Raw genomic sequence first — 144,179 nt, forward strand, 5'->3', positions numbered from 1 at the left:
GCCACAGTGGAGTTTGGAGTGTGACTGTTTGAGGTTGCAGACAGGTGTCTTTTATACTGATAAGAAGTTCAAACAGGTGCCATTAATACAGGTAACAAGTGGAGGACAGAGGAGCCTCTTAAAGAATATGTTACAGGTCTGTGAGAGCCAGAAATCTTGCTTGTTTGTATGTGACCAAATACTTATTTTCCACCATAATTTGCAAATAAATTAATAAAAAATCCTACAATGTGATTTTCTGGATTTTTTTTCTCATTTTGTCTGTCATAGTTGAAGTGTACCTATGATGAAAATTACAGGCCTCTCTCATCTTTTTAAGTGGGAGAACATGCACAATTGGTGGCTGACAAAATACTTTTTTGCCCCACTGTATAACTCACATTTCTATGTGAATTTGGCTTGCTCACCCAAAACGTTACATAATGCAGCTTTAAGGTAAGGGTTTAAGAAAAAAAAATGAAAAAAAAGAGTGCTTGGTACTGGGATTGAACCCACAATCCTCAGAGCCGGAGCGCACAGGTAATATGAACTCACATTGCCCTCAGTGGAAGGTAGTGAAGGATTCTCCCGATGTCCTGGATACCTGGCCAAACGTTGAATACTGAAGTCTATCTGGTGTGATCTAGCTACTCTTCCCTACTTATGAGATATGGCTAATTTGCCTCTGGAGGCTGAGAAAATGCTGCACTCCACTGCATTGTTTTTCAGAGAAAACACAAACCTCATTAACATCTTGCAGCCGGGACAATGTGAAATTGCTTATGTTAAGCTGAAATTACATGGCAACCTACTCTTTTTACTCACACTCACATTTCATCATTTAATTGGATTTCCTAACACTTCCTGCTGTTTGCAGGCTGCAGGGTGGAGGGGTGTAAGTGTAAGTCTCTCTAAAATGCACGTCTAAATCTGCCTACCCCTAACACTGTGAATAAGAACTTTTGTCAGTAACTCAGTACAATGTAGAAGTATACCTGTTATACATGTTCCTATGATTGTCAGGGTTGGCAATCTGTTTATTAACCAATACATTTTAGCTGAAGCAATCGTGTATCCAATTGACTTGCTCCTGCCATACAGTACAGCTATGACTGGGCTGTAAAGTATTTCCTTCACATTACAACCAGACAACAAGCACATTGACGCAACATGCTCTTCTGCTTCTTGCATACACACGTTTATATGAAGCTTCATGAAAACTTAGTAGCTTATAAGCTGTCTATAATATTGGTGAATGCTCATGGCATGTTTGCTCTGGTCATCGGCTGTGTTTGTACCATCCCTTTGACTCTTGTTCCACCCTAATGTTGAGCATTAGTAAACAACAGCCTTTGCCAGGTCATTGTTTCTGCTGCATGAAGTAATGATGCCTTAGTGAATGAGGCATGTTCCCTCATATGTCTATGGAGTTTTTATAAAGAAGCCAACATGTGAAGGTATCCATGCCCTGTCTGACATATTACATATAAATAATAACGTATCTTACTATGCTGCAGGCATTTATCAAAAGACAATCACTTTATTGAATGCATCACTTTATGCTGTTGATATTTTTCTGTTCAGAAACATATTTATTTTTTAAGTCCACACTTAAGACATGTTATATAAATCTTCTGTGCTCTGTATTTTGGTATTAGGCTCACTGTGAGCTTGGGGATACAAACAGTTCTGTGTTTCTCTAAACTGGTTGGTTTGTACAAAACAAGTACAACAGATCTGTTTACTCTATTTACTGTGCCTCAGAAAATTCTAGGTCATATTTTCTGCAAAATGTCTGAAATTATACATCAATACAAGGAAGGTAATATAACTGTTACAAGTTTTGGCCTGAGGCAAGAAAACTTTATGGATTTTGAATCAGCCTATATATCTAGCCGAGAATTCTCCTCGGCATCACAAAAACAAGTTATCTTTATGTACATATACAATCTATCCACAGAACTCTACCCATCTCCCACTCGCTCCAAATTATATATGGAGCCTGTAATTAAAAGATGCAAATCACTGTGGGTGTTTCAACTGTCAGGGAAGGGGGTGAAACAGGAAGGGCTTTGTGATTCAGACCTTCTGAAGTACCTGTGACACACGGTTTGTAGTCAGTTGATTAATTCCATGCTCTGTGGACTCATTCACTCCGCTTTTAGAAAGCTTTCCGGGTCTATTTGAAGACATCTCCAAAAACACTTTACATCTCACCAAGATGCCCTAACCCTACAGAAATATGCACCTTTTATGGCACAGACATGTACTGCAACATCAGGTTTCAACAACAGAGTTTTATTTAAAATCATAAATCATCCTAGTACTGTCTTGGTACTGTTGGAAAGAGCTGAGAGCAGGTTCTGAGAGAAGGTCTCTTAGGACAGGCAATTTTCTGTACAGTAAACTTGAGCAGGAGCCATATGATGGACCATCCAGCACCACAATCTATGTTCTGATTAGAACTTAGCAGAGATTGAGTGATGTAACAACTCTGTTTGGAGATGTGTAGGCAGCTATTAATATTCTTGAGACAGTGTTCCGGAGCAGGAACCCAAAGCTTCTTAGCTGGGGGATGAAAAAGTCAATATGAACATGAATTAATGATTCCTAAGCTCATCAGCAGCGCAGTGCTCACCAAGGCCGACATTTTGTGTACAGTCATTAATTACCTCTGTGCATACATCAGGCAGGATGGAACACATTCGTGTTTGACATTGTGGGACTTCCAATATGGGTGGAAGACACTGATGGGCCCCAAGTCCAAAGAGGAGAAAGCTTTGCCATCTGCCAATGAAAGAGAGTCAATGACAGTCACATCTGCTCTTTTCACCAGTTTGGCATTAGCGTCAGACATCTATGCAGGAGACACACAGAAACAAAACATTTAGCAAAATGACTGAAAACATATTTGTCATCTTATTACCGGTGATACTTTTTCAATAAGCTAAAAATTCCTCCTGCAGGATTGATGCCCCTTATTGAACAAAGCATAGCTCAAGTTTTAAACTCATTCATTAAGTGAATGGTAACAGACTGAACACAAGAATAGGAGGACCGTTCAGCATTAATAATCACCTGTTCATGCTTTTCAGGAGTACAAAATATAAGTCATCCAAACAAAAATTAGAGTGTTATGATTGAAAAGTAATGCTCAAAATACAAGTTTATGATTAAAAATGTATTCTCAAAGTAAAGGGTTATGATTAAAAAGCAATGCTCAATGTACAGGTTTATGCTTGAAAAGCAATGCTTAAAGTGCAGGGTTCTAAATGAAATGTAAGGTTAGGTTTCACTATCACCAGCATGATGACAAAGGTTTAAGTATAGCACGGGAGTACATGTCTATTTCAACTGAAAGAGTCATGAAAAAAGGAAACTCAGAGTGATGCATCAACCTCACATATCCACATTTATAAAGCAATGGTTCAACATAATTACCCTTGTCGAAGTCATTGTCCGTGTGAATTATCCTCTAATACTGAAAAATTTCACACCACAAAGCAAAATATAACATGTTATGCTTATTGCCACTCAAAATGGGCAAATATCCACATTTCAACAAGGGCTAGAACAGTGAAGGTAAGGTAAAGTTCAGCTATTTCTCAACCCTGACATAGAAGTGACATTGACGTGTGGCCTAGCGGGCACCTTTCTCACAGTACATCACCTTTGTCAAGGTGCTTTGTCTATATTTGTTGACCGACCTTTCCTACATACAGATAAATTGGAAAGGTATGGTGTTCTCTGACAGGGTCAGAATCTCTCCAGCACATTGCATTACCATATACTGTACTGTATATTGATACAAAGACTTATGATTAATCTCTTCCATTGCTACAGTATCGTGTATTACATGTATTTGAAAGTGTAAATATCCCAGGTAAAAAAAACAACAGAAATCATATATTTTAACAGCACGATTATTGTCTCAGTGGTTACTAGAAAGAGCAGAAGGAAAGGAGGCAAAAAAGCCATTACCTTGTCCTGGAGAGGACTCTCTGGATGCTTAGCTGACTTCTGATGAGCAATTAAATCCTCAGGTTTCTTCTCTGTTGGTACAGCATTTAGAATAGCAATGGGAGGAAAGAGAGGGAAATGCTTCTGGGTCATTATTTTCACAGATCTACTGCAGATGGGATTTTCAGTCAAGTCTTGTCTACCTACTCAAATAGCTTGCTCTTGCCTGGGTTGCTCTTTGGGGGGAGGGGGAGGGGGGCTGAAGAGGTCACGTCTCACCACCAATCTGACATTCCTCAGAATTCACACCCACCTTAGCTGGGTGAGAAGCAAGCAGACCTGTAACGACAGGTGAAGAAGTGAGAAGGCCAAACACGCAATAGAGTACTTTCTCCAATCTGTGCCTGAGGCACCTACACTCCAACACCACCATATTATGTGTCATCCTATATCTTGTCTAATATAGAGGTGACTGCAGTCTGAATGGTCCTAATAATGTAACAAATCCTGTTGTCGTTTTGCGAAAAAAGCAGGCTCAAAGTTCTGACAAATGTTGTGCGATCTGGAGCTGATGCTGTTCACACCTTGGTTCTCAGTGTTAAATAGAAACAGTCTCTCTCTCTCATATCAGTGATATGTCCACAGGCCATTCCACAGGGCCGAGGTCAAGGCTCAGCTCCTGTTGCTAATATACAGAACCGGCGAATATCATAACATATCAAATCAAATGTTATTTGTCACATGTTTCGTAAACAGGTGTAGAATAACAGGGAAAATGACACAGTGAACAATGAATAACTATAGCGAGTAATAAATTACGCATATATAGGGAGTACCAGTGCCGAATTGACGTGCAGGGGCAGAGGTAAATTGATGTAGCTATGTACATATAGGTAGGGTTAAATTGACTAAGCAACTGAATAGATAATAGACAGTAGCAGAAGCGTATGCGGTGAGTGTGAAAGTGTGTGTGTGTGTATGTACTGTATGTGTGTGCGGGCATATGCAGTGTGTGTGTATGTGTGTGTTGTGTGTGTTGAGGTGTCAGTGTAAGTACTGTCCATTCTGAAAGTATTCAGACCCATTGACTTTTTCCACATTTTGTTACGTTACAGCCTTATTCAAAATTGATAAAATATATTTTTTTTCCTCATCGATCTACACACAATACCCTGTAATGTCAAGGCAAAAAACAGTGTTTAGAAATGTTTGGCACTACACTGGTCTCTGACCTCCTCCCTATAAGTTGCTTCATCAATACTACCTCCGTCATGTCGTCAGCAAACTTGATGATGGGGTTGGAGTTGTGTGCAGCCACGCAGTTGTGGGTGAACAGGGAGCACAGGAGGGAACTAAGTCCACACCCCAGAGGAGCCCCTCTGTTGATGGTCACCGTGGCGGATGTGTTATTGTCTACCCTCACCGTTTGGGGGTGGCCCATCAGAAAGTCCAGGATCCAGTTGCAGAAGGAGGTGTTCAGTCCCAGGGCTAGGGGATGAGCTTGGAGAGGACTATGGTGCTGAGCTGTAGTCAATGAACACCATTCTTACATAACTATTCCTTTTGTCCAGGTGGATGAAGGCAGTGTGCTGTGCAAAAGCAATTGTGTCATCTGTGTATCTGTTGGGCAAAGCTACATTCCAGGACTATGATCGAATCCTACTGGTGCTCTCATGCATGGTTCAGTGTTGCCTGTGTAGAGGGAAGGCTTTTTCAGCAGAATTGTCCAATATTAAACCGGAAGAAAAAACATTCTGTACAAACATTTGAATTAGAAATTAGAATTAGAAAAACTTTATTTGGAAATTTGTCTAAGTCTTCAGTACATAAAAACAGATATTATGTAATATGCGCACATTTTATATCGAAGGAAGGAAGAGATTGAGCTGCACCCACTGCAAGTTACGGTAAATCACTAGCATAAACACACAGGAGTTATTCTATATTCAAAATTACCCGTGACGTGTGACGTGAGGGCACATCAATTGACTACACCATCAGGAGCACATCATACTCGAGATCATTAAATAAACTTTACAAAAGTGCAAGTGCAGTTCCAAGTTAGTATACTTTACATAATCAGTGATCTAAAAGCCATAATCAACATAAAATGTATAATTAAAATAAATCATCATAATTAAATCATTAAGACTGAAGGGCACCTGGACATCTACATAATTCAATAATTCATATGTACGTACATCATGATACTAAAAAAATTATATTAAAAGGGAGAATCCATCCCCAGCAATCAAAATCATAATATTCATGTCAATTCGGTGAAAGCCTATGTTCTATTAGTGAGTAAAATTCTCCCTATAATTTAACTTCTAAGGGGTCTGTCTGTGAAATCAGGAAATAATTTAGGAATGCATCATAGCTACACTACATGACCAAAATTATGGGGACACCTGCTCGTCGAACCTCTCATTCAAAAATCATGGGCATTAATATGGAGTTGGTCCCCCATTTGTTGCTATAATTCCCTCCACTCTTCTGGGAAAGCTTTCCATTAGATGTTGGAACATTGCTGCGGGGACTTGCACATTAGTGAGGTCAGCCACTGATTTTGGGCGATTAGGCCTGGCTCGCAATCGCCGTTCCAATTCACCCAAGGTGTTTGATGGGGTTGAGGTCAGGCTTCTGTGCAGGCCAGTCAAGTTCTTCCACCGATCTCAAGTAACCATTTCTGTGTGAACCTCGCTTTGTGCACAGGGGCATTGTCATGCTGAAACAGGAATGGACCTTCACCAAACTGTTGCCACAAAGTTGGAAGCACAGGATCATATAGAATGTCATTGTATGCTGTAGCGTTAAGATTTCCCTTCACTAGAACGAAGGGGCCTAACTTGAACCATGAAAAACAGCCCAAGACCATTATTTATCCTACACCAAACTTTACAGTTGGCACTATGCATTGAGGCAGGTAGCTTTCTCCTGGCATCCACCAAACCCAGATTAGTCTGTCGGAATGCGAGATGGTGAAGCGAGAACTGCAACACTGCTGGGTTTTTCACGCTCAACAGTTTCCCGTGTGTATCAAGAATGGTCCAGAACCCAAAGGACATCCAGCCAACTTGACATCACTGTGGGAAACATTGAAGACAACATGGGCCAGCATCTCTGTGGAACGCTTTTGACACCTTGTAGAGAACTGAAGCTGTTTAGAGGGCAAAAAGGGGTGCAACTCAATATTAAGAATGTGTTCCTGTTGTTTTGTACACTCAGTGTATTTAGCTAAGATGTGCTCAATCTAAACAGTGTACCAAATTATTCAAAAAGTACCATCTCGCAATGCTCCTTGCGTATCTGTGGGAAATGTGGGAAAGGCTGTTGTAGCCATAGCAACATACTGTGCACTTGCTCTGGGCAGGGAGGAACTGCACGTTGAATTAGTGAAATAGACTCCTAAATTGACAGTGCAGTTTGTTTAGGCAATTGTACAGCTAGCTAGCTACTTCTCATGCTGATATGTGATTGATCTAGCCAGCCCCGAGAGAGCATTGCATTGTGGGTTTTGTATTCGACTTGAGCTGCAACAGATTTCCACAACGATTTTCACATGTTGCTACCAACCTAGTCTCGGTTAGTAAAATTCTCTTGCGAAAGTATGTCCTTTCTTGTTTTACTTCTGGGTGGTATGGCGTTAACAATTGCGATAACCTTTTTGCAAAGAAAATAAGCAAAGTCTTCTCCCTTGCAAATGGATTCTCTCTGCCAAACACCTCCCTTCCAATAACCTGTTGATGCTCTGGGGGCGCTATTTCATTTTTGGATGAAAAACGTTCCCGTTTTAAACAAGATATTTTGTCACAAAAAGATGCTCGACTATGCATATAATTGATAGCTTTCGAAAGAAAACACTCTGACGTGTCCAGAACTACCAAGATATTTTCTGTGCGAGCCCTAGAACGTGAGCTTCAGGCAAAACCAAGATGAGACGGCATCCAGGAAATGAGCAGGATTTTTGAGGCTCTGTTTTCCATTGTCTCCTTATATGGCTGTGAATGCGAGAGGAATGAGCCTGCCCTTTCTGTCGTTTCCCCAAGGTGTCTGGAGCATTGTGACGTATTTGTAGGCAGATCATTGGAAGATTGACCATAAGAGACCACATTTACCAGGTGTCCGCCCGGTGTCCTGCGCCGAAATTGGTGCGCAAAAGCCAGCTGCCAGTATTTTTCCATGGGATACAGAGAGGAAAGCAAGCTTCCACGAACTGCATATCAATGAAGAGATATGTGAAAAAACACCTTGAGGATTGATTCCAAACAACGTTTGCCATGTTTCGGTCGATATTATGTAGTTAATTCGGAAAAAGTTTTATGTTGTAGGTGACTGAATTTTCGTTTCGTTTCGGTAGCCAGACGCAATGTAGAAAACGGAACGATTTCTCCTACACACAGACGCTTTCAGGAAAAACTGCGCATTTGGTATGTAACTGAGAGTCTCCTCATTGAAAACATCAGAAGCTCTTCAAAGGTAAATGATTTTATTTATTTGGTTATCTGGTTTTTGTGAAAATGTTGCGTGCTAAATGCTACTCAAAATGCTATGCTAGCTTTGCATACTCTTACACAAATTAGTCAATTTCTATGGTTCAAAAGCATATTTTGAAAATCTGAGATGACAGTGTTGTTAAGAAAAGGCTAAGTTTGAGAGCAGACGCATTATTTTCATTTTATTTGCGATTTTCAGAAATCGTTAACGTTGCGTTATGCTAATGAGCCTGAGGCTTTAGTCACGATCCCGGATCCGGGATGGGGAGTTCCAAGAGGTTAATTTCACCCATGTTTATAATGAGCACATTTGAGCTTTCATACATTTTTCTGAATCAGAAAATGTTGACTTTGTGACTGTGGAATCTTATATATCATCAGCACGCACACAGGCTTGAAATCACTGCACCAGTTTAAGCACTGCCTTTTCCCAATCCTGATTCGTGCAAATAATCAATAATAAAAACCCAAAACCAGGAACTACTGCTGCTCGTAATCACATAATTATATGTGAGCCTTGATAGATTCTCGTTGTTTAATCTGGCCACGAGAATCTGTCCATGAGAGATTGCTATCAACCTTATTATAACAACAAAATTAAAAATGTGTCCACAAAAAATATTGTTTTAGCATATTTGTGTTATTTAACACTGTTTAACACTCTTAATCACAGGACTTAGTGTTTTGGGGTGGATTATCCCTTTAACATTGACAATGACACGTTCAGAAATATCAATGGAGTAGGAACCTCTCCAGTAAACCACTAACTGCCTGGCAAAGAGCCTTTGTAATACCAAATTCACTGTCAGGCCATTTTAGTAGTTGCACACCTCTAAATAGTGTGTCAGTGTTCTCTCAGCAGTCAGTGTCTGTCTCAGTAGCAGCTTGGCTGGTGAGTGTCTTCACACAACGCAAACATTTGATCCCAGTTGTAATTGATATTCATCTAATCCCTCCTCCAATTCCAGGCGGTTAGACATGCTAAAATCATTGCATCCCTTCTGCTCATGCTCTAAAGCCTTCTCCTGCTTGGCAAATTGATGTGTGTCCCGGAGGGCCTCGATACACATTAATCTGCTTAATCCAAATGTAATTGGTGCATGCTTCCTCTTCTCTTCAGAATGGCTCTGACGGGTTTACTGAGTGGTGTTCATCATCACGCTGGGCATTATTTCCCTGTCTGTTCTGTGGTAGGAGAGAAGGCTCATTGTCATCTTCACAGTTCATACCCTAACTGCTGGTCTGGTAAGAATTCCAGGGGATGGAATGTTGGATACATACACTCATATGCTACTTTTCGACTGGTAACACCAGTGTTACACTAGGGCATAGACCCTTATGCTGTACTAGGGAAGTTGTGTTTCTAATTCTAGGGCTGTCAGTGAGGAGAATCAACAGGTGTTAACATTTACAGCTCACCAACGTTATTTAAATGAAAGCTGAAAGGTACCAGTGACATGGCTTTGGCCCAAAGTGAGAACCGGTCCGCCGGGCCATGGCCAGTGAGACACAGGTGCCGGCCCACGTAGATGCAAACAGAAAAGTCTGAGCCTTTTGGGTAAAACACTGCGGTAAATCCTGTATGGAAATGTGCCAATAGAGGGTATTACAGAGGAGGTTGGTGGGAGGAGCAACAGTTGAAGTAGGAAGTTACATACACCGTCGCCAAATACATTTAAACTCAGTTTTTCAAAATTCCTGACATTTAATCCTTGTAAAAATTCCCTGTCCTAGGTCAGTTAGGATCACCACTTTATTTTAAGAATGTGAAATATCAGAATAATAGTAGAGAGAATGATTTATTTCAGCTTTTATTTCATTCATGACATTCCCAGTGGGTCAGAAGTTTACATACACTCAATTGTATTTGGTAGCATTACCTTTAAATGTTTTAACTTGGGTCAAACGTATCAGGAAGCCTTCCACAAGCTTCTCACAATAAGTTGGGTTCATTTTGGCCCATTCCTCCTGACAGAGCTGGTGTAACTGAGTCAGGTTTGTAGGCCTCCTTGCTCGCACACGCTTTTTCAGTTCTGCCCACAAATTTCTATAGGGTTGAGGTCAGGGCTTTGTGATGGCCACTCCAATACCTTGACTTTGTTGTCCTTAAGCCATTTTACCACAACTTTGGAAGTATGCTTGGGGTCATTTTCCACTTGGAAGACCCATTTGCGACCAAGCTTTAACTTCCTGACTGATGTCTTGAGATGTTGCTTCAATATATCCACATAATTTTCCTACCTCATGATGCCATCTATTTTGTTATGTGCACCAGTCCATCCTGCAGCAAAGCACCCCCACAACATGATGCTGCCACCCCCGTGCTTCACGGTTGGGATGGTGTTCTTCGGCTTGCAAGCCTCCCCCTTTTACCTCCAAGCATAACGATGATCATTATGGCCAAACAGTCCTATTTATGTTTCATCAGACCAGAAGACATTTCTCCAAAAAGTATGATCTTTGCCACCATGTGCAGTTGCAATCCATAGTCTGGCTTTTTTTATGGCGGTTTTGGAACAGTGGCTTCTTCCTTGCTGAGCGGCCTTTCAGGTTATGTTGATATAGGACTTGTTTTACTGTGGATATAGATACTTTGGTACCTGAATGCATCTCCTTCCTGAGCGGTATGATGGATTTGTGGTCCCATGGTATTTATACTTGCGTACTATTATTTGCACAGATGAACGTGGTACCTTCGGGCATTTGGAAATTGCTCCCAAGCATGAACCAGACTTGTGGAGGTCTACAATTTTTTTCTGAGGTCTTAGCTGATTGTTTTTTATTTTCTCATGATGTCAAGCAAAGAGGCACTGAGTTTGAAGATAAGCCTTGAAATGCATCCACAGGTACACCTCCAATTGACTCAAATTATTTCAATTAGCCTATCAGAAGCTTCTAAAGTCATGACATCATTTTCTGGAATTTTCCAAGCTGTTTAAAGGCACAGTCAACGTAGTGTATGTAAACTTCTGACCCACTGGAATTGTGATTCAGTGAATTATAAGTGAAATAATCTGTTAGAAATATTTTTTGTGTCATGCACAAAGTAGATGTCTTAACCGACTTACCAAAACTATAGTTTGTTAACAAGAAATTAGTGGAGTGGTTGAAAAAGAGTTTTAATGACTCCAACCTAAGTGTATGTAAACTTCCGACTTCAACTGTATGTGAGGATGGGCTCATTGTAAAGACTGGAAATATAATTAATGGACCGATTCAGGCACATCAATCATGTGGAAACCACATGTTTGAATCTGTTCCATTTATACCATTCCGTCCATTACAGTGAGCCCATCCTCTTATATCTCCCCACAGCAATCTCTGGTGTGTTAGTGATGTTGGCTGAAAGATTAGTTAAATAAGTAAATGAGCAAGATATAAATACAATGTTCTGGCAATGTTGTGCTGAGCATATTTTCAATGCTGAACTTCTCTTCCTGTTTTTGGAATCTCTCAGAATTATGAATGGCCCAGAGAGAAGGAGAGCACATACGTGTACACTAACCCCTCCTTTGCTGACTCTAGCAGAAAGTCCTGAATTTTGATGATTTTGTGTATGATCCTGTTGAAGAAGGATGTTGACCCACAATCGACAACAGGTCAGGCAATGATGGATGGCATAATGTTTTCAGATTTTTACGAGGCCATTTATTCTTCTGAGTTGCCTAGCTGTAGGTCCACGTAGCATAAGTGATTCCACTTTCGCTTTCAGTCAAGTTTTGTACTCAATTCTTCCTTCATCTCAAGTGTACTGTACCTAACAACAAAACACATCTCTAGAATTATTCCCTGTCAAACTATGCTTTCCTCTCCCCTGTTATATTTATATCATTACTCAAATTCTGAGAAGAACATTTCTTAGGGAAACAAGATAGAGGGTAAAACGAGTGAACAACAGCAATAGGGACACTTCATAGGCCTTGACTTACTGAATATGATTGATATGTGATGATAGTGTGTCTTGGGTTGGGGAGGTGAGATATATTGTCACCATTGGCCTATGCAGCCAGGCTGAGAGCAGAGCAGCAGAGGACGTCTCCAGGCTTCCCGGCCGGGCCTTCACACCCACAGGAGCTCATTAGAAGTTAATGAATCAACACTATTGATCCGTTGTCACTTCCCTGTGCTGGTTCCTGAATGGAGGGTTCACGTTTAACATGGCATGCTCCACAGGGATGAAAGACCCCTGTCTGAAGGCTCCATGACCTGACCTGAAGGGCATGGGCCAAGTCATGATGGCACCAATTTAAACTCTTTACCCCCAGTAACTCCAGCCAACGGCTTCTCTAATTCTCTTTATTTTTCTCTCTTTGTCTCCCACTCACTTGATCAAGGTAACTACTATGATAATGATGCCATTTCCAACATTATTATTCTGTTTGTAGAATAGTTTTTGTGAGTACAAAACAGAATAATTGGGCTCTATATAAGATAAAGAAATGTGTTTACTTTGTTCTTATTGCATGCTATTAGGTATATTCATTAATAAGAACTATATTAAGTTGTATATTGAATATACAGTTGAAGTAGGAAGTTTACATACACCTTAGCCAAATACATTTAAACTCAGTTTTTCACAATTCCTGACATTTAATCCTAGTAAGAATTCCTTGTCCTAGGTCAGTTAGGATCACCATTTTTTTAAGAATGTGAAATGTCAGAATAATAGTAGAGAGAATGATTTATTTCAGCTTTTATTTCTTTCATCACATTCTCAGTGGTTCAGAAGTTTACATACACTCAATTAGTACTTGGTAGAATTGCCTTTAAATTGTTTAACTTGGGTCAAACGTTTCGGGTAGCCTTCCACAAGCTTCCCACAATAACTTAGGGGAATTTTGGCCCATTCCTCCTGACAGAGCTGGTGTAACTGAGTCAGGTTTGTAGGCCTCCTTGCTCGCACACGCTTTTTCAGTTCTTCCCACAAAATTTCTATAGGATTGAGGTTGGGGCTTTGTGATGGACACTCCAATACATTGACTTTGTTGTCCTTAAGCCATTTTGCCATAACTTTGGAAGTATGCTTAGGGTCATTGTCAATTTGGAAGACCCATTTGCAACCAAGCTTAAACTTAAACTCATGTCTTGAGATGTTGCTTCAATATATCCACATAATTTTCCTACCTCATGATGCCATCTATTTTGTGAAGTGCACCAGTCCATCCTGCAGCAAAGCACCCCCACAACATGATGCTGCCACCCCCACAACATGATGCTGCCACACCCGTGCTTCACGGTTGGAATGGTGTTCTTTGGCTTGCAAGCCACCCTTCCCCCTTTTCCTCCAAAAATAACGGTGGTCATTATGGGCAAATAGTTCTATTTATGTTTCATCAGACCAGAGGACATTTCTCCAAAAAGTACGATCTTTGTCCCCATGTGCAGTTGCAAACCATAGTATGGCTTTTTTATGGCAGTTTTGGAGCTGTGGCTTCTTCCTTGCTGAGTGGCCTTTCAGGTTATGTCGATATAGGACTTGTTTTACTGTGGATAAATATGCTTTTGTACCTGTTTCACCCAGCATTTTCACAAAGTCCTTTGTTGTTGTTCTGGGATTGATTTGCACTTTTCACACCAAAGTACATTAATCTCTAGGAGACAGAACGCGTCTCGATCCTGAGCAGTATTGTCAAGAATCCCGCCGAAGATGGTGCCTCTTCCTGTTCGGGTGGTGCTCGGCGGTCGTCGTCGCCGGCCTACTAGCTGCCACGATCCCCTTTTCTGTTTCATTTAGTTTTGTCTAATTAGTTGCACCTGTTTCTTGGTTAGGTTTTGGTTTTGGGCTATTTAAACCTGGTAGGGTGGAAGTATTTTGTTCTCAAACTGTTTCGTCCTGTTGTTTTGGACTGGTTCTTATTGTGCCTGGCTGACTCCTCCACCCACTACCACTACCAGTACATGACAGAAGCCCACACGTTACCCATGGAGTCAGCAGGGGCTGCGACCACCCCTCTTCCATTGATGGAGGAGCGTGTCCTCCATCATACAGCCGTCCTCCATCGGATTGGTTCTGCGATAGACCTGATGATGGAGAGGATGGACCGATGGGAGAGGAGTGGTCTCCCAACATCCACCCCAGCTCCCCCACAGACGACGCCACCCACTCCTCCACCGTCATCGTCTGGTCCCAGCGCGTTGCGTCTCGCGCCCCGGAGGGAGTACGATGGAGCGGCGGCTGGGTGCCAGGGGTTTTTGCTCCAGCTTGAGCTCTACCTGGCTACCGTTCGTCCGACTGCCTCGGGTGAGGAGAGTGTGAGCCTCCTCGTCTCCTGTTGATGGGTAGAGCCCTGGAATTTGCCAACGCTGTCTGAAACGGCCCAGACTCTGCTCGGGACCACTACCCGGCGTTCACCCGCCGTTTTCGGGCCGTGTTCGACCACCCTCCTGAGGGTAGAGCGGCAGTTGAGCTACTGTTTCACCTCAGACAGGAAATGAGGAGCGCACAAGACTTTGCCTTGGAGTTTCCGGACCTTGGCTGCTGGTGCGGGGTGGAATGACATGGCCCTGATGGACCACTACCAATGCAGCCTCCGGGAGGATGTCCGCAGGGTGCTAGTTTGTCGGGACACCACACTCTCCCTCGCCGAGCTTATAGACATGTCGATCCGACTGCACAACCTGCTAGCTGCCCGCGGGCGTTCAGAAGGGGTCCTGTCAGTTCCACCTCCCAGCCCTCCCGCTCCAACTCCAATGGAGTTGGGAGGAGCTGCATCTAGGGGGACCGGGGGAGGAGGCTCCTCCTGCACCTACTGCGGCTGGAGACACACTTTGGACCGGTGCTGGAGGAGTCCGTCTGGGAGTCGAGATGGCAGGTGGAACACTTCTCGGCCACCCCAAGTGAGTAGGCACCAAACTCACCCAGAGCTTCCTGTTGGTCACATGTTTTTATTTATTTATTTCCTGCATTTTTTCCCCTCTCTCCAGCATAAGGCGCTAGTCGATTCTGGCGCAGCTGGGAGTTTTGTGGATCGCGGACTCGCCCGTAAGTTGGGGATTCCGTTGGTGCAGATAGACCCACCCTTCCCCATGCACTCCTTAGATAGCCGACCGTTAGGGTCAGGTCTGGTCAGGGAGGCCACGGTTCCGCTGGACATGGTAACGCAGGGGGATCATAGGGAGCGGATCAGTTTCCACCTTATCGATTCACCTGCGTTTCCCGAAGTGTTGGGGATTCCCTGGCTGGCTATTCACAATCCCCTCATTTCCTGGAGACAGGGGGCTCTTCAGGGGTGGTCAGAGGAGTGTTCATGTAGGTGTATAGGAGTTTCCATCTGTGCCATGTCGGTTTGAGAGTCCAGACCAGGTTTTCACTGTGCGCATTCCCCCAGAATATGCCGATTTGGCTATCGTTTTTTGTTTAAAAAAAAGGCGACCAAATTACCACCCCATCGACGGGGGGATTGCGTGACAAACCTCCAGGAGAATGCTGCACTTCCAAGAGTCACGTGTACCCATTGTCACAGGAGGAGACATTGGCTATGGAGACATATGTCACGGAATCTCTGAGACAGGGGTTCATTCGGCCCTCCATGTCACCCGTCTCCTTTGAGATGAGATTCTCAGGGACCTGCACGGGCAGGGTGTGGTGGTATACATTGATGACATCTTGATCTATTCTGCCACACGCGCCGTGCATATCTCCCTGGTACGCAAGGTACTTGGGCGACTGCTGGAGCATGACCTATACGTCAAGGCTGAGAAATGTGTGTTCTCCAAATGAGTCGTTTCCTTCCTGGGTTATCGCATTTCCACCTCGGGGGTGGTGATGGAGTGTGACCGTGTTAACACCGTGCGTAATTGGCCGACTCCGACCACGGTAAAGGAGGTGCAGCGGTTTTTAGGGTTTGCCAATTACTACCGGAGGTTTATCCGGGGTTTTGGCCAAGTGGCGGCGCCTATTACCTCACTGCTGAAGGGGGGGCCGGTGCGTTTACGGTGGTCGGCCGAGGCAGATGGAGCTTCCAACCAGTTGAAGGCGCTGTTTAATGACGCGCCCGTGTTGGTGCATCCGGACCCTTCGTTAGTGTTCATAATGAAGGTGGATGTGTCCGAGGCTGGGGTTGGAGCCGTGCTGTCACAGCGCTCGAGCACACCACCGAAGCTCCGCCCCTGCGCTTTCTTTTCTAAGAAGCTGGGTCCGGCAGAGTGGAACTATGATGTGGGGGACCGGGAGTTGCTAGCTATGGTAAAAGCCCAGAAGGTGTGGAGACACTGGCTTGAGGGGGCTAAGCACCCTTTCCTCATCTGGACTGACCACCGTAATCTGGAGTATATCCGGGTGGCGTGGAGACTGAATCCTCGTCAGGCTAGATGGGCCATGTTCTTTACCCGATTTAGATTTACGATCTCTTATAGACCAGGTTCCCTCAACACTAAGGCCGACGCGCTGTCCCGTCTCTATGACACTGAGGACCGGTCCATCGATCCTACTCCCATCCTTCCAGCTTCTAGGCTGGTGGCTACGGTGGTATGGGAGGTGGACGCTGACATCGAGCGGGCGTTGCGGTTGAAATCTGCGCCTTCACAGTGTCCTACTGGTCTCGGTACGTGCCGCTTGGTGTCCGTGATCAATTGATTCGGTGGGCTCACACACTACCTTCTTCAGGTCATCCGGGGATTGCGAGGACAGTGCGGGGTCTTAGGGGGAAATACTGGTGGCCTACCTTAGCCAAGGACGTGAGGCTCTATGTCTCCTCCTGTTCGGTGTGTGCCCAGTGTAAGGCTCATAGGCACCTGCCTAGAGGAAAGTTACAGCCCCTCCCGGTTCCACAACGGCCCTGGTCTCATCTGTTGGTGGACTTTCTTACTGATCTTCCCCCGTCTCAGGGGAACACTACCATTCTGGTTGTTGTGGATCGGTTCTCTAAGTCCTGCCGTATCCTCCCATTGCCTGGTCTCCCTACGGCCCTACAGACTGCAGAGGCTCTATTTATCCACGTCTTCTGGCACTACGGGGTGCCGGAGGACATCGTATCTGATCGAGGTCCCCAGTTCACGTCCCGTGTTTGGAGGGCGTTTATGGAACGTCTGGGGGTCTCGGTCAGCCTAACCTATGGTTATCACCCCGAGAGTAATGGGCAGGTGGAGAGAGTGAACCAGGAAGTGGGTAGGTTTCTGTGGTCGTATTGCCAGGACCGGCCAGGAGAATGGGCGAGGTATGTCCCATGGGCGGAGTTGGCCCAGAACTCACTCCGTCACTCCTCCACGAACATGTCACCATTCCAATGCGTGCTGGGCTACCAGCGGTCCTGGCTTCGTGGCGTCAGATTCAGACCGAAGCTCCTGCGGTAGAGGAGTGGGTACAGCGCTCTAGGGAGACCTGGCGGGCAGTCCAGGACGCTCTCAAGCAGGCCGGTGGACGGCAGAAGAAGAGCGCTGACCGCCACCACAGTGAGGCCCCTGTGTTCGCACCAGGGGACAGGGTCTGGCTCTCGACCCGAAACCTGCCCCTCCGCCTGCCCTGCCGGAAGCTGGGGCCGCAGTGTGTGGGGTCATTCAAAGTCCTGAGGAGGATAAACGAGGTGTGTTATAGATTACAACTTCCCTCTTACTTTCGCATTAACCTCTCGTTTCATCGAGGGGTCCCCGGCGTACATGGTACGAGCTATTCTGGTGTGATTAAAACTTCATACATGCTGTACATTAAGGCTAATGTTCTATCTAGATAATAGCAGAAAATTAAACTGTTATTTTCTACTCTCTTGTAATATGCCTAGCCTCAAGAGTCAAGCTTTTGATTTTTTTGTAAATCATCAATCTACTGGCTTTCATGTTGTGATCATCAGAGGGAACTATCAAAGAATATCAACTCCTTATTCTACATCTTGACATTTTGCCTAATTAGTATGAATATTCACTCCTATGACTCATTCATTCACTTTAATGTAACTGTCAAAAATACAGATATCACAAGTTCTATTCTAATCTGTCTTTGCAACTAAAGTTAATGTTTTTAGAGAGAAGCTGAGAACTATGCTTTAACTAACCACTTTCATGTGCAAGCTCAAATATCAGTTAGGAAACTGGTTTCAGCCATACATAGCAGCTCTGGTCTCTAGACTATCCCTTGGTATGTGGTCTATGTGGTTGATGATGATGACAGTGTAGCTGTCACAACAAACACTGAGACAGCGCATTCAGCCATCAGTGAAGAACGGCAGACAGAGGTAGGAAAAAAAAGATAATCACCCACGTAGCAAATACCTAGCAAAACTCAAGGACTTTTCACAGATCATTTGTTTTCCAGACTGGTTAGGTACTGTTATATTTTTCTGATCGTTTAAGACAATGTGCAAAGAGTCATATTCCCTGTGGTTCAGCTCCCTCATGACCAACTCTCTGACCATGGCAATCCGTAGAAACGCGAATATTCCCAGTAGATACACTACACCATTTCCGGTACCTAGTATGAGAAGGACAGATGCTATTTCAATATTTTCTGTAAAAAGAAGAAATAGAAAATAGCCTCTATTCTCATACGGACATGGGAGTGTTGCCATTGGTATCCTAAGTAATGCACCATCTCCATCACTGTAGAGCAATTCAAAATATTAGATTATTTTATTTCCAGATAAAGCTCCAACAGATGATTTGCATTCATTTATTTAGGTTTGTGATTCTCGCACAATATTGGAAAATGATTCAGCTGCGAACGCCGCTCGAACAAGGAGAGGGACCGACCTCGGTGGAAGTCGTGACATATTCACTATGTCATATGACATGCTGACGTGTAATTTCACATATTATTTGCCTTATCTTATGAGACTGTATTTCTCCATATTTATTTCTCCATCTCTACAGTAGTGCACAGGGCAATGGTGGATAGCACCAATAGATCCAGTCTCAGGACAATATAACTAATTTGGTGCAAGATATTATCATGGCTTACCACAGTTTTGTGAGCCCCTCCCCTCCCCCCATTTTGTCATGAAACAGAGAGAAAAATTTGCAATTTTATAGCCAACATCATGCTATTATAAAGAATGGCACCAGAGGGCATGGCTGCCGTTTTGCAGGCTCCTAACCAACTGTGCTATTTTGTGTGTTTTTTCACATTGTTTGTAACTTATTCTGTACATAATGCTGCTGCTACGGCCTCTTATGACCGAAAAGAGCTGCTGGATATCAGAACAGTGATTACTCACCTTGAACTGGACAAAGATTTCTTCTTTAATGAGTGCAACGTGAATGATATACTGTTTCTTAGAGACCAATCCCAAATCCCTGTCATTCGCGTGATGAAAAGACGGAGGTACAAGGGGAGGTGATCGAGGTGCCTTGTGAAAATTAATTGGCAAGTGGGTAACCCACCTCTAAAATCTTGTTCTATTGGTCAACGTGCAATCACTGGAGAATAAACTGAATGATCTCCATTTGAAACTATCCTACCAACTGGACATTAAAGACTGTAATTTCTTATGTTTCACCGAGTCGTGGCTGAAAGACAACACGGATAATATGATCTTGGCTTGGATTTCCGTGCATCGGCAGGACAGAACAGCTACGTCCGGTAAGACAAGTGGTGGTGGTGTGTGTCTATTTGTCAATAAGAGCTGGTGCGCGATGTCTAATATTAGGGAAGTCAAGGTATTGCTCACCTGAGGTAGAGTACCTCATGATAAGCTGTAGACCACACTATCTATATTTTTCGAAAGACCGTCTATTGACCAACACAAACTGATGCTGGCACTAAGACCACACTCAATGAGCTATATAAGGCCATAAGAAAATTAGAAAATGCTCATCCAGAAGCGGCACTTCCTGTGGCTGGGGACTTTCATGCAGGCAAATTTAAATCCATTTTACCTTATTTCTACCAGCATGTCACATGTGCAACCAAAGGGGAAAAACTCTGGACCACCTTTACTCCACACACAGAGATGCATACAAAGCTCTCCCTCACTGTCCGTTTGGCAAATCTGGCCATAATTTTATCCTCCTGATTCCTGTTTACAAGCAAAAACTAAAGCAGGAAGTACCAGTGACTCGCTCAATACGGAAGTGGTCAGATGACGCGGATGCTACGCTACAGGACTGTTTTGCTAGCACAGACTGGAATATGTTCCGAGATTCATCCAATGGCATTGAGTATACCACCTCTGTCACCGGCTTCATCAGTAAGTGCATTGACAACGTCGTCCCCACACTGACCGTACATACATATCGCAACCTGAAGCAATGGATTTACAGGCAACATCCACACCAAGCTAAAGGCTAGAGCTGCCACTTTCAAGGACACTAATCCGGCCGCTTATAAGAAATCCCGCTGTACCCTCAGATGAACCATCAAACAGGCAAAGCGTCAATACAATTTTATTTTATTTGATCGTCAGGATACTGCCTATGTTAAACTTTCTAATTCATCGTCTGCCTTTTCCAGCCAAGAAAATATATTGTCTAAACTGCTATGGGAAAACACAGGACAAATGATGAGTCTTGGGAGAATGGAGCTGGGTGTCCCTTCTTCCAGGCAGCCTTCTGCCCCCCATAGCGTGTCCCTCTGATGAGGAAACACTGTGAGTGCATGTGGCTCTCTTTCATACAGACACAGACCTAACCTACTCCCATCCATCGATTGGCTCTTTCTGACACCAGGACAATGGCTGTGATCAGTCTTCCCACAGAAGGAGGATTAACAGTGTGCTTTGTAACTGGTTATGCCAATAAAGATTTTCTCCCCTATTTTCTCTCCACTTTACTGTAAAAATAAATGTCATCTGCGATTGCATTGATAATCTTGCTATAATGATGCACATTAAGTATGTAATAGTGCTTTATACATGTTTGTGATAAATGGGTGTACACAATGTCAAACTGCAATACAGAGAAGGTGACTAACGGTACTAATAGAAATACAAGGGAGGCCATGAATAACATGTTAAGAATGATGTGTATTCAATTATGAGTATTCACAAACAAATCAGCTGGCATACAGAATCAAACCAAAATTCTCCCAAATCAAATTATAGGCTAAGTCTCTGAATCACAAATGAAAATGCCAAATCAATATAATTTCTTTAGTTAAGCAGCAATCTCTATGTCCTCCAATTAACATGCTCAGTTCAGTCCCAAAATCTCAAAATAAGATCAAATTATTCAAGCCGCGATAAATAAAATAAGGCTTGCATTCTGCAGTTCAGTTGTAAATCTGTGTAATAATCCGGAAGGAAATAAATCTCCAAATGTTTAAAAAAAAATATATATAAGGAGGACTTAGAAATAGCCTTTCACACGTTAGTTATTGTAAGTCAATTGTCCACAGAAAGGAAATGTACCTTGATGATCAACACAATTTCCCTTACCAGCATTTAAGAAAGTTCTCACTTTTAAACTATACCGAACAAAAATATAAACGCAACATGCAACAATTTCAATGATTTTACTGAGTTACAGTTCATGTAAGGAAATCAGTCAATTGAAATGAATTCAGTAGGCCCTAATGTATGGATTTCACATGACTGGGAATACAGATATGCATCTGTTTATCACAGATAGCTTAAAAAAATGAAGGTGCGTAGATCAGAAAACCAATCAGTATCTGGTGTCATCACCATTTCCATCATGCAGCACAACACATCTCCTTCACATAGAGTTGATCAGGCTGTCGATTAAGCCCTGTAGAATGTTGTCAAACTCATCTTCAATGGCTGTGCGAAGTTGCTGTATACTAGCAGGAACTGGAACATGCTGTCGTACATGTTGATCCAGAGCATCCCAAACATGCTCAATAGGTGATATGTCTGGCGAGGCCATGGAAGAAAAGGGACATTTTCAACTTCCAAGAACTGTGTACAGATCCTTGTGACATGGGGCTATGCATTATTATGCTGAAACATGATGTGATAGCGGTGGATAAATGGCACGACAATGGGCCTCAGTATCTCGTCACGGTATCTCTGTGCATACACATCGCCATTGATAAAATCCTATTGTGTTCGTTGTCCATAACTTAAACCTGTCCATGCCATAACCCCACCGCCACCATGGGGAACTCTATTCACAAACTTGTGTTGTGACTTGACTTTCATTATTCTAATGACTGTTATTTATTTAATCCACTAACTATGTTTAATTGTTATCCGATTAAATTAATCATGTAACAATAAACCCATTAGGAATTTGGGGCACCATGCAAGAAGTTGTTTAACCTCTTGAAACTCCCCATCCCGGATCCGGGATTGTGACTAAGCCTCAGGCTCATTAGCATAACACAACGTTAACGATTTCTGAAAATCGCAAATAAAATTAAAATAATGCGTTTGCTCTCAAGCTTAGCCTTTTCTTAACAACACTGTCATCTCAGATTTTCAAAATATGCTTTTGAACCATAGAAATTGACTAATTTGTGTAAGAGTATGCAAAGCTAGCATAGCATTTTGTGTAGCATGTAGCACACAACATTTTCACAAAAGCCAGATAACCAAATAAATAAAATCATTTACCTTTGAAGAGCTTCTGATGTTTTCAATGAGGAGACTCCCAGCCACATACCAAATGCGCAGTGTTTCCTGAAAGCGTCTGTGTGTAGGAGAAATCGTTCCGTTTTCTACATTGCGCCTGGCTACGAAACGAACCGAAAATGCAGTCACCTACAACGTGAAACTTTTTCCGGATTAACTACATAATATCGACGAAACATGGCAAACGTTGTTTGGAATCAATCCTCAAGGTGTTTTTTCACATATCTCTTCATTGACATGCAGTTCGTGGAAGCTTGCTTCTCTCTCTGTGCCCCATGGAAAAATACTGGCAGGTGACTTTTGCGCACCAATTTCGGCGCAGGACACCGGGCGGACACGTGGTAAATGTGGTCTCTTATGGTCAATCTTCCAACGATCTGCCTACAAATACGTCACAATGCTGCAGACACCTTGGGGAAACGACAGAAAGGGCAGACTCATTCCTCTTGCGTTCACAGCCATATAAGAAGATCATGAAAGACAGAGCCTCAAAAATCCTTGTCATTTCCTGGATGCCAAGTCATCTTGGTTTTGCCTGAAGCTCACGTTAAAGGGCACGCACAGAGAAGATATTTGTATTTCTGGACACGTCAGAGTGTTTTCTTTCGAACAGTAGCAATTATATGCATAGTCAAGCATCTTTTTGTGACAAAATATCTTGTTTAAAACGGGAACGTTTTTCTTCCAAAAATGAAATAGCGCCACCATAAGTGTAAGAGGTTAACGAGTTACCTTCTCCCAAATTAAACTGTAGAAGATATAAGTTATATATCGATAACAGTCACTTATTAATCATTACCTCATATCGGTCTCATTCTGAACAGTTGTAACCTTTTGGATCTACAAGAACCCCAGTCTTGCTGATTATTCAGTACTACACAAATTGGTTTAATCATTTATTTACTAACTAACTAAATAATAACACAGAATACACATACACACTTCAATGAGACAAAAGTCCCTAGTGGACTGACAAGATATGACGGCTTGTTACAACATAACATTAGAGGGGGGAGAAACAGACAAAGGAAAAGAGACACTTATCGTATATTTGGAAACTACGCTCACAGTAACCATTTACTTTGCACACGAACCACAGCCCGTTGGGAGTAAGAAATGTATGTATTTACGTGTTTGCATGCCCTCTTTCATCATCTATCTCTGTTGATACCAAACCTTCTTGAAAGGGGTTTTGTTGGCCATTCCTGTGGGCCACTTGTACACGCTCTGATTGTCCACCAGAGGTCACAATGTCCTTCTTAGTTGTTTGGTCTCCAAAGGGCTGTTTCCTCACTAGCTGTACTAATGATTGTCTGTGAGGATTTTCTCCTTTCTTCCTCGGGTAAATAGTCAAAGTTCAAAATTCACTTTACACGCACAGCTTCAGACTGGCTGGTTCCTGGTCTGGTAAGATAATTTTCTTAACTTGGTGTTGAGAGTTTCAGAGTTTCTAACCATTTCACCTTGTAGACCATGGTCTCACGTCTTTCTAGTTTAAAGGAACATGAGTTTAACTTCTTCACCTCGTGTTGGTTCAACGTTTCAACCATTTCCCACATGTAGCTAACGCTCTACACTTTTCTGGTCTCATCCCCTCGTGTTGAAATTGAAAGTTTCAATCATAAAGACATGGAGCTCTCGCTTAATGTTTCCTGGTCTGATATGTTAATTCTTACTCAGTCCTTTTAAGCACTCTGGTCGAAAAGGGTGGTTCCATCACACTGACAAGCTCTCTCACCTCACCTGGGGCGTGGCTACTAAATGTGCAAAGTATTTTCAAAACAATTATCTTAGAAAACTAAAATCACATTCCTATCTTAACAAAACTACTATCATAATTTGTCACACTGTCTACACAATGTATTGGATGGAAACTTTTCCTCTTGAGATTTACAGCAGGATATGAAGGGTGACCATCCAGCAGCTCCCCCTCTCCTCTCTGTGGGAGGGAGGCCTGGTTACCTCCCCCCTCCTCAGTTGACATCAGCAAACTGCTTGCCCACACAACACCATACACGTGGTCTGCGGTTGTGAGGCTGGTTGGATGTATTGTCAAATTCTCAAAAACAACGTTGGATGTGGTTTCTGGTAGAGAAATGTATCTTGCAACAGATCTGGTGGACATTCCTGCAGTCAGCATGCCAATTGCACCATCCCTCAAAACTTGAGACATCTGTGCCACTGTGTTGCTGCACATTTTAGAGTGGCCTTTTTATTGTCCCCAGGACGACGCGCACCTGTGTAATGATCATGCTGTTGAATCAGCTTCTTGATATTCCACATTTGTCAGGTGGATGGATTATGCTGGCAAAAGAGAAAGGCTCACTAACAGGGATGGAAACAAATTTGTGCGCACAATTTGAGAGAAATAAGCTTTTGTGCGAATGGAACATTTCTTGGATATTTTATTTCAGCTCATGAAACATGAGACCAAAACTTTACATGTCGTGTTTATATTTTTGTTCAGTCTAAAAGCAGTTTCCTAGTTGTTAAACATTTTGGACCACAACCTGGGGTGTAATTATTAGTCCAACCCGTAGCAAACAGTTGCGTTTTGCTACAAAAACAAGAGTTTCTATTGGACAAATGTAGCTTTGTTCTTTTTGCTTCCGTTTGTTTTGTTTGGTTATGAGTGAATACTAGTCTGATTAGCACCTTCCTCTCCAAGTCCTCCTGACTTTAGAGTCTGGAATTACTTTTTGATGTTGTCGCCACAATGTATTAATAATGAACAGGGGCTGTGGTTTTACTGGTTGGCTCTCCTTTCTCACTCAAACACTGACATGTATAGCCACACACAGCCCCCAAACGTCACTCCTTCCATTACAACTGTTGGAGATTCAGATGCAAACAAGGAAAGCTCTCAAACCCCTCAGTGTACAGCCTATTGCATTTACAGAAGCCTCCATTCATAACAGTCTATCACAGCTCTCCTTGCGCTGGGATCCACATGGGTCACATCAGCCAGGCTAAAGCCTCATTCACATTTCCCATTTTTTAAATTTAACCTTTATTTAAGAGGCAAGTCAGTTAAGAAAAAATATTTTTTACATTGACGGCCTACCCCGGTCAAACCCTAAAAACACTGTGCTGATTGTGTTCCGCCCTATGGGACTCCCAATCACAGCCGGTTGCTATACAGCCTGGAATTGAACCAGGGCATGTAGTGATGCCTCTAGCACTGAAATGCAATGCCTTAGACCGCTGTGCCACTCAGAGGCCCATAAGTACTTCTTACGTTGCACCAGATGTCATGCATTTCAATGGGCAGGTCCTCAGCAAAGTGGAAACACAACACCTCCATGCGGTTGAAAGCTCTGTTGCGAGATGGACACGTCACACAGGAAGTTACCAAACAACAGATGATGGCTTTATAGGATAGCTAGCAACTTGTAAACAATTACCCATTCCTATAAGTGAGTACTATTTTAATAGTAATTTTAAATAATACACATTGGCTGTTAAGCCAATTATAAGGAACAAAAATATAAACGCTGTGAATTTAATCGCGTAATGGTTCTTGCGTATCTAAAAAGAGTGTCAAGGGAAGCCAGCTTGGATGTGGCTTCAGACCAATCACATCACAAGCCAAACGTCATTATTGACAGAAAAAAACTAGAATTGTTTCATCTCATTGTGTTGTGTTAATCAAATTTCAATCAAATGTATTTCTAAAGTCCTTCTTACGTCAGCTGATGACACAAAGTGCTGTACAGAAATGCAGGTGTAGAAGCATGGTGGCTAGGAAAAACTCCATAGAAAGGCCGTAACACAGGAAGAAACCTAGAGAGGAACCAGGCTATGAGGGATGGCCAGTCCTCTTCTGGCTGTGCCGGATGGAGATTATAACAGAACATGGCCAGGATGTTCAAATGTTCTTAGATGACCAGCAGGGTCAAATAATAATAAATCACAGTGGTTGTAGACGATGCAACAGATCAGCACCTCAAGAGTAAATGTCTGCTGGCTTTTCATAGCCGATCATTCAGAGAATCTCTACCACTCCTGCTGCCTATAGAGAGGTGAAAACAGCAGGTCTGGGACAAGGTAGCACGTCTGGTGAACAGGTCAGGGTTCCATAGCCACAGGCAGAACAGTAAAACACTTGAGCAGCAGCATGACCAGGTGGACTGGGAACAGCAAGGAGTCATCATGCCAGGTAGTTCTGAAGCATATTCTTAAGGCTCAGATCCTGAGAGAGAGAGAGAGAGAGAGAGAGAGAGAGAGAGAGAGAGAGAGAGAGAGAGAAAAAAATACTTAAATTGACACAGGACACTGGATAAGACAGGAGAAATACTCCAGATACAACAGACTGACCCAAGCCCCCGACACAAACTATTGCAGCATAAATACTGGAGGCTGAGACAAGAGGGGTCGGGAGACATTGTGTCCCCGTCCGATGACACCCCCGGGCAGGGCCAAACAGGCAGGATATAGCCCCACCCACTTTGCCAAAGCACAGCCCCCACACCCCTAGAGGGATATCTTCAACCACCAACTTACTATCCTGAGACAAGGCAGAGTATAGCCCACGAAGATCTCCCCCACGACACGAACCGAAGGGGGGGGGGGGCAACCTGGACAGGGAGATCATGTCAGTGACTCAACCCGCTCAAGTGGTGCACCCCTCCTAGGGACGGCATGGAAGAGCACCAGTAAGCCAGTGACTCAGCCCCTGTAATAGGGTTTAAGGCAGAAAATCCCAGTGGGTTAAGGGGAACCGGCCAGGCAGACACAGCAAGGGCGACTCGTTGCTCCAGTGCCTTTCTGTTCACCTTCACACTCCTGGGCCAGACTACACTCAATCATAGGACCTACTGAAGAGATGAGTCTTCAATAAAGACTTAAAGTTTGAGACCGAGTCTGTGTCTCTCACATGGATAGGCAGACCATTAAATAAAAATGGAGCTCTATAGGAGAAATCCCTGCCTCCAGCTGTTTGCTTAGAAATTCTAGGGACAGTAAGGAGGCCTACGTCTTGTGACCGTACCGTATGTGTAGGTATGTACGGCAGGAACAAATCAGAAAGATAGGTAGGAGCAAGCCCATGTAATGCTTTGTAGGTTAGCAGTAAAACCTTGAAATCAGCCCTAGCCTTAACAGGAAACCAGAGGCTAGCACTGGAGTAATATGATAAAAATGTTTGTTCTAGTCAAGATTCTAGCAGCCGTGTTTAGCACATACTGAAGTTTATTTGTTACTTTATCCGGGTAGCCAGAAAGTAGAGCATTGCAGTAGTCTAACCTAGAAGTGACAAAAGCATGGATACATTTTTCTGCATCATTTTTGGACAGAAAGTTGCTGATTTTTCCTATGTTATGTAGATAGAAAAAAGCTGCTGTCCTTGAAACAGTCTTGATATGTTCGTCAAAAGAGAGATCAGGGTCCAGAGTAACGCCGAGGCCCTTCACAGTTTTATTTGAGACGACTGTACAACCATCGAGATTAATTGTCATATTCAACAGAAGATCTCTTGTTTCTTGGGACTTAGAACTAGTATCTCTGTTTTGTCCGAGTTTAAAAGAAGAACATTTGCCGCCATCCACTTCCTTATGTCTGAAACACAGGCTTCCAGGGAGGGCAATTTTGGGGCTTCACCATGTTTCCACAAAATGTATAGCTTTGTGTCATCTGCATAGCAGTGAAAGTTAACATTATGTTTCCGAATGACATCACCAAGAGGTAAAATATATAGTGAAAACAATAGTGGTCCTAGAACGGAGCCTTGAGGAACACCGAAATGTACTGTTGATTTGTCAGAGGACAAACCATCTACAGAGACAAACTGATATATTTTCGACAGATAAGATCTAACCAGTGTCCTCTCCCCAAAACTTGTGGTTTTCCATAGTTCTCTATACTGGCCAATAATTATAACGTCAATTCTCATCCAACCATATACTCATATATTGTGACCCTGGCCTGAGAGGATGGAAGTTCATGTAGGATGGAACTAGATGTAGTATGCTAATGTTAACTAGCTGGCCTGTCGTAGGAAGTTAGGCTAGCAAGCAAGTATTTTAGCCAGGTTGCCTTGGACAACAAAAACTAAACATGTGTACTGTATGACAGAGTCATAGACTGTTTAAGCAGCATGAAGGAGGAGGATGGCAATGGCGTTTCTCTACAAGTAGGTTGAGTCAAAATATTTTTTCTACTTGCACGCTTGCACACACACACACCAATAAATCAGTACCATGTGTAACAGTATAACTTTAAACCGCCCCCTCGCCCATACCCAGGCGTGAACCAAGGACCCTCTGCACACAACAACAACAGTCACCCACGAAGCGTCGTTACCATTCGCTCCTCTGCAAGGGGAACTACTACTTCAAGGTCTCAGAGCAAGTGACATCACCGATTGAAACGCTATTTAGTGAGCACCGCTAACTAAGCTAGCCATTTCACATCCGTTACTCATGGGCAGCCACATCATATGTAGACAAAATCGTTGTGGGCATCTTTTAGTTATCACTGTATTAGACTAAGCATAGTTGATTAGATTATGTTGAAATGTTGAAGTTGAAAAGGTGCTGCAATAGTGGAAGCAGACCCTGTTTTCATTTCGACTTGCGGTAACTCTCCATGGTTCTAAATCAATAGTTTTTTAGGGCATCTGAACATTTCTGAAACATTACCTTGCTTGATCATAATGTAACTGTGTTGCATGCAATATGTTTTGTGGACTTCACCGGATAGATGTTGCTCTCCGGTTTTGTAATGAAATTTGAATATATTCTGCCACTGTGTCCACTTATTGTCTCGGCCTTAGGCCTATATATTACAGTGTCAAGACAAATGAACTAACAGGTTATAGCGCAAACAATGCTATTATCACAACACATAGGATGTAATATGTTTTTTTCCCAGGATTGGCTTCCCCGGTGATTTTACCCACGCACCGCTACTGTGGCTGACAAGCAAAACATTTTGGGAGTATGTCAACAATCGACTAATGAAACAAATACCAAAATATAGTTTTTGGGTGCAATTCTGAAAAACATAATTCCAACTTTGCAATTATGAAATTTGTGTAGGCCAGTGACAAAAAAATCTAACTTTGATCCATTTTAAATTCAGGCTGTAACAAAACAAAATGTGGAAAAAGTCAAGGAGTGTGAATACTTTCTGAAGGCACAAAATTGCACCGTATGTAACGGGATGGCTTAAGGTAAATGTACAGAAAAACACATTAAATGAAAATTCAGTTATGGACTATTTGCTCAAAAGTATAATTCATTGGCTGATCCCTCCTGTTGACCTGGATGTAATTATGTGATCCTTCCCTAATCCATAGGAAGTCCTACCTAGTTATCTACTTCAAAATGTTGAAAGTCCTCAATGGCGCTGCCCTGCTAAAATAGGGTTTTGGGCACTGAAGTCCTCTATCTCTATGTTTCTGCCCTTACTGACACACCCACTCCCTATTTAACTCAAACCAGGAAGTGAGTGACTGATAAATTCAAGTTCAACAACTGCAGATTTAAGTTGATCTTGATCCGGACATAACTGAGCTCAGAGACACAGCTTTCCTGCTAAAAACAAATTAGCCCAGTCTGAGTTAAGACACTTAGCTACAGATCCAAGTTCAAGAGCACTGCACACCTAGTTCTGTCATGAGATAGACAGGCTAATTAAAGCCTCTGTAGATTAATTAGAGAAATTATGTGGAATGAAACTCCACTCTCCATCTCCAACAGAATCAGAATCAGCCAAGAAGTGCAACTTAGAACACGCTTCACACAGAGACCTTGTGCAGCTAGCTGTGGTCCCACATCCAAACAATCAGCAAGCAACAGGAAGGTGTTGGAACAAGTCTTGGGTATAAATAAATAAAAGATGTTAAAGATGTTGAATGCATCGCACAAATGTCACATTCTCTGCACGCCTTTCCTTAACTTAATGAGTTAAATTGTGTGAATAATTATCACTTGAAAATTGCTTTATTTGGAGCCAAACAAGGCGATACTAAAGCAATTTTCCACCCCATTCCACAGCAATTAGGCTGAGCCATAGCACCATTACGCTGAGCCATAGCACCATTAGGCAGAGCCATAGCACCATTAGGCTGAGCCATACAGTAGCACCAAATAGGTCATAAAGTATAGCTGTAAAGGAGTTAATTTCTCTCTTTAATGTTCCCTCTAACTGTAGAAGGTTTGGAAATGTAGCTGGGCCTTATGAACGCCTCATGGTGCCAAAATAAATAATTCAACAGGCAATTATCTGAGGAGTCAATTATCCCCCTCCAGAGAGTTAAACTGTGTCATCAGACATACACTGAGTATACAAAACTTTAAGAACACCTGCCCTTTCCATTACATAGACTGACCAGGTGAATCCAGGTGAAAGCTATGATCCCTTATTGATGTCACTTGTTAAACCGACTTCAATCAGTCTAGATGAAGGGGAGGAGTGTCACGACTTCGGCCGAAGTTGATGCCTCTCCTTGTTCGGGTGGTGTTCAGCAGTCGACGTCACTGGATCGCCGATCCATTTTTCATTTTCCATTTATTTTGTCAAATTTTTCCACACACCTGGTTTTCATTTTCCCAATTACTGGTCATGTATTTAACCCTCTGTTTCCCCCACGTCTTTGTGTGTGATTGTTATTTGTTCAGGTCGGAATGTTCCGGTTGGTTTGTACCGGGTACTGTTTATCACCCATGTTTTGTGGCAACCGTTCTTTTTGCACTTTGTAAATTGTTTACTTTGTGCTGTCGAGTAAAGTGCGTTGTTTCACTCATCTCTGCTCTCCTGCGCCTGACTTTCTACACCAGCTACACCCACCAGCCTGACAAGGAGACAGGTTAAAGAATGATTTTTAAGTCTTTAGACATGGATTGTGTATATGTGCCATTCAGAGGGTGAATGGGCAAGAAAAGTAGTAGGTGCCAGGCGCACCGGTTTGTTTCAAGAACTACAACTTTACTGGGTCTTTGATTCTCAACAGTTTCCTATGTATATCAAGAATGGTCCACCACCCAAAATACATCCAGCCAACTTGACACAACTGAGGGAAGAATTGGAGTCAACATGGGCCAGCATCCCTGTGGAACGCTTTCAACGCCTTGTAGAGTCTATGCCCCGATTAATTGAGGCTATTCTGAGGGCAAAGGGGGGTGCAACTACGACGGTTATGAGGTTTCAAAGCCTTTTTTTCCAGTGTTCGCAAAGGCCAGTCCAGTACTATTATTCAGGGACAGCTGTTTCCATGACCTGCTCAGTATCAGAATCCATTTCATACAATTTAGATTAAATAAAGTATCACATTTTCCCACTGTTCTCCGGCCATAGGAAACCCTGCGTTGTGCAGGGTTTAAGGTGACAAGCCAAATTTCTTCAGCCTTCTCACGTTGAAGAGGTGCTATTGCGCCTTCTTCACCACGCTGTCTGCCTGCGTGGACCATTTCAGTTTGTCCGTGACAAACTGCCTGCCCTCCAGGACACCTTCAGCATCTGATGTCACAGGAAGGGCAAAAAAATCATCAAGGACAACAAACACCCGAGCCTCTGCCTGTTCACCTCGCTATCATCCAGAAGGCGAGGTCAGTACAGGTGCATCAAAGCTGGGACCGAGAGACTGAAAAATAACTTCTATCTCAAGGCCATCAGACTGTTAAACAGCCATCACAAACATATAGAAGCTGCTGCCAACATATAGACTCAAATCCCTGGCCACTTTAAAAAATGGATTTAATAAAGGTTTCACTCGTCACTTTAAATAATGCCACTTTAATAAGGTTTACATATCCTACATTACTCATCTCATATGTATATACTGTATTTAAACCATCTATTACATCTTGCCTATGCCACACGGCCATCACGCATGTATATATTTTTATTCCATTTTTATTCCATCCCCTTACATTGTTTGTATAAGGTAGCCGTTGTGAATTTGTTCGATTACTTGTTTGATACGACTACACTGTCGGAACTAGAAGCGCAAGCATTTCTCTACACTCGCATTTACATCTGCTAACCATGTGTATGTGACAAATAAAATTTGATTTGAATGGCTCACATTACACTGCTCTCTCTTTTTTTCTCTCTCTCTCTCTCTCTCTCTCTCTCTCTCTGTCTCTCTCTGTCTCTCTGTCTCTCGCTCTCTCGCTCTCTCCCTATGCAAGCTGCTGGGTTTGACTTGACTGACATCTTGTGGTTGCATAGCACTTTGTGCACATGGACTACCGGCAATGTCCAAAAAAAGTCAGGACTTGGCATGATTTACATCGTCACAATTCACATATAGTTGGACTTCAATAAAGAATATGCTCATTATGAAGGGATTGTGAATATTGTCTGCCAGTAATCTGCTGTAGTCAGAGAAAGTTTGTCAGAAGAGAATGCAATAAAAAAGTGTTCCAACACACCTCTCTCTGCATAACACTTTCTCTCACTGCCATCTGTGAGTCTCTTTGTAATCTGCCATAGAACTGTCTGTGTGTGTGTGTGTGTGTGTGTGTGTGTGTGTGTGTGTGTGTGTGTGTGTGTGTGTGTGTGTGTGTGTGTGTGTGTGTGTGTGTGTGTGTGTGTGTGTGTGTGTGTGTGTGTGTGTGTGTGTGTGTGTGTGTGCGTGCGTGTTTTGTACACTTGATTTCTATTATAGCTGTTCTCACACTGTGCACCATTATGTTAACTACAAAGCTAGAGAACATGTTCCATGCTGACAGCATGAAACACCGTTCTGATACATGATACACTGTACACTACAATGTTGTGTAATATATACAGAAACCCATTTCAGCCCACATATATCACTCTCAGACAGCCCTGTCAGACATCCTCATTCTGTCTTTATCAGTTGTCCCCTGAAATCCACCAACTCCCAATCTTTACCGAATATAGATTTAGTATAGAGAAATTACTTGAACCACTGGTGCATGCAATAACTTCTCCATGGGTGACTAAGTGTGATGACTTACAAATTAAAGGTCGCTCCATGATGATATCTAACTGGACCTGATTTGAATTGTTATGCCCCTATGCACCGCACTGAAGCTATTATGACAAAGCTGTGCAGGTGCATGTGTGGTACGATGGTTGGGGTACATTAGAATGCCATGGAACATTTAGTAATCCTGCACAGCAGTGAAATAATGGCTTTGTGTACTGTCTCTACCAGCTTTCTGCTTTCTGTGTTTGATTGGCAGAGACAGATCCTGTTTGCCCTGTTTGTTGTCATGGCTTTGTTGTCAAGGAGATGTCTGAAGGCTGGAATCACGTCTGGAATAGAGAGATAACAAGGTCTAGACCAGCTCTAGAGAGCAACACAAATGAAATGTCAGATGTTATTTAAATCATGAAAGGATGATTCTTGTGGACCTAATTCACAATTGAAACCAAAATGTTGGCCATGGCTGCTTACTCAATATTTTTTTTAGAAGAGGCATCATCATTTTACAGTCACATGGCTAACACTGTCTACAGATTGTTTTTAAATGGCATAGTTATTGACTGGCCTGTCACGCCTTGGTTTTAGTATTTTGTGTTTTCGTTAATTAGTTGGTCAGGCCAGGGTGTGACATGGGTTTATATTGTTGTATTTCGTAGTGGGGTTTTTTAGTTATTGGGATTGCGGCTGAGTAGGGGTGTTGCATAGGTTTGGCTGCCTGAGGCGGTTCTCAATCAGGTGAGTCAGGTGATTCTCGTTGTCTCTGATTGGGAACCGTATTTAGGTAGCCTGGGTTTCACTTTGTATTTCGTGGGTGATTGTTCCTGTCTCTGTGTTAGTGTTCACCAGACAGGCTGTATAGGTTTTTTCACGTTCCGTTTGTTGTTTTTTGTATTTCTAAGTTATTTCGTGTATCGTCATTTGTTCTATTAAAAACATGAGTAACCAACACGCTGCATTTCGGTCCGACTCTCTTTCGACAAACGAAGAACGCCGTTACATGGCCAGAACATCGTAAATAAATCCCAAATAAATGAATGTTCATGATGGCCTGGACATTTTCGTGGAATGTGCTAACATATAACTAGGGCCAGACAGGAGATGTACTCTAAACACAAAGTAATTGGTTCCTTTAACCAGTTACACACATATACAGGCTTATTTTAACTTCCAAACTTACATAACAATCTCCAATAAGTGGCTGCATGAGCACATGCTCATCAACGGAAGGCAAAGAGCGGGAAAGACTACAAAGATCTGTGTATGTGTAGGCCTAACTCATTGTTACCTCATTCAATATGCCAGGGGTGGTGGCCATCTGGCATGGGCTAGTCCATTTCCAGCCTCGTGGGTATGTTTTTTTGTGGAGAATTATCATTATCTGGCTAATACCGGGGTCTCAAGGAAAAAATAGCCGGTTGGTCTAGAGGGCCGGTGTGGGGGCCTCAAGGAAGAAAATGGGCCGGTGTGTTACAGTCGACTCCAGGTGACCAGTTTGGACAGCTCAGGTTGGACACGTCTGTAATGCTTCAGCGACATTGATGTGAAAGTATTACAGAATGTGTTCGATTCACTGGACAGGTAACATACATCAATACCACACAAACAATGCATCATTTACACATTCATTTGAAAACCACTACATACAGATGGTTTTATAAGACTTTTATTTGGTAATACAGTATCTGAATGGCAGATTATTTGATAAATGAACTACAATACAATTCATGTGGTTCTGATTTCCTATACACATAGATACAGTTGAAGTCAGAAGTTTAAATACACTTAGGCTGGAGATATTAACACTTGTTTTTCAACCACTCCACTAATTTCTTGTTAACAAACTATAGGTTTGGCAAGTCGTTTAGGACATCTACTTTGTGCATGACACAAGTAATTTTTCCAACAATTGTTTAGAGATTATTTCACTTATAATTCACTGTATCACAATTCCAGAAGGTGTTTGTTGACTGTGCCAATAAACAGCTGGGAAAATTCCAGAAAATTATGTAATTGCTTTAGAAGCTTCTGATAGGCTAATTGACATCATTTGAGTCAATTGAAGGTACCACGTTCACCTGTACAAACAATAGTATGCAAGTATAAACACCATGGGACCACGCAACTGTCATATCGCTCAGGAAAGAGGTGTGTTCTGTCTCCTAGAGATGAACGTACTTTGGTGCGAAAGAAGATGCTGGAGGAAACAGGTACAAAGGTATCTATATCCACAGTAAAACAAGTCCTATATCGACATAACCTGAAAGGCTACTCAGCAAGGAAGAAGCCACTGCTCCAAAACCGCCATAAAAAAGCCAGATTGCAGTTTGCAACTGCACATAGGACAAAGATCATAATTTTTGGAGAAATGTCCTCTGGTCTGATGAAACAAAAATAGAACTGTTTGGCAATAATGACCATCGTTATGTTTGGAGGAAATTAAGGGGAGGCTTGCAAGCCAAAGAACACCATCACAACCATGAAGCACGGGGGTGGCAGCATCATGTTGTGGGGGTGCTCTGCTGCAGGAGGGACTGGTGCACTTCACAAAATAGATGGCATCATGAGGTAGGGAAATTGTGGATATATTGAAGCAACATCTCAAGACATCAGTCAGGAGGTTAAAGCTTCGTCGCAAATGGGTCTTCCAAATTGACAATGACCCCAAGCATACTTCCAAAGTTGTGGCAAAATGGCTCAAGGATAACAAAGTCCAGGTATTGGAGTGGCCATCACAACGTCCTAACCTCAATCCCACAGAAAATGTGTGGGCAGAACTGAAAAAGCGTGTGCGAGCAAGGAGGCCTACAAACCTGACTCAGTTACACCAGCTCTGTCAGGAAGAATGGGACAAAATTCATCCAACTTATTGTGGGAAGCTTGTGGAAGGCTACCTGAAATGTTTGACACAAGTTATACAATTTAAAAGCAATGCTACCAAATACTAATTGAATGTTTGTAAAGTTCTGACCCACTGGTAATGTGATGAAAGAAATAAAAGCTGAAATAAATCGTTCTCTCTAATATTATTCTGACATTTCACATTCTTAAAATAAAGTGGTGATCCTAACTGACCTAAAACAGGGCATTTTTTACTAGGATAAAATTTCAGGAATTGTGAAAAACTGAGTTTAAATGTATTTGGCTAAGGTGTATGTAAGTTTCCGACTTTAACTGTATGACAGTTGAGGCAACAACAGTCCTGAATTTACAACTCAACAAAGCACTTATTATTTGTGAATACAGGTGGTCCATTTCTCATCAATACCCTAAAAGATTAGACGTTCTCCTTTCTAAAAAGGGCTTCTGCTGGGTGATTTTAAAAGTAATTGTCAAATGATCAATAGTATAATTATCTTTGCAAAAACGATTTTATATCATTTGTAATATGTAGAATCTATGAGAACAAAAAGGTTCAGAACTTTTGTGAAACATCACAGCACAGTTGAAAAATATATGGCAAATAGAAATCCAAACTTGATGGTGTTCAGAGATAGACGGGAGGGGTTGAGTGGAGCTGAAGGATGGGACTAAAAACAAACAAAAGATAACTATTGTGTCCGTAAAATGTATAGTGTATGTTGCCCATTGGTTTACTCCAATTAGGCTAGGGGTGGTAAGGTTAGGGGAAAATAAGAAAGGAAAATATATTTAAAAAATATATATATTTTATATACAGTAACAGTCAACAGTTTGGATACACCTACTCACTCACAGGTTTTTTTTATTTATTTTTTTACTATTTTCTAAATTACAGAATAATAGTGAAGACTTCAAAACCACAAAATGACACATATGGAATCATGTAGAAACCAAAATAAGTTTCAAACAAATCAAAATATATTTATATTTCAGATTCTTCAAAGTAGCCATCCTTTGCATTGACAGCTTTGCACATTGTTGGAATTCTCTCAAACAGCTTCATGAGGTAGTCGCCTGGAATGCATTTAAATTAACAGGTGTACCTTCTTAAAAGTTAATTTGTTGAATTTCTTTCCTTCTTAATGCATTTGAGCCAATCAGTTGTGTTGTGACAAGGTAGGGCTGGTATACAGAAGATAGCCCTATTTGGTAAAAAACCAAGTCTTTGCTCAAATTAGCAAATAAAAATGATAGTTCATCATTACTTTAAGACATGAAGGCCAGTCAATACAGAGAATTTCAAGAACTTTGAATGTTTCTTCAAGTGCAGTCGAAAAACTATCAAGTGCTATGAGGAAACTGGCTCTCATGAGGAGAGGAAAGGAAAACCCAGACTTACCTCTGGTCTGATGAGACCAAATTTGAGAATTTTGGTTCCAACCGCTGTCTTTGTGAGATGCAGAGTAGATGAACGTTTGATCTCTGCATGTGTGGTTCCCACTGTGAAGCATGGAGGAGGTGTGATGGTGCTTTGCTGGTGACACTGTCAGTGATGTATTTAGAATTCAAGGCAGACTTAACCAGCATGGCTACCACAGCATTCTGCAGCGATACACCACCCCATCTGGTTTGCACTTAGTGGGATTTTCATTTGTTTTTCAACAGGACAATGACCCAACACACCTCCAGGCTGTGTAAGGGCTATTTGACCAAGGAGAGTGATGGAGTGCTGCATCAGATGACCTGGTCTCCACAATCACCCGACCTCAACCCAATTGAGATGGGATCAGTTGGACTGCAGAGTGAAGGAAAAGCAGCCAGCAAGTGTTCAGCAAGTGTTCCAACTGTCCTTCAAGACAGTTGGAAAAGCTTCCCAGGTGAAGCTGGTTGAGAGAATGCCAAGTGTGTGCAAAGCTGTCATCAAAGCAAAGGATGGCTATGTTGAAGAATCTAAAATATAAACTATTTTTTGGTTACATCATGATTCAATGTGTTATTTCATAGTTTTGATGTCTCCACTATTATTCTACAATGTAGAAAATTGTAAAAATTAAGAAAAAACCTTGAATGAGTAGGTGTGTCCAAACTTTTGATTGGTACTGTATATATTTTTAAAAATATATATATGGTGGATTGGAAATGATGCAGACATGTACAATGATGGAAGCCACAACCAGCAATATTAAAGCTGATCCAACCCCTGAAGACAAAAAGGGCTATTTTAATAGAAATAACATTTTGATAAACTTTAACTAATTATCAACAACAAACATTGAGATCAAGATTAAAACATGCACAGTGCTTTTCTCATTGACATGCTTTATATAATATTGAGTTTATTAATATTTTTACAGGGACAGTGCACATTAATCAACGTTTCGGTAAAAGTGCCGGTTTTAGCCAGCCGGCTAATTTTCAACTGCAGTCCCTGGGCAGGTTATTAAAAACAATTACAATATTGACAATCATTAAGCAGTGAGCACACACAGAGCAACATAGGACAAGCAAGACGTAGCATACAGACAGAGCAACATAGAACAAAAAGCAGCAAGACAAAATTCATAAAAGCAACAGTGTTTCCACACCACACACAGACAACATGGAAAGTGGCGATACACAGCTAGGGATTATGTTCACAAATCTGATTGACCTTTAGCCATGTCTTCATACTTTTTGTGAAAGTGTGATAGGTGGTGCAGTTATGTGTGTCTGATGGCAGTGTATTCCAGACATGGGAAGCTCTCACAGAGAAAGCGGATTTACTAAAGGTGCTTTTCCTTAAGGGAACTATACAGTCACCTCTCATGGCAGACCTTGTGGATCTGCTGCCATGTGTTTGGGTTTTCTGTTTAAAAAAATACTCAGTGGAGGGGGAGCCAGGCCATTTAGGATCTTGAATACAAGACATGCATCTGTGTATTGCACAAGATTTTCCCAACTCAGGAGCTCATGCTTTCTGAGGATGTAACAGTGATGATGGCTATTGGGCTTCCTATCAAGCACTTTGAGAGGCTGTTTGTAGACAGACTGAATAGGTTTTAATGTTGGACAGCAAGCTTGGGCCCAACTAGTCAAGCAGTATGTTAAGTGGGGGAGTATCATAGATTTGAAGTACAGTTTTGCTACCTCTGTACTGAAACAATTTTGTATAATTGGAAATTAGCTAGGTCTGAATGACCTTTTTTGTATGCTTTTTAAAAGAGAGGCTGGAATCAAGTATGATGCCAAGGTACTTAAAATCAGATAACACCTGGAGATTCTCCCCTGACACATAGACATCTGGTTCAGTAGCATCTGTTGCCCTCTTTGTGAAGAACATGCAAAGTTTTTTCACATTGAGATGCAAACACGAGTCACTGAGCCACTTTGTAACCTGGACCATTACAGTAGTGAGTTCTTGTGCAGCTTGTTGTTTGCTCTTTGCATGCACATATATCACTGTATCATCTGCATACATTTGAACTTCAGACCCAGTACAGACAGAAGGCAGATCATTAATGTACAGGCTGAACAGGACGGGCCCCAGTATTGACCCTTGGGGCACGCCAACATCATAGCTAAGAGTGGGAGACAGCTCATTGCTCACTCTGACACTGAGTCCTGCTTTCAAGGTATGATATCATCCATCTCAAGGCATCGGGGGAAAAGTTGAACTTGGACAATTTTGTGATGAGAATCTCATGGTTTACAGTATCAAAAGCCTTCCTTAGGTCCAGAAACACAGCTCCAACAACGCCCCCTTTGTCCATCTTGGACTTCACATTTTCCAGAAGAAAGCAGTTGGCAGTTTCTGTGGAGTGTTTCGCTCTGAAGCCAAACTGCATGGAGTGTATTGTGAAGGGGCTGTTTTTGAGGTGGGCAATCAGTTGTTCTGCTACACACCTTTGACACCACAGGTATACTAATGGGCTAATGGGCCTGTAGCTACTCACGTCAGCAGGGTCGCCCGATTGAAAGATGGCCGTTATTATGGCCGACTTCCATACCCTTGGAAACACCCCGAGACCAATAGATGTGTTGGTTACCTTAGTAATGGGGCCAATGAGTGACTCTTTGTAGTTTTTAAGGAAGGTAGAGTCCAGCCCAAACACATCTTTGGCTTTAGTTATTTAGTGAGCTAATCACCTTGTTCACCTTTGATTTGGAAACCTCCCTTATGATGAAGACAGGTTGCGCGTTATTCACTAGCACTGAGCCCAAGAAACCAGTGGAGGGGTTCTGTGTCAGTACCCTGACAGAGTCAATAAAGTAGGAATTGAAGGCTATTGCTATTTCGACTGTTATTCTCCATGATTTCTAGCCTTTTTGCAGTGTTACTATGGTCTATGGTCTTTCCCCGTTACATTTTTTAGATTCCCCCAAATCAATTTAGAATTTCCCTTTGCTTCAGCAATTATGTTTATAAAAAAGTTTGCCTTGGCCTGTCTGATTTCTTTCATCACCTTATTTCTCAACATGGTAAAGCTACACCTGTCATGCTCTAATTTGGATTTTAGGGCATAATATTTTTAGAGCATAATCTCGTTCTTTCATCAATTTCCAGATTTCTCCATGTAGCCAGGTTTGGATTTGATTTTCTTTAGGAAACCATTTATTGTCGTCTGGATTGTGGATAGAAAAACCTGACTATCAGCTTCCACATCTGTTTAGGACAAGAGATCATTCCAGTTAATTAGTTTAATTCACTCTTAGGTATTCTTAGTTGATCTGACTTTCTAACAGTCGAGAGGTTAAACCTGTTCTTAGACAGCTTTCTGGCTATAAGTGTCAGATTATGATCAGATAGCCCAGTGGTTTATTACTGAACACCAAATCAATCTGTGTTTTAGAGCAACACGTCACCCTGGTTTGCCCTTTAACTAGCTGTGTAAGGTCAAAGGTATTACTGATCTGTTTGAGGGTTTTCCACCAAGACTTGTCTTCATAATTCATGTTAAAATGACCTCTTTCCCAAAATCACATTCCCTATGCATGTTATTAAACTGATCAAAAAACACACTTTTGGTGGAAGGTGGCCTATACCTTCCAATAAGGGTAAAATACATTTGAGAAAGTGTAATGTTCAGGCCAATACATTCTAGTTCATTATCATCACATGACCACTCAATTTCTTTAATAAGACAGTAATATCATCATACTGTACAACCTTGTGTACATCAGTTTTATATATTTCTATTTAAATAATTAAAATATTGGTTTTAAAAATCAGCAAAGCTAGAACCCTGTACAAAATGTTTACAAATGACCAATCATCCACAGTTCAGTAAAACATAGATACAAAGGACAACTTTAAACATTGCATGCTAACAAACAAGGGTTCCAAAGCAGTCTGTAAGACAATGATAAAGAACTACATTTTTACAAAACATACCTTTCCTGAACATTGAAAGGAAACAAAAAGACACGGGACACATTAAATAGGAGCCTTAATAAATTCAGAAAAACCCTGTTGACAACTACAGTTATATTGATATGACTCTATAAGCAGTGATAACAAATCACACACTTTCCATGCTAGATTAAGATCTACAGCTCAACTTTAAAAATGGCCAATAAGCCACTGAATAAGCTGCTAAACTACAGTGGATAAGATATATTCTTATATAAAATAAGGACACCTTTGGCAGCAATAGATGAAAAGGCAGAGCCAGTCAGAGGGTCTTTTGGCATTAGGTTAGTATCTTAGTACTAGACAAGCATACCTACAGTACATTCTAAAGCCATGGAGTTGAATCCTAATGACCACTTCAGCCAATGCTTCACTTTAGGCTCCCATTGACATCAGAGCATGACTAAGTGAAAATTCAACTTAAGTGGAAGTTAGTATTCACCCCATTGTGCGCAGGGCAGGTTTGGTTAAGACATTGGAATGTATTACAGGGGCAGAGTGCTGGTGTGCCAGACAGTCAGTCAGCTCAGTTAGTACACAGGCTTGTAGAGGATCTGTCCATTGAGCAGCCTGCGTTTGAGCTCCTTCCACAACAGGCTGCGCTCCCTCTGGGAACCCTTCATGAAGCCCCTGTTCTCCAGGGCACGGCGAGACAGGTAGGGGATGACCTCGTTGACTGGGCCGTAGGGGACGTATTTGTACACTGGGAATCCAGCCTGGCCTGTTCTCAGACACAGAGAGAGTGGGAGATGTTATGTGACTGGAGAAGCAACAACCACTAGCAATGTGTTTCTCACAAGCACAGAAAAACATTGGAACCTAATTACATGCACAGGAATGGAAGGTATTTTTGTCTAAAAGTTAGTCTCTAAACTAATTTGTCTAAATCAATAAAAAGCAAAATTATATAATAACTGTCACGCCCTGGTCGAAATATATTATGTTTATTCTTCATTTATTTGGTCAGGCTAGGGTGTGACATGGGTTATTGTGGTGTGTTTTTGTCTTGGGGTTTTGTGGGATGTCTAGCGTTAGTCTATGGCTGCCTGAGGCGGTTCTCAATCAGAGTCAGGTGATTATCTTTGTCTCTGATTGGGAACCATATTTAGGCAGCCATATTCTTTGTGTGTTTCGTGGGTGATTGTCCTTAGTGTCCTTGTTCCTGTCTCTATGTTAGTTTACACTACTATAGGCTGTTTCGGTTTTCGTTACGTTCTTTTTGTTTTGTAGTATTTGTATTGATTCGTGTTTTACGTTTTTTCATTAAACATGGATCGCAATCTACACGCTGCATTTTGGTCCGACTCTCCTTCACCGCGTGAAAACCGTTACAGAATCACCCACCACAAACGGACCAAGCAGCGTGTTAACAGGCAGGTGCAGCGAATGGAAGAATGGACATGGGAAGACGTTTTGAATGGCAAAGGTTGTTACACTTGGGAGGAGATACTGGCTGGAAGAGATCGCCTCCCATGGGAACAGGTGGAGGCACTTAGGAGAGCAGAGGCAGCCGGAGAGAGGAGCCGGCGATATGAGGGAACACGGTTGGCAAGGAAGCCCGAGAGTCAGCCCCAAAAATTTCTTGGGGGGAGGCTCACAGGGAGTAGGGATACGCCAGGTAGGAGACCTGTGCAAACTCCCTGTGCTTACCGGGGGGCAAGAGAGACCGGGCAGGCACCGTGTTATGCAGTGGTGCGCACGGTGTCCCCAGTGCGAGTGCATAGCCCAGTGCGGTATATTCCAGCTCCTCGTATCGGCCGGGCTAGAATGGGCATCGAGCCAGGTAAGGTTGGGCAGGCTCGGTGCTCAAGAGCTCCAGTGCGCCTGCACGGTCCGGTCTACCCAGTATCACCTCCACACCCCAGCCCTCCGGTGGCAGCTCCCCGCACCAGGCTTCCTGTGCGTGTCCTCGGCCCAGTACCACCAGTGCCAGCACCACGCATCAGACCTACTGTGCGCCTCGCCTGTTCAGCGCAGCCAGAGTCTTCTTCCTCTCCTGCGCTGCTGGAGTCTCCTGCCTGTTCAGCGCAGCCAGAGCTGCCAGCCTGCATGGAGCAGCCAGAGCTGCCAGCCTGCATGGAGCAGCCAGAGCTGCCAGCCTGCATGGAGCAGCCAGAGCTGTCAGTCTGCATGAAGCCGCCAGTCTGCCCAGCGCCGCCAGTCTGCCCGGAGCCGCCAGTCTGCCCGGAGTCGCCAGGATCTGCCGGAACCGCCAGTCAGCCAGACTCTTCCAGATCAGCCAGCCAGCCAGACTCTTCCAGATCCCCCAGACTCTTCCAGATCCGCCAGACTTTTCCAGATCCGCCAGACTCTTCCAGATCCGCCAGACTCTTCCAGATCCGCCAGACTCTTCCAGATCCGCCAGTCAGCCAGACTCTTCCAGATCCGCCAGTCAGCCAGACTCTTCCAGATCCGCCAGTCTCTTCCAGATCCGCCAGACTCTTCCAGATCCGCCAGTCAGCCAGACTCTTCCAGATCCGCCAGTCAGCCAGACTCTTCCAGATCCGCCAGTCAGCCAGACTCTTCCAGATCTGCCAGCCAGCCAGGATCTGCCGGAGCCAACTACCTGCCTGGGCTTCCTCTCAGTCCCGGGCTTCCTCTCAGTCCCGGGCTTCCTCTCAGTGCCGGGCTTCCCCTCAGTGCCGGGCTTCCCCTCAGTGCCGGGCTTCCCCTCAGTGCCGGGCTTCCCCTCAGTGCCGGGCTGACCCTCAGTGCCGAGCTGACCCTCAATGCCGAGCTGACCCTCAGTGCCGAGTCCAGTGGGGTTCTGGGTGAGGACTATATTATGTTTATTCTTCATTTATTCGGTCAGGCCAGGGTGTGACATGGGTTATTGTGGTGTGTTTTTGTCTTGGGGTTTTGTGGGATGTCTAGCGTTAGTCTATGGCTGCCTGAGGCGGTTCTCAATCAGAGTCAGGTGATTATCGTTGTCTCTGATTGGGAACCATATTTAGGCAGCCATATTCTTTGTGTGTTTCGTGGATGATTGTCCTTAGTGTCCTTGTTCCTGTCTCTATGTTAGTTTACACTAGTATAGGCTGTTTCGGTTTTCGTTACGTTCTTTTTGTTTTGTAGTATTTGTATTGATTTGTGTTTTACGTTTTTTCATTAAACATGGATCGCAATCTACACGCTGCATTTTGGTCCGACTCTCCTTCACCGCATGAAAACCGTTACAATAACAAAATGTGTAAGAACTGTGTGAACCCCTATTGATCTACACACTAAAGACAGCAGGTCTTCAGGTGACTGATGACGGAGTGAGACCCTGAGGTTGTTTGTTTCGCAGAAGACTTCTGACCAAAATGCCAATCAATAAAACTTGGAACTCCAATATAACCCATTACTATTATGCAACACCCATCTACAGTTCTGAAGGTGTTACAGTACCTAGTGGGAAGCTGATCTGGTCACACATTCCGAGCAGCTGTCCAAAATAGACCTTGTTCTCAGTGGGTGACAGACCCATCTGGTTCATCCTGCAGAGAGACAACACAGACGGAATGTAAATATAAAATTGAAAAAACATAATCCTGTGCAAAAATAAACATCACCTCACTGATGAATGCATTTACGTTCTAGTCATTTAGCAGATGCTCTTATCAAGAGCGGCTTACAGAAACAATTAGGGTTATGTGCCTTGCTCAAGGGTACAGAGAGATTTTTTAGCTAGTCGACTCGGGGATTCGAACCAGTGACCTTTCGGTTACTGGCCGAACGCTCTTAACCACTTGCTACATGCCCATTGATATAATACATTTGGTTTCTGTGAAGTGGTTTTATTACTGGTTTGGTGCTTTGTGTTGCAAAATGTCTGTAGAAAAAGTCTAGTAACTAGTCTAACCACCTCTTGATTTGAATAAAGCCCAGAGGCTGGTCTTACTTCTCCAGAGTGAATTTGACAGTGTCCTCGTTGTGTGACGCCACCATGACATTAGCCTTCCTGTTGTGGTTGATCTCTTCCAACACAAACTCTAAACATCTTTGGAGAATCAGGGAAAGACAAGGAACTTTGGCTATTCCATTCAGCTGATATGATAACTTCATCACATAATGCATCCAAATTCAACTATGAAAATACCCACTTACTAAAGTCACGCATAACACCAATGGTTATGATCTTAGGTCAGTTTTGCATTTTTCACACGAATGGATTGGGGGTCGGGAAGCTGATCCTAGATCTGTACCTAGGGGAAATGTCACTCCAAAGCACAGAAGGGGGTCTTACTTGTGGTACATCCGGTTGGTGGCCTCATAGTCTGGATTAATGGGGTCTTCGTAGCCGATCTCCTCCGCCCTGCTCCTCTCCTGGTACATGTAGGCCCCGCGGACCAGCTTGGCCCCAAAGTACCAACCTTCACGCCGGGACAGCTCCATATCCACAGACACATTGTCATAGGCTTCCTTTACAGGTAGTAAAGGGTAACACAATTATATAACGTAATGGTTAACACCACAAATCTTGACATTTTTGACACCAGGCTGTCCAGAACACCTCTTATAAAGGGTTGATAAGTAACACAATCGTGTTTAAAAAGTTTCATTTCAGGTTTATGTCAAAAAACAAACATGGCTATGGAAGGTTTATATGTATAATATACTAGGTTGGGCTTTTATGAGTCAAATATGGAAGGCTTACAAAACCTGTTTCACTCTAAGTTTATGACAAGTCTATACACAACAGGGATCCTCCCTACATACATATTATATGAGACTGTACATGTAGTCCCAATAACAAGTCCCAAGCTCGACATACAAATCAAATCACATTTTATTGGCCACATACACATGGTTAGCAACTGTTATTGCGAGTCTAGCGAAATGCTTACGCTTATAGATCCGACAGTACAGCAGTATCTAACAGGTAATATCTAACAATTCCACAACATAACCTAATATCTAACAAATCCTACACACAATCTAGGAAAGGAATGGGATGAGAATATATAAGTATAAAATATATGGATGAGCAGTGACAGAGCAACGAAGATGCAATAGATAGTGACGGATACAGTATACACATATGAGATGACTAATGTGAGATATGTAAATATTCTTAAAGTGGCATTATTAAGTGACTAGTGTTCGATTTATTAAAGTGGCCAATGATATCAAGTCTGTAGGTAGGCAGCCGCCTCTCTGGTTATTGTCTTTTATGATCTTTTTTGCCTTCCTGTGACATCGGGTGTTGTAGGTGTCCTGGAGGGAAGGTAGTTTGCCCCCAGTGATGCATTGTGCAGACCGCACCACCATTTGGAGAGCCCTGCGGTTGTGGGTGGTGCAATTACGTTACCAGGCGGTGATAGTCAGACAGGGTGCTCTCAATTGTGCACCTGTAAAAGTTAGTGAGGGTTTTAGGTGACAAGCCACATTTTTTTCAGCCTCCTGAGGTTGAAGAGGCGGCTATTGCGCCTCCTTTTACCACACTATCTGTGTGCGAGAACCATTTAATTTTGTCGGTGATATGCACACAGAGGAACTTGAAACTTTCCACCTTCTCCCATGCTTTTCCGTTGATGTGGATATGGGGGTGCTCCCTTTGCGGTTTCCCAAAGTCCACGATCATGACTTTTGTTTTGCTGACATTGAGTGAGAGGTTATTTTCCTGACACCACACTCCAAGGGCTCTCACCTCCTCCCTGTAGGCGGGTTTCGTCGTTGTTGGTAATCAAGCCTACCACTGTAGTGTCGTCTGCAAACTTGATCATTGAGTTGGAGGCATGCATGGCCCCATGGTCATGGGTGAACAGGGAGTACAGGAGGGGGCTGAGCACGCACCCCTGTCGGGCCCCAGTGTTGTGGATCAGCGAAGTGGACTACCTTCACCACCTGGGGGCGGCCCGTCAGGAAGTCCAGGACCCAGTTGCACAGAGCGAGGGTCTCAAGCTTAATGATGAGTTTGGAGGGTACTATGTTGCTGAATGCTGAGCTGTATTCAATGAACAGCATTCTTACATAGGTATTCCTCTTGTCTAGACGAGATAGGGTAGTGTGCAGTGTGATGGCGATTGCATCGTCTGTGGACCTATTGGGGCGGTAAGCAAACTGGAGTGGGTCTAGGGAGTCAGGTAGGGTGGCGGTGATATGATCCTTGACTAGTCTCTCAAAGCACTTCATGATGACAGAAATGAGTGCTACGGGGCGATAGTCATTTAGTTCAGTTACCTTAGCTTTCTTGGGAACAGGAACAATGGTGGCCATCTTGAAGCATGTGGGGACAGCAGACTGGGATAGGGATTGATTGAATATGTCCGTAAACACAACAGCCAGCTGGTCTGCGCATGGTCTGAGGACGCGGCTAGGGATGCGTTCTGGGACGGCAGCCCTGCGAGGGTTAACACGTTTAAATGTTTTATTCACGTCAGCCAGGGAGAAGGAGAGCCCACAGTCTTTGTTAGTGGGCCATGTCAGTGGCACTGTATTGTCATCAATGCGCGCAAAGAAGTTGTTTAATTTGTTTGAGATCAAGATGTCGATGTCAAAGATGGGGCTGGTTTGATTGATTGTCTGTCAACCCTGTCACATACGTCTCGTGTTTGAGCCGTTGAATTGCGGCTCCACTTTGTCTCTATACTGACGCTTTGTTTGTTTGATTGCTTTACGGAGGGAATAACTACACTTTGTATTCGGTCATGTTTCCAGTCACCTTCCCATGATTAAATGCGGTCATACGAGCTTTCAGTTTTGCGCGAATGCTGCCATCAATCCACGGTTTCTGGTTAGGGAAGGTTTTAGTAGTCACAGTGGGTACAACATCTCCTATACAGCGTATGCGTCAATGTTATTGTCTGAGGCTACCCTGCAATCGATATGCTGATAGAATTTAGGTAGCCTTGTTCTCAGATTAGCTTTGTTAAAATCCCCAGCTACAATAAATGCAGCCTCAGGATATATGGTTTCCAGTGTACATAGAGTCCAGTGAAGTTCCTTGATGGCTGTCTTGGTATCCGCTTGCGGGAGGATATACACGGCTGTGACGATAACCGAGGAGAGTTTTCTTGAAAGATAATACGGACGGCCTCACCTTAAGATAGCACTGGTAGGTGTTGAAGATGATGGGCTTCTCTCTGTTGAAGATCCTCTGCATCTCCAGGGTCAGTCTGCTGATGGCCGGCTGGAAGTACGTCTGCTCAGCATCCACCATCAGCCTCACCCCGTTCTCCACCGCATGCTGGGATAAAGGGAAGGACAAAAGCTTTTTGTTAACTTCTGTCAGTTAGCATCAACGCCTGGTCAGCTCCAGAAAAGTGAGCAGAAAATGTTGTTGATTATCTGAAACCCTTCAGTGATCTTGCTCCTACCTAGGCTATAGAAATGTATGAGTTGAAGCCTTCTATTTCAGAGCATGTTACATTTGACATTTTAGTATTTTAGCAGACCGTGCTTTCCAGAGCCACTTACAATTACTGCATTCATCTTAAGATAGCTAGGTGAGATAACACATATCACAGTCATAGTCGTAACATGTTGAGGTCTTTGGCCATCTTGTGTTGCCATGTAGTCCAGCCATGCTAATGCAATCTCAAGGGACCAAGGTATTACATGTATCTATAGAGACTCACTTAAGAGCAAACAGACTTTGGATACAACACGTCATAGTAGACTCTTGGGCCTGTTGGAGCAGTGCAACTACAATTCAAACACAACCTGTCCCAAAAATAATGACACACTGCTGAAGTAAATCAGAACATTTGTTATAAGAATAAACAAAAGTATTGCCAAAAGGTTTATTTCCAATAAATTCCTGTATGGCCTGCTCACTGAGGCAGGGATGAGAGTAAGAGAAAATTATTGTAAAATCTGATATATACTACATCCCATGGTTCAATTAGAATATGAATTTGTGAACAACTACAAACACCTAGGTGTCTGGTTAGACTGTAAACATCTAGGTGTCTGGTTAGACTGTAAACATCTAGGTGTGTGGCTAGACTGTAAACATCTAGGTGTGTGGCTAGACTGTAAACATCTAGGTGTGTGGCTAGACTGTAAACACCTAGGTGTGTGGCTAGACTGTAAACACCTAGGTGTCTGGCTAGACTGTAAACACCTAGGTGTCTGGCTAGACTGTAAACACCTAGGTGTCTGGCTAGACTGTAAACACCTAGGTGTGTGGCTAGACTGTAAACACCTAGGTGTCTGGCTAGACTGTAAACACCTAGGTGTCTGGCTAGACTGTAAACACCTAGGTGTCTGGCTAGACTGTAAACACCTAGGTGTCTGGCTAGACTGTAAACACCTAGGTGTCTGGCTAGACTGTAAACACCTAGGTGTCTGGCTAGACTGTAAACACCTAGGTGTCTGGCTAGACTGTAAACACCTAGGTGTCTGGCTAGACTGTAAACACCTAGGTGTCTGGCTAGACTGTAACACCTAGGTGTCTGGCTAGACTGTAACACCTAGGTGTCTGGCTAGACTGTAACACCTAGGTGTGTGGCTCGACTGTAAACACCTAGGTGTGTGGCTCGACTGTAAATACCTAGGTGTCTGGCTAGACTGTAAACACCTAGGTGTCTGGCTAGACTGTAACACCTAGGTGTCTGGCTAGACTGTAACACCTAGGTGTCTGGCTAGACTGTAAACACGTAGGTGTCTGGCTCGACTGTAAACACCTAGGTGTGTGGCTCGACTGTAAATACCTAGGTGTGTGGCTAGACTGTAAACACCTAGGTGTCTGGCTAGACTGTAACCTCTCCTTCCAAAGTCATATTAAACATCTCCAATCCAAAATTAAATCTAGAATCGGCTTCCTATTTCACAACAAAGCCTCCTTCACTCACGCTGCAAACATATCCTCGTAAAATAGACTATTTGGCCGATTCCTCGACTTCGGAGATGTCATTTACAAAATAGCCTCCAACACTACTCAGCACATTGGATGCAGTCTATCACAGTGCCACCCGTTTTGTCACCAAAGCCCCACATACCACCCACCACTGCGACCTGTATGCTCTCGTCGGCTGGCCCTCGCTACATATTCGTCACCAAACCCACTGGCTCAGGTCATCTATAAGTCTTTGTTAGGTAAAGCCTCGCCTTATCTCAGCTCACTGGTCACCATAGCAACACCCACCCATAGCACAAGCTCCAGCAGGTACAGTGCCTTGGGAAAGTATTCGGCCCCCTTGAACTTTGCGACCTTTTGCCACATTAAAGGCTTCAAACATAAAGATATAAAACTGTATTTTTTTCTGAAGAATCAACAACAAGTGGGACACAATCATGAAGTGGAACGACATTTTTGGGATATTTCAAACTTTTTTAACAAATCAAAAACTGAAACATTGGGCGTGAAAAATTATTCAGCCTCCTTAAGTTAATACTTTGTAGCGCCACCTTTTGCTGCGATTACAGCTGTAAGTCGATTGGGGTATGTCTCTATCAGTTTTGCACATCGAGAGACTGAAATTGTTTCCCATTCCTCCTTGCAAAACAGCTCGAGCTCAGTGAGGTTGGATGAAGAGCATTTGTGAACAGCAGTTGTCAGTTCTTTCCACAGATTCTCGTTTGGAATCAGGTCTGGACTTTGACTTGGCCATTCTAACACCTGGATATGTTTATGTTTGAACCATTCCATTGTAGATTTTTCTTTATGTTTTGGATCATTGTCTTGTTGGAAGACAAATCTCCGTCCCAGTCTCAGGTCTTTTGCAGACTCCATCAGGTTTTCTTCCAGAATGGTCCTGTATTTGGCTCCATCCATCTTCCCATCTATTTTAACCATCTTCCCTGTCCCTGCTGAAGAAAAGCAGGCCCAAACCATGATGCTGCCACCACCATGTTTGACAGTGGGGATGGTGTGTTCAGGGTGATGAGCTGTGTTGCTTTTACGCCAAATATAACGTTTTGCATTGTTGCCAAAAAGTACAATTTTGGTTTCATCTGACCAGAGCACCTTCTTCCACATGTTTGGTGTGTCTCCCAGGTGGCTTGTGGCAAACTTTAAACTACACTTTTTATGGATATCTTTAAGAAATGGCTTTCTTCTTGACACTCTTCCATAAAGGCCAGATTTGTGCAATATACGACTGATTGTTTTCCTATGGACAGAGTCTCCCACCTCAGCTGTAGATCTCTGCAGTTCATCCAGAGTGATCATGGGCCTCTTTGCTGCATCTCTGATCAGTCTTCTCCTTGTATGAGCTGAAAGTTTAGATGGACGGCCAGGTCTTGGTAGATTTGCAGTGGTCCATTTCAATGTTATCGCGTGCACAGTGCCCCTTGGGATGTTTAAAGCTTGGGAAATCTTTTTGTATTCAAATCTGGCTTTAAACTTCTTCACAACAGTATCTCGGACCTGCCTGGTGTGTTCCTTGTTCTTCATGATGCTCTCTGCGCTTTTAACGGACCTCTGAGACTATCACAGTGCAGGTGCATTTATACGGAGACTTGATTACACACAGGTGGATTGTATTTATCATCATTAGTCATTTAGGTCAACATTGGATCATTCAGAGATCCTCACTCAACTTCTGGAGAGAGTTTGCTGCACTGAAAGTAAAGGGGCTGAATAATTTTGCACGCCCAATTTTTCAGTTTTTGATTTGTTAAAAAAGTTTGAAATATCCAATAAATGTCGTTCCACTTCATGATTGTGTCCCACTTGTTGTTGATTCTTCACAAAAAATACAGTTTTATATCTTTATGTTTGAAGCCTGAAATGTGGCAAAAGGTCGCAAAGTTCAAGGGGGCCGAATACTTTTGCAAGGCACTGTATATCTCACTGGTCATCCCCAAAGCCAACACTTCCTCTGGCCGCCTTTCCTTCCAGTTCTCTGCTGCCAATGACTGGAACGAAATGCAAAAATTGCTGAAGTTGGAGACTTATATCTCCCTCACTAACTTTAAGCATCAGCTATCTGAGCAGCTTTCCAATCGCTGCAGCTGTACACAGCCCATCTGTAAATAGCCCATCCAACCACCTACCTCATCACCATAGTTTTTATTTATTTTTGCACACCAGTATTTCTACTTTCACATCATCATCTGCACATCTATCACTCCAGTGTTAATTTGCTAAATTGTAATTACTTCGCTACTATGGCCTATTTATTGCCTTACCTCCTTACTCCATTTGCACACACTGTATATAGATTTTTCTATTGTGTTATTGACTGTACTTTTGTTTATCCCATGTATAACTGTTGTTGTTTTTTGTCACTCTGCTTTGCTTTATCTTGGCCAGGTTGCATTTGTAAATGACAACTTGTTCTCAACTGGCCTACCTGGTTAAATAAAGGTGAAATAAAAATGTTTAATAAAAATGAATGTGAGTTGCTGGGTTAATATACTGTTGTTCAATTTTAAAGCCATGCTAGTTAACAGTGCCTATGTTGCACTCAAAAATCCCCCTACCCTGGCCAGAACATCCACTCTCTGCAGCATCCTCTTCATCTGTTTCTCCTCTTCAACAGTGAACTTCCTCAACAGAGGCTCCAGCTGACCAGTCTAGAAAATCAGAAGACACATTTCATTTAGAGTCAACCCTGACCTAAACTACAAAATGCATGTATGTATGTATGCATATACTGTATGTACACTGCATGGATGGATGGATTTGTGTAGGTACACACTACACTTCATAAGTTTCTGTGTACAAACACATTCAGGTAGATATCCTACAGTACTATGCCTGGATGTTAAATATGACAAGGATATGTAAATGTATGTGGGTGCGAATGCATGTGTAACATGTGGCTAGCTCGCCTCAACATTGGGAATGACGAGCAGGTTCGAGATCGATGTTCTGTCATTAATCAAGCTGTTCCAGTCCAGAAGGTCAATCGTTCTGGGGGACATGATGTAAATGACATATTCAAAGTCAAATTCAGTCCTGTATGCACATACTATCTATTGAATAGTTGATTGTTTGTGTGCTCATGATGCATTCCAGGTTCAGCCTCTTACCCTGATGGGCCCAGTTTCTCTCCAGTAAACCAGTTCTCAATGTCATCTTTATTTCCAACCCCCAGCTGAGTCAAACTCTCCTGTAGCAAACAGACGTATAGAGCCATTATTGCATGAAACTCCCATTTATGCTCAAATGAACAGCAAACCTGGTTGAAAAAAATAAATAAAGCACCACCTAACAGCACAACGCCTCTCCCCAATTTGACCTAGATATTTTGTATGTATTGATATGTAGGCAGTGTGTGCCGTTTAAAAACGTACAATATGTAGTTCTGTCCTTGAGCTGTTTTTGTCTTTTAATATTCTATATTATGTCATGGCTCATGTTTTGTGTGAACCCCAGGAAGAGTAGCTGCTGCTTGCGCAACAGATAAACGGGGATCCTAATATAATACCAAAATATGATTTCATTTTATTAATGAATATTAATAACTATTAATGATGAAACATTATAGATAGATCAAGGAAATTAGTAGGAGGAAAAACAATAATGTTTCATCATTTTGGTATGGTGTTTTCACAGGTGTTTTTGTCTCAAAGGTACCATAAGGCTCTCACAGATATGAAGTATGTTAGATCTAGGGAGTCGTCTTAGTAGCAGAGAGCCGGTTGATTTTAGCTGGGAAACTGCTTGAACTCAGTCACATCTCCACTTTGAGTGTTGCTCTAGGTGACACGCACCTTCAGCTGTTCCAGTTCCAGTTTCTGCTCCAGTGCATCCATGCCAGACTTCCCCTGCTGTGCTGCCAGCAGGTTGAAGAACCTCCTCCATTTCACCAGCACCTCTGAGAACTGGAGCTGGAGAGGGGAGGAAACAGGTCATAACACCAACAAACAATCAAACAAAAAAAGCTGCACTCTCATGATCACTGCCAATGTTAAATCAAGGGCTAAAAGAGAGTCTAACAGGCAAAGAGGGTGTCTAACTCACCAGGAACTGTGGACGGCCCAGGGCAGTCATCTTAATGGCAGAAAATCCATCTACAGAGGCCCCCCCTGAGAGTCAGAGATACAACATAACATTTAGTGCAGCAATAACATGATTGATAAATACATAATAATAATCATACTAAGCATAATATAACATCTGCATAAAAACTATTTTTTGACTCAATTAATTGAACTCACTGCATTTGATTGTGTTCTCACCTGAGGCTTTTATGCAGTTGAGGAAGGTCTCCATCTGGTTGTCACACTTGGCTTCATCAGCATAGAAGTATGTCCTGGCACTGACCACGCCCCCACGACGGTCCCCAAACTGACGGTGGGCCTTGTACTTCTTCTCACGGTGGTCAACGCCTAAAGTCAGAAAACAACATGACACATAATGTTGTCTAATGTAACAAGACTTTCCTCTAGACTTGAGTATACACACACAGAACACTGGGAGGGAAAGACAAGAGAAGACTTTCCAAAGGAATGACCCTCCCCCACCATCACCTAAACAATCTAGATCTAAATTGGCATAGATACCTGGAGATCTGTTTTTCATCAAATGAAAATTTGTGACAGCAGAATACTTCAACGTGTACCAAATATATTAGACAGGCATGTGCCTCTTGGCAAGGCAACACATCTGCAGACCTAATATATATATATTAGGTCTGCAGATATGCACACATTTTGGACACACCTGCTCACTCAAGGGTTTTTCATAATTTTAACTATTTTATACATTGTAGAATAATAGTGAAGACTTCAACTATGAAATAACACATATGGAATCATGTAGTAACCAAACAAGTGTTATAAATATTTTGGAGATTTTTCTATTTGTTTACGTAGCCACCCTTGTCCTTGATGACAGCATTGCACACTCTTGGCATTCCCAAACCATCTCAATTGGGTTGAGGTCAGGTGATTGTGGAGGCCAGGTCATCTGATGCAGCACACACAATGTTATAAGATACTGTATATAAAAATAAGTAAAAGAAAAAAGATCTCTAGATACCTAGTCCCATGCTCAGAAAACATATATGGGAGAGGGTTATGTAAATATCCAGAGCCCCAACACATGACATGAACCAGGGATTCAGCTGCTCTTTAACTTAACATGCATATCTGTAGGCATGGACGATATACCGTTTATACCGCATACCGGGGAATTTAGAAATAGCCCCAGATCATAGCTTTCACCTGGTCAGTCTGTCATGGAAGAGCAGGTTTTCTTAACAGTTTGTTTGCACAGTGTGTGTGTGTGAGATATATATACACATACACACAGTACAAGTCAAAAGTTTGGACACACCTACTCATTCCAGGGTTTTTCTTTATTTGTACTGTTTTCTACATTGTAGAATAATAGGAAAGACATCAAAACTATGAAATAACACAGATGGAATCATGTAGTAAACAAAAAAAGTGTTTTCAAAGTAGCCACCCTTCGCATTCACTCAACCAGCCTCCCAAGGAATGCTTTTCCAACTGTCTTGAAGGAGTTCCCACATATGCTGAGGACTTGTTTGGGCTGCTTTTCCTTCACTCTGCGGTCCAAATCATCCCAAACCATCTCAATTGGTTTGCGTTCGGGTGATTGTGGAGGCCAGGTCCTCTGATGCAGCACTCGATCACTCTCCATAGTCAAATAGCCCTTACACAGCCTGGGGATGTGTTTTGGGTCATTGTCCTGTTGAAAAACAAATGATAGTCCCACTAAGTGCAAACCTGATGGGATGGCGTATCGCTGCAGAATGCTGTGGTATTGTCCAGATTGACTGACCTTCATGTCTTAAAGTAATGATGGACTGTCATTTCTCTTTGCTTATTTGAGCTGTTCTTGCATAATATGGATTTGGTCTTTTACCAAATAGGGCTATATTCTGTATACTACCCCTACCTTGTCACAACACAATTGATTGGCTCAAATGCATTAAGGAAAGAAATTCCATAAATTAACTTTTTAACAAGGCACACCTGTTAATTGAAATGCATTCCAGGTGACTACCCCATGAAGCTGGTTGAGAGAATGCCAAGAGTGTGCAAAGCTGTCATCAAGGTAAAGGGCGGCTACTTTGAAGAACCTCAAATATAAAATATATTTTAAATTAACACTTTTTTGGTGACTACATGATTCCATCTGTGTTATTTCATAGTTTTGATGTCTTTCCTATTATTCTACAATGTAGAAAACAGTACAAATAAAGAAAAACCCTGGAATGAGTAGGTGTTTCCAAACTTTTGACTGGTACACACACTCACACACACCTGTTCGTGGTGATCACATTAAGTAATACTGTAATATCCGGTATGTTACAAAAACAGCAGGAGTATGAAAAACTGGATACCGACCAACCCTACATACTTGCCCTCATTAACCCCTCCAGACTAAATCCAGATCGAACCTGCTCCCTCACCCATGCAATCTCATGTAACAAACAAGGCTCAAAATTAACCCTTAAATTACCGCTGGCATAGACCCAGAAAGTTAGCATTCAGGAACATTTCTGAACCGACAGACATTTTGGCAATGCGCCCCCACTGCTTCCACATGCACGGTTATGTGCCCCGTGTGAAAGGGGTTCCACCCCCCACCTCCACCAACCAGATGGCCTGATACATCAGTAATGAAACATTTATGTAAAGTAACATTACTGTGGTCATGCTCCTGCGTTACAAAGAATTCTGTAGCTGGCACTGCAATAAATTATGAAGTGCATAAATAACCAATCAATTACAACAAATCTTACAATCATAACCATATAAATGAATTGTAAATCAAACTGAAAACTCATTTTGAATTGTTAATCCATTTCAGTCTACAAATACACACCTGGACTTTCTTTCTCAGCTTCAGACACACAGGCACTGAAAAAGAGGACACCGAAATAACATGACAACAATGGAGAGATACTTATATCAAGAGTTCAGGTGTTTAGTACCAAATAAGACATTGGAAATCATTTTGAAGTAAGTAGATGGGGAGGAAAATGGGGTCCCGGTAATGAACTGGATGACGACTCATAATTTCTTAAATCAAGGTCATGCACTATAGATTATATCAATTTGTGGCAGCAGCCCCCCCAGAAGCTGTTAAAATCAGTTCCAGCTCTGCGTTTCACAACCACAGAGTGTGTGCCAGTATGTTGAGTGTACTATATATATATATATATATATATATATATATATATATGGTACGCACGACAGCGGGATTGGGGGGAGGGTGTTAACACTATGTAGAAGTGCAAATGTCCTGCAAGTTGATCTCTTGTGCCGTCGTGGACTTCTGATCACTGAGACTGTTGACTATTTCAAAACCTCAGTGCATCCCACATACAGTAGCCTAGGTTAATCTAGAAAGATCCAGTCCAGAACCGAACCTAATACACAAGCTTGAATAACATGAAGGAAATTGTTGTCTCATTAGCACATTTCTGTATTTTTTAAATTACCTTTATTTTACTAGTTAAGTTGACTGAGAACACATTCTCATTTACAGCAACAACCTGGGAAATAGTTACATGGGAGAGGAGGGGGTATGAATAACCAATTAAAAGCTGGGGATGATTAGCTGGCCATGATGGTTGGAGGGCCAGATTGGGAAGGACACCGTGACTAACACCCCTACGCTCACAACAAGCGCAATGGGATCTTTAGTGACCACAGAGAGCCTGGGCACCTGTTTAAAACAGAACCCTACACCGGGCAATGTTCCCAATCACAGCCCTGGGGCAATGGCATATTTTTTTAGACCAGAGAAAAGAGTGCCTTCTGATGGCCCTACAACACCACCTCAAGCAGCATCTGGTCTCCCATCCAGGGACTGACCATGATCAACCCTGCTTAGCTTCAGAGGCAAGCTAGCAGTGAGATGCAGGGTGGTATGCTGCTGGCATCTTTCCGTGCTGTTGGTTGTTTCAGTGATTGCCATGGCTTAATGTTATCAAGGGGTAAATATTTGCACAGGCTAACTGCAATATTTGCATGAAAGTTTTAACATCAATTAGTTGAGTCTGGAAGTTTGAAAGTAATAGACTTCAGAAACTAATTTAAAGCATGTACTTTGCCAACCTTGATGAAAAAATAAAAGGTTGATTACAACTCTGGTCCACTCTCACAATGATTAATTCACAATGAGTCCTCTTCCTCTCTGGTACATCCAATTATCAACAAGAGAGAACAGGATGTTGTGTGTGACTCCACCAATGTAGGCTGGCTTCAAAAGTCCTAATTAGTCTGGTGTGGAGAGGTCCACAGAAATTAGGTAGGGTCAGACTGTTACCAAGCTGGTCTTTAATGGTGTCACTAACCTTTTCACTATCATTCCCATTTACCACCCCACCCTCTTCATTATTCAGCCTATTAGTTCAGCTTGAATGTGTGCATAGTCAGGCTATAAGAAAATCCCTAACCAAACACGGGAAGGCTGTTTCTCAAAACACATGAAAACATAACACGCCCTGGGCCTCTTTTGAAAGGGTGCATCAAGTAACAACAGGGCTGGCTTGTCTCAATCCACCACATGTGACTGCATTCTCAAAGGGACTGGAATAAACATGCTTCTTCAGCTAACAAATCAGGAGAGAGCCTCGAGGGGTATGTCTAAACTAACCAATGGTGGCCGGGTATTGCTGGGAAATGTCAGATCCTGAAAGTGATGCATTGTTTACTATCCATTTGAGACCATGAAAAATGGGATGGGCATGTTTTATGCTGAGAAGTTGTAAACACAGGTTTATATGAATATGAAACATGAGTAGGCCTGTGTATTTTAGAGGGAGAGGGGGTGTTTGATAGGGGCGATAGATTGTAGGCTCTCACTGCTATGTCTGAGAAAAGTGCAACATATGGAACTGACCATATGGCTTGTTCCCCAATAGTATTGGATCACCTAGTATCATTTTGACTGTAGCCTTTTGCCATAGGTCAATTGCAGAAAATGTTTACATAGTGACTACGGAGGTAAAAGTATAGGCATCTCACGCTATATCACATTGCTACAAATAATCAATGATTCATAATAAGTTATGAATCTAGAAAATGTGAAAGCTTGTTTTTGTAGTGTGGATACTACAAGAGTCCTATATCCTAGATTAGTGTTACTTCAGCTGGGGTTGTGACAAATGAGATACAGACTACTACAGCAGACTAGGGTGGCAGAGACTACTTACTCCATCTCCTTCTTCTCTGCCTCCTCCTGGGTCAGGTCTTCCTCCACACTGTAATCCAGGACTGACCCCACGCCGAAGGCCTGGTTCTTATGGATCAGAGGCTTGATTGAGTTGTGGTCTTCCCCGGCCACAAACTGTCCATAGAACGTCATCTTCATCAGCCTCTCAAACAACCGCTGGCCAAATACCTTCTTGCTAAGGTCCATCAACTATGGACAGAGCAAATAATCAACTGAGTTAGACCCACAACTCGCCAGTAAGAGTAGTGTTCCTTTTCATTTGACCCCCCCCCCCCCAGGGGCTGATCTGTGAAAACCACCACCTTCGACTTTCATTTCAGTCACAAGATTCAATACAAATGGTATGATAAGAGAGTTTTCTTTAACACCTGCCTCAGTCACAGCTGTGCAGACAGTCAGCCAGGCTAATGATAATAGGCCTAAACTACTTGTGCACCTGGAAATGTTAGGCTGTGAAATTAATGTAAGCTGTTCTTCTGCAAGCATGTTGAATAATGGCCCTTTTGACCGTCAGAAATGCCCATTAAGTTATCTGATATATCAGTTAGCCTACTAACCACACCTGTAAAAACTAATCAAAGGAATGTAGCAAAAACAATCTAATCAAAATAATGTCCCTACCTCCTTGTTCTTGTCAACGAGGAAGTCGAATGTGCAAAGCTTGAAGACCAACAGACTTCTAAGCAGCTCAATGTTATCTTTACTTTTGTAAGCTTCATGAGTATTGTCAAAGTCGATTTCGATCTTCTGTGTTTGAGCTTCGGTGGTATTTTTTGACTGGATGAGGAGGTCCGCTTGAACAGCTTTCACCACAGTGCACTCATCAACTTGCTTCTCTTTCCCTCCTTCAACCTCATCACGTTGCGTGGATGCGACCGTGGAGCGAAATCTCCCGTGAGACAAGCATATTCTCTTGATGTTGTCGGAAGTTGACTTGACTAGAGCTGGTACTGCTTTATTGTACGACATTTCAAAAATAAATGTTATTTACTTTTAGTATTTAAATTCGTTAAAACTCGTTTTATTGCGTTTAAGGACGCGTGGATCACCCACTTTTCATTCTTGGCTGCACTGAAAGCCAGAATTAGTTGTTGCACAGCGTTTATAACCCAAGGTACGTGTTTTAGTAGACACGCCTACTCTGACGCATCTGGCAGGAACTCCGCGTAGTGAGGACTCCCCCTTCAGTAAAACCAGTTTCCCCTTGCCCCCTCCCCAGTCCCCACCGTTGTTGTGTAAACAATTGTTGGCAAAGTGTGCTAGTGTGTTTGACTTAAAGGTATCTCCTGCCTGAAAGAAAGTACAGCAATCAATGGGTTTATTTATCCTACAATTCAATACTGTCTGGGAGCCAGATTTATGCAACCATTTATGCACAAAGGTTTGTGTTTGAGATAACACTTCACCCAAGTCAATACATATGCCTACAAGGCCCAAAGAAATGTTAAACTAGTTGTCATCCATCCGACCATAGACATAGTGTATATGTACTGTGAGAATGTGCTACTTCCTATTTTCAACAACAGAGAGAGCCATTGACTAAGTCCTGAATCTGCTCTGTAACTGACCAGGTTTTCATATGGTAGTCTGTTTTACTGGAGGGTGGGGAGTTGGTGATGTCGTTGCATTGGGGAGGGCCCAGAGAGGTTTACTACTTTTTCCCATTACTTCTTCATACCGAATTTGCAAATTGTCATTGAAGCATAGACCTTGTGCTAACAGCCTACCGGTAGGCTACTTCATTTACAAGAGCATACCGCCACCCTCTGGATGGGTAACTTTTTGGACGACATAGAAAAATTGTTTACGTGCTTTTTGGAAGAAAGTCAGACATAATTCCACGGGAAAGCCCTTGGTGGGATGGTGTTCATCACAACATGGAAACAACCAGAAATGTCTTTGTAATTGTGCTTCTAAATTTCTTATTTTTTGGGATTTACAGCCAAGAACTAAATCCCAGAGGTAGAAATGTATGCGAAGCTGGGTAAGTGATTGTGTCCCTGTTTTAAATAAGTTTTAGGCTTGACATTGATGGACAAAACTATTACAGCAGCCTAATTTAAGTCAGTGAAGGTAGATAAACATGCATATATATTTTTTCGACATAGTTTGATATTTTCTGAATACCCAAGCCCTTCGATACACAGATACTGTAACCTTCCTCAGATCTCCACTTATTTGGTCTACTGCCTCGTTTTCTCTTTGTGCCAGTAATTCCATGCACTTTGAATGCTGTGACCGATTTGCATCTCAAAGTGATGAGGATCATGTTTAATATTTAGATTTATTAGACTATCTGTCATGATTGAAATGTGATCATAATATTAGTTTTGATAGAAAGAGTTAAATGACGTTAGGTTATATGAATCAAATACAGATCATTTGTTTCTCCCTCCCATATCTGACAGGCTCCAATGCTGTAGTGGCTTCGCACAGCAAGGAGATGAGTGCTTAATACGTGAGTAGTTGAACGCCTCTTTTATAGGAATTAACAAACCTGAGTCCGATCATTGGGAGTAGACTTCACAACCATTTCCTCTTTCATTTCTAAAAGCATAACCATTTAATGTGAACTAACTCGCTCAATTGTTTTCCTTCAGCAATTTGTGAGAGTAACTTCACCTGCAAAGAGAATGAAGTTTGTGTGCGACCCAACGAATGCCGCTGTCGTTCTGGTTATTTTGGAGCCACTTGTGACATGAGTAAGTATCCTGTTACTACCTCACAGCAATCAATAAAGTGGTCATCAGCTGTTGAAACAATATCAAAAAGCTTAGCGATGGGGCTGGAGAAATGGGAACACTCTCCAATTCATAGACAGAGCTATAGATACATGGACTGACAATCCAAAAAGTATAGTTTTAACCTGGTTTTGAGGCTATATAATGTTTGTTTACATTTACTCTGTTTACAAAGATTGGAGTAAAACAAGCTTATATTTTGGGTTCTGATGGGGTACAACAGCTGAACTAAGCTCCTGAGGCATTAATAAGTTATATTCTTCAAGAATCAATTGGTACATGTCATTCATTTGTAAGTCCAACAGTGGATGTATCAGCTGCAGATTGCCCCTTTTAAATGTAATTTTGACATTTATTTAAAGGTAGAGTTAATGTGTTAACACTAGTCATTTTCACATACAGCCAGTCCAGGTAGCCTACCACTCAGAACTACGTAGCCTACGTCCAGAGAGAACTTAGTACACAAATGATCTCATTATTGATACATATTTGCCTTTCATCCTCCCTGTAGAATGTCCATCCCAGTTCTGGGGACCTGACTGTAGGGGTAAGTGTGACTGCCATCCCAATGGAAGTTGTGAGGATGTCACTGGGGCCTGCACCTGTAACCCTAATCGCTGGGGGCCAAACTGTGAGAGAGCCTGTGATTGCCAGAAGGGCCAATGCAACCAGGAGACAGGCGCTTGTACGTGCTACGCAGGCTTCTGGGGCTCCCAGTGCTCCACCAACTGTCACTGCAGCATAAACTCTGTGTGTGATGTGGGAACGGGCCAGTGCCACTGCAACCCCGGCTGGTATGGAAGGAACTGTGGTGCTCAGTGTGCCTGCAATGGTTCTCCGTGTGACCAGCTCACGGGGCGCTGCAGGTGTCGACGGCGTTTGTGGGGTACTCACTGCGAGCGCATGTGTCAGTGTATCCATGGACGCTGTAACCAGGCGGATGGATCGTGCACCTGCAGGCCAGGATTCAGAGGGAGGTTTTGCAGGGAGCCGTGTCCAGCTGGGTTCTACGGACAGAATTGCAGAAACAGGTTTGTGACACAGCTATGTTGGACAAAGATAACTTAGTTGGGACCACAGAGGTTAATTAGGTGGATAAGACAAACATGTCTTTGCCCTTTTCTCTTTCTGTCTGCTGTACTGTGTCCATTGTGGTAGACATGTGGTGATGCTGTCAAATTAAATGTGATTGACAAACTGTTTTGAGCTGTGACCCACCTAGAGGTTTTTGGCCACCTAAAGCTGTTGGCGACCAAAACCAATACCTATGGCCGCAATCCAGTTTCTAGCAACAAGGGAACTAGCCTTGGCTGAAAGCCTGTGGCAGAAGCTATAAGGGAACCAACCATTTGGAAACACTAGTTTAGCATGTGTATAACAGTTATGAGTTGAGTTAGTCCATGCTATTCATGTTGTGTTATAATGTTACTGAGGACTTGGTCTTACTGTTCTTCCAGGTGTGGACACTGTAAAGGCCAGCAGCCCTGCAAGGTGGCAGAGGGACATTGCGTTGCATGTGAACGCGGTTGGAATGGCACCAGGTGTGACCAGATGTGTGCTCCTGGGTTCTTTGGTGGAAACTGCAAGGACGTGTGCTCACCCTGCAAAGATGGACACTTCTGCAACCGCATCGACGGCAATTGCCCCCACTGCAACCCTGGTTGGATGGGTGATCGGTAGGAATAGGATTATGAGCTTCCTGTCACATTCATCATCTTTAATAAATAGATCACTAGTCACTTTAATAATGCCACATTAATAATGTTTACATACGTTGCATTACTCATCCCATATGTATATACTGTATTTTTATGCCATCTATTGCATCTTGCCTACAAGTGTACCACTCTGTCATTGCTCATCGATATTTATATGTATGTATTCTTGTTCCACCCATTTACTTAGATTTGTGTGTATTAGGTAGTTGTTGTGTAATTTTTAGATTAGTTGTTAGATATTACTGCACTGTCGGAACTAGAAGCACAAGCATTTTGCTACACTCGCAATAACATCTTCTAACCATGTGTATGTGACCAATAACAGTTTATTTGATTTGAATAATCAAATGTAGATGATTGTAGAGAAATGATGAGAAGGAAATTATATAATCTCTGAGTTTTTTCAACCATTTTTGTCTTTACAGATGTGAGCTCAAGTGCCTGAATGGAACCTATGGAGAGAACTGTGTCAATAACTGCAACAGCTGTTTCAATGGGATGTGTCACTTCGCTACAGGAGAGTGTCTCTGTGACCCTGGCTTCTCTGGTGCCTAGTGAGTGCAAAACATTTCAACATGCAAAAATAGTGCAAAGAGCATATTGCCCAATGAAGTTTTCAGCCATGTCGTTTGCCTCTCTTTCCTATGCAGCTGTAATGTGAGCTGTTCAGAGGGTCAGTATGGGGTTAACTGTACCCAGATCTGTTCCTGCCATGACAACAACTGCAACACAGTGACTGGAGCATGCAACCTACGTAAGAAACTTTCCTGAAACAGACGTATGTTATGTGATGAGGGAAAAAAGAGTAATGTACATGCATGCTTTTTCCAGAAAGCTTATTAGTAATGTATGTATCCACCATAAAAACACTTAGGGACAATATTTATTTTAGAAAATATGTTTATTCTGTGGCAATGCTGACAGATTAGTGCCCTCTGCTCTTTGAACAGAGCCTAACCAGAGGATGGGTGTGATGGCAGCAGGGGTGCTGGTCACCTGTCTCCTCCCACTGCTCCTCTCCTTGTTGTGTTGCTGCTGTATCTGTAGACAGAACAAACATAACGAGTAAGTCAAGTGGAAACACAATGAAAACACAGATTCTTTGTTGTTTGTATTGGGCACAGTACATCATGAGCTATTGTCACATTGGTTGGATTTAAACTCAGACTTTACTGCTTGTTTTGTTTGTCTGTTGTTTGCTTTTAGCCCTGAGAAAAAATCCAAAAGACTCTGTGAAGGGTTTACACGAATCAGCTCTAAGCTTCCTTGCATCCCACTGAGACGGCAGAAGCTACCCAAAGTTGATGGTACGTACTACTTGCACAAACTCATTTGCATTTCTGTCATACTTGCTGTTGATTGTTTAACATCCATGTTAATGTGTGTTTTCACCGGGTTCGCATGATTGATGATAAACCAGCCAAATCCCAATATATTCAAAGTAGCATCCTTTATCCTTGGTATTTTGCTTTGCTTTCACTCTGAATGGCTGTGACAGTGAGCTCAGTGTCTTATCATTGTGAACAGATAAGTACAAATCTTTAGTGGATGTAGATTCTAAGGGTTAGAAGCTCTGTTTCTGTTCTCCACAGTGTCCCACCATGACCATGAGAATACTTTCAACTGTAGTTTCATCGAGCCCCCCTCCGCAGCGGAGCAAACCACCACCTGTGGGTCGTCCCGAGCCTCCTCTTCTGCAGAGACCACAGAGGATGGACATGTCTATGCTGTCCCTGACGGTGAGTGTCACAAACTAAATCTTCCCTGTCACTCCTGTATGATACTGCATGCTGCATTAAAACCCCCTCTGTTGTTGTCCATTAGTTTACTCCAATTAGGGGAGTGGTGGTAGGGTTAGGGGAAAATAATAATATATACAGTATCAGTCAAAAGTTTGGACACACCTACTCATTCAAGAGTTTTTCTTTACTTTTTACTATTTTCTACTAGCAAATGAGTTTGTGCAAGTAGAACTACTACTTTTACTACTATATGGAAACATGTAGGAATCATGTAATAACCAAAAAAGTGTTAAACAATTAAAAATATATTTTAGATTTTAGATTATTCAAAGTAGTCACCCTTTGCCTTGATGACAGCTTTGCACACTCTCGGAATTCTGAACCAGCTTCATGAGGTAGTCACCTGGAATTCATTTCAATTAACAGGTATGCCTTGTTAAAAGTTAATTTGTGGAATTTCTTTCCTTCTTAATGCGTGTAAGCCAATCAGTTGTGTTGTGACAAGGTAGGGGTGGACCAGGTCCATATTATGTGTCATGCCCTGACCATGGAGAGCCTTTGGTTCTCCATGATGTTTAGGTCAGAGCGTGACTAGGGGGGTGTTTTAGTCATTTTGTTTCTATGTTTTGGGATTAAGTATGGTTCCCAATTAGAGGCAGCTGATTATCGTTGTTTCTAATTGGGGATCATACTTAAGGGTTCCCTGTTCTCACCTGCTTTGTGGGATATTGTTTTTGAGTGAGTGCATGTTGCACCTCAGTACTGCACGGTCGTTGTTTGTTTCCTGGTTTCTTTTAAGTTTCACTAAAAATAAAGAACTCCAATCACACTGTGCCTTGGTCCGTCTCTCCACACGTTCGTGACAGAATATCCCACCAACAAAGGACCAAGCAGTGTGAAAATGAGGTTAAGGGAGTTTTGGACTTGAGAGAACACGAGACCCTTCCTTTGTGGGAGTCGCCAAGGAACATAGGGGGACAGCAACGACGGGGACCGCGGCCACAGAAACCCCAATAACTTTTTGTGGGGGAGCACGTGGAGCTGGCGGTTGAGCAGCGAAGAGTGCCAGAGCCTGTTTGGGAGTCGGAGGAGGAATTTGATGAAAGATTCCGGAGAGAGGTGGTCGCGATGAGAATGCTGCAGCACAGGCGTGCTGAAGAGCGTGACACAAGTCCAGTGCCATCTGCACCGGTTTCACGCATCTGGCCTCCAGTGCGCCTTCCCAGTACGGTACATCCTGTGCCAGCTTCCCGCACTAGCCCTGAAGTGCGTGTCACCAGTCCGGTGCCACCTGTACCGGCTGCACGCATCAGGCCTCCAGTTCGTCTCCCCAGTTCGGTACGTCCTGAGTCAGCCCCTTGAACTCGCCCTGAAGTGTGTGTCCTCAGTCCGGTACGTCCTGTGCCTGGTCCTCACACTCGCCCTGAGGTGCGTGTCACCAGTCCGGTGCCACCTGTGCCGGCTCCACGCACTAGGCCTCCAGTCAATGTTCCGGAGAGTCCTGGAGCGGCGCCCAGTACAGCTCCAGGGCAGGAGCCTTCCGCTGCACCGGTGCCCAGTTCAGGCACGGCGGCCAACCCAGCTCCATGGCCGGAGCCTTCCTCTGTGCCCAGTCCAGGCACAGCGTCCAACCCAGCTCCATGCCCGGAGTCCTCCTTTGCGCCAATGCCCAGTCCAGGCACGGCGTTCAGCCCGGCGTGATGGCTGGATCCGGGGTCTGGGCGGGGGCTACGACCGGCACCGGTGCCGCCACCGACACAAGTCACCCCCCCCCCCCCACCCTCCCCATTTGGCTTCAGGTTTTGCGGCCGGAGTCCGCACCTTTGGGGGGGGGGGTACTGTCAAGCCCTGACCATGGAGAGCCTTCGGTTCTCCATGATGTTTAGGTCAGAGCGTGACTAGGGGGTTGTTTTAGTCATTTTGTTTCTATGTTTTGGGATTAAGTATGGTTCCCAATTAGAGGCAGCTGATTATCGTTGTTACATTTACATTTACATTTAAGTCATTTTCTAATTGGGGATCATACTTAAGGGTTCCCTGTTCTCACCTGCTTTGTGGGATATTGTTTTTGAGTGAGTGCATGTTGCACCTCAGTACTGCACGGTCGTTGTTTGTTTCTTGGTTTGTTTTAAATTTCACTAAAAATAAAGATGTGGAACTCCAATCACACTGTGCCTTGGTCCGTCTCTCCACACGTTCGTGACATTATGTCAAGAACAGCTCAAATAAGCAAAGAGAAACGACAGTCCATCATTACTTTAAGACATGAAGGTCAGTCAACATGGAACATTTCAAGAACTTTCAAAGTTTCCTCAATTGCAGTCGCAAAAACTATCAAGCGCTATGATGAAACTGGCTCTCATGAGGACCGCCATAGTCTGGAAGACCCAGAGTTATCTCTGCTGCAGAGGATACGTTCATTAGAGTTAACTGCACCTCAGATTGCAGCCCAAATAAATGCTTGACAGAGTTCAAGTAGCAGACACATCTCAACATCAACTGTTCAAAGTAGATTGCATGAATCAGGCCTTCATTGTCGAATTGCTGCGAATAAACCACTGCTAAAGGACACCAATAAGAAGAAGAGACTTGCTTGGGTCAAGAAACATAAGCAATGGATATTAGACCAGTGGAAATCTGTCCAAATTTGAGATTTTTGGTTCCAACCGCCGTGTCTTTGTGAGACGCAGAGTATGTGAACGGATGATCTCTGCATGTATGGTTCCCACTGTGAAGCATGGAGGAGGTGTGGGGGTGCTTTGCTGGTGACACTGTCTGACATTAATTTAGAATTCAAGGCACCAGCATGGCAGTGGCACACCATCCCATCTGGTTTGCACTTAGTCCCACTATCATTTGTTTTTCAACAGGACAGTGACCCAAAACACACCTCCAGGCTGTGTAAGGGCTATTTGACCAAGACGGAGAGTGACGGTGCTGAATCAGATGACCTGGCCTCCACAATCACCCGACCTCAACCCAATGGTTGGGATGAGTTGGACCGCACAGGGAAGGAAAAGCAGCTAGCAAGTGCTCAGCATATGTGGAAACTCCTTCAAGACTTTGGAAAAGCATTCCTCATGAAGCAGATTGAGAGAATGCCAAGAGTGTACAAAGCTGTCATCAAGGCAATGTGTGGCTACTTTGAAGAATCTCAAATATAAAATATATTTTGATTTGTTTAACACTTTTCTGGGGGTTCATACATGATTCCATATGTGTTATTTCATAGTTGAGATGTCTTCACTATTATTCTACAATATTAGAAAATAGTTCAAATAAAGAAAAACTCTTCAATGAGTAGGTGTGTCAACATTTTTGACTGGTACTGCGTGTATATATATATGTGTATATGTATTTAAAAAATATATATATGGGGGATTGGAAATGATACAGACAATTATATTGATGGAAGCCACAATCTATCTGCACTATTAAAGCTGATCTACCCCAAATACAATTACTAATCTGCTGCCATGTCATCCAATTAAGGCCCTAGTTTCAAGAGTAAACATCAACAGGAAATACAGCATTTAAAACATTCCCAGGGCATTATTTTTCATTTCCTCAACATCTCAGGTTTGAAAGGGGAGTCTGATTCTGCTTATCGTTTATTTATTTGAAAAGAACATGATTGTCGTTTGAACTCTCTCCTCTCTTTAGAACCTGGAGAACAGAACAAAAATAAAGGGAACAGAATCAACACAACAGAGACTAGAGTACTGGCTGATTATGATGATATCTCTGAGGTAGACATTTTGCTGGAGAACATGGACATGACTATGCAGTTCTCAGTTAACACCAGTGAGCTGCCACTCCAGAAGTCCTCAGAGAATGAGGGCTCCTGCAGAGGCACAGAGTCAGCCAACAGCATCCCCCTCCGGGCCCATGCTCCGCAGCCACCCCAGCAGTCCAGCAAGGAAAACAATGTAGTGTCAAACACCGTCAAAGACAATGGAAAGCCTTCAGCTGCTGAGAGGGTTAAACCTCGACCACCAGACCCCTCCACAAAGCCAAAGCTATCCTGGGTCCATGCATCTCCTGGGCCGAAACAGAATAATATAAGTCAGGAAAAGACTGTGGCTGAGGAGAAAACGAGTTCCAGGAAGAAAGCCAGCAAGCAGCAAGCTCCCAATGCCGCAGAGTCTGCATGTACAGATGGGGCTGGCTTCCAAGGGGAGAAGAAGCCAACTAAAAGCAGATCTGGTATGTTGCAGATAGAGCATATCAACGGGGCAGTGCAGAGTGTCCTCAGGAAAATGGGCAACTTCCGTGCTGACCGGAAGCCTGAAATCCAAAGAGAGTCCGCAGAGAAGAGCCCCAGTTTATCCCTAAACAGGGAGGTTAACCAACTGAACATACACTCAGAGGCAGCCTCTCTCTTAGCTGCTCAGCTAAAGGAGAAGACTCAGAGCCTGAACAGGAGTCAGACCGGCTGCTGTGAGGAGAGCCTGTCTCAACTCCAGGCCCATAGAAAGAAGCCCACCTTGCCCCAAAAGACTGGAGCAAAGGCTCTGCTTCCCACATCCGCTAGTTCACAGAAGCCTCTGCCAGATACGCCATCTAAAGTAGCCAAAATCCCAGTGAAACAGGACTCTAACCACTCTGAAAGCAGTTCAGAGAAGGGAGACTCCACAGTAAAGAAGGCCCCAATGAGAAAGCCTCCTCGAAAAAAAAACAAGGAAGGAAATATAGACTCAAAAACAAAGACTATTGCTCCAAGGGTTGCAGTGATGCCACCTCAGGCTGCAAGTTAGTGAGGTCAGTGTTATTGATTTTCAATTCTGAGAAAACAACGCAGATGTTGAGATGTCTGAAATATTTTTGGGGGCATATTTGTTTCATTGTGTTTTGCACCAAATCGAATATCGATGGAATATTTTCCCTTCTGTGGGTGTTTTTCATCTTGAGAAATGTTATGATATAATGCAGTAGTCTTTCTATTTTAACTTTTTATTTTCCTTCACCATAGCTATTCTCAAATCAATGTATTGTATAACAGTGAGTGCTAGGAGGTCTGAATACTTATTTACCTTGATCAATCGTCATTATTGTACCCAACATTTGCTAATTTGTTCATATTGAATAAACCAAACACCTCCAAAAACCTGGAATTTGCATCTCCTAAATGTTTTAAGTTGGAAAGCCGATCCCACAGCCCAGAACTGTGAAGCCACATCAGGGCCTCAGACAAACAAGAGGTGTGTTGTGTTGATGGTAGAACAGCTTGGGGTCTGTGTTGAGGGCCCTGTGGCTGTCTGACACATGTGTTGCAGTTGTGTGTGCAGTTTTTTGGGGGAATGGTAGACTTTGATGCAGCTGTAAATGCTACAGAAGATCAGATGCTGTTTAATTGATTACAGACTGTTGGTGCCGGTCATCCTGAATCCATGCTGTGACCTGCTTAGACAGGAACATCTCTCATTCGCTCTCAGGACTCTCAGACAAAGCAAAGACCCATTTAAGGGCAACAAGGTCCTGAAAATAAGTTATTTAACATAAGTCATGCAGTAAGATTGGCAGATGACCAGCTGTCATGTTGTGAAAGGTCGATCATATTGATGCTTCCAAGACATGAATGGCTGCATGCATAGGCGCTACTGCATCATTATTTAATTCTATAAGTTTTACTGTGGAAAAAGTATGGGGTCTAGTGGTGGGATGAGGACTAGAATTATGTTTTGACTGCCTGTTTAAACATCTCCCTGGAGCTTGGTCCATAACAGAATGCCAAGCATTGAGAAGCAACTGCCAACTCAACCATGTCCCAGAATACTATTGGGAGACAGTGGCTACCATAGACACCCTATGAAAGCATTAACATCTGGTAGCCATTACATCGCTGGAGTTGAGGGGAAAAGCTAATATTTTCTGCTAAGCAAAGCAGAAAACCTAGAGTGATATAACACCTAAATGTCAGAATGGCCTAATTGGAAAACTAGACCACAGTAACAAACAAAAGTTGTTCCCTAAATATGGTTGAAATTGTTGTCTTAATGTCTTTTGAATGCCAAGACGGTACAGGATCATTCATTGATAATTGTATTTTTCTGAAATTTAGCATAAATGAATGTTCTTTGGATATGGGCCATGGCTCCAAAAGGACTGTATATCACACCGCAAGCAATTGGCAGGACTTTTCTATGGGTATGATTACCTGTTTGTAAGTGTCTCGTCTATACTCACTGTGGTATGAATGGGACATTGTGGACCTTCTGTGTAGGCTACAACATGTTCTTTTCATTTACTGTTTGCTGAAACAGGAATGGAAAATGCCGACATCATGAAATTTCATGATTGGAAACAAACACAGCCATAAAACGACCCAGAATGAACAGACACGATCAGAGTTTTATGATGTGACTAGGGTTTCAAAAATCTGGTAACTTTCTCCAAATTCCCAGATTTTCAAAAAACCTGGAAATCATGCTTATTCCCTCCTGATTCCATTCTTCTTAAACAGTTCCTCTGGCTGCTACTAATCTTGATAAAAAGTAATTCCATCAAAACTATTTTGAGGTAAATTGATCAAAAAACATTGTCATTTAGAAACAGCTGTGGATATAATCCAATTAAATTACATCTATTTTTGCGCACACACACACACACACACACACACACACACACACACACACACACACACACACACACACACACACACACACACACACACACACACACACACACACACACACACACACACACACACAGTACCAGTCAAAAGTTTGTACACACCTACTCATTCAAAGGTTTTTCTCATCTTTACTATTTTTTACTATAGAATAATAGTGAAGGCATCAACAATATGAATCATGTAGTAAAAAGTGTTAAACAAATCAAAATTACACTACCGTTCAAAAGTTTGTGGTCACTTAGAAATGTCCTTGTTTTTAAAATAAAAGCAAAACAAAATTGCCCATTAAAATAACATCAAATTGATCAGAAATACAGTGTAGACATTGTTAATGTTGTAAATGACTATTGTAGCTGGAAAAGGCTGATTTTTTACATTTACATTACATTTAAGTCATTTAGCAGACGCTCTTATCCAAATGGAATATCTACATAGGCATACAGAGGCCCATTATCAGCAACCATTACTCCTGTTTTCCAGTGGCACGTTGTGTTAGCTAATCCAAGTTTATTATTTTAAAAGGCTAATTGATCATTAGAAAACCCTTTTACAATTATGTTAGCACAGCTGAAAACTGTGTGCTTATTAAAGAAGCAATAAAACTGACCTTCTTTAGACTAGTTGAGTATCTGGAGCATCAGCATTTGTGGGTTCGACTACAGGCTCAAAATAGCCAGAAACAAATAACTTTCTTCTGAAACTCGTCAGTCTATTCTTGTTCTGAGAAAAGGAAGGCTATTCCATGCGAGAAATTGCCAAAAAAACTGAAGATCTCGTACAACGCTGTGTACTACTCCCTTCACAGAACAGTGCAAACTGTCTCTAACCAGAAGAGAAAGAGGAGTGGGAGGCCCCGGTGCACAACTGAGCAAGAAATAGGACAAGTACGTTAGAGTGTCTAGATTGAGAAACAGAAGCCTCACAAGTCCTCAACTGGCAGCTTCTATAAATAGTTTCCGCAAAACACCAGTCTCAACGTCAACAGTGAAGAGGCGACTCTGGCATGCTGGCCTTCTAGGCAGAGTTGCAAAGAAAAAGCCATATCTCAAACTGGCTAATAAAAAGAAAAGATTAAAATGGGCAAAAGAACACAGACACTGGACAGAGGAAGATTGGGAAAAAAATAGTGTTATGGACAGACAAATCTAAGTTTGAGGTGTTCGGATCACAAAGAAGAACATTCGTGAGACACAGTTAAAATGAAAAGATGCTGGAAGAATGCTTGACGCCATCTGTCAACCATGGTGGAGACAATGTGATGGTCTCAGGGTGATTTGGTGGTGGTAAAGCGGGAGAGTTGTACAGGGTAAAAGGGATCTGGAAGAAGGAAGGCAATCACTCCATTTTGCAATGCCATGCCATACCCTGTGGACGGCGCTTAATTGAAGCCAATTTCCTCCTACAACAGGACAATGACCCAAAGCACAGCTCCAAACTATGCAATAACTATTTAGGGAAGAAGCAGTCAGCTGGTATTCTGTCTATAATGGAGTGCCCAGCACAGTCACCAGATCTCAACCCTATTGAGCTGTTTTGGGAGCAGTTTGACCGTATGGTAAGTACAAAATGCCCATCAAGCCAATCCAACTTGTGGGAGGTGCTTCAGGGAGCATGGGGTGAAATCTCTTCAGATTACCTCAATAAATTGACAACTAGAATGCCAATGGTCTGCAAGGCTGTAAATGCTGCCAACGGAGGATTCTTTGACGAAAGCAAAGTTTGAAGGACACAATCATTATTATTTAAATTATCTATAACCTTGTCAACATCTTGACTATATTTCCTATTCATTTTGCAACTAATTTCATGCTTGTTTTCATGAAATTCAAAAGGCACTTGCACATCTGAGCAATCTCTTTGCAGGTGCATGGCAACAGTTGAACAAGATGAAGGAAAATGGAAACCACACACTGCTTTGGTAGTATCACTGATATTTAATAAGCTTACGTATTTGGCCTCACAGCCTTCGTCAGAGTTTTTGTGAATGTTTTTAAATTAGCTCCCTTATGTAGACCTAGCCCCGCCCACATCCATTCCACGCATCGAAAGGGGTTGGAGGTAAAGGAAAAACAAATAAGTGCTACTAAATATATGCATCTCACAAACACTACAAAAGTGTATAAATAAGACGCTTTAAACACATCGATAAAACCCCAATGAGGACACTGTAAGTTTTCATTAATCATTGGGTACATCATACGAAAAACATCAGTAATCTTAAATAGGCACATAATTCATGTTCAAATTCACAACATAACATACAAAGGCATTTCATCATTAAGTCTTTTAGGAAATATTGTCTGGAGGGTGAAAATCCAAAAAACATTCCCTTTTGCTCAGAGTATCATCAATATCACCTCCCCTGTCTGGTATCTTAACTTTCTCTATGCCACAAAATCTAAAGGTAGAAATGTTATGCTTTAGGTCATTAAAATGTACTGCGACTGGATCATCCCTGTCGTTTCTCCTGATTGAACTTTTAATTGAACTTATGATTGAATTATGTGCCTATTTAAGATTACTCTGATGTTCTTTCTACGATGTACCCAATGATTAATGAAAACTTGCAGTATCCTCATTGTGGTTTTATGGATGTGTTTAAAGTGTCTTATTTATACACTTTTGTAGTGTTTGTGAGATGCATATATTTAGTAGCACTTATTTGTTTTTCCTTTACCTCCAACCCCTTTCGATGCGTGGAATGGATGTGGGCGTGGCTAGGTCTACATAAGGGTGCTAATTTAAAAACATTCACAAAAGCTCTGATGAAGGCCATGAGGCCGATACGTAAGCTTATTAAATATCAGTGATACTACCAAGAGCAGTGTGCGGTTTCCTTTTTCCTTCATGCATGTTTTCATGGAAAACAAGAACAAGTGACTTCAAACTTTTGAGCAGAAGTGTATATTTTGGATTTTAGATTCTTCAAAGTAGACATCTTTTGCACACTCTTGGCATTCTCTCAACCAGCTTCACCTGGAATGTTTTTCCAACAGTCTCGAAGGAGTTCCCACATATGCTGAGCACTAGCTGGCTGCTTTTCCTTCACTCTGCAGTCCAACTCAAACCAAACCATCTCAATTGGGTTGAGGTCAGGTGATTGTGGAGGCCAGGTCATCTGATGCAGCAATCCATCACTCTCCTTCTTGGTAAAATAGCTCTTGCAAAGCCTGGAGGTGTGTTGTGTCACTGTCCTGTTGAAAAACAAATGATAGTCCCACTAAGTGCAAACCAGATGGGATGGCGTATCGCTGCAGAATGCTGTGGTAGCCATGCTGGTTAAGTCTGAGTCTTTTACCAAAGAGGGCTATCTTCTGCATACCACGCCTACCTTGTCACAACACAACTGATTGGCTCAAACACATTAAGAAGTAAAGAAATTCCACAAATTAACTTTTAACAATGCACACCTGTTAATTGAAATGCATTCCAGGTGACTATCACATGAAGCTGTTTGAGAGAATGTCAAGAGTGTACAAAGCTGTTATCAAGGCAAGGGTGGCTACTTTGAATAATCTCAAATATATCATATATTTTTATTTGTATAACGCTTTTTTGGTTACCACATGATTCCATATGTTTTATTCCATAGTTTTGATGTCTTCAATATTATTATGCAATGTAAAAAATAGTAAAAATAAAGAAAAGCCCTTGAATGATTAGGTGTCCAAACTTTGGACTGGTACTGTATGTATATACAGTTGAAGTCGGGAGTTTACATACACTTAGGTTACATACACTCCACTAATTTCTTGTTAACAAACTATCATTTTGGCAAGTCAGTTAGGACATATACTTTGTGCATGACACAAGTAATTTTTCCAACAATTGTTTACAGACAGATTATTTCACTTATAAATGTAGACCTCCACAAGTCTGGTTCTTCCTTGGGCAAAATTTCCAAACGCCTGAAGGTACCACATTCATCTGTAAAAGCAATAGTACACAAGTATAAACACCATGGGACCACGCAGCCAACATACCGCTCAGGAAGGAGATGCGTTCTGTCTCCAAGAGACGAATGTACTTTGGTGCGAAAAGTGCAAATCAATCCCAGAACAATAGCAAAGGACCTTCGGAAGATGCTGGAGGAAACAAGTACAAAAGTATCTATATTCACAGTAAAACGAGTCCTATATCAACGTAACCTGAAAGGCCGCTCAGCAAGGAAGAAGCCACTGCTCCAAAACCGCCCCAAAAGGCCAGACTACAGTTTGCAACTGCACATGGGGACAAAGATTGTACTTTTTGGAGAAAAAGTAGAACTGTTTGGCCATAATGACCATTGTTATGTTTGGAGGGAAAAGGAAGACACCATACCAACCGTGAAGCACAGGGGTGGCAGCATCATGTTGTGGGGGTGCTTTGATGCAAGAGGGACTGGTGCACTTCACAAAATAGATTGCATCATGAGGCAAGAAAATTACGTGGATATATTGAAGCAACATCTCAAGACATCAGTTAAGTTAAAAGCTTGGTAGCAAATGGGTCTTCCAAATGGACAATGACCCCAAGTATACTTCCAAATTTGTGGAAAAATGGCTTAAGGACAACAAAGTCAAGGTATTGGAGTGGCCATCACAAAGCCCTGACCTCAATCCCTTAGAAAATTTGTGGGCAGAACTGAAAAAGCGTGTGCGAGCAAGGAGGCTTACAAACCTGACTCCGTTACACCAGCTCTGTCAGGAGGAATGGGCCAAAATTCACCCAACTTATTGTGGGAAGCTTGTGGAAGTCTACCCGAAATGTTTTACCCAAGTTAAACTATTTAATGGCAATGCTACCAAATACTAATTGAGTGTATGTGAACTTTTGACCCATTGGAAATGTGATGAAAGAAATAAAAGCTGAAATAAATCATTCTCTATACTATTATTCTGACATTTCACGTTCTTAAAATAAAGTGGTGATCCTAACAGACCTAAGACAGGGATTTGTTACTAGGATTAAATGTCAGAAATTGTGAAAAACTGAGTTTAGATGTATTTGGCTAAGGTGTATGTAAAATTCCGACTTCAACTGTATATTTTTATTTATAGGGAAACCTTAAGATAAATCATCCACTAGTTTAAAAATATATTTTTTTTTATTGTTTTTGAGTAAAGTAGTAATATGTTAGGTTAGTATGTTGGTTGCAATAATCCCCCCCTTCAATGTGGCCCCTTTCTGGTTGATCGTGTTTCTGGCTGTAATTTTTATTTTTTACATTTTTTAAATATCACCTTTAATTTACCAGGTAGGCCAGGTGAGAACAAGTTCTCCTTTCCAACTGCAACCTGGCAAAGATAAAGCAAAGCAGTGCGACACAAACAACACAGAGTTACACATGGGATAAACAAACACACAGTGAAATAACACAGTAGAAAGATCTATATACTATTTTGGCACTGGCTAGCCCAGTTAGCTACCGAGCAACCTCACTTGCAGAAAGTCTGAAGATAAATAAATGCTAGCCAGCTAGTCAGCATAAGCTAATGTCTGCTAGCATAGCTACTTCCTTTTCAGGTGTGAGTTTTCAAGGAATGATCTGATTGTGGTGGCTATGGCGAAGAGGCACTTAGTTGTTCCCTAAATATTATTGAAAATGGGTAGGGCATTAAGGCAGCTGCCTGTGCTTTTAAAGTGCCACCCAAAACTATGAGGCACCACCGAGACAAGCAGTTCAAAATCCCAGGCTACAGCCATTTGGGTGGGTTACCAGTCTTCACTGGCTCTTTCGAATGTGACCTGGTGAATCAACCTCTGCCACAACCTCCACCCCACAGCCTACCCAGCACCCACAGGCCTCCAGTGACCTTACTCCGGATGTTGGTAAGAGAAAGAAACGTCAGCACACATTTTAGGAAATATATAGTAGGATGTAGAATGATTATAAATGTGTTTATTGAACCAATACGCATGAGATCTTGTTGTTGTTTATTTGTTTTTTTTTAAGTACCAGTTCTACAACAACAAACAGAGGTAGGGGTCATATTGGGGTTGTTCCCCAAGCCAAGTATATACGAGGCGAGGAAAAGAAAGGTTGAGCCGGCTACAGTCCTGACAGCTTCCCCCCACAAGAGGTTCCCGGAGAACAAGTGAAAAAACTACTAGGGAAAGAAGAAAGCAAAGGAAGAAAGAAACCTGTAATGCTGAAAGAATCTGTGACACTAAAAAAGGTTCCTCCAGGTTCAAAAACCACAACAAACACTATAAAAGAAGGGGATGCAGAATGCTTGTTCTGTAAAGGGCTCCTCTCTGTTACCTGTGGCAGTGTCAGGTGGGCTATCGAGCTATGCTCAAATTTAACTGGGATGGGAATAATTTGCGACCTCTGTGTCAATAAAAATATCTGGGAAAATGCCAATGTGTTAAGTTATTGTTATGAAATGTTTAATGTGCGGGTGTGTGTATCTCTGTGTGTGTGTAATCAATATTTAATCAGATATATGCCAATGAATTTCTTCCCAAAAAATCTAATTATTACAAACTTTTGAAAAACGATTTGCTCTTGAAATGTCATTTTAAAGACTATGAGTTTAGTTTAACTGTAGATAATGGAGTGTAAGGACAAGGTCAAAGAAGAAGGAGAATTCATGTGCAGGTGAGGTAAAAAATAGGGACACTTCTGTGAAATCCTATGGCATAATCTTCTATTGGGCTAAGTATCTTACCCCGATTACACACACAGTTTAGCTTGGCAAAATGCCCGTCCTAAAAAATGTATTGTATTATATAACTAAAAATCTGTCAACTGTAGCCATTTATTTTCCTTTGTTGCGTTACCCTAAGCACAGCCATCATCCACCTGCATTTTTTTCTCTCCAAATGTTGCTTTTTTTGTGTCAGAAATTAGACATTGATCTTAAGAGGGTGAGCTCAGCTGTGAATAATCCTGGCGCACCAAAAGGTGTCAAGGGAAGCCAGTTTGGATTTGGCTTCAGACCAATCACATGACATCACATCAGAAGCCAAACATCATTGACAGAAAAAAAACTTGAATTGTTGCGTCTTGTTGTGTTGCTGTTCTCCGGTGGCTAACTAGCTAGCTAAAATCGTCCCTTTCCTAAATTAGCCATGGATGGAGATAGGGATTTGGACTTGTAATTTTACTTAATTCTCGTTACTGGCCAATGATTATAATGACGATTCTAATCCAACTATAAATTAATACACTGTGCCCATGGCCTGAGAGGATGGAAGTTCAATATGTAGCCAGATGTAGCATGCTAATGTTAACTAGCTCACCTGGTGCACCATTGCCCATTAAAGGAAGTTAGCCTAGCAAGCAAGCATTTTAGCAAGTTGCCTAGGACAACAAAAACTACAATTGTGTACTGATGACAGAGTTATAGACCATTTAGGCAACATGAAAGAGGAAGTTGGCATTGGTGTTTCTTTAGAAGTAGGGTGAGTCAACATGTTTTTTCTATTAAAAAAAACACAAATCAGTACCATGGACAGACACATCATATTTAGCTTACATTGATTGGATTAAATCGTTTTTGGTATGTTTTATTTGTCGCTGTATTAGATTAAACATAGGTGATTAGATGATGCTGAAATGTTAAAGTTGAAATGGTGCTGGAATAGTGGAGGCAGCTCCTGTTTTCTTTGCGACTTGCTGTAACTCTCCATGGTTCTAAATCAATAGTTGTTTAGAAGTCTGAAAATGTCAGAAACATTACCTTGCTTGACCATGCTGTAAGGTCCTTTTTAACCTTTATTTAACTACTTTTGCAAGTCAGTTAAGAACAAATTCTTATTTACAATGACGGCCTACACCGGCCAAACCTGGGTGACGCTGGGCCAATTGTGCGCCGCTCTATAGGACTCTCAATCACAGGTGGTTGTGATAAAGCCTGGATTTGAACCAGGGTGTCTGTAGTGATGCCTCAAGCAGTGAGATGCAGGGATATGACCTCTGTGCCACTCGGGAGCCCGTGTTACATGTAATATGTTTTGTGGATTTCACAGGACAGATTTTATTTTATTTTTATTTTGGAGAAGTTTTATTGTTGCATTTCCTTTAAAACAGCTCATATATTTTTGCACATCATTTTATACATATAAAAAACGGCATAAAAGCATAAAACACAGCATTTCAGTATTACAAAAAAGTTTGTGAAAAAGTACATGTTGTTAAAACCAATAAAAACAACCAGAAATAAAATTACTTTTTTATGTAAAACATCAAATTCTGTAAAAGCCATTTGAAGTGTGTATAAATGATTTAACAAATGTAAAACATTTTTAAGACATGGAAAACATGTTAAAAAGTCACTTTGTTAAAAGGCTTTATTCGGTGTTTAGGTCAGGAACGGGGTGAGTCCTTATCAAACTCGCCTCCTCCTGCTCCTCCGAATAAATGTCTGTCCTGTCCTTCGGGGCCCAGAAGAGATCCCCCCCCCCTAGGCGACACAGCTCTGTCAGGCTGTGGCCGCCAGGACCTTTGGTGCCGATTCAGCAGGACAGATGTTGCTATATGGTTTTGTAATGAAACAAATGTGTGGTTGAATTTATTCTCCCACTGCCTAATTATTGTCTCGGCCTTAGGCTTATATATCACGATGTCAAGCAGTGGAGGCTCCTCAGAGGAGGAAGGGGAGGACCATCCTCAGAGAATTTCATAATAAAAAATAATAAAACATTTAAAAAGTTATCCTTTTTTGATAAAACTATGCTAAATATATTCACGTCACCGAATAATTGATTAAAACACATGGTTTTGCAATGAATGTTTACTGGAGCCTCAACAGCACTCTGTAGGGTAGTGCCATGGTGTAGTCGGAGGACAGCTAGCTTATGACCTCATCTGGGTACATTGACTTCAATAAAAAACCTAGGAGGCTCATGGTTCTCACCCCCTTCATTAGACTTACACAATAATTATGACAACATCGAGAGGACGTTCTCCAACCTAACAGAGCTCTTGGAGCATGACCTGGCATGTTGTCCACCCAATCAAGGGATCAGATAATGAATCTAGTATAAGCATAAGATACAGCTAACTAGCACTGCAGTGTATAACATTTGGTAAGTAGTTGACTCACAAAATGCGACAATAGGCTCATCGGTGTAACTGCTAAACTGCTTATTGAACTGCACACTAACGTTACTGCATGATTGTAGCAGGTTTACTAGTACGTTAGTTCTATTAGATATGTTGACTATGACGTTACTTTACATAGTGACAATGATGTAGGAGAGCACATACATGTGAGAAGAAACTATGTTTATGTGTGATCAGTGGTGTATTCATTCCGCCAATTCTGTTATTAAACAGAATTAAACGGAATAGGGATAAGCATACCCGGATTTGTCCACTAATGGACTAATGATTACACCCTAGATCAGCTAGATGCAGGCAAGTGCGCGCAAGGCGGTATTGAATGTGTCACTGTCAAATTTCTATCGACCTGTGTACACCTACATGATAAACTTTCATTCATAGGCTAGGTTGATGGTCTTGATGGGTATAGGGAAAATTTGAGTATCATGTAGTACCCTAAACCTATCGATGTTACATTGAACTTGATAAATGGAATATGAATGACAGTCATCCAATATGCTGTAATAGAAATAAGGCAATGTTCATGAGACAAAAAAATTGTCCTCCCTCATCTTAAAACGGCGCCTGCTGCCAAAAGCATATGAACTAACAAGTTACAGAAAAAACAATGCAATTGACACATATTTTGTAATATTGCTTTTTATGGGATGGGGGGGCTTGCTTGCTTCCTGGTGATTTTACCCACGCACCGCTACTGCCGACCTTGGATGTGGGATATAAAGTATTACATAAATAGGACATGGATAGAATGATGCCAGATGGACTCTCCATATAGAGGAAATAGCTCCATCTTGTGTTCCCAACATAGAGCAGGACATTAATGACACTTTCAAAACTGGGAAAAAACGAGCTCCTACTGAAAAAAATCAATTTGAACGTGTCATCCACCTCGATATTCCAACTCCGACCTCTTTCTAGAGCTCTGACGTCATGATATGACCTCGCATTTTCCCAGTTGTTTTGAATGTGGCATGAAACCAGAGATACAATCCCTCATTCATATTAGTCAAATTTTGATCAACTCCCATATCTATTGGGTGAAATACCAGTGTGCCATCAGAGCAGCAAGATTTGTAACCTGTTGCCACAAGAAAAGGGCAACCAGTGAAGAACAAACATTGTAAATACAACCTATATTTACATCTATTTTCTACTTTTGTACTTTTAACTATTGCACATCATTATAACATTGTACATAAGACAATGTTTGAAATGTCTCTATTCCTGTGACACTTTTGTGAGTGTAATGTTTCCTGTTCATTTATCTATTTCACTTGCTTTGGCAATGTAAACATGTTTCCCACGCCAATAAAGCCCTTCAAATTGATACTGTATATAATGGCGAGATGGTTTTGTCTCCACCCCAACAATGGGAGTTGAAGTCCCAATGGCAGGAAGGCAGGCAGTCTGTAAGTCATGGTCAGATTGACGAGTGAACCCTCGCTCTTCCTCCCTGCCATTGACCACTTCTCCCAGTGAGGGGAACATAGGACAGCAATGCCTTGTTAAAGAAGGGCTACTGATAGCTTGTATTGAGTATTCTGGTAGAAAACTTCTGGTTCTTACTGGGACTGACTGAAGGGCAGTGCCCACTTTTGACATCAACTGTATTAGACTTGAGCATTGATACCTGTGGATTGGTGCAATTCTTCAAGTTTGAGTTGTTTGTGTCAACAAGTTATACTATAGAACTTTGATACAGTGAGTTATTTTGTACAATGGAATGCCACTAAAGTAACATCAGTCATGGCAGGGAATAATATTATCAAACAAGAGAATGTCAAGAAATGCTTGCTAGTTTTCTGATTCTACAATTCAAAACGTGAAGGTTTATGTTGAGTTTATTAACAGTTTTAACTTATCAGTACATTTACAAATTGTGAGGAACAGGAGGGCATGACAATAACAATTGATAGGAAACACTTCCATGATTTTCTGAGTTCTGACAAGTCTAACGCCCATGAGGTTCCTGGTAGCCAGTAGTCAGCCTCGTCGTGACAGATCAATGTCCATGCAGCTGATGGTCAATGAAGACCGAGTCCGGGGAATAGAACACTAGAGTGGCGTTAGCTTCTTTTCCACCGGAACATCGCCAGGCCACTTCTATTCCTCCTCTGTTTCGTATTGGTGTTTGATGTGTTTCCATAGTTTCTACAAACAAAACACAACATTTAACGTTGAATTATACGTGTAACGACCTATGATGCATCCTTCCTATGAAGAGTTAAATTAACTAACTAGCTAAACAAATAGCTAACGGACAAACTAGCTAGCTAGGTTAGCTAAAAGCCTAGGCAGGCGGTCGTTTGTCCTTAGCAAGGTCAGACGTATGCTGCGGGAAGATCTGTCAGTTGACTTACCCCCCGATTCAATTGCTCGAATATTGCATCGCCTCCCTGGTCAAACATTCGTTCAAAAAACACTGCTCCGACCATGATGGTAACGGCAAAAGTAGATGTTCTCCTGAAGAGCAAATTGTAGACACCTTTAGCGAGCGACATGTTAACTGATGGTGATTTCGAGAAAGGAGGAAATGACGACATATTAAATTAAACCGAAGTATGATGGGAAAAGTAGTTCTAAACATGTGCGTCATTTCAATGTGCGCCAAAGTAAACGTGAAAACAAAATACTGACGATATGACATACATGGTCTTTGAGAGTAAACACTTACATACTTACTTATCATACAAATATAATGATGGCAAACTGCAGAGTGGCTAAGCTGGAGACAGCAAACCCGCTAGAGGAGACCCAACCTGTTGTTGCAGTTACTAGCGGTTCGAGGTCGTCACTAATTACTACAGCCACAAAGTGATACTTATTTCTGAACCCCGCATGTTTCTACAATTAATCTGGTTAAATATGATTTTGAACCTAACCTTAACCCCAACGACACTTCTAAATGTATGCCTGTATTCAATGGAGAGATACTATGCTACTAGCCTCATAACATAAATATGCATAGCCATCTCGAGACCACTACGAAATAGTGTTTTTTTCTGAAAGTTGCAGGGATGTCACGTGTCCTACTTATATCATTACACTGCTAACAACCTAAGCATTACGAAACTTCTATTCAATCAAATAAACCATACATTCTTTGGTTGACTTCCAAACAAATACTCTTTGCTTAGTGGGCGAAAAAACGCCACCTGCTGGAGGGAGACAGATTTTCCTCCGAGTTGGGCCTCAACCTCATCCTCTCTGATAGAGGGCTCACACTCCAGTACAATAAGGGGCGGTGTTTGCACCTCTCGATTCGCCAATACACATTTAAAGAAGAAGAACATCACGTGATATAGCTACAACCTGAAAAATAAATAATACATTTGGACAATGACAATCTTTGCTGAAGGCTGTTGGGGAGGAAGTGGCTGGATGGTGGTTGGAAGAGCACGCTTGTTTGAAATGGTAAAGCTTCTTGGTAGCTACTGACAAAGAAGAACATCAAGACAAAGCAGCTGCTTTACAGTGTGGGATGTGCTACATTCTGAGGGGTTTGTTCTGATTGTACATAAATTGTGGCAGCTGGTTAAATGGCATCCATTGAGAGGGCAAGAACAAGATGTATGTCAGGAGTAGTGCAGTATTATTATAAGGAGACGTATACTTGGAATACGGAGGAGGAATAGAGGGGAAAATGAGGCAGAGGAGGAGAGGGAGAGAGAGAGAGAGAGTTGGTTAAAAATGGTGGGAAAAGCGTAGATGATTTTTTTCAAGAAGAATGGTCCAAAGTGTAAGCAGAGTATATGCCGGATCGAAGACAGGAGGAGAAATGGAAGTAAATGAGGGTGAAGTATCAGAGGTGGTCGGTGTGGTCAGGATAAAGATGAGTCTGTGACAGTAGGAGTGAATTTTTTTTGAAAAAGTGGATCTTTTTGGCTGATCCATTTGTTGTTTCAAGGTGGGTGAAAACAGAGCTGGGTGCTGTGGAATTGGTGAAGGTAACCAGAAGTGGTCTTGTGTTTCTGTTTGTAAGAGGGAGCAGGTTGCTCCCCCGCGTTAAACTAATGGGGACAAAAAAGTTTAATTGTTATGTAGCACTATATTGAATCACTCCAACATGGTATCCTTCCGCTCGGCAGGATACATTCTGAGTAAAAATTCCAGATTAGTCCTGTGTACCACGTCGTTCTGAAGCTGACCTCCTTAAATAGCTGCTGCCGCTCTACTCCCACCACTTCCTTTTCTCAGCTCATTCCAGAGAGGATGTGCTTGGTAAGAGCTCTATGTTAGTTTATAAGCGCAGAAGTATACCTGCAGCTATTCAATAGCTTGGAGCAGCTAGCTAGCTAGCGCCTCCACTAAGGTCCTCTGCTGTCCTCCCACTTGGTTTGGCTTGTGCCATCTCGTTTGGGTTTTATCCTTGTATTTAATTACTTGTGAACCAACATGGGCGACACTCAGTTTGGTCGACCAGTATTGCGGTGCAAGTTGTCTGTGTCTTGCTTGTCTGTCGGGACCCTTCCGGTTAGCCTTCGAGCTCGGGGACCGTGCCGAACTCCGCAAGATCGGGAATCTGTGTATGTTTCACTCCGGCAGGCTTGCAGTCCTACCCAGAGAGTGAGTCACGTGTTCCTAGGTGCACCACGCTTATCTCTCAAAGGGCGTAGCCATCTTGCCTAGACTCTTGTGTGTTCCACGGTGATGAGCTCTGCAGTAGTTAGCTTAACAAGAGCAGACCACTGCAGGATTAAACACACTCCCAAATACACTCTCAAAGTAGATGCCGCTCGGCCCGCATCAAGCAGTGATTGTAAAAAGTGTAAAACCGTTTGTACATCACACGACTCGGGGGCAACATTATGACCCACACAGTACAGAATATGCCCCACCGCATTTGATATAATGCGTTGGTGGAGGAAGCCCTGGCTTTCTGCAATGTGTTCACCACATTGTCCTGAATTCATATTGTCCCTTTTATGCCTCTCAGGGGCCAAGCCCAAAGCTGGAGGTGATGTGGGTCCAGATGCCAGAGCGTCCCCCAAGCCTAAGAAAGCAGATCGGGCCTCATTGGCATCTGCCATGGGATCCCAGAGAGGAAGGATGAACCATAGTCGTCTCTGCCAGTATGGTGCTATCAGGAGCAGACGGTGGCCCTTTAAACTGACCCTGTTTAGCCTAGCTGTGATTAGGGGAAATGGCGGGAACATAGGGTTGTTGCCGGCCAATTGTGAGCAAGGTCGTCCAAGCCCAGAGGGCCTGCAGGGTCCGACATCGAGAACCAGCTGGGACAATGAGTGTTCTCCTGAGATTCAAACAGGTCCACCTGCGCTCTCACGTACCTTTCCCACAGCTGTAACACCACCTGAGGGTGTAGATTCTTGTCCCCCTCCGGTGGGCTATTTCTCGAAAGCATGTCCGGGGATGTGCGCTGCCCGCAGTGATGCTAAGTCTGAGCCCACAGCAAGAGCTCCACGGCACCTACACGAAATGTCTTGGATCTCAGTCCCCCCTGGTGATTGATATACCCCACTATCATGGTGTTGTCTGAGCTGACCATTACATGCTTCCCCTCCAAGTAGAGCAAGAACTGTTTGAGTGCCATGGAGGGCTCCAATGTCCGCTCGCTGCCATGCCTCAGAACACTGTCCCCCAACCCGCTAGCGAGGCATCGGTGCACACGAGTTTCCTTCGGTGGGCTCTGTTCAGTATCACTCCCTCCAACAGAAAGGAGGGAGAGGGCCGTTTCAACAGAGTCTTCACACATGCATTTGTCACCGATAGCTGACTATGTCTGTGTCGTCTCTGGTGTGGATGGTGAGAGTTGAACCATCGCTGGAGTGGCCTGAGGTGAAGAAGGCCCAGCGTAATCCACAGAGAAGCCGACGTGAGTAGACCGAGTAACTTCTAATGCGGACTCGGCCTGTATCTTCTCCAATCTCACCTGAGGGAAAAATTGCTCTCATAAGAGTTGAGTCAATCAACATTCCCAGGAAGACCACCGTTTGTGAGGGAGTCAGGTTGCTCTTCTCTCTGTTTAAGGTGAGGCCCAGGTCTTGAATGTGTTTCAAGATTATCCTTGAGTCGGCTGTAGCTTGCTCACTTGATTGAGCACACACCAGCCAGTCGTCCAGGTAGTTCAGAACTAGTATGCCCTGGGATGTGTCTTATGTCCTAGGCGCTAAGACTGCGTCCATGCACTTTGTACGCCGCACCAGTGAGAGGCCGAATGGGAGGTACTTCCAGTGATCTTGATTAACAGGAGCGTGGAAGTACGCATCCTTCAGGTCGAGCGGTGAACCATTGGCCTCTTAAGACTGCCTGCAACACCTGCACTGGTGAGAGCATCTTGAACTTGAGCTCGTTTAAACAGTTGTTGAGGCCGCGCAGGTACAGGATTGGCTGAAAGCTGCCGTCCTTTTTTGGAACTAAGTAATACGCAGAACCCACTTAGCCGTTCTAGTGGCTCTATCTTCCTTATTGCATCCTTGCTCAGGAGCGAGGCTATCTCCAACCGGAGCACCTCCTTCCAAAACCCATCTGCCACCGAGGTGACCCAGCTGGCACCGTAGGATGGTGGTTGGCATCGGAACTGTAGTTTGTATCCCCCCAGGACTGTGCCCAGTACCCAGGGAGACTCCACCTGCCTCCCACAGTTTGTCTTTTGGGCATGGGAGACACAGCCGAGGCTGACTGCCAGCACTTTTATCTGCTTGCCTCTGCTTGTAAGGGTTGTCACGACGCCTGTCCTTGCGCTGTTGGGGTGTGAAACGCTGGTATCCCATTTCCCTGTCTAGGTGAGAGAGGAGGGGGGCCAAGATGTTACTAGAGCGCCCTGCCCTGTCTTCCAGCTCCTCTGAGGGGTGGGTGTAGGGCACGCAGTTGCCAATAACTCCTACGACGTCTCTGCCTTTGCATAGTTTTGTAGTCTGCGGTATGATGTTATCCACCCCTGGCCCAAAGGTGGAACCTGGCGTGAAGGGGAGCTCCAATAATATTTACTGAACTGGCGTTGATAGTTTAGACTGTGCCAGCCAAAGATGGAGGTGTGAAGTCACCACTGAAGCCAAGCCTTGCCGTTGGCACGTGCCATGTCCGTCGGGAGCATAGTGAGAAGCCTTGACACCTCTGTGGCCTCCTTAAGAAGCTTGTCACCCCCCCCCCCCCTCTGGGAGGTGAGGGATCAACAGGGAGAGGTAGGAATACAGCATCGTAGCCATGTTTACAAGGCATGCCATGATGGAGAGTGTCCCATTGCTTACTCTTTCAGGTCCTGGTTTGAGGCGAGGCACCTTGCCAACAATTTCCTTGTCAGGGAGGATCAAGGCAGCCACCATGTCATCCATCACCTGATAGTGGTCTAGCCCCAAGGACTCTGCATCCCTTAAGAGAGTCATCGGCCTGGTCTGGATGTCGCAATGGAAGCGCCCTACCATCTTGCTCCAGTATTCGCGGACTGCCAAAGCGAACTTGGGGCAGATTGGTATAAGAAGCTAATCAGATGGTGCTTCTTCCAGCTTGATATCAAAAGCGGTAGCCACTCTCGCTAAAAACTCCTGTGTTGCTTCCGTCACCACCGGGGGTGCCTCTGTAGCGGTGCTCCCAGCTACAGATGGCGATGTGGACTGGGTCGAACTTTCATGTGCTCGGAACTATGATGCACTGTCATCCAACTCCAACTCGTCTCCTGCGTGGAGAGAGGGCGTCTTCGCCGTCATTATCCTTTCCGCCTGACGTTCAAGACGGATCAACTCCTCAGCCATATTGAGTTTGGAGGAGGGCCCCCAAAGTGGCCGAAGGAGTGCTGCAGTGACACCGCATCATCCCAGGGGGGGATACGGTCATCAGATGGGGAGGACTGTAATGTGGCCCTCATCCCCTCCAGGCTTGCTAAGCGCATGACCACTCTATCATTGGACTATGGACACTATTACTACAGCATTTCAGCTAGCTGGCTGGCCTTTGCCATCTGCTTTGGTGGCGCATTCTACGAGAAGAGTAGCTACATGGTAGGCCTGGTTTTGGTATTGTCTGGCCATGCCAAGTTCACTGATTTAATCTGGTATTGTGATACCATATTGTAGTGATCCAAAATAGTGCTACATAAGAAGGTTACGTATACAACCACAGTTATTTGCGCTATTGGATCACTCCAATCCTCTTGTTGTGATCTACTACGCCTCGAAAGGAACTTGAGGTGGGAGTAGTGCGTCGGCAGCTATTTAAGGGTGTCAGCTGCAGCACTACCCAGAACACGGGACTAATATGAAATTCTTACTCGGAATGTATCCTGCCGAGCAGAAGGATACGATATTAGAGTGATCCAATAGCTCACATAACCGTGGTTACATAGGTATCTTTCATTTTGCTCTCATCGGAAGGGTGCCATTGAGAGGAGTGATTACTGGGGTAGGGGTAAATGTGAAAGTTGACCACCTGAAGGGGAAGATTCCCGGTGTTTGTGATGCTCGTCGTTTTGTGCGACACAGACAAGGTGGTGTGAGTGGTGACGGGGGCGTGAGAGTCGTTGTCTGCCCTTTTGAGTTTTGATGTTGAGTCAACAAGGTGATGTTAGGATATATAAGTTATCCTGTATGAGCTTTTGTGCCAAATACATCACGTTGTTATAGGTGTCAAGCTTATGGGTATGTGGCAGCAGTGTGTAGAGGGGAGGTTCCTAGGTGTGAGAAGTGTGCAGAAGGGCATGAGACAAAGGAATGTGTAGCATTGGAGAAAGTAGTGGTATGTGTTAATTGTAGGGGTGCCCATGAGCCCGGGAATCAGACATTTCTGGTGCGAGGGAGGCAGGTTGAGGTTTCCAGGGTTAGAGTAGTGCAGAAGTTGTTGTATGCTGAAGGCAATGCATAATGTAGAGGGGAGTGTGAGTAGCAGAGCTATACCAGTACAGAGGGTTAGGCCAACAAGTGAAATACAGTACCAGTCAAAAGTTGGGACACACCTACTCATTCAAGGGTTTTTCTTGATTTTTACTATTTTCTACATTGTAAAATAATAGTGTAGACATCAAAACTATGAAATAACACATGGAATCATGAAGTAACCAAAAAAGTGTTAAACAAATCTAAATTAATTTCAGATTCTTAAAAGTAGCCACCATTTTCCCTGATGACAGCTTTGCACATTCTTGGCATTCTCTCAACCAGCTTCATGAGGTAGTCACCTGGAATGCATTTCAATTAACAGGTGTGCCTTGTTGAAATGTAATTTGTGGAATTTCTTTCCTTCTTAATGTGTCTAAGCCATTCAGTTGTGCTGTGACAAGGTAGGGTTGGTATAGAGAAGATAGCCCTATTTGGTAAACGACCAAGTCCATATTATGGCCAGAACAGCTCAAATAAGCAAAGAGAAATGACAGTCCATCATTACTTTAAGACATGAAGGTCAGTCAATCTGGAAAATTTGAAGGACTTGAAGAAGAATTTGAAGTTTCTTCAAGGGCAGTCGCAAAAACCATCAAGCGCTATGATGAAACTGGCTCTCATGAGGACCGCCACAGGAAAGTAAGACTCAGAATTACCTCTGCTGGAGAGTATAAGTTCGTTATAGTTAACTACACCTCAGATTGCAGCCCAAATAAATGCTTCACAGAGTTCAAGTAACACACATCTCAACATCAACTGTTCAGAGGAGACTGCGTGAATCAGGCCTTCATGGTCAAATTGCTGCAAAGAAACCACTACTAAAGGACACCAATAAGAAGACAAGACTTGCTTGGAGCAAGAAACACGAGCAATAGACATTAGACCGGTGGAAATCTGTCCTTGAGTCCAAATTTTTGATTATTGATTCCAACTGATGTGTCTTTGTAATCTGCAGAGTAGTTGAACGGATGATCTCCACATGTGTGGTTCCCACTGTGAAGCATGGAGGAGGAGGTGTGGGCGTGCTTTGCCGGTGACCCTGTCTGTAATTTATTTAGAATTCAAGGCACACTTAACCAGCATGGCTACCACAGCATTCTGCGGCGATACGCCATCCCATCAGGTTTGCACTTAGTGGGACTATCATTTGTTTTTCAACAGGACAATGACCCAACACACCTCCAGGTTGTGTAAGGGCTATTTGACCAAGAAGGAGAGTGATGGATTGCTGAATCAGATGACCTGGCCTCCACAATCACCCGTCCTCAATCCAATTGAGATGGTTTGGGAGGAGTTGGACCGTAGAGTGACGGGGAAGCAGCCAACAAGTGCTTAGCATATGTGGGAACTCCTTCAAAACTGTTGGAAAAGCATTCCTCATGAAGCTGGTTGAAAGAATGCCAAGAGTGCGCAAATCTGTCATCAAGGCAAAAGGTGGCTATTTGAAGAATCTCAAATATAAAATATATTTCTGATTTGTTTAACACTATTTTGCTCACTACATGAAAATCCGTATGTGTTATTTCATAGTTTTGATATATTCACTATAATTATACAATGCTGAAAATAGTTAAAATAAAGAAAAACCCTTTAAGGAGTAGGTGTGTCAACTTTTGACTTGTACTGTATGTTTGGATTTTTAGCATTTATAGCAATGGTTATCAACTGTACTGCAGGGATGGAACAGCAGTCACAGAAAATTGAGATGGTGGTGGCATCTGCAGAGAGGTATTTGGGTGTGCAAGACTTGACGTCAGAAGAGTTACAGGGTGTGTTAAGTGGTGTTGTCCCATCCTTTCAGGCTGTTGGTCTGAGGTAGAACCAAATGGATTTAAATAGTGGAGTAGGGTGGTGGGTTTTAGTGAGTATAGTGTTAGATGGTAGGGTATTTATTTATTGATATATTGTTATTTAAAAAAAAATGTGAGCAAAGTATAACAGAGTTATACTCCAATCTAGTAGGGGGTGGTAATGCAACGTATATTGGATGCAAACCACCATTAAACCTCATCGAAGAAGAAATGTTACATTTCAAGAAAACAAGCTTGCATCGAAGTCACAACAATTTAACAGCTAAACCATTTGCTAAATGTTATGTTAGCTGAATACTATGACTGAGTGTCCCAATCCTCACATAAAAAGGTTTGTATTGCTTATTTCTTTATAGCTAATAATGTTAGACAAGGATGGTCAGTTCATTGGTCAACCATGGTGGCTGGAGTGAATGTAGGTTCTAGACCGAGTTTGTATCACGGCTGTATGGCCTTGGGTTCTCAAACTACCCTTTCTCCAGCCCTGCTTTAGCTAACTAAAGTATTGATGATCAGGGGGTTGGATGATTAGTAGCCTATGCAATCAGATGTGTAGAGAGTAATGTTGGCACAAAATTCTGCACACCCAGTAGCTCTACACAAGAAGGGTTTGCCAACCCTTGACTCACTGCAGTCTAAGCACTTGAAGGTCTTGGCATTTCAATTGGGGCCTGTAATGTGACGGTCATATTTTCACTCATTGGGCTTGTACAAAATTGCATTCAACAGTGCTATCGACTGTCTGATCTACAACTCATTATCTAACAACTCATAATTATTTGTAGATCAGTCAGTCCGTCACAATTTATGATACATCACAGTTTTGATGCTCTTGAACACAGCCACTGTTTGGTTTCAGAGATATGAGGTGACTCTATAGCTGACTGAACTGAAGACAGAATCTCAACCATGGGGAAGCGGTACTACTGTGACTGTGACCGGCCCTTTCAGGACAACATGCACAACAGGAAAAAACACATGTACGGTTTTCAACACCACAGATCTAAAAAAGCCTGGTTTGACCATTTCAGAGGTAAGAAATGTCATTTGCCAAGAGTTTCAGTCTGACATAGTTGGGTCCTCAGTCTGAAGAAACATTGTGTTGGTGCACTCAAGTGTGTAAAAAGTTAAAACTATACGTTCATGGAAACTTGGTATAAGATGCTTTTAGAAAAAGGGTTGGCTATGGACTGGCAGAAAAAAAATGAGGGAATGATGGCTATCACTTGGCTTACTTTTCCCATCAATGCACTTTTGAAGAACAGATGAAGGAACTTCTTGATTTTAAAAGGCTTTATTTACTTGGCATTTTGGCAGACAGCAGGACCAACATCAAGTGTTTTCAGAATCACGTTTATTGTCCTACATTAGGAAAATCTTGTCATAGCTCACACATTGCATACACAAAACATATAGATAACGAACCAGGAAACGAACACAGACATGAATAGTACTCCCCCACCTGCCCATACGATGAAGCTACATGGAATTTGCTTAGGCATGGTTTCCTACATCAGATCATGGCATAAAGGTTTGACACAGTAACCAATCAGAAGACGTAATATAATTACAAAATAACAGCAAAAAGAGATGGTTGGGGTTATATTCAGATGGATGTGATCAAATGCAAGTCCTTTTCTAAAAATAATTGACAGTGACCCTATCTCTGCAGTTGTTTTTATCATCTGACATACTTGTGGTAATAGGCTTTAGATTTTAATGTACACATTGACACCTCTTCTCTTATCACAGATACAGCAGCTATCCTCTATGATGAACAGACTAAGAAACCATGCAGGAGGTTTCTAAAGCCTACAATTAAAGATACAAGGAACATGTTGTGTGAATTAAAGACCCTTACGATTTATCTGTGTATTGCTTATATTTCTGTCCTTTGCATCAGGCCAGTGTGTGTTCAGCAACAACTACAGATTCTCTCACATGTCAGAGGGACATGGAGATCAAGCTGATCCTAACTGCTATAGGCCTATTTCTATTTTGACCTGTTTATCAAAAGTGTTGGAAACTGACTGGCTTTCTTGACTATAGTATTCTATAGTATTCTCTTGGGTATGCAATCTGGTTTCTGCTCATGTTAAAAATGTGTCATTGCAACCTTAAAGGTCCTCAATGATGTCACCATTGCCCTTGATTCTAAGCTGATATTTTTATTGACTTGGCCCAAGTTTTTGATACTGTAGACCATTCCATTCTTGTGGGCCGGCTAAGGAGTATTGGTGTCTCTGAGGTGTCTTTGGCCTGGTGTGCTAACTACCTCTCTCAAAGAGTCATGTGTATAAAGTCAGAATCTGCTGTCTCAGCCACTGCCTGTCACCAAGGGAGTACCCCAAGGCTCAATCCTATGCCTCACGCTCTTCTCAATTTACATTAACAACATTGCTCAGGCAGTAGGAAGCTCTCTCATCCATTTATATGCAGATGATACAGTCTTGTACTCAGCTGGCCTCTCCCTGGATTTTGTGTTAAATGCTCTACAACAAGCTTTCTCTACCCTTGACCTTTGTTTTGGAGGTGTTCAGAACAAGGTTATGTGGTTTGGTAAGAAGAATGACCCTCTTCCCACAGGTGTTATTCCTACCTCTGAGGGTTTAGAGCTTGAGGTAGTCACCTCATACAAGCACTTGGGAGTATGGCTAGATGTTGCACTGTCCTTCTCTCAGCACATAACGAAGCTGCAGGCTAAAGTTAAATCTAGACTGGGTTTCCTCTATCATAATCACTCCTCCTTTACTCCAGCTGCCAAACTAACCCTGATTCAGATGTCCATCCTACCCATGCTAGAGTACGGATTCATCATTTATAGATCGACAGATAAGGGTGCTCTCGAGCGGCTAAATGTTCTTTACCATTCGGCCATCAGATTTGCCACCAATGCTCCTTATAGGACACATCACTGCACTCTATACTCCTCTATAAACCGGTCATCTCTGTATACCCGTCGCAAGAGTCACTGGTTGATGCTTATTTATAAAACCCTCTTAGGCCTCACCCCACCCCCCCACCCCTATCTGAGATATCTACTGCAGCCCTCATTCTCCACATACAACACCCGTTCTGCCAGTCACATTCTGTTAAAGGTCCCCAATACACACACATTCCTGGGCCGCTCCTCTTTTCAGTTTGATGCAGCTAGCGACTGGAATGAGCTGCAACAAACACTCAAACTAGACAGTTTTATCTCAATCTCTTCATTCAAAGACTCATTCATGGACACTCTTACATTTACATTTCATTTACATTTAAGTCATTTAGCAGACGCTCTTATCCAGAGCGACTTACAAATTGGTGAATTCACCTTCTGACATCCAGTGGGACAGCCACTTTACAATAGTGCATCTAAATCATTAAGGGGGGGGGGTGGTGAGAAGGATTACTTATCCTATCCTAGGTATTCCTTGAAGAGGTGGGGTTTCAGGTGTCTCCGGAAGGTGGTGATTGACTCCGCTGTCCTGGCGTCGTGAGGGAGTTTGTTCCACCATTGGGGGGCCAGAGCAGCGAACAGTTTTGACTGGGCTGAGCGGGAACTGTACTTCCTCAATGGTAGGGAGGCGAGCAGGCCAGAGGTGGATGAACGCAGTGCCCTTGCTTGGGTGTAGGGCCTGATCAGACTGTCTTACTGACAGTTGTGGCTGCTTTGTATGATGTATTGTTGTCTCTACCTTCTTGACCTTTGTGCTGTTGACTTTGCCCAATAATGTTTGTACAATGTTTTTGTGCTGCTCCCATGTGTTGCTGCCTTGTTATGTTGTCTTAGGTCTCTCTTTATGTAGTGTTACGTGTTTTGTCCTATATTTATATTGAATACTTTTTTAAAATCCCAGCCCCCGTCCCTGCAGGAGGCCTTTTGGTAGGCCGTCATTGTAAATAAGAATTTGTTCTTAACTGACTTGCCTAGTTAAATAAATAAATGAAATAAAGAACCTAAGAATGCAGATTGAAGGTCAGTTATTTCCACAAGATGGCACTGTCTGCCATGGACATGGTCCTCAAATGAAGGGTATTCAGTTATGAGCATTTTAGTTATGCCTTGCATGATGATAACATTTTTAAGAAGTCAAATTTACATCATTATGGTGGCAAGTTACTCTGATGTTTGAATTATGAACACACGATGCCACTCTGTTCATTTAGGTGGTTCAATGAAATCCCTCATAGTAAGCATCGTTACTAATTTAGCTCGGAATTCAATGTTACCATGGTGCTTGTGTTAATTAGCTCCATATTAAGTGGTGCAGTCTGAACTCTAGATGAAAGATGGAGCAGAGAGGACCCAGAGCACAGAGCATCCCCTGAGCGGAGCATAGAGGAGTTTCTTACCAGGGGGGAGAAGAGGAGAGCCACCCTCAGCAGTGGAAGGTACAGTATGAATAAATGGTCAAAGGCTGCCAGTACTTACTGTGCATGCTAGTGGTAAAATGTTATTTTCACTTGCACAGCGTCAGATTTGATACCATCGGTGCAAAGATAGCTTTGCCTCTTTTTCCTTTTCCTAAAATGGTTAATCTATTTTACTCCCTACAGTGTTTTGAAAGAGGAAGATGATGACAATCAACCAGAGAATGATATACCACCACATTTCCTCACAATTCCTGACCTCCCTCCCTCACTTCTTCCCCCTCCCCCTAGTGGATCGAAAGTCTGGCTGAACTGAATGGGGTTAACTAAAGGAGATTCACCATTTTATTTCTCAAAAGTTCCATTTGGTGATGCAAGAATTGATCGTTTTATTTTTATTAAGCCTCAAACTTTTACTTGATGAAGGTGAGGGAATTGTTTTATCTTCATATTTGAATTGAGTTTCTTCATTAGTCTACATTAGTCTTGTGAGTTATGTGCATGCATACTTGTTGAGTCCTTGGATTTAAGAAAATGGATTATGAATTATACATTTGCAGAATGTGAGGTTGTAATGCATTTGAAATGATGACCTCAGGAAAGCAGCAGTACTGGAGTGGCTACCACATTTAGAAAAAAAAACTATATGTGCTTTCCTTCCCTCCACCTATTATTTATGATGAAAAAGTGGTTTGTGTATTTTGGGAAGATTTATTTTGAGTGGATGGATGTTACAACTTTACCTCATCACTGATGTTGGCCACGTGCACAAAAGATGGTGTCCATATTTGTAAAAACATATTTTTTGTGTCCCTATCTTCAGGTAATAAAATAGTGTTTCCCCACATTTCATTTGTAGGGGATAATAGAACAAGTGCTATTCAGGACCTTACTTCAGTGTGTAATTGGAGCCCTGTCAGTATGTGCCACACAGCTGAGGGCCAGATCAGACCGTGCTTTGGCAGGATGTCACATCACCATGTGACGGCGACCCTTCGCCGGCATCATCTGCCTCTCCTGTGACAGTGACACAGATTAAAACCCAAACCGCTACACCCTAGAATAACATTTTCAATTTGTTTCAGATTGGCTCTGAGGGAGATGCCAGGACAGGGATACTTTGCAGGTTGGTTGGCCAGCAGTGTGAGTACCTCCTCTACTCTGAATATTATGGCTATGCTGGCTGTATTACATCTCTGGGTTCTGTGATAAAAACTCACATGGTCAATTTGAGCAGGACTACAGTTACTGACTTGACACAAGGCCTTAGTGTCTGCCTGCCTGCCACCGAGAGCCCTGATAAGTTTCCCTGAACCAGGCATAAAATAACTCAACATAATTAAGTTGGTATTTACACTTGTAGTTTTGCATTTATTCAAACTATTCACCAAAATGTACTATGTACAGTCATTGTACCAAAAAAAATTCTAAGTACAAAAGTTTGTAGCTATTAATAGTAGCTTTATGCTACTATCCAACCATTAGTATGCAGCTTGCATTAGTTGCTTAATTGCCGGTACACTGTGCTCTTTTTATCTGATCTGCTTCTCTTTTTACAATCCTCACTGCTCTTTAAGACCTTAACCACCTCCAATGCGAAGTTACTGTGCTGAATACTGAGTCCATTCCCTGCTGAAATGTGACACATTAACAACGGTCTCTCTAGGCTCCGCAAGAGAATTACAAGCAGAGTCCCAATGTACGAGTGGCGCAGCGGTCTAATGCAATGAATCTCAGTGCAAGAGTTGTCACTACAGTCCCTGGTTTGAATCCAGGCTGTATCACCTCTGGCCATGATTGAGAGTCCCATAGGGCGGCGCACAATTGGCCCAGCGGGTAGGCCGTCATTGTAAATAAGAATTTGTTCTTAACTGACTTGCCGAGTTAAATAAACTAAATAAATGAATACAAATGTACATCGAGTCTGTCTTCCTTGAATCCGTGATAAAAATCTGTCACCTGTGTCTTGGAAATATCTCAGTAGGCTATTTTGTAACAGGTTGCTAGTGTAATTGTGTTTTACACATGTTACTGAAAGCAGTTTGTATTTTTTGTTATTCTACAACAGTCCCCCTCCCTACTGATATTCCATTATTGACTATGTGCTGTAGGCACCTGGCAGTAGTAGAAATTTTTAACTGTGGTTTGTTTGTCCAATCTTTTAAGCATTGCATTTGGCTGTTATGGGCTTGAGGTTAAATGCAGAGTAAAATCCCCTAACAGCAAATCAACACTACAATTTAACTTTTGATTTGCAACACACAGTAAGAGAAATGTCTCCCCAGCAGCAAGTCTTCAGCTTCTCTGCTGAAAGCATATGCACCAGGAACTGATGAGATTCAGTTGCCAGCACATGCCAGGCAGGTCAAACCTCATTTCACTGATTGGTCATTAATCATTAATGTCATATTTGTATTGCTATTTAATAGATATAACCCTAGTAGATAGCTTGGAATTAACTTGGGTTCAATTAGCTTGGGTTCAACATATGGAATTGTCATGATTGCTTCTTACAGTGTGCGTCATGTAAGAATATAGATCATTATGCAGTTCTAGAAAATGTAAAACAACTGGAAATTCATATTTGGTAAACTTTCATATCTAATAAACATTCAAATTCCTTGTTTGGAATTGAAAGGTTGATTTGAAAATAAATGGAAAAGGAAGGTTGATTTTTGCATTATGCAGCAATAATGGTTGTAAAGATACAGTGGGGTAATAGATAATATATTCATAGTGTATGCAGCTACTTGTTGGACCTGTCATTGGTATGCAGTCCGAGATGCATTAATGAATTATTATTACAGCTGGGCACATTCTCCCCTTTCCCGAGACAAGCACCAAAAGTTGTAACATTTAATTAAGACGAGCAAGGTTCTGCATTGCCTTTTGGGGAACGAGTGCCAGGCTTACCCCCAATTGCTCTGAGTAATTTAGCAACTGCAGGCACTACTACAAACTTAAATCCTGTTTTAAAACCATCCAACTATTTTAGCTTTCTCTTCTAACAAATGTAAATACTTAAAACAGCTTGGCAAATCTCAGGAGAATAACATGTTGTATGAATGTTCAAAATGTAACTGTTGAGTCTTACTCTACCCATACAATATTATAAACAAAATGTGTCCCAGTGATATTTTTTGTCATGGTCTGGAAAGCGGCCTAGATGTTTTCAAAGGCATGTAGATATTATTGGATTTTGTGGTCCCTAGAATAGGATTTATTTCAACTCTTTGCTGTGGTGGTATGTGTTACAGTCTATGAAGGGCTATGTGGAGATAGGATACCGGAGATGCAAAATAGAAAAGATGGAAAAGGAATAAAGCCATAGATTACCATCATTACGTTTTAATGAGTTTCTGCATATCTGCACTGCTCAAAGAAACACATTTGAAACAGCACCAATTTTATTTAGATCCATTGCATAATAATTTCAGTTTATTGCATCTTTGGCTATTTACCATCGTTAAAAAGTTCCTATGAAAAATGAAACAGTTCATTTCTGTCCTTCCCCCAGGGGATAAACTAAACAGTCGTCAATATGTTCCAAAGTCGATCTGAATTGTCGTCCCCCCCCCACCCCCTTTGAGAGATCTTTGACCAGCCAGCAACTAGTGTCTGCCAAAATCCCCCTAGAGGAATGTTATAGACAGTCTACCTGACTCTTGTGAGCTAGAGGTCCTCGAGGGAGGAAGGAAGTGCCTTCCCTGGGTGTGAATCATAGACCTGTCACTGTCAGAGGGGTGAAGAGAAGACATGTCTTGTTTGGGACTAAAGTTCAGTGAGTGCCTCCATGTCAGATCCTCTCAGGTCATCAGCTTGTCAAGACACAATATCATCAAACAGGAGTCTGACATGTAAACAACAAGAGGTATGGGAACCCTTTGGGCAGGAGCTTTGTTTTCATGTTGCACGGTTTCATAGAAAATTGAGCTGCGTGATCAAATGGATCCTTGCCATTACTGTGCATTGATTAGACTTGATGTTCCATTCATGCTGATGTAATATTAGTGCCTTTAGAGGTTGGCTGTCAGCTTATTATATCATCTCTTGAAGATATATTTTCATACAACAGCATAACCATATGTTGTATTGCTGATTCTCTTCAGATAACACATCTCTTTATCATTCCCCACTTGAGTACTCACTGTCTTTTATTATTGGATTCCTGTTAGTAAACAGGGCAGAAAGAACTGCCATTATGTATTTGTCAAACCCCAGAGGCTATGTATGGGAATTTCACCCAGGTGTGCTGGTATCTCCCATATAAACCATTTATTAACAATTATATGATCAACTAAAACAGAACTTGCAATTCACTCTCCTCTATGGTAATTCTGAGGATATTGAAGGTCCTAATGTTTGACTTCCCATGGAATTATTCTGGTATGCTCAGAAGAAAGTGATATGGGCCAAGAACATTGAGATTCTGATTTCCAACACCATTATTTTTCCACCCAGTCTGTCTCCTTTTCCACCTCTTTCTGGTTTACTGAACATTTGGACCTGTCTAATGATATCTGCTACTACTCCATATCTAAAGTTTTCCTGTCTACTCATGCTGGGATTTGAGTCCCAGGGAACCAGAGCTACTGATGTCTGTCTGAAGGTAGGGCCACCATCTGGCCCGTTGAGATTCCACCATAGAGCTACAGCCACAACACTAATGGTGCTACAGAAATCAGCTGAAAGATTCACATTCAAACTTAATTAGAATGCAGCTTCACATTTCTGTATCATTTCCTTATTTATATCAAATTCTAGTAACGTCCCCGAGTAGATTTTGAGGCAGTCTTATATGAATGTGTGTATCACCTGTTGTCTCACAATATGATACACACCAACAATCACTAGCCTTCAATTGCACACACTACATCTTAAAACATTACAATATTTATGTCTGTTCCCTTAAAAAGTTACAGTATCCGTACGATAGGAATAAAAACATTTGACAAGGCTATTTATGTTTGTGTTTATTGGACAACATGCTCCCAGACATCACTTTTATAAATATATATGATGTGGTGATGGGTACATACTGTATGTGCATTTACATTTATTTACCTTTTAGTCATTTAGCAGACGGTCTTATCCAGAGCGACTTACAGGAGAAATTAGGGTTAAGTGCCTTGCTCAAGGGCACATTGACAGATTTGTCATGTAGTCGGCTCAGGGATTCAAACCCCTTACTGGCCTAACGCTCTTAACCGCTAGGCTACCTACCGCCTCTGCATCTAAAGAGGAAGAGTTTACTGATGCTGAAAAAATGCCATAACCAAAGGCGACATTAGACAGTTCTGGGACACCTAAAGGTTCACGTCAGGGATCATTTCCGTTCACCATATACAGTTGAAGTCAGAAGTTTACATACACCTTAGCCAAATACATTTAAACTCAGTTTTTCACAATTCCTGACATTTAATACTAGTAAAAAATCCCTGTCCTAGGTCAGTTAGGATCACCACTTTATTTTAAGAATGTGAAATGTCAGAATAACAGTAGAGAGAACGATTTATTTCAGCTTTTGTTTCTTTCATCACATTCCCAGTGGGTCAGAACTTTACATACACTCAATTAGTATTTGGTAGCATTGTCTTTAAATTGTTTAACTTGGGTCAAACGTTTCAGGTAGCTTTCCATAAGCTTCCCACATTCCTCCTGACAGAGCTGATGTAACGGAGTCAGGTTTGTAAGCCTCCTTGCTCGCACATGCTTTGTCAGTTCTGCCCACAATTTTTCTATGGGATTGAGGTCAGGGCTTTGTGATGGCCACTCCAATACCTTGACTTTGTTGTCCTTAAGCCATTTTTCCACAACTTTGGAAGTATGCTTGGGGTTATTGTCCATTTGGAAGACCCATTTGCGACCAAGCTTTAACTTCCTGACTGATGTCTTGAGATGTTGCTTCAATATATCCACATAATTTCTCTGCCTCATGATGCCATCTATTTTGTGAAGTGCACCAGTCCCTCATGCAGCAAAGCACCCCCACAACATGATGCTGCCAACCCCGTGCTTGGGATGGTGTTCTTCGGCTTGCAAGCCTCCTCCTTTTTCCTCCAAACATAACGATAATCATTATGGCCAAACAGTTCTACTTTGTTTCATCAGACCAGAGGACATTTCTCCAGAAAGTACGATCTTTGTCCCCGTGTGCAGTTGCAAACCGTAGTCTGGCTTTTTGCGGCGGTTTTCGAGCAGTGGCTTCTTCCTTGCTGAGCGGCCTTTCATGTTATGTCGATATAGGACTCGTTTTACTGTGGATATAGATACTTTTGTACCTGTTTCCTCCAGCACCTTCAGAAGGTCCTTTGCTGTTGTTTTGGGATTTATTTGCATGTTTCGCACCAAAGTACATTCATCTTTAGGAGACAGAACGCGTCTCCTTCCTGAGCAGAGTGACAGCTGCGTGGTCTCATGGTGTTAATACTTGCATACTATTGTTTGTACAGATGAATGTGGTTCTTTCAAGCGTTTGGAAATTGCTCCCAGTGATGAACCAGACTTCTGGAGGTATGCAATTTCTGAGGTCTTGACTGATTTCTGTTTTTCCCATGATGTCAAGCAAAGAGGCACTGAGTTTGAAGGTAGGCCGTGAAATGCATCCACAGGTACACCTCCAATTGACTCAAAGGAGGTCAATTAGCCTATCAGAAGCTTCTAAAGCCATGATGTCATTTTATGGAATTTTCCAAGCTGTTTATAGGCACAGTCAACTTAGTGTATGTAAACTTCTGACCCACTGGAATTGTAATACGGTGAATTATAAGTGAAATAATGTGTCTGTAAACAATTGTTTGAAAAATTACTTGTGTCATGCACAAAGTAGATGTCTTAACCGACTTGCTAGAAATTTGTGGAGTGGTTGAAAAACTAGTTTTAATGACTCCAACCAAAGTGTATGTAAACTTCCGACTTCAACTGTACCTGTATATTGTGTTAATTTAGATTTGCAAGACATTCATCTCTGACAAATACATTTGTTACAAGTTATTTTTCGATCAAGAATAGTTGGTCCATAAAACATATTATTCTGAAATGATTGATATGTGGATTTCCTCCTGTGTTTGACACAAAGTATCAGAGCTGCACAATGTTTGACTTGATGACAATCACAGTCACATATAGAGAACCAAACTGCTACATTATGACACATTGAGGGATATGAGTAAAACATCTGATCAGCTCTCAACAAACTGTACATAAACAGATTCTCCTCAATAATTCAATGTAACATTGTTCATATGCAATATCATTGCTTTAATATTTTTGTATGTATTGTCTATTACACTGGCTATTTCACATTTGCACAAATGCGTGTAGTCATATAGTTAATTCTCATATACACTGATAGTACATAACATTAAGAACACCTGCTCTTTCCATGACATATAGACTGACCAGGTGAAAGCTATGATCCCTTATTGATGTCACTTGTTAAATCCACTTCAATCGGTGTAGATGAAGGGGGGAAGACAGGTTAAAGAAGGATTTTTAAGCCAAGAGACAATTACGACATGAATTGTGTGTGTGCCACTCAGAGTATGAAATGGGCAAGACAAAAGTTTGAACGTCAGGCACATTGATGTGTGTCAAGAACTGCAATGCTGCTAGGTTTTTCACGCTTGACAGTTTCCCGTGTGTATCAAGAAAAGTCCACCACCCAACGGATCCAGCCAACTTGACACAACTATGGGAAGTGTTGGACTCAACATGGGCCAGCATTCCTGTGGAACACTTTGGACACCTTGTAGAGTCCATGCCCCAACGAATTAGGGTTGTTCTGAGGGCAAAAGGGGGTGCAACTCAATCTTAGGAAGCTGTTCTCAGTGTTTTGTACACTGTAAATATGAACAGATAACCAAGCAAGATTTAGTCATCCTTAGCAAGGTAGAGGGTAATTCTACGTTAACAGAACGATGCTGAGACTCAGATGTTTCACTTTAAAATGTATATCAAACAAAAACCAATGATTGTGAAACATACAACGTTATGCTCAAGGACTACTTTTAACAAGTCTGAAAAGTTTCAGCATCACTCTTGTACCTTGGAATTGCCCTAGACTATTGCACGACCCATTCTTTTTCACTTTACTTTATATAGTATTATCTGGTATGTTATTATTCGTCATACAAAATACATAGCATTTCATCAAAATTATAATTGAATTCTTAATATACAGTACCAGTAAAACGTTTGGACACAGCTACTCATTCAAGGTTTATTTTTTATTTTTTACATTTTAGAATAATAGTGAAGACATCAAAACTATGAAATAACACATATAAAATCATGTAGTAAGCAAAAAAGTTTTAAACAAATTAAAATATAGTTCAGATTCTTCAAAGTAGCCACCTTTTGCCTTGATGACAGCTTTGCACAATCTTAGCATTCTCTCAACCAGCTTCATGAGGAATGCTTTTCCAACAGTCTCGAAGGAGTTCCCACATATGCTAGGCACTTGTTGTCCTGCTTTTTGTTCCCCTTGCGGTCCAACTCATCCCAAACCATCTCAATTGGATTGAGTTCGGGTGACTGTGGAGGCCAGGTCAACTGATGCAGCAATTAATCTCTCTCCATCTTGGTCAAATAGCCCTTATACAGCCTGGGGGTATGTTTTGGGTCATTGTCCTGTTGAAAAACACATGATATTCCCACTAAGTGCAAACCTGATGGGATGGCGTATTGCTGCAGAATGCTGTGGGAGCCATGCTGTTTAAGTGTGCCTTGAATTCTAAATAAATCACAGACAGTGTTACCAGCAAAGCACCCCCACACCATCACACCTCCTCAATGCTTCACGGTGGGAACCACACATGTAGAGATCATCGGTTCAACTACTCTGCGTCTCACAAAGACATGGCAGTTAGAACCAAAAATGTAAAGTTTGGACTCATCAGACCAAAGGACAGATTTCCACCGGTCTAATATCCATTGCTTGTGTTTCTTGGCCAACGCAAGTCTCTTCTTATCATTGGTGTCCTTTAGTAGTGATTTCTTTGCAGCAATTCGACCATGAAGGCCTGATTCATGCAGTCTCCTCTAAACAGATGATGTTGAGATGTGTCTGTTACTTGAACTCTGTGAAGCATTTATTTGGGCTGCAATCTGAGGTGCAGTTAACTCTAATTAACTTGTCTTCTATCCTCTTCCTTTCCTATGGCGGTCCTCATGAGATCCACTTTCATTATAGTGTTTGATAGTTTTTGCGACTGCACTTGAAGAAACTTTCAAAGTTCTTGAAATTTTCCGCATTGACTGACCTTCATGTCTTAAAGTAATGATGGCTTGAGCTTTCTCTTTGATTATTTGAGCTGTTCTTGCCATAATATGGACTTGGTCTTTTACCAAATAGGGCTATCTTCTGTATACCACCCCTACCTTGTGACAACACAGCTGATTGGCTCAAACACATTAAGAAGGAAAGACATTTTACAAATGAACTTTTACCAAGGCACACCTGCTAATTGAAATGCATTCCAGGTGACTACCTCATCAAGCTGGTTGAGAGAATGCCAAGAGTGTGCAATGCTGTCATCAAGGCAAAGGGTGGCTACTTTGTTTTGCAGAATCTCAAATATAAAATACATTTTGATTTGTTTAACACTTTTTTGGGTTACTACATAATCCATTTGTGTTGTTTCATTGTTTTGATGTCTACACTATTATTCTACAATGTAGAAAATAGTAAAAATAAAGAAAAACCATTGAATGAGTAGGTGTGTCCAAACTTTTGACTGGTACTGTATGATAAACACTGATTCTTAAAATGAAACTTGACAAAAGAGTAATACGTCAAATTTAAGTAAATGGCCATTAACACATTAGTTGTGTTAGTGTAGAATGGTATTCCAGTTTCAGTAAACCTGGAAATCATACATTAGAACCCTGGTTTAAAAAAATATTGTATGTTTACATTCTTGATATCATCATCTTTGATATATCGTGTCTCTTCTTCCATTAAGAAAATATAACCAAGTCAAAATCTAAACAATAGCTGAATGTTGTTTTGGTGGACCATGTCAACTGCCAAACAAAACAACATTGATATCCATGATATGTTTCAATTTCCTTCACAGCATACCGTTAAACCTGTTACTCACAGAACAGAAATATTTACAGAAAACTGTCATGTACCTTTTTGCAAGAACTATAATTTGCATAATAACTGTAATAAACACATCTGACTTTGAAGTACAACCACCACAGAGGAAGTACACAAATTGTATTACTTGGTATTATTTACATGTAATTTACACGTGCTGTGTGTTTAGAAGGAGAACTGGGGTGAGCCAGCAGTTGGAACAGTGGTTCAATAGCTTCGGATTGGCAGATCCCATCTTAGGTTTGATAATGATAATTTATATTTTATGTGTTTAAGAAGGTTAAGAAGTTCACCAAAATCATATTTCCCCATTTCCAATCTCATTCGCTTCATATCACATTTTATTTAGCGACTGCCATTGGCTACATGCTATGCAATGGCAGAATATAAAAATGTAAATAGTGAAGTAAACTACAGATACAACCCCAAAAATACTTAAGCAGTACTTCAAATTATTTGTACTTATACTGAACAAAAATGTAAACGCAACATGTAAATTGTTGGTCAATCAACTTTTGTGCACACATTTGTTAATATCCCAGTTAGTGAGCATTTCTTATTTGCCAAGTTAATCCATCCACCTGACAGGTGTGACATATCAAGAAGTTGATTAAACAATATGAACATTACACAGGTGCACCTTGTGCTGGGGACAATACAAGGCCACTCTAAAATGTGCAGTTTTAGAGTGTGCAGTTTTCCTGCAATTGGCATGTTGACTGCAGGAATGTTTACCATAAGCTGTCTCCAACATCATTTTAGAGAGCATGGCAGTACGTCCAACCAACCTCACAACCGCAGACCACGTGTAACCACGTCAGCCTAGGACCTCCACATCCGGCTTCTTCACCTGCGGGATCGTCGGAGACCAGCTGCCCGGACAACTGATGAAACTGAGGAGTATTTCTGTCTGTAATAAAGCCCTTTTGTGAGGAAAATTCTGATGTGTGTGGGGAGCTCCCTATGCCCTCCCAGGCCCACCCATGGCTACACCCCTTGCCCAGTCATGTGAAATCCATAGATTAGGGCCTAATGAATTCATCTAAATTCACTGATTTCTTCATATGAACTGTAACAAGGTAAAATCATTAAAATTGTTGCATGTTGCTTTTATATTTTTGTTCAGTATAGTTCCACATTATCCAGCGGGACTGCAATAGAGAGAGTCAGCAGTTTAAGTTCCTCGGCATCCACATCACCGAGGACTTGACATGGACCGCTACACCACCACAACATCGCCTCTACTTCCTAAGGGGGCTGAAGAAATTTGGCATGCCACCCCGGGTCCTCTCCAGATACTTCTGCTGCACCATTGAGAGTGCCCTGACTGGTTGCATCACGGCCTGGTAAGGGAATTGCTCCATCCACGACCGCAAGTCCCGTGGTGATGACGGCCCAGTACATCACTGGGACCGTGTTGCCACCCATCTAGGACATCTACTTGAAACGGTGCCTGTATTCTTATCTTTTATTATTTCCTATTGTTGTATTGTCGAGAAGGAACTTGCAAGTTAGCATTTCGTTGGATGGTGTATACCATGTGTATCCTGTACATATGACCAATGCATTTTGAAACTTAAAACTAGTTATTTTACATCACTGAATGCCCATTCGTCCAGTTGACGGTTTTAGTAACGGGGTTCGGTCTATGCTCTGGCTCTAAATGGATCTCAGGACAGAATGCTAATTAAATGTACAAAACATTAAGAACACCTGCTCTTTCCATGACTGGCTGACCAGATGAATCCCAGGTGAAAACTATAATCCCTTATTGATGTTACTTGTTAAATCCACTTCAATTGGTGTAGGTGAAGTGGGGGAGATAGGTTAAAGAAGGATCTTTTAGCCTTGAGACATGGATTGTGTGTGTGCCATTCCGAGGGTGAATGGGAAAGACAAAATATTTAAGTGCCTTTGAACTGGGTATGGTAGTTGGGGTCAGGTGCACCGGTTTGTGTCAAGAACTGCAACCCTACTGGTTTTCTTTGGAACAAGAATGGTCCACCACCCAAAGGACATCCACCCAACTTGACACAACTGTGAGAAGCATTGGAGTCAACATAGGCCAGCATCCCTGTGGAACGCTTTTGACACCTTGTAGAGTCCATGCCCCAATGAATTGAGGCTGTTCTGGGGGTGCAACTTAATATATCAAAGGTGTTCTTAATGTTTTGTGCACTCAGTGTATGTCTCTGAATCAAAGAAAATCCATGTCATTTTGGTTATTTTTTCCAGTTTAATTTGTCTCTGCTTAGTCACTGGATTGAGTGTGAAAGGACAATGAAGAAAACTATTTTCTCTCTGGTAGTGAAGGACTTTCTACTTCATACCTCTACGGAGCATCTGGTTAGCTGCAATAAGCATTACACTGATGATAAATGCAAAGGCAAAAGCACAAATCAGACTCTTCCGCACACAAGTGTGCTTCACCTGTTGTGTCGGGCTCGCTGTGAAGAGAGAGAGAAAAATAGAGACAATGACAGAGAGAGAAATCTATCAGGAAAACAGTACACAATAAATTGTACTTCATCCATTACAAGCCTTCTTAAGACGGTAGCATGAATTTTGCTCATTAGAAATATTGCATAGCTGTATTTATCAGCAATGTGTTAAACATGATTGTGCTGGCTGAAGCTCTTACTGTCAATGTCCACTTGGCACACTTGGTTGTCCAGGTGGCTCTCCTCGGTCATGATGATGTTCTCGATGTCTTTCATGGTGAGATGGTCACAGAACGTGTCATACAGGAGCCTCTTCAGCTCATCTACCGTTAGCTTTGACATGTCACACTAGGGGATAGTACCAGACACAAACACTAGCTAGGTTTCCATCCAACAGGCGACAGATTTTCATGCGAATATCCAAAAATACACATCAAAAATATGCAAATGTCCCACCAGTGGTGTGTTTCCACCTAAGGTGCTTGTTGCAGATAACAATCAGTGTGTGACGAGGTAATACACACCAAAAAAGTCACGTTTTCATGTACCGAATAAAAACGATGATATATCGTGTCAACATTTTTCCACACCACCAATAGTTTTATCACAAAAACTGCTGTGTTAAATTGCACATGCCTACTCTGGTCTTGGTACATGTGCTCTCTCTATCAACAGATACAGTGCGGGTAGGCTAGTCTACATGATGAGATTATTATGGATAAGAGCGACAATATTTTTTATTTGTCAGACAGCCGTAAAGCAACGATCATCATGTCACCAGAATAAGACCCTCAATATTTATTGGAAAGGAGCATTAAGCTCATCCACTTACACTTTCATCACCCTGTGAACTTAATCTGTAGCCTAATGAACTGCCTGCTCCCCGACGAGTCGTACTGGGAGGACCACACAACATTTCATCATGTGACTCCAAATTGACCTCCATATGATGGTATCAATATTTGTGCATATAAGCGTTTCCACCGACATTTCTCGCATAATCAACTTTACAGACACAAATTGTATTTGTAAATATTTGTAAATAAATTGTATTGTCTATTGTATTTTTTTTGACAACATTTGGACATTTCCTGACAAATGTTCTGTTTCCATTAGGCCTGTCGTGACATTTTTTCCGACATGTACTTTACTCGCATAAAAAGGTTAGATGGAAACTTGGTGACTGACCACAACTACAGGTGTCTGTCTGCATATTAATGTTTGAGCAAGGTTAGACAGGGGAGCATTTCTATGTTAGACAATTATAAGAGGTGCAAGGGTTTCTATCTCTACACAGACACATGGATGTAAATCAGAGGAGGCTGGTGGGATGAGCTATAGGAGGACAGGCTCATTGTAATGTCTGGAATGGAATTGATGGATCTGTATCAAATACATCAAACACATGGAAACCACATATTTGATTCTGTTCCATGTATTCCATTCCAGCCGTTACAATGAGCCCATCGTCCTATAGCTCATCCTACCAGCCTCTTCTGATGGAAATTACTGTTATGAAGTTTAAAATCATGAACAGCCCCCTGACTATTATGACATCCAATGTCAGGATCCAGTCATCAAGGAGTGATGAAGAATTTAAACAATAAAGCAACTAAGAAAGTGTTTGTATTAATTGTCTGAACATTGCTCTGGAATACTCTCTCAAGGAAAAATTGAATAGAAATTTGAATCTCAGGGGAACGATTGCAATGGAAATTAGGAAGAAAATATGTGATTTCATAACCACAGTGGAATTGGCCTCTCTTTAATGACTCATTTAGCTCCTATCATGTTTTTATGGTAATTCTAATTAGACTGACTGTGGTTTATAATCACAAAAGCTTTAAAAGCCTTCAGGAAAATCATCTCACTCTGATGAGGAAATATTAAGCCATAATTAACTCTGAAAGAGAAAGAAGAGAATGAGACTGCACAGATGAGGCTTTTGATAGTGATACTAGTGATACTTTACCTTCCAAAATACAGAGTCAAAGTTTGCCCCATGGAACTTATCAGGCATCCCAGCAGCAATAAGTTTTGGTCCAAGCAGGGCAACAAATTCGTCAAAGTCAACCTGGCCATCACCTGCAGGGACAGGAGAGGGGATATTTAGTAAATAGTTTCGTCAGCCAGACACTTTTACACATGTAATGGGGCCAATGGTTTATCTTGAATTATCCCAGTAAACCTCATTTAAAATTGCATATGTTTGTAACTCACCATCAATGTCCAGCCTTTGGATAATAATCTCCAGCTCCACCTCATTAGGCATGTATCCCAGCGACCGCATGGCCACCCCCAACTCCTGCTTTGAGATGTAGCCGTTTCCATCTCTGTCAAACACCTTGAAGGCCTCGCGGATCTCTGTGGGGAAATGGAGGGTAGAAGGGTTGAGACTAGTCTGATATTCTATTTCTAATGCACTGATCATTTGTAGTTCACATTTCCCCGCCACACGACAGAGCTGTCCTGACCTCTCAAACCACTCATAGAGAACTGCATAGTCACTTCATCCCTACCTACAAGTACAAATTACCTCTACCTATACCCCCCATAGCCTCGTTATTGTTATTATATTGTGTTATTTTTTACTTTAGTTTATTTGGTAAATATTTACTTAACTCTTCTTGAAATGCACTGTTGGTTAAGGGCTTGAAAGTAAGCATTTCAGGGTCTACACTTGTTGTATTCGGCGCATGTGACAAATACAGTTTGATTTGATGTGATAATAATGCTGACTCAGAGTTATGTGGCGTTATGTTCACGTAAATAATGCTGACTTAGAAATATGTGGTATTATGTTCATATCTCATGGTAGTTGGCTGAGTGTTTGTTTGCATCAAACAGCAGAGGGACTGACATTTTTCATCTGTGATGCCAACTGTATCTTATTCACTTCAAACAGAATACTGTAGCACAAGAGGAGAGGCTACAAGCCTAATAGCAGTAGTTAGGGGTTAAGGAATAGTTTCCATACCAGATCTGGAGGGTTGCAAATACACAAAATGCTCATCAATATGGTAAGGGGCTTTATATGTTTGTTTGGATAAGGCTTGTAATATCCTTGACCTGGAGTTGACTGAGATACAGTATATCACCACTGAGGGTTTGAGCCATCTTTCCAGGCTGGGTAAAAGACAACAGATCAGAATCAGCTAGTACAAACTGAGCATATTGTGCATACAGCCATAAGATTCCAGCACGTCAAACTTCAACAATACTGTGCTCAGATGAGGTATACCGCTTTCCTTTCACATTAAATTAATTTCAAACGCTAAACTCAACCTGCGCATTATCCATTCAAATGCCACTTTAAATCCACATTTGGTGGTGAATAGTCCTTCCAGTGACAAAGAGGCTTTAAATATTGCACTTACCCAATTGTAACAATACTCAAGGGGTTTGAAAATGACAAATGAAGTGGATAATGTGTTTCGAGGAACTGTTTTTTATATTCCCCTGCTGAATGTATAATCCAAGGAGGCTGTTACTTAAACAGTATAACAATTGAATGGCTATTTATATTTAGTGAGTTGAGGCAAAGTCCAAAGGATTTGCAGATTTCACTATGGCTTGTTTGTATTGACATCACATACAAAGTATCCAATACATATTGTAGTGTTATATGTATGGGATCTGAATTACAATATGCTAGTGAAGTAATTATCTGTAAAAAAAACTTCATTTTTTGACAGGAGAATTGCAATCGAAATAGCATGCAAACCAATTAGCCTACACTCAAATGACTTTTATGTGATGAATAATTTCAGCACTTGTTTGCATGTGTTAACCTTCTGTTAAATGCAATTGATAAAAGGCATATCGGAACCTCTTTGGTGTACTGAATGCTGAAATAGATGTGACCCTGTGTCTAATCTGTGGCCATGGTCAGACTAAAGCAACACAACATTGGCACAGACACGTGCATACACACACACGCACGCGCACACACACACACACACACACACACACACACACACACACACACACACACACACACACACACACACACACACACACACACACACACACACACACACACACACACACACACACACACACACACACACACACACAATAACATATGCACTATACATACACATGGATTTAGTACTGTAGATATGTGGTAGTGGTGGCGTAGGGGCCTGAGGGCACAAAGTGTGAAATCTGTGGATGTATTGTAATTGAAAAAAAATGTATTTACTGCCTTAACTTTGCTGGACCACAGGAAGAGTAGCTGCTGCTTTGGCAGGAATTAATGGGGATCCATAATTAATAATTATGAGAGATAACACGTCTTATTTCCACCTGATCAATGGGTGTGATTGAACAATTGTCTTTTAGCTCATGCACTGCCAACTTTTACTGTTGCAATACACTCATTGGCCAGTTTATTATGTACACACATCTAGTACACCCATCTAGTACACCCCTCCACTTGGGGCTCATGAGTGGCACAGCAGTCTAATGCACTGCATCTCAGTGCTAGAGGTGTCACTACAGACCTTGGTTCAATTCCCGACAGTATCACAACCTGGATGTGATTGGGAGTCCCATAGGGCAGCGTACAATTGGCCCAGTGTTGTCCGGGTTAGGGTTTGGCCAGGGTAGGCTGTAATTGTAAATAAGAATTTGTTCTTAACCGATTTGCTTAGTTAAATAAAGGTCAGACCACTCTTTGCCTCCAGAACAGCTACAGTGTATATGCAGTGGCGTTCAAACGTTGCTCAGTTGGTATCAGCCTGTACACCAGCCAGGAAGGGGCCATTGACTCATGCTGCTTATGCCAAATCCTGACTCTGCCATCAGCATGACACAACAGGAACTGAGATTCGTTGGACCAGGCAATGTTTTCCACTCCTCAGTTGTCCAGTGTTGGGGATCGCGTGCCCACTGGTGCCACTTCTTCTTGTCTTTAGCTGATAAGAGTGGAACCCTGTGTGGTCTTCTGCTGTAATAGCCAATCCGTGACTAAGACCAACGAGTTGTACGCACAACCGTTCTGTACACCACTGTTGTACTGCGCCCATTACTTGCCTGTTTGTGGCACACCTGTTAGCTTGCACGAATCTTGCCATTCTCCATCGAAGTCTCTCATCAATGAGCTGTTTTTGCCCACAGGACTGCTGCTGACTTGATGTTTTTTGGTTGTCGCACCATTCTCGGTAAACCCTAGACACTAACATGCGTGAAAAGCCCAAGAGGCCGACTGTTTCTGTTATACTGGAACCAGCGCGCCTGGCACCAACGATCATACCGCACTCAGTCACTTAGGCCCCTTGTTTTGCCCATTCTAACGTTCAATCGAACAGTAACTGAATGCTTCCATGCCTGTCTACCTGCTTTATATAGCAAGCCAAGGCCACGTGACTCACTGTCTGTAGGAGCAAACCATTTTCGTGAACGGGGTGGTGTACCTAATAAACTGGCCACTGAGTGTATGACGACATCAGGCTGATTAATGCAATGCCCCTTGGAGTGTTGTGGCTGTAGATACAGCCACCAGTGACTGAGCGTTATTGGGGCAGCGATTATTCACTTTTTCACCTATTTGTTTTCTCTTTCAACACAGCCATATTTTATATAGATGTTATGATATGTTAATTGTCAATGCTAAATATTACGATTCAGCTCCAAGTATATCTTGGCTCTCTAACAGATATCCTTAATATGAGTGAGAGAGGTTGAAGGTCATAGATTCTTGAAGGTCGTAGTTTTAAGTCTTAGTCCTTGATTTAATGTCAAGGTTATGGCCACCAAATTGCTCCTATTCGAAGAAGAATTATACTTTAAAACCTTAGCTCCCCTGGCATATCATTTATTTTACATGTTCAGAACTTCTTCAAAGTCAGTCAAAACCTTAGTTTCCCACAGTTAGTTTAAAAATCCACAGTTAGTTAACAAATGAGTTAAATTCATGATCTGTTTCTTTGAGAATGGAATACTACAAAGCCTAGCTCGTCGCCTGCGTGTGCATGTCCATTTTCTTCAAAGTAATTGCACAACTGCAGATATTTGACTGGAGTTGAATTCTCACGTCGACTATCATATTTTATGCTCTCAATACACATCTGATCTGTAGAATTGCTGACATTCCTGAGCAGTGGCAGGACTCTGAACACACACCGAACAACGTTCCATTAACGTTCCATTATTGAAGATATAAGTCAATTCCTTCATTTCCAACTGGTAGTCACTTTAAAAGATTCCAATCTAGAGGTGTATTAAAATCTCCTCAGTCAATCTGCTCTGTAGAGCAGAAAGAAACCATCTCTGGTATAGTGATCCCAGCCCTGAAAGGGGACCTCTACAGGGGTCTGTCTGCTCCGTTCCCCCTGAACAAAAGGTCACCTATGAGCCTGAGGCCTATTCCTCCCCAGTGCCTCAGGACCATAGTTTCCCTCTCTGAGGAGGACAGTTTTTTCTGCTTGTCTGTCTCACTCTGCAGGTAGGTATTGTATGGGTGATATAGCTCTATTCTGCATTGTCCCAATGTTTTCCCAACAAATGACTGACAACAATCAAACAAAAATGAAAAATCACAAGACTGTGTGGTTCCGACTGACTAACAAATGTATTTGCCGAAGCTGGTGTCAGATATTCAATTTTAAGCGACATGCTCATCCATTTCATGAGAATTCTCTCTCTTTCAAAAGGCTTGTCTTTTTATCATAATATAGCTGAATTGGCACTGTGACATTGGTTCTGCATTCAGTGAGACTGTGGCTGAGAGAGAGAGAGAGAGAGAGAGAGAGAGAGAGAGAGAGAGAGAGGGTTTCCAGAGATCCCTCGTCTTCAGATAGCTTACTGTGAGCCTGGAGCTCTCCAAGAAATTATCACAATCTCCAGTCATGACTTGATCTTTGTTATGACATTTTCAATAATTCAGCTTGAACAAATAACTCATCCCGGGTTATCTATTCAGCTTTACAGACTCAACAGGACATTCTGATTCTTCTGATATGCCAAGGCAATTGCGGTACAAGCTGTCTGCTACAGATTTAGGAACTTAATTTGACCTATATTGTTACAGCAAAATAATCCTGCAGCAACAGGATTTGATCCATAATGTTGCTTGAACGGTGGTTAGGCTATCAGCAGGTCAAACGTAGGCTAAATGAAAAGTGTAATACTGTTAATATAATCGTGCTTAAGAGTGGGTTTTCAGTGAATCTATGTAAATCACAAAGCCCATCTGCATTTCCTGCAGTGCAGGAAAATTCTCAGCAACAAAAGAGTGATCAAATTAAGATTCTATATCGCTATATACCAGAGGTGGACTCTACATAGTAAGAGGTAAGGTGATGGAAACCCTCTTATAGTTCACACTATTCTGGGACCCTGCAGATTCAACACTGTGGGAAAAGCCTTCCTGGTACTAATTTAAACAGCTGGTGAGTCCACGAGGACACCACTGCTTACCATATATCCACATTTGGCATTGGATTCCCCATTCTAGGAATTGACCCACCTACATACAGTAGGGTAACAGTATTTGATGAGAACAGCACTGTATACTACTGTGTTCTAATTTGTTCAAACAATCTTCAAACAATGCCATGCCACTTTGTTTATAGCAACGCTTATATAGAGACCTCATCTCTATATGAGGTGCTTATCTTCCCATTTGTAACCATGACAGCTTTGCATACAAAGTGGAAAGTGATCTGAGTCATACAACAATGTCTTGTGTCTGGGGGATTCTCTGACATTCTGTGATCTATAAAGAACGTTTGTGAGCTCCGTCAGTTGTGAGTTGAGAAACAGGAAGAGAGGTGGAGACTGAGACATGGGATCTCACTCTAAGGAAATCAGTGCTCTGCGGTCTTATCTTGCTCGGCAGACTTGTTCAAGGGCGAGAACTGGCAGTCCTAAAAGGCTTTCCTGACTATGCCATAGCTGTCGAGGTGCACTTGAATGAACCGTTTCAGTCTGATTATTTTGAGGTGTTGACTCTTGTTCGTAGGGAATATTGATTGGGAAGAATAACAAAAAGTGCCATTCGCTATAATCCCCTTTAGTTTCCTGATGATGAATATAGTTACACCTCCTGACCAAATATTTAAAAAAATATTTTCAATATATTTTTTTATGCATTATTTTGGTAATACTTTTTCTGTCATATAGCAACTGTAACAATTTTGGTGAGAAAATGGTACATGATACAGTTATTTTTATAGCACTTTGCAGTATCATCACAGAGCACAAAGGTTTTTAATATTGAAACTTGGACAGTGCTGTATTACAGTGTAATCAGTCCCAGAAACCAGTCACCCAGCCAAAAGACAATTACTTTATAAGGCAGACAATAAAAGACATTTGAGATTGTCTGGCTATCTATTTGGTTAACTATTTAGCAGATGGCGGACTGAAGATGGAGGTGCAGAATGCCTCATGAGAAATTGCAATATTCATTATCTCTAAAACAGACCAAATAGTAGCACTACACCTGACCACATATTTAAAACTGATCAATTTGCTCGTGGGCAATAACATTCAAACTGGATAATAACCCTAAAAAACTTAAAAGGACAGAGAAATTAAATGATAAATATTACGAATGCATTGTCACGTCTACTCCCGCTCCAACGCTTAGGCGCTCAACGTCGCCGGTTTACTAACCACCGGTCCTAGCAACCCATCATTACACACACCTGGCAACTCTCATTACGCACACCAGCGCCCCATCATGAGGCACAACTGGACTTTATCAATACCCTGATTACTCCCCCTTTATTTAGCCCTCATTTGTCATCAGTCTTTAGGTGTTATTAGTTGTCTCTCATGTTCAGTACGCTTCCCATGTTTGATGTTTTATATCTTCCCATGTTTTGGGATGTAGATGTGGCCCTCATCAGGTTCTGGAAAGGGAAAATGCTTCTGCTACCTGCCCTCCAGAACACATCTATGTCCCCACAGGGGGTGAGGAATCGGCTGTTGACCTGGCCACATACATCCCTCGCCGCCGGACACCCAGATATCACCCACACCATCCAATCCCTCTCTGAGAAGTACTGGTGACCCACCTTGGCGCAGGACGTCGCCCACTATGTCAACTCATGCTCCCTATGTACCCAATCCAAATCTCCAGCAGGGAAACTACCTCCCCTTCCCGTGCCACAGCAGCCTTGGTCACATCTGTCCATAGATTTTGTTGCTGATCTTCCCCCGTCTGATGGTTTCACCACTCTTATGGTTGTTGTGGACAGATTCTCCAAATCCTGCCATTTTATCCCTCTCTGTGGTCTTCCTACCGCTTTCCAGGTTGCTGAGGCGTTGTTCCAACAGGTTTTCTGGCACTATGGCCTTCTGGAGGACATCATCTCCGACCGTGGCCCCCAATTCACGGGTATGGAGCGCCTTCATGGAGAAGCTGGGGGTCACAGTCAGCCTCACATCCGGGTACCGGCCTCAGTCCAACGGCCAGGTGGTGAGGACCAACCAGGAGCTGGGAAGATTCCTTAGGAGTCACTGTCATGACCAGCAGGGGGACTGGGTCCAGTTCCTTCCCTGGGCGCAGTACGTCCAGAACTCACTTCGTCACTGCTCCACTGGGCTGTCTCCCTTCCAGTGCGTCTTGGGGTACCAGCCTGGCCCTGGCCCCGTGGATTCAGAGCCCGACCGAAGCAGCAGACGAGTGGTTCGCATGCAGAGGAGGTTTGGACCGCTGCACACGTGAGGCTCCAACGCGCAGTCTGCCGACAGAAGGAGGAGGCAGACCGCCACCACAGTGAGGCTCCTGTGTTCCGTACTGGTGATCGTGTCTGGCTCTCCACCAGGAACCTCCCACTCTGCCTGCCTTGCCGGAAGCTGAGCCCCCGGTTTGTGGGTTCGTTCAAAGTGCTCCGGAGGGTCAAAGAGGTAACATACTGTTTGCAGCTCCCCACTGACTACCGGATCTCACCCTCTTTCCATGTGTCCCTCCTATGGCCGGTGGTTCTTGGTCCCCTGGCTGATGCCATCCCCCACGATATCCCTTCACCACCACTGGACATTGAGGGAAGCCCTGCCTATGCCGTCAGATCCCTCCTCGACTCCCGACATTGTGGGGGCCGACTAAAGTACCTGGTGGACTGGGAGTGGTACGGTCCAGAAGAGCGGTGTTGGGTTCCAGTGGATGACATTCTCGATCCCAACATAATTTGAGATTTCCACCCTTGCCATCCAGATCGGCCCACCCCTCGACCTCTGGGCCGTCCCCCAGACTAGCATTGTCCTGCGGCTGGAGCTGCGGGTCAGGGGGTGGGGTTACTGTCACATCTACTCCCGCTCCACCACTCCGGTGCTCGATGTCGCCGGTTTACTAACCACTAACCATCAGTCCTTAAGTGTTATTGGTTGTCTCTCACATTCAGTATGCTTCCCATGTTTGTTCTTTTGTATCAGTTCTGTATTAAACTCACCTTCTACACCTGCTTTTGGACTCCCAGCATATTTGTTACATGCAGTCGAGGTCAAAACATGTCAAAGAGGAACCAATGAAAAAAATTAAGAACCAAACTCCAAGAGAAAACAAAGCGATTCCTCGACAGACACCACCTGCTTTTCACCACCTGGTACGGCAAGAGTGGAAACCAACCTGCTAATATCAAGAAATTATGAATTGGGAGAATTTGAACTTGTCAGTAAAAACAAAGGAGAACGAGTGACGAAAAAGCTGCGACAATGGAGAAAGAAACAAACAAGCTAAAAGGTACAGTCAATACTATTGAATCTGATGTTAATGAATTTAAAAAGGAGAACATGTTTCTAAGAGAAGCCTTACATGAAATACAGACTCGATCCATGCGAGAAAATCTGGTGCTTAAAGAAAGTGAGGGTGAAAGATCCTGAAAGTATGGGGAAAGAATTCCTCCTTGAAGCGCTACAGATCCAATGAGATACTGGTGACAAAATCAAGCCTTACAAAAAAAGATTACAGTTTTAAAACTGCAGTAAAATTGCAGTAACTGCAGTCGACTGTAGTGTTTTGGACGCAGTAATTGCAGAATAACTGCACTGAATAACTGCACAGTTCTACTGCACTCGAACTGCAGTTATACTGCAAAATTACTGCAGTAAAGAAAACTTTGTTATTTGGATAAAATATTTGCAGCACACTGAAGTTAGACTGCACTCTAACTGCATTTATATTGCAGTGTACTGCAGTTATACCGCACTCTGACTGCAAACTTTTTTTGAACGCGTACACCGTTTCGGATAGAGAGGACAACAATATGAGTGCCCAATCATTGCCAAATTTGCATTCTTAAATATAAAATAATGGTTAAAAGCCTGGGCAAAAAACTCACTGACACGAAAATAGGAATGAATGATCAGTTCCTGAAGGAAATTGCAGAACGGCGCAAAGTTCTGTACCCAGTATTCAAGGTGAATAGACAGTATTCAAGGTGAATAGACAGTATTCAAGGTGAATAGACAGTATTCAAGGTGAATAGACAGTATTCAAGGTGAATTGACAGTATTCAAGGTGAATAGACAGTATTCAAGGTGAATAGACAGTATTCAATTTGAATAGACAGTATTCAAGGTGAATAGACAGTATTCAAGGTGAATAGACGTATAGGGAAATGTGTAGCACTCGTAGTCGATAAACTGTACATTGATAACCAATTGTTCTGAGACACCAAGACTACTCCATGGCTATTCAAAATAATACAAAGTTCGAAAAGAGGAGTTGAATAACGTCCCTTACTATCCATGGTAGGGATTGTAATCAAGGAAAAAACGGAAAACAAGAAAATACAACAATTGATAAAGAAATAAACTACAAATACACTATATCATTCAAGATAGCATGTTGTAAAATAATTTGTATTCGACTTTCTATTCATATTATTTATAAAAAGATGTTAAAAACAGCATTAGAAGAAAGGATCATTATTGAAATAATACATATTTCAAATATAATGAACTGGAACACAAAAGTATTTAAAAGACCAAAATTAGGTAGGAATCAACATGGTAGAGATAACAAAAACACAGCTAACAGAGGACATAGAAGGCACAGTATGTGGGTATGTGCGGGTGTATTGTGATGGAAGATGGAGTATATGTTTATGCGGTATATGTTTATACGGTATATGTTTATGCGGTATATGTTTTTGGAAAAGTCTGGAGTTAAGTGAGTGAAAAAGGAAAATGGTTGAAAATGCCAGAGCCCATGTGTGTCTGCGAGCAGGAGTAGTGACAGAGAGAGCTTTCAATTTTGTGCAGATATGGGATATACATTTTAAAATAGATTATAAATATAGTTTATTTATTTATTTTCTTATCATGACGGAGCAGTCCCCGACCCTGTACCCTAGACACCCACCTGAGTGACCCACACACTAAGGAGAAATCCTTATCTGTTTTATAGGCCTACTGCAAGTAGCCTATATGCAGCCAAGACAGAAAGATAAACGCGGTCAGAGACCCACTAAAGTAGTCTGCCTGGCAGCTTGGGACTCCAATAGAGCCAAAGCCCCCGGATATGTGAGCATAATATACAAGGAATTTTTCAAAGCTGCTAATGAGAACCTTGATGACCTTGTACCTAGCTGGTGGGGATTCCGGTGGGATGCCCCCACACAGGTAGTAGCGGTACTGGCTACACTAGCTGCAATAATCCATGGGGAGGGGGTCACAATCAGAGAGGGGGCGAATTATTGTGGCCCTGATGTGACAAAATAATCAAAAGGTCTGACTGCACAGAGATGCTTGGTAAAATGGTCACAACGGGGGACCAGTGTGTGTGTGTTTCAGGGTAGTGTATTTCTGGGTAGGGGGGTGTATCTGAGCACCATCAGCTAAGGCTTGACATTGGTGAATCATATCTCCCCATTCTTGCTCAATTTTGCATGCCTTCTCAAACAGCTACAACTGTATATGCATTCGCACATTAAGTCTTCTCTTGAGTTGGGCTCACATCTGAGCTTGTGGTTGTTTGAAGGGGAAGTGTGTGTGTGTGTGTGTGTGTGTGTGTGTGTGTGTGTGTGTGTGTGTGTGTGTGTGTGTGTGTGTGTGTGTGTGTGTGTGTGTGTGTGTGTGTGTGTGTGTGTGTGTGTGTGTGTGTTAGAAAGGCAGGAACCTAGGAAAAAACCTAATGTGGAACCAGGCTCTGAGCGGTGGCTTCTGGTTGTGCCGGGTGGAGATTATGACAGTACATGGCCAAAACAATAATTGCTTGCCAAAAATGCAATTATTTTAATGCCAATCCTGGTTATAGGTAACAATCCTGGTTATAGGTAACAATCCTTCGTATGAATTGCCAACATTATTACCCATATTATTCGCCAATTTTGGAAATGAATTTAGATTTGCAAAAAAAAATTCTATATAAATACTTTTTAAAATAACGGTATACATTACAATCGAGGTGAGGGCGTTGGAAAGGTTTTTGGCAGTTAATCTGCTTCTATTCTGTGGGTGGCGCTATGTGCTCTTTTTAAAGGATGGGTCCCAATCTCTCAAAGGCCCTAGGATACAAGTTGACAGGGTTGGTCTCCCAGTGGGACGACAATCCAACTTGGGATGGCAGGAGGTTTCAGCAGTGCAAATACAATGGTATTGCTATATGGGCAACCAATCTTTATGTTACTTTTTAATGGTAAGTTTACAAACATATATTATGATAAATAGAATTTCAACTTGTATCTCATTAGGGTGAAATAAGTATAGCCAGTTATAATTATAATATCTTTGCAGATAATAAGAAAAGACTATCAGTATTTACATGGCTAAAAGAGAAGGAATATAATATCTATTGTTTACAGGAAACTCATTCAACTATTTTAGAATAAGTTGTGTGTAGAATGGACTGGTGGGATGAAATATACCTCTTCCATGGGCAAAAGGGGTGAAGATATGAATTTACAATCAATTTGATCCCAATGTGCAAATTGTTCAAACAGATCCTCAAGGTAGATGGATTTTCTTTATATATATTTTTGTATTTTACCCCTTTTTCAGGCTCGGGAGGCGAAGGTTGAGTTAAGCGTCCTCCGAAACAAGACCCGCTAAACCGTGCTTCATAACGCGGAAGCCAGCCGCACCAATGTGTCGGAGGAAACACCGTTCAACTGACGACCAAGATCAGGCGCCCGGCCCGCCACAAGGAGTCGCTAAAACGCGATGAGCCAAGTAAAGCCTCCCCACCAAACTATGGGCCAATTTTGCACCGCCCTATGGGATTCCTGAACCTGCTGGTTGTGATATAGACGGAATCGAACCCGGGTCTCTAGTGACGCCTCTAGAGCTGTGCCGGAGTGCCTTAGACCGCTGCGACACTCGGGTGAGTTGTAGAAATATCTCAAGGATGATCAATGGAAACAGGATGCACCTGACGTCAATTTCGTGTCATAGCAAAGGGTCTGAATACTTATGTGAATGTTATTTATGTTTTTTATGTTTAATACAATTGCAAACACTTCTAAAAACATGTTTTCGCTTTGTCATTATGGGGTATTGTGTGGAGATTGCTGAGGATTTTTTCTTTATTTAATACATTTTAGAATAAGTCTGTAACATAACAAAATGTGGAAAAAGTCAAGGGGTCTGAATACTTTCCTGTATACTTTTCCCTGTATATATAATAATTTATCAGGCCTACAAGCAGTGGCGACCCGTCTCTCAGGGCAGGTTTTTAGCAAATAATAAATAAATAAAATACTTTTTTGTTTAGTTTTTTTGGGGGGTCTGGCCTGTTTTGCATGTTATTGTGGCATTAATAAGTGTCACAAATCAGTTTGCAAACAATGTAAAATAATATATACAGTATCATTGAGTTAATAAACCCACATACAAGCATGGTCTTTTTTTTGTTGAGAAAGGCAGCTCCAAAATGCATTTCTTTCAGCCTAGGTCTTTCTGTGGTGGTGGGGAAAGCCAGCAGAAAATACGGAGTGTTGCGCCGTGATTGGCTCAGTGTTCTGTCACTCATGGGGACTTTACCTCACTGCCAAGTGTAAGAGGAGACATTGAAAATTCTATCCCATCAGCTGCTGCCAATGAAGTGCCCATCCAAGAAGGCTCAAGGTCATTGGCCACAGATAAAAGGATGTCAAATCACTTTGATTGAACCGATCATGTCAACATCATACTTTCACAATCTTAGCTAGCAGTCATCATCATGAATCAAGTTGACAATCTACTTGCAAATCCTTTTACATCCTTGTCATATGAAGAGTTATAAGGAAGAAAATTATAGATAAAACGTATCGGTGCTCATCGGCCATTGGACATAAATATGACACAACAAGTTGGAAATCCCAAATTCAACGAGTGGTTTGGAAGGAATCAGTGACAATGGCTGTGTGGTCCCAAATCTGCGATTAAGGGACTTTTTTCCAAGTTTAAAATGATAAACAATCAACATTTGGCCATGCTGTCAATTATAGCCAGAATGTATTATTCCAGCCCAGGCGCAATTTAGATTTTGACCAGTAGATGGCAGCAGTGTATGTGAAAAGTTTTAGACTGATCCAATGAACCATTGTATTTCTGTTCAAAATTCTGTATCAATACTGCCCAAATGTGCCTAATTGGTTATTTAATAATGTTTCAAGTTCATAACTGTGCACTCTCCTCAAACAATAGCCTGGTATTCTTTCGTTGTAATAGCTACTGTAAATTTGACAGTGCAGTTAGATTAACAAGAATTAAAACTTTCTGCCCATATAAGATATGTCTATGTTCTGGGAAATGTTCTTGTTACTTACAACGTCATGCTAATCACATTAGCACACATTAGCTCAACCGTCCAGAGGGCGGGACACCGATCTGTAGAGATCCTTAAGAGGTTTTTAACCTCATCACACTACAAACTATCACCCTTCTGCACTTACATAAATCATGAATATCATTGATATAATGGAACTAGTGGATATATGGAGGGTTAAATATCCTGAACTAGTGAGATATAAATGGTGGAGGCTCAATCAAGTTAGTAGTATTGAATACTTATGTCATTTTCGTTGGCACCAAAAGTTTAAAGAAAATGTGTTGACAGGAGACAGAATGCAGTCGGACCATCAAATATTTGGCATATACGTATTGGACACTTTATCAAGGCCTATTGGATGACAGCCTGTTTTTAACCAGGACAGAAGAATTTATAACTGACTTTTTCTGACATAATATATTGTAGATACAGCAGATCCCCTTACTGTATGGGACACTTTTAAATGTGCCTTTAGAGGCCATGCAATTCAGTACTCATTTTTTAAAACAAAAGCAATTTAAGTCAAAATAATTCATATTAAGAAAGGAAATAGAGGGACTAACAGTACAGATAGATACTAACCAAAACAGTACCATAGAGGCACAGAATACGTTAGAGGAAAAACAAAAAGAAATGGATGAACTTATTCAAGAAAGATCAAGTGTAATATATTATAGTCTGGGGAAACTCCAGGGCTGGATGGTATACCATTTGAGGTATACCAAACCTTTTTCATGTACTCAGAAGACTGTTATTAGCATGTTTTTAACTACTCCTAACAAAATGGTAGATTATCAGATACTCAACAAGAAGGTCTGATTTCATTATTACTGCAACAAGGACCCAAGTGATAAATATAAAAATCCAAACCATTTAAAAAAAATCAGAGTCCCCTTACACTTCAGTGTTGTGATGCAAAACATTATAGAAAAGTGCATAGCGCATAGAATTAAAAAAGTATTGTCGGATATTATTCATCCAAATCAGATAGGTTTTTTACGTGGACAATACAGTACATTGGATATAATATAAGACAAGTACTGGAAGGAAACAATAGAATTCTATGAAAAACCAGGCCTGGTATTCATAGCGGACTTTGAAAATACTTTTGATAAAGTACGATTGAGATTTATATATAAATGCCTGGAATATTTACATTTTGGTGAATCTCTTATACAATGGGTTCAAGTATAGCAGCCGTAGATGTAAAAATAGTAAATAATGGGTACTTCACAGAAAGTATTAAACTGTCGAGTGGTGTGAGAGGAAGAAACAGTCATAGACTGTTCTTTCTGCTACCGCACGGCAAGCGGTACCGGAGCGCCAAGTCTAGGTCCAAAAGGCTCCTTAACAGCTTCTACCCCCAAGCCATAAAACTGCTGAACAATTAATCAAATGGCCACCCAGACTATTTGTATTGACACCCCCACTCGCTTTGTTTTTACACTGCTGCTACTTGCTGTTTATTATCTATGCACAGTCATTTTACCCCTACCTAGATGTACAAATGACCCCGACTAACCTGTACCCCCGCTCATTGACTCGGTACCGGTACCCCCTGTATATAGCCGCATTATTGTTATTTTATTGTGTTATTTATTTTATTTTGTACTTTAGTTTATTTAGTAAATATTTTCTTAACTCTATTTTCTTAAAACTGCATTGTTGGTTAAGGTCTTGTAAGTAGGCATTTCAAGGTAAAGTATTCGGTGCATGTGAGAAATAATATTTGATTTGATAAATAGGACTGTGGAATTATGTCACAAATGCAGCTAACAAAAATATATGGAAATATCTGCTCTACTCAAAATTACAACCAACTAATTGCAGCATTACCGCAAAAATGGAAGAAGCCAGTAGAAGGGGGAGAAAGTAGGGAACTTGTCTGAAGTAACATTTAGACCAAAATTGGGAAAGAAAATTGTGATAAATAAAAAAGTATACCAGTTTCATATTCAGGACCAAAAAATGTACAGCTGTTTGACAGCAAATTAATTGCTCAAAGCGATGATGGAATTTTAGAGCGAGACAGTTTGGCCAGATCTGGGGCCAGGATATCTAACCAAGAGCAGAAACAGAAAATAGGGATTTAATTATCAGCATAAAAGACTGATCTGATTTTCATCTCTTTTTTGTTACAACAAAATCTCCATTGTTAACTTCCAGGAAATTTATGAAAACACATTTATTCTAATTAATGTGTATCTTGTCATTGCAGGAACCACCAAATTGCCCTTTCAGACAGGAGGAAGGCTGCAATATTCTGGCAGGGTTTAGTTTTTTTACCCATTGCCAGATCTCTTTAATGATCCGTCTGCTGGGATGCACCTATGTGAACTTTAGAATTTGGCTTTTCAAAATGAAAACATCCCTTATGAACTCAACTCCACAGTCCATTCTTCCTGGAGTAGTAGACAAAGCATTGTCTCAAGTTTATATTTGGTTCTATATTTATATTTGGGTTCTATAATCTCATCACTCAGGACCAAATATCCTGTGCAAGACTAGGTTCTATATTACCCAAACCCATAGGTTCTCTATGATTTGCAACATCTATAGCCAAACGAAGGTCAACTAGAACAGTGATGTGTCAATGCCGATCAATCCTTAACTCTTCTCTAAGGTTTTTCTTATTTTGTTGAGTTCCAATGCCATACCATGTACACAGTGCACACCAATGGACCGAAATGCACCATTTCCTTTACTTCAGGGTTAGAGGACCCTCCCTCTAACGTCAGAATGGAAATGCATTGTATTATAATGACATGTAATGTTGTTTTCTGGAAGTGTGAAGAAGTAAATAATTGGCAAAAATAGTTTTCTTCTATTTGGATTCTAAGTACTTGGTTTTCTGCGTTTTAAAATTGGAAAAAACAGACATACACAGATTATATTCAAATCAAATCCAACTTTATTTGTCACATGCCCCAATACAACAGTGAAATGCTTACTTTCAAGCCCTTAATCAACAATGCAGTTCAAGAAAGAGTTAAGAAAACATTTACCAAATAAACTAAAGTAAAAAACTATCAAAAGTAACACAATAAATAACAATAAAGAGGCTGTATACAGGGAGTACCGGTACCGAGTCAATACGCGGGGGTACAGGTTAGTCACGGTCATTTGTACGTTTAGGTAGGGGTACGTTTTGAACACGTCGGCTTGTTTTAGCTACAGTACATGCTCTCAGGAAAATCTGATTGCATTTCCTAGGAAATTCTGGTGACATTTTGGGATTTATCCTGCTACACAGTTACACTTGGTGATATCCTCTTTCTCCTGATTCTATATGCCCCCCTGCAGCACCAACGCATTAATGATAGGCAGTGGTTTGCGATCCATAGGTAACCGCTCTGTCCCACTCCCCTGTATCCCGTTCCGGAGCTGAAGATCCGAATCACGTTTTGCGCACACATTTTTGTGGTCACCCTCCCTTCACATTTCTCACTGTCAATCCTGAATGACAATTCTTCAGATTTAACCGGTGAGACGTCCATGCAGCATCTGCATACCAACCATTTTATCTCAATCAGTTTCATGGGGATATGGATTTAGATCTTGTTGCGTTATATAGTGTTGTTTCGAAGCAGGCTACTTGGTTGTTTTGAATTGTGTAAAGTGACTGAATTTTAGGGCAGATGGTGTTAATAAACTGTAGCATAGCCTACCTGTGTTTTGTTTCAAAGCACATATTTTGCCTAGTGGCATGGCTGTTGAGTTTCGGCTACATGAGAGAAAACTTTGACCATCATGCTGTAATCTCATAAGAAATTAGGTGGTGTTTTATTGTTTTACAGTGATGTTAGACTATGCTATTATATTATGTTATTTTATGTAAAATACTATCATTATGTGATCTTGCAGAAATTGATTCAGCTTTGATATAACTTTATTAAATGAGCACCATTCGCCAGAGTCACTTGTTCTCTGCGAATAGAGCAGAGACTGTGCGTAAATAGAATCCCAAACATGTGCAGAAGCTTCGGGAACTTTAGCTGTCAGGAAGAAGGGTCCCGAATAGTAAGATCCGCAGCTACTCTGTTGATGATAAGTCATAACTTTACTGAATTAAATCAGAAAAGTTATTAGAGTAAACAGATAGATAAAGTCTGTGAATGCTGTGTAGGAAATAGCTTGCAGTAAGCAATATGCAGGGGCTTCAATACATATGAATCAGAATAATGGAGTGAATTGAGTGATTGCTGTGAGAGATATATCTGTATACACATCTTTACTCACAGGCAGTCTGAATCGCCCATGTTTGGCAAGATAGATTAATAAAGAAGGAATATTGAGAGTGCGAGAGAGAGAGAGAGAGATCATTAACTGCTTGACACAACTAAGATTTGGGACATGTAGGTCCAACAAGGCTTCTGTGAAACAGGATTGCATGAAGTCAATTTAAGTATAATTAAATACAGGAATAAAGTATCAGACAAAGAATACAACAAAAAATGGAAGTACAAAGACCTGAATATTGTCTAGCAACATTCAAGCAATATTCAAACAAATATTGTCTAGCAACATTATAGCAACATTCAAACAAATATTGTCTAGCTATATTCAGCATGCTTTTCCAGGCCTGCAAGCCTTAGAATAATCATATTCATAGCACACATTCAGATGTGCATGCAAACTAGCACCCATTCTCTTTGTCTGTCACATGCTGCAGAATGAAGGATTTAAATGATCAGGATTTCAGTTATTTTGCTAATGGTGGAACTACCATCAAAACAGAATCATTATTAACAACAATAACAACACTTTGATGCCCACTGATGTCTCGCAACCCAATGTGGTGAAACGTTACACTACTTTGATCCCCCAATTTTAACAGTTGTGCACATGTAAGTTGTTTTATGTACAAATTAATGGGTCAAGAACATATGTTAGACAACGGTTGGGTCTAATCTTGAATACTGATTGGTTATTAAAACCGCATTCCAGCTGGTGTCGTTTCCACAAGTTGCCAGTGGCTTAATCTATGATGTTAAAATGCCTATTTACTCTGTGCAATCCACTCAACGCAATACACTGTCTCATCAGCCCAGCCAGGCAATTTATATACTTGAGCTCCACTATAAAAGCATCTAGACATTATCTCACATTTCTTTTAGACTAACATTTTGTTTTCAACAGCAGAGATTTGCAAAAAACCTTGTTGTCTGTCTCTCAGACTTTGGCAACATTGATTCAATATTCAAATTTGATCTCCTGCTGTCCCATAATAATGAATGTGTCGGGAGTCGGGACAAGACAGACAGGCAGGCAGCATTTCTCAGCCAGTCGAAATCATGAATCAACTTGCATCATTTCTACTGATATAGAGTTGAAGTCGGAAGTTTACATACACCTTAGCCAAATACATTTAAACTCCATTTTTAACAATCCCTGACATTTAATCCTAGTAACAATTCCATGTTTTAGGTCAGTTAGAATCACTAATTTATTTTAAGAATGTGAAATGTCAAAATAATAGTAGAGAGAATTATTTATTTCAGCTTTTATTTCTTTCATCACATTCTCAGTGGGTCAGACGTTTACATACACTCAGTTAGTATTTGGTAGCATTGCCTTTAAATTGTTTAACTTGGGTAAAATGTTTCGGTAGCCTTCCACAAGCTTCCCACAATAAACTGGGTGAATTTTGGCCCATTCCTCCTGACAGAGCTGGTGTAACTGAGTCAGGTTTGTAGGCCTACTTGCTCGCACATGCTTTTTCAGTTCTGCCCACAGAATTTCTATAGGATTGAGGTCAGGTCTTTGTGATGGCCACTCCAATACCCTGACTTTGTTGTCCATAAGCCATTTTGCCACAACTTTGGAAGTATGCTTGGGGTCATTGTCCATTTGGAAGACCCATTTGTGACCAATTTTTAACTTCCTGACTGATGTCTTGAGATGTTGCTTCAATATATCCACTTCATTGTTCTTCCTCGTGATGATCTATTTTGTGAAGTGCTCCAATCCCTCCTGCAGCAAAGCACACCCACAACATGATGCTGCCACCCCCGTGCTTCACGGTTGGGATGGTGTTCTTCAGCTTGCAAGCCTCCCCCCTTTTCCTCCAAACATAATGATGTTCTCTATGGCCAAACAGTTCTATTTTGTTTCATCAGACCAGAGGACATTTCTCCAAAATGTACGATCTCTCCTTCTGTGGCCTCCAACTGCTCTTAAATACAAGTAAAACTAAATGCATGCTCTTCAACCAATCGCTGCCTGCACCTGCCCGCCCGTCCAGCATCACTACTCTGAACGGTTCTGACTTAGAATATGTACACAACTACAAATACCTAGGTGTCTGGTTAGACTGTAAACTCTCCTTCCAGACTCACATCAAACATCTCCAATCCAAAGTTAAATCTAGAATTGGCTTCCTATTTCGCAAACAAATATTCATTTTTTTTTACCTTTATTTAACTAGGAAAGTCAGTTAAGAACAAATTCTTATTTTCAATGACGGCCAAGGAACAGTGGGTTAACTGCCTGTTCAGGGGCAGACCGACAGATTTGTAACTTGTCAGCTTGGGGATTTGAACTTGCAACCTTTACAGTTACAAGTCCACCACTCTGACCACTAGGCTACCCCGCCACTCATTCACTCATGCTGCCAAACATACCCTCGTAAAACTGGGACAAAACGGACCATCCTACCGATCCTCGACTTCGGCGATGTCATTTACAAAATAGCCTCCAATACTCTACTCAATAAATTGGATGCAGTCTATCACAGTGCCATCCGTTTTGTCACCAAAGCCCCATATACTAGCCATCACTGCGACCTGTACGCTATCGTTGGCTGGCCCTCGCTTCATACTCGTCGCCAAACCCACTGGCTCCAGGTCATCTACAAGACCCTGCTAGGTAAAGTCCACCCTTATCTCAGCTCGCTGGTCACCATAGCAGCACCCACCTGTAGCACGTGCTCCAGCAGGTACAGTATATCTCTCTAGTCACCCCCAAAACCAATTCTTCCTTTAGCCGCCTCTCCTTCCAGGTCTCTGCTGCCAATGACTAGAACAAACTGCAAAAAATCTCTGAAACTGGAAAAACGTATCTCCCTCACTCGCTTTAAGCACCAGCTGTCAGAGCATCTCACAGATTACTGCACCTGTACATAGCCCATCTATAATTTAGCCCAAACAACTACCTCCTCCCCTACTGTATTTATTTATTTTGCTCCTTTGCACCCCATTATTTATATCTCTACTTTGCACATTCTTCCACTGGAAATCTACCATTCCAGTGTTTCACTTGCTATATTGTATTTACTTAGCCACCATGGCCTTCTTTGCCTTTACCTCCCTTATCTCACCTCATTTGCTCACATTGTATATATACTTGTTTTTCCACTGTATTATTGACTGTATGTTTGTTTTACTCAATGTGTAACTCTGTGTTGTATGTGTTGAACTGCTTTGCTTTATCTTGGCCAGGTCACAATTGTAAATGAGGACTTGTTCTCAACTTGCCTACCTGGTTAAATAAAGGTGAAAAAAAATGTGCAGTTGCAAACCGTAGTCTGGATTTTTTATGACAGTTTTGGGGCAGTGGCTTCTTCTTCCTGAGCGGTATGACGCTGTGTGGTCCCATGGTGTTTATACTTGCGTATTATTGTTTGTACAGATGAACGTGATACCTTCAGGCGTTTGGAAATTGTTCCCAATGATGAACCAGACCTGTGGAGGTCTACATTTTCTTCCGAGGTCTTGGCTGATTTATTTTTTGATTTTCCCATGATGTCAAGCAGAGGCACTGAATTTGAAGGTAGGCCTTGAAATTAGCTCATTGTTATGGATGTATCCAAAAAAATGTCACTAGAATACAGCTTAAACAAAAGCAAATGCGGCTAGTTTGTTGTTATTATAGTTGGCTAGCTAGCAAGCAAGGGATAAGAACGTTGCCAGCCAATATAGCAATGGAACATTTAGAACTAACGACTGGGTCACATCCATAGATACTGAACAAATAGACTGAATGACTGTGTCGTGTCTCTAGCAACTCTAGATTTGTGTCGGGACTATATCTTGTGGAAAGATAAAATTGTATGAATACATTCATCAAAATTAAGCTTTTAATGAAAATATGTCAATCATTATTTCAATATGTTGGTAACCCATTGTATGAAAGGTATAATTCCCTTGAAGCCTGTGTTTGGAGGATATATTGGCACGGTTTGCCGGCGTTCAAATTCATCTCGGACCTAACAACACCCGTGCCAATATATCCTTCAAACACCGGCTTCTCTGGCTTTATCACAAAAATAGAGAATATTATGGCAGGCCCAAAAATGTGAGTACATTTACGTTGTAATTGCTGCTCTTGCTTGAGACCTTTCTGATGTCAAACATTTAGCCCCTGTGAGGGGCTCTCCAACTTGCTGACTCATTTTATGTGACTCATTTTATGGTCAAGTCTAAGGTCATTCTCTTACCCTGGCTGGATCGATCCGCCACATTCAGAATGGATTTAGGCAAGACATGAAACAATACAATGTAAGATTTTAATTTGAGACAGTTTTCTACAGCAGCAACAGCAATACAAATTATTATAGTTAATGGACATGTTTTTAGGGGTTGATACATTTTTTGTTGATACAATAATGGACATTTTTGTAGGGGTTGATCATTTTTTTATAAGTGCAAGTCAAGTCTGAAATTTCAAAGTGGAAATTACAAACTTCATAAGCATTTTTAAGCCTCAAATACACTATAGGTTTGTATTTCCTGCGGTGCAGGAAAATTGTCAACAACAAAAGCGTGATCAAATTAAGATCCTACATCTGTAGATATAACAATCATGACTCACCTTCCACCTCATCCTCAGGCAGGTTAATGGGGGTCCGGTATGACAGGATATCTGGAATAGTGCAAATTCCCCTGTACATCAACCTGGTGGTTCGCACTGGCATTCGCACTGGCATTTCTGCGAGGGAAAATCTGTGTCGCGATCTTCATAGGCTATAGCTCACTGTTTGCTGAACAAAACTTTACTATAGTCCACTTTGGAGAACAAAAATCTGTTCAGGTTATGTCACTTGATATTTTCTGTTTTTTTGGTGTAGCCTGTTGAGAAAACAGTAGCGGAATCGAAGCACGTGTAGTCCCCGACAAAGTGGCAGGTGTCTCTGCCTTTGGCTTCATGCATGTAATGGCTGGCTATACAACTAGAATTATTGTGTATATATGTCACGCCAACTCTGCAATACAATTACCAAAGGATATAAGTGCTACATATAGTGCTGAAACTTTATTATCAGGTGTAATTATATCTATGTTATTGTCTCAAATAATGATCCACCTAAGCATAGCGAATATCTGTGTTACACCAAAACCTCCAATTTGAAACCACATATTATATTCCGCATATGTGGGAATAAAATAATGATACGAAAAAACTATACATAAAAACACAACTTGTGAATTACAAATCCGAGTCGAGCGCAAATGAAGTATGCACCCTCTTTAAAATGCACGCCATTACATAATTGTGAGACTAAAGACTTCTATTTCGTGTTTGATAGGATTAGCTAGCATGCACATATTTTTGTGTTAAATCATAGATCAAGGTAGGCTAATGCCTTCCGTTTCCTCACACGTTCCTCTCCAGTTCCTTTATCTTCACTTCTTGAGACCAGTCGGTACAACTGTAAATAACCATTAGCCAAAAACAGCTGCAACCAGTAGCTTATTGAACAGATTTTCATCGGTAAGGTTCTCAGTGAAATTAACACGTTTTTTTTGGCGGCAAAAATAGACAAAAAAATGTATAGCCTAACAACTAAATAACAGCAAAACTAAAAACAAGAGTTGTCATGGTATTCAATAGTCAATGGATTTCCTGGTCGACCCACTGTCTCTTTATTCTGATGGAGAAACACTCCGTGTGTAGGTTGATCCTTGAGCAGTCTGCTCTGCACACTGTTGTCTCATTTGGGTTCCCTCAATCCAAGCTCCCCACGGTTTCTAGTGATGACAACCCCTTCCACCTCCCCTTTCACGGTATACTTTATATATTATCTTATTGAACACAAAACGTGTCTCTCAAGGTTGACATTGATGACTGACTATTTTTTACTATTTATTGATGCTTGAACATGATGGTCACTGTATATTGTACTAGGGCACGTAATGGTAAATGAATAGATGGACGTAGAGATAGAGAAATAATATTATAGTCTATCCATATAAATATATAGTTTTATGCTAATGCTGTATATGGTAATACATATATACTTGAAATGTGCAAGACCTGATCCCGAGGAACAACAGGTGATCTTCAGTTTGACTTTTTTGGACGATAGCTACTGTGGTAGGAAGGTCAAAGCTGCGCGCCGGAATACGATTCCAGCACCAAGGACAGCGCGTTCTAACGTTCATGCACTTTACTGCCTCCTCTTCCTTATGTCAGTCTGACGTCGTGGCGCCAAACGCCTCTATCATTTCCTTATGGAGTTCTTCAATATGTGATTTCAATTAAACATCACTCAACGAAGCATATCACTCAAGTCTGTAGATGAAACTGGAATTATTCACAATTTCAGTGTATGTGTGCCGTGTGTATTTATTTTTATGTACTGCTTTGTTGGCTGTGTGTCAGGATTCTTCACATAGTTGAATGAGAATCCTGTGGTGAGGGCTCTGAATGGTTTCTCTGGGCTGTTTTAGTGCTGGTTTGGCTGACAGGTCTATTCCTCTCTGGATGCTGGGGGATTGTCTCCCTCTGCTGCACCTGGGCCCCTCCCTGAGCCTCTGTCTGAGCACTGCCTGGGCTCTGACAGCAGCAGGCTTTATGAAAGTTGAATAACAGGCACCTCTCATTCCAAACCGATCCACAGTACAATGGATGTGATGGTTCAGACCCTGAGTCATCCTCTCAAACACAGAAAGACAGGCTCAGCTTTAATGATTTTTCTAACACAATGCCCTGAGAAAGCCATGGTTTGATAATCACATCCAAAATGCCCACACACTGCACAGTACGTGTCTTGTTTACAAAGGCATCCTTGCATGTTTGGTGAGTGAGTGCATCACCTTTAAATATGTATTGATTCTCAATGTCACAGCTGCCCTGCTAGGATAAAATATGCTGAAAACCTGTTGTTTATTCACTGTGTGGGCACCACACTGCATGAGCTTTTTTGTGTCTGTATGTTTGTGCGTGTCTATGTGTGAGGGAGGGAGTAGATTTAGGGCAAACCAGAAAAGGTGCCCCTCAGCAGCATACAAACCCTTGTGCATGGGCAGTACTACAAGGTCAGACATCTATACAGCATTTGACGTCTACAATGCTTTTATCCATCAGCCAGCATGGGTTCATCTTTTGTTCATGTAAAATCTTTAATAGTCTCAGACCATTGTTAGAGACCAAGACGTGAAAGAATCTGTCGATATAACCACTTTCTGCTATTTTAATTTATTTGCTTGCTTGTACTACACACAGGTGAAACATAACACTATGTCCCTCTTTGTAAGAGTAAACCAATGAACTTAGATCCCCTAAAACTTGTCAGTATCTATTTTAATAGTGTCAGAACTTCAATGGTGTGATAGAGGTCACAGTGAAATTATGTAGAGTCGTGTTAAAACAACAGAAAGAACCCCATTTAAAATAACCTCTAGTGCTACTTATTCATTTGGTTTGCTTATGGCTGTTTCAGAGTGAACATGTTAGATATAAAACATTTTGTGCTGGGAGAAAACCTCCATTAAGGGATTTCAGCCTCATGTCTATGCCTTGGCAGGGCAGATTAAGTACAAATGTTCTTAGTCAACCACTAGATGAGGGATCGGATTTGATGGCTTGAAATCATTTTGTTTGTTCATGTCTTTTGCCTAAAGCTATCAACCTACCCAACTGCTGTACTGAGTGTTTGAAATGCACTGTGGCTCGTACTGGAAATGCTAGTTATCACAGGGGAAAAGATTTCTTGTTGTAGGTTAAAGAAGTTTGAAAATGGATTAAGATGTCCCATTTATTACATAAGATCATATACAACACACAACAAACTAATATGAATTATTAGGTCAAATCTATTGGGTGTAAGTTTATCATTTAACTATTCAGCACACACACGCACCCATAGCCGATGACAAAGATTTACGCCAGTTGTTACCAACAAATGCTCTGATGTGAATAAAAATGGCCTATATCTATTAGAGAAATAAATCAATGTGGACTCCATTCAATTTCTTTACACCTCTGTAAATAGCTCATTGATGGAGGTTGAAGAAATTCCTGTAAAATACCTATTTGATGAGATTTTGTTAAAACCAGAAAAAAATCAGCTGTTAAACAAGCAAACTAGAACAGATTTTCCCTCCATGAAAAACGCAATCTGTGAAACTAGCAGAGCAGAAAGAAGTCCCCCAAAATCTCATCAACGGGACCTGCATTGCAACAGGTTCATGGCCGATTCTATTGGCAATATTGATTTCTTCTGTAATTGACTGGAGGACCCTCAATTCCAGAGTGTACACTTATCTGTCAGTGTGCATGTGATCCGAATGAAACCTGGTCCATTATCCAAGTAACACACCCCCAAGCCTTATCCTATGGCAGAGCACGTGACAAAACTTATCTTGAATTGGTCTGTAGTGAGTAATATTTATCATATATGTATATACACAGTCTGAATCACAATTCAAGAAAATCTCTTCCACTGCACTATCATAACATTGTCATAGAAGTGGCACGACTGGCCAAATACAGCTCTGTTTGAAGTAATTTGTTGACTGGCAAAACTACTACTACTTTGTTGTAACATAATCCTGATATCCAATCCTGAATCAGCTTTCTTTTTACAACAAAAGTGAGAGAGAAAAAGTGAAAGTGGTTTTATTTGAGAAGATTTAAGAGACTTTTGTATTTTGGACTTTTATTTGCTTTGGTCTTTGTTTTCCCTCAGTCTGGATTAAATCATTAATAACCTGAGAGCAGATCATCTGAATTGATCATTCCAATTAGATTTCCCGAATCTACTTTTGCATATCTATGGGGCAATAATCATGATATTGCGGTGGAGTAGACACCAATGAATTTAATTTAGATTCTGATTTGTTTGTGTTGAACAAATGTTCCTCAGATTTATGATACCATTAAGCAGCATAATTAACATTCCTTAAATAAGCATAATGAAAAGCTAGAGTATAATTTCCATTACTATTGTCTCGCTTTACACACAGAATTCTTACTCACGGTTGTTGCTTGGGTGAATCTTGTAATCATCACCAGTTTAATCACCACTTTAAACAGTTAACCCACAGGATGTCTTGCTCTAACATTGCCAAGGAAGAATGCCAGGGTGTTCTTTTCCTGTGGTGCACTCTATTACTTTTGCCTAATTTCACCAAACAATAACATTTTGGGGTGACAACGGGTTTCACCTGTAGTTATTTCAAGTTATTTGTTAGCTAAGTGCGAAGAGATACCTTATACCTCCGTACTTATACATCTCAACACAGAGTAAGGTGGTTTGGGACAACAGCCTATTAACTACAATCAGTCCATGTTTGTAATCAATGTGACATATGCTAAACAACCAGCTTATGTATGCACTTGATTTGCCTTGAGAGGAATGAGGCACAATGATGTTTGGATAAAATTATATATATTTTGGACTTTATTTAAATAGGTGTTCTACTTTAAAATTATAATTTCTTGTCCAACCTGAACAATAACGTATACTCTTACAGAACCTGTCTTTCTAAGACGAACTAATGATACAGTATGTACACAGCACATCAAAAAGCCCCTTTAATGACTCAGATATGCACTGAGAATGAAATCCAGAGCTTTCAGCTCAATTCTCTAAACCAAACAATCATCAGCAAGGAGATGTGCTTATTTTTCTTGCCCATTCAGTCTTTACTTTTGTATGGGAGAGTGGGACTATTTCTCACCGGGTAGGTTGTCACAGCGCTCATAATTAAACATCTTGAGGGTGCTGTCAGCATCGCAAAACTTTTTAGATAGAGACAACTTTCTGCTTTTCATGACCAAAGAAACACTTTTAATTGTTGTTGTTTGTGTCTATACTGTCAAACTGTCATTAAATCACAGAGGCAGCCAGTTCAATGAGATAAATATGAAATGTAAGCTTCTGTAGGAATTCTCATGCCGAGCCACGAGAATACAGACTCTTCAGGAAGTTTTGCATGAGCATTAGCTATACATCTCATAGATACCGTCAGTCAACTGCACAAAAATTCACTTGCTTTGCCTCCAAGACTACTCAGAATAAGCTAACATGTTCATGAAGCGAGAGTAACATAGGTTCACCGTGTCTTCTTAGGAGAGGTTTTTCATGTGGAGTTCTGCACCTGTCAGCCAGTCAGTAGAAAAATATTCTCACCAAGAACATCTGATGCAGTATGCAAAAGAAGGCGACATGACCCAAGTTGAAAAACAGATGATGTAATATAGGACTTTGTAGGTTTTCTGGAGTTTTTCCGATTGCTTCCCAGTTGAACGATGCTCTTCTGAATAAAAATCAAATAAAACTTTATTTGTCACATGCGCCGAATACAAGTGTAGACCTTACCTTGAAATGCTTACTTACAAGTCCTTAACCAACAGTGCCGTTCAAGAAGAGTTAAGAAAATATTTACCAAATAAACTAAAGTAAAATATAATAAAAAGTGAATAAAATAACAATAATGAGGCTATATACAGGGGGTATCGGTACCGAGTCAGTGTGCGGGGGGACAGGTTAGCTGCGGTAATTTGTACATGTAGGTAGGGGTGAAGGGTGTGGGGGTATTTGTAAATTTGTATTTATTATGGATCCCCATTAGCTGCTGCCAAAGCAGCAGCTACTCTTCCTGGGGTCCAGCAAAATTAAGGCAGTTTATACAATTCTAAAACATTACAATACATTAACAGATTTCACAACACACTGTGTGCCCTCCGGCCCGTACTCCACCACTACCACATACAGTGGGGCAAAAAAGTATTTAGTCAGCCACCAATTGTGCAAGTTCTCCCACTTAAAAAGATGAGAGAGGCCTGAAATTTTCATCATAGGTACACTTAAACTATGACAGACGAAATGAGAAAAAAAATCCAGAAAATCACATTGTAGGATTTTTAATGAATTTATTTGCACATGATGGTGGAACCTTCTGGATGATAGCGGGGTGAACAGGCAGTGGCTCAGGTGGTTGTTGTCCTTGATGATCTTTTTGGCCTTCCTGTGACATCAGGTGCTGTAGGTGTCCTAGAGGGCATGTAGTTTGCCCCCGGTGCATTGGGCAGACTGCACCTCCCTCTGGAGAGCCCTGCGGTTGCGGGCGGTGCAGTTACCGTACCAGGCGGTGATACAACCCGACAGGATGCTCTCAATTGTACACCTGTATAAGTATGTGAGGGTTTTAGGTGCCAAGACAAATTTCTTCAGCTTCCTGAGGTTGAAGAGGCTGTGTTGCGCCTTCTTCATCACACTGTCTGTGTGGGTGGACCATTTCAGGCCGTCAGAGATGTGTTCCTTTTTAACTTGAAGTTTTTCACCTGCTCCACTTCGGTCCCGTCGATGTGGATAGGGCCATGCTCCCTCTGTATCAGCTCCTTTGTTTTGGTTACGATGGGTGAGAGGTTATTTTCCTGGCACCACACTCCCAGGGCCCTCACCTCCTCCCTGTAGGCTGTCTCGTCATTGTTGGTAATCAAGCCTACTACTGTTGTGTCGTCTGCAAACTTGATGATTGAGTTGGAGGCGTGCATGGCCACACAGTCATAGGAGAACAGGGAGTATAGGAGGGGGCTGAGCACGCATCCTTGTCGGGCTCTAGTGTTGAGGATCAGCAAAGTGGAGGTGTTGTTTCTTACCTTCACCACCTGGGGGCAACCCGTTAGGAAGTCCAGGACTCCGTTGCACAGGGTGGGGTTCAGACCCAGGGCCTTGAGCTTAATGATGAGCTTGGAGGGTACTATGGTGTTGAATGCTGAGCTATAGTCAATTAACAAATTTATTGGAAAGGTATTACTCTTGTGCAGATGGGATAGGGCAGTGTGCAATGGCGATTGCATTGTCTGTGGATCTATTGGGGCGGTAAGCAAATTGTATTGGATATAGGGTGTCAGGTAAGGTAGAGTTGATATGATCCTTGACTAGTCTCTCAAAGCAATTAGGCTCCAAGTTATAGAGCTGATTTGTATGAGCTGAGTCAATATTGGAGACAGAGGGTTTAACAATCTTCCTCTTCTCAAAGACGTTTCTCTTGGTAGAAAAAAATCACTCAAAGTGTCAAACAGACCCTCCAGCTTGAATTGGAAACAATTCATATGTCATCAAATGATGTTCTTCTTAAGCATTACTTTATGCAGCCCCTAAGCATGACTTAATGGGTGTCACGAGCAATAATGACACAGTTTGTGTCAGTTTGTGGTGACACAGTTTGTGGTGATGAATGATGCAGCAGTAAACCCTTGTGAGTCAGCCTACAGATGATCCTGTCATTGTTAGCTTGACTAGGGTGAAATTCCGATAGCATTATAGCCCTATAAACTCTGAACTTTGACAGCATGAGGTACAATAGAGTAAGATTATTAATGGACGGCTCTAATCAGATGCAAATTAAGGGTCAAACATGGCATTCATGTACATACTGATTTCAGGTGATTCACTTGAAGGCCCAATTAAAAGCAGTTTATTCAGAGCAGAGTTTGTCGGTGGGAAAAGAGAAAGAACAGCCAATATTTGACCGACCGCCTCGATTTGGTCTTACGTAGCAACATTTGAAATTGTGTTATTTACATTAGATTAAAGTAGAGACTCAGAGCTAGAAAATGTTATATCATACACTACAGTTGAGGAACAATGGGAAAGTCATTCTGCTTTTAAAGTTGATAATCTTGTAACCCCACTTTTGAGAAAATGGCACCTACCAGAGAGCTTTTCTTTGTCTTCATCTTTCCAGGATTGTTTACACCCTCTTTAGCACCACCCCTCTCTTTACTGATTCACAAGTGAGTAAGGTAGTATAGTAAACAACTAAAGATTTCATGACTAAAAGTGGTGAAAGTAGTAGCCTACAATAAGCAAAAACTCCAGCTAAAATGGACTTTATCTTGTCCTTAGCCAATATCATAATCGGACATTGAGGCAGGACAAGTTGTTCTTCACATTACCGTCTCTGGTAAACACACACTATACAAAATAAAACCAATGTTTATTTGTCACATGCACAGGATATAGAAGGTGTAAACTGTACAGTGAAATGGTTACTTGCATATTTACATAGTAGCAATATCAAAAATAGAAAGTGTCCAGATAAAAATATTGTATAAATATTTTATAAATATTAGATGATTCTTACCCAGACACACGTGTAAATTGGTGTGTCATGTGAAAGAAATGCTTTAAGCACTCCGCAGCCACATCTACTGTACCACTGATTAACAAAGTGTTTTCAGGAAAATATGTTGAGGATGAAGATAAACAGTCAAAGGTTCTCTTTCAAAACCTTGTTTACTTGAGTGTCTGTGGAAGATTGTGGAAGATCTGAGTTTATGCTTGCAATATGTTGTTAAAGGATGTACATAGGCATTACAAGTTAGGGTGTTTAGGCAGAGACGTTGTCAAACATCACCAAGTGAGCGAGTGGGTACTGTATATTACTGAAGGTGTGAGACTGACCTTGAACTAACCTGCCTTGTTTTCTTCCATCACCCTCTGCACACTGACTGGCGGAGCCATAAGGGACTCCAGCCGGCCTGGATCACTTTGTTCCTGATCCGATTACCCTGCAGTCCCTGTTACTGTAACTCAATCAGAGCCTAGGCCCAATGTTTGCCTGGAATACATCAACCTTTTCTACCCCTTTAGTAAAGATTGCCCATTAAGTTAATATACCTGTTGTATATCCTGCTGGTTTTTTAAACGCATCTGTTGGGAGTGGTCTTCATTTTAATTTACATGTAGATGTTAGCACCGCAGCCATGCTGAAATGTAAATGTAATTAGTGTGAATGAAAACAAAGTTAAGTTGTTAACCCACAATATGATTACTATTTACACTATTCAGCCATATGATGCTTCAAGTGTGATCAACTGCATACTTGATTGTTGGATTGAATAGTTTATTGATGAATTGATTGATTGATAGGCATGGATATAGGGTCCCTGTGTGGCTCAGTCGGTAGAGCATGGCGCTTGCAACGCCAAGCGTCGTGGGTTCGATTCCCTCTGGGGCCACCCATATGCAAAAAGTAGTGGCCCCAGCCGACTTGTAAGTCGCTTTGGACAAAAGCGTCTGCTAAATGGGATATATTATTGTATTTACTTAAAGGAGAGAGCGAGTGAAGGCATACTGCTGTTGCAGTTTTAACAAGGTGATTTGCAAGACAGAGTTGGACAACTCAAAAAGTGGCTAAATTACAGTAATGTCTCCCCCTTTAGTCTGCTCTCACAGCCAACCATAGTTCAATTAGAAGATGTTGATGGAAGATATTACCTACATGCATCAGTAGAGGCAGCATTAAAACCTCTATAGTATCGGTGTCCCTAAACCGGGACAGTTGTTGCTCATTATGCGATAATGTGACTAGAATGACGATATGGGCAGAAACCTTACATTTTTGTTAGTTTAACTACAGTGTCAAATTTACAGCAGCTATTACAGCAAAAATACCATGCTATTGTTTGAGAATAGTACACAACAACAAAACATTTATCACTGCAACTGGTTTGATACATTCACCTCTGAAGGTAAACAATGTACTTACATTCAGTAATCTTGATTTGTCATCCTGAGGGTCCCAGAGATACAGTGAGGGGGAAAAGTATTTGATCCCCTGCTGATTTTGTACGTTTGCCCACTGACAAAGAAATGATCAGTCTATAATTTTAATGGTAGGTTTATTTGAACAGTGAGAGACAGAATAACAACAAAAGTCCAGAAAAACGCATGTCAAAAATGTTATAAATTGATTTGCATTTTTTTGACAGTGGGCAAATGTACAAAATCAG

General features: G+C 41.9%; 5 protein-coding genes across 8 annotated transcripts; 2 read left to right on the forward strand and 3 right to left on the reverse strand.

Moving 5' to 3' along the window:
* Window positions 1-41,691: 41,691 nt before the first annotated feature.
* On the reverse strand, window positions 41,692-61,182 carry LOC135548321 (proline dehydrogenase 1, mitochondrial-like). Of its 2 annotated transcripts, XM_064977798.1 has the most exons (15): window positions 60,701-61,182; window positions 60,060-60,268; window positions 57,722-57,756; window positions 57,544-57,585; window positions 55,102-55,251; window positions 54,884-54,948; window positions 54,634-54,750; window positions 53,950-54,029; window positions 53,749-53,830; window positions 53,398-53,490; window positions 49,067-49,213; window positions 46,271-46,446; window positions 45,926-46,024; window positions 45,433-45,521; window positions 41,692-42,763 (listed from the first exon to the last, which is right to left on the reverse strand). In XM_064977798.1, the coding sequence occupies exons 1-15, from the start codon at window positions 61,046-61,048 to the stop codon at window positions 42,573-42,575; spliced, it is 1,923 nt and encodes a 640-aa protein (XP_064833870.1). In that variant the 5' UTR covers window positions 61,049-61,182; the 3' UTR covers window positions 41,692-42,572. The 2 variants fall into 2 exon arrangements, with proteins under 2 accessions (XP_064833870.1, XP_064833871.1); XM_064977799.1 differs by lacking the exon at window positions 57,544-57,585 and having other exon boundaries at window positions 41,693-42,763; window positions 60,701-61,180.
* A 573-nt stretch (window positions 61,183-61,755) lies between these two features.
* LOC135548323 (scavenger receptor class F member 2-like) lies at window positions 61,756-71,386 on the forward strand. The gene is made up of 11 exons (XM_064977800.1): window positions 61,756-62,063; window positions 62,488-62,537; window positions 62,680-62,781; window positions 63,332-63,851; window positions 64,278-64,496; window positions 64,964-65,092; window positions 65,189-65,292; window positions 65,489-65,603; window positions 65,745-65,845; window positions 66,131-66,277; window positions 69,944-71,386. The coding sequence occupies exons 1-11, from the start codon at window positions 61,957-61,959 to the stop codon at window positions 71,035-71,037; spliced, it is 2,688 nt and encodes an 895-aa protein (XP_064833872.1). The 5' UTR covers window positions 61,756-61,956; the 3' UTR covers window positions 71,038-71,386.
* Window positions 71,387-83,789: 12,403 nt separating this feature from the next.
* On the reverse strand, window positions 83,790-84,510 carry LOC135548324 (cytochrome b-c1 complex subunit 9). Its single transcript, XM_064977801.1, has 2 exons — window positions 84,327-84,510; window positions 83,790-84,117 (listed from the first exon to the last, which is right to left on the reverse strand). Exons 1-2 carry the CDS (start codon window positions 84,507-84,509, stop codon window positions 84,070-84,072), a joined length of 231 nt encoding a protein of 76 aa, XP_064833873.1. The 5' UTR covers window position 84,510; the 3' UTR covers window positions 83,790-84,069.
* Window positions 84,511-85,266: 756 nt separating this feature from the next.
* On the forward strand, window positions 85,267-98,845 carry LOC135548325 (zinc finger matrin-type protein 5-like). Of its 3 annotated transcripts, none has more exons than XM_064977803.1 (4): window positions 85,267-85,466; window positions 93,465-93,638; window positions 96,874-96,982; window positions 97,148-98,845. In XM_064977803.1, exons 2-4 carry the CDS (start codon window positions 93,515-93,517, stop codon window positions 97,275-97,277), a joined length of 363 nt encoding a protein of 120 aa, XP_064833875.1. In that variant the 5' UTR covers window positions 85,267-85,466; window positions 93,465-93,514; the 3' UTR covers window positions 97,278-98,845. The 3 variants fall into 3 exon arrangements, with proteins under 3 accessions (XP_064833875.1, XP_064833874.1, XP_064833877.1); XM_064977802.1 differs by having other exon boundaries at window positions 85,267-85,380; XM_064977805.1 differs by lacking the exon at window positions 85,267-85,466 and adding an exon at window positions 92,387-92,936.
* Window positions 98,846-109,385: 10,540 nt separating this feature from the next.
* LOC135547929 (calcium-binding protein 7-like) lies at window positions 109,386-134,136 on the reverse strand. The gene is made up of 5 exons (XM_064977138.1): window positions 134,022-134,136; window positions 111,728-111,871; window positions 111,480-111,592; window positions 109,708-109,855; window positions 109,386-109,513 (listed from the first exon to the last, which is right to left on the reverse strand). Exons 1-5 carry the CDS (start codon window positions 134,134-134,136, stop codon window positions 109,386-109,388), a joined length of 648 nt encoding a protein of 215 aa, XP_064833210.1.
* Window positions 134,137-144,179: the final 10,043 nt, after the last annotated feature.

This window comes from Oncorhynchus masou, chromosome 11 (genome assembly GCF_036934945.1).
Source record: "Oncorhynchus masou masou isolate Uvic2021 chromosome 11, UVic_Omas_1.1, whole genome shotgun sequence".
Taxonomy (NCBI): domain Eukaryota; kingdom Metazoa; phylum Chordata; class Actinopteri; order Salmoniformes; family Salmonidae; genus Oncorhynchus; species Oncorhynchus masou.

Coding starts and splice junctions, on each gene's coding strand:
- LOC135548321 (XM_064977798.1), bottom strand. CDS start 61,048: ATGTCGTACAATAAAGCAGTACCAGCTCTAGTCAAGTCAACTTCCGAC. Junction 60,269..60,700: donor TCGTTGACAAGAACAAGGAG/GTAGGGACATTA, acceptor CTCTGTCCATAG/TTGATGGACCTTAGCAAGAA. Junction 46,025..46,270: donor ACCAACCGGATGTACCACAA/GTAAGACCCCCT, acceptor GATTCTCCAAAG/ATGTTTAGAGTTTGTGTTGG.
- LOC135548323 (XM_064977800.1), top strand. CDS start 61,957: ATGGAAACAACCAGAAATGTCTTTGTAATTGTGCTTCTAAATTTCTTA. Junction 65,846..66,130: donor GAAGCTACCCAAAGTTGATG/GTACGTACTACT, acceptor TGTTCTCCACAG/TGTCCCACCATGACCATGAG. Junction 66,278..69,943: donor TGTCTATGCTGTCCCTGACG/GTGAGTGTCACA, acceptor TCCTCTCTTTAG/AACCTGGAGAACAGAACAAA.
- LOC135548324 (XM_064977801.1), bottom strand. CDS start 84,509: ATGTCGTCATTTCCTCCTTTCTCGAAATCACCATCAGTTAACATGTCG. Junction 84,118..84,326: donor TCGAGCAATTGAATCGGGGG/GTAAGTCAACTG, acceptor TTTTGTTTGTAG/AAACTATGGAAACACATCAA.
- LOC135548325 (XM_064977803.1), top strand. CDS start 93,515: ATGGGGAAGCGGTACTACTGTGACTGTGACCGGCCCTTTCAGGACAAC. Junction 93,639..96,873: donor CTGGTTTGACCATTTCAGAG/GTAAGAAATGTC, acceptor TCTGAACTCTAG/ATGAAAGATGGAGCAGAGAG. Junction 96,983..97,147: donor GCCACCCTCAGCAGTGGAAG/GTACAGTATGAA, acceptor TACTCCCTACAG/TGTTTTGAAAGAGGAAGATG.
- LOC135547929 (XM_064977138.1), bottom strand. CDS start 134,136: ATGCCAGTGCGAATGCCAGTGCGAACCACCAGGTTGATGTACAGGGGA. Junction 109,856..111,479: donor TTGACTCTGTATTTTGGAAG/GTAAAGTATCAC, acceptor ACTATCCCCTAG/TGTGACATGTCAAAGCTAAC. Junction 109,514..109,707: donor GTGCCAAGTGGACATTGACA/GTAAGAGCTTCA, acceptor CTCTCTTCACAG/CGAGCCCGACACAACAGGTG.